This window comes from Mya arenaria, chromosome 3 (assembly GCF_026914265.1).
Source record: "Mya arenaria isolate MELC-2E11 chromosome 3, ASM2691426v1".
Classification (NCBI taxonomy): Eukaryota; Metazoa; Mollusca; class Bivalvia; order Myida; family Myidae; genus Mya; species Mya arenaria.
Genome location: NC_069124.1, coordinates 81,544,339 through 81,688,517, shown reverse-complemented (window position 1 = coordinate 81,688,517; position 144,179 = coordinate 81,544,339). Strand labels below are relative to the sequence as shown.

General features: G+C 36.4%; 4 protein-coding genes, 1 long non-coding RNA gene and 1 pseudogene across 5 annotated transcripts; 4 read left to right on the top strand and 2 right to left on the bottom strand.

The window, feature by feature from the left end:
* Positions 1-18,875: 18,875 nt before the first annotated feature.
* LOC128228334 (uncharacterized) lies at positions 18,876-20,589 on the bottom strand. The gene is made up of 4 exons (XR_008259907.1): positions 20,245-20,589; positions 19,814-19,960; positions 19,410-19,474; positions 18,876-19,188 (listed from the first exon to the last, which is right to left on the bottom strand). It is a non-coding gene; the product is annotated as an uncharacterized LOC128228334 (long non-coding RNA).
* Positions 20,590-82,174: 61,585 nt separating this feature from the next.
* Positions 82,175-98,861, top strand: LOC128226325 (neuronal acetylcholine receptor subunit alpha-7-like). The gene is made up of 8 exons (XM_052936207.1): positions 82,175-82,306; positions 82,592-82,636; positions 85,417-85,523; positions 85,709-85,848; positions 94,595-94,708; positions 94,842-95,123; positions 95,352-95,554; positions 98,445-98,861. The coding sequence occupies exons 1-8, from the start codon at positions 82,199-82,201 to the stop codon at positions 98,859-98,861; spliced, it is 1,416 nt and encodes a 471-aa protein (XP_052792167.1). The 5' UTR covers positions 82,175-82,198.
* A 9,050-nt stretch (positions 98,862-107,911) lies between these two features.
* On the bottom strand, positions 107,912-108,985 carry LOC128226324 (uncharacterized). Its single transcript, XM_052936206.1, has one exon. The coding sequence runs from the start codon at positions 108,983-108,985 to the stop codon at positions 107,912-107,914; it is 1,074 nt and encodes a 357-aa protein (XP_052792166.1).
* A 1,604-nt stretch (positions 108,986-110,589) lies between these two features.
* Positions 110,590-119,901, top strand: LOC128226322 (neuronal acetylcholine receptor subunit alpha-7-like). Its single transcript, XM_052936205.1, has 8 exons — positions 110,590-110,751; positions 110,981-111,025; positions 112,860-112,966; positions 113,157-113,296; positions 116,693-116,806; positions 116,956-117,237; positions 117,466-117,668; positions 119,485-119,901. The coding sequence occupies exons 1-8, from the start codon at positions 110,590-110,592 to the stop codon at positions 119,899-119,901; spliced, it is 1,470 nt and encodes a 489-aa protein (XP_052792165.1).
* A 565-nt stretch (positions 119,902-120,466) lies between these two features.
* Positions 120,467-123,135, top strand: LOC128226321 (putative nuclease HARBI1; annotated as a pseudogene).
* A 6,570-nt stretch (positions 123,136-129,705) lies between these two features.
* LOC128226320 (neuronal acetylcholine receptor subunit alpha-10-like) lies at positions 129,706-140,926 on the top strand. Its single transcript, XM_052936204.1, has 8 exons — positions 129,706-129,855; positions 130,158-130,202; positions 134,992-135,098; positions 135,335-135,474; positions 138,228-138,341; positions 139,442-139,723; positions 139,913-140,106; positions 140,537-140,926. The coding sequence occupies exons 1-8, from the start codon at positions 129,706-129,708 to the stop codon at positions 140,924-140,926; spliced, it is 1,422 nt and encodes a 473-aa protein (XP_052792164.1).
* The last annotated feature ends 3,253 nt before the right edge of the window (positions 140,927-144,179 follow it).

Here is a 144,179-nt window from a genome sequence, read left to right as displayed (position 1 = left end):
GAAAAAACGTTCTTCGAGGATCGCAAATCTGAAAATTGTTTGAACAAAATTATCCAGTTTTGTGAAGATGACCTAAAAATCGAGGACTCTAAAAGCAAAATAAAAATTGATCGCGCTCATCGCATTGGTCATTTCGAGCATGGGAAAAAGCGACCTATAGTTGTCAAGTTTAACTTTTACGGCGATAAAATTGGCATTAAAAACAGGGCACGGGAATATCTTCGGGACAGTGTGTACCGTGTCAGTGACCAATATTCCAAGGTCATTCAGGACCGCCGCAGAAAGCTTGTGCCATATCTAGTACAGGCCCGCCAAGCAGGTAAACAGGCATCGCTTTCGAATGACGTCCTGTACATCGACAGGGTACGGTATACCCACGACCACCCACCACCAGGGCCTACACCGGCGCTCCCCCCGCGCGGTCCCCGGAACCAGCGCCGCGGAGACACCGGCAGCCAGGATGGTCAAGGACAGCCACGCCCCAGCTAGGAAAATGAACAGAAGCAGCTTCACTTTTTATCTTGGAATGTTCAGGGTTTAATTTCAAAATTAAATGATGCAGATTTTCTAAACTTTATATAGTCTTATGATGTGTTAATATTTTCAGAAACTTGGTCTTCTAAAACTACCAATCTCAACTTAGAGAATTTTGAAAGTTTTTCATGTCCTCGTCCAAAATGCAATCGAAAGGCTAAACATAATAGTGGTGGGGTTATTATTTATTACAAGAAATCATATTCGAAGGGCATAGAACTTGTTAAACTAAATAACAAAGGTATTATATGGTTTAAACTCAAAAAGACTTTTTTTGGGACGGATAATGATATATTTGTCTGTGCATGCTATATACCACCAACTGATTCAAATGTTTATACGAACGAAAACTCTCTTTTATTTGAATTTGAATTCTATGAACAACTTGCTGTCGATATAATATGTTATAGTCAGTTGGGTGATATAATGTTAACAGGTGATCTTAATTCAAGGGTGGGTCAACGATCAGATATAATTGAGAATATTAATCTTAATCGATATGTTGATATTCCGGAGTACGATGTTCCGCTTGACGTACTACCGCCACGCTCGTCTTTCGATGACCAGGCTAATCCTTTTGGTAACAATTTATTATCACTTTGTAAAGAAAGTATCTTTATCGTCAATGGTAGATTAGAGCCAGGTCATTTTACATGTCATAACTTTATTAGAAACACATTCGCTTCTTGTGTTGTTGACTATGTGATAGTAAATTACAATTTATTTACTTGCTTAGATAGTTTTAAAGTTCTAGACGCTACAGAGTTTTCCGACCATTGCCCGATTGATTTTTCTTTTAATTGTAATACTCTTTATAATGATACAAACTTGAAATCTACTTATGATAAGATTATTTGGGATACTTGCGATGCCAATGTGTTACAACATGCGTGAGATGGTAAAAAACGATTATTTGATGAAATTACCAATAATTTATTACATGAGAATGTGGACTTTGATGTATGTATAAATAAACTGTGTGATCTTATTTATGATATATCTTTTCTGCTGAATGAAGTCTTTTAATGTAAACCCTCTACGTAAATGCAACACTAGAAAATCATTGTGGTTTGATGTAACTTGCAAAGAACATAAAAATATATTTTATCGTTGCAAAAGGGTATTTAAAGATTCACCTACGAATGAAAATCGTTTAGCTTTTTTTAATGCTAGAGCTAGCTTTTGTGATGTTAAACGCAAAGCAAAGCGTGTTTTTTATACTAAGGAACGTAATACATTATGTACTCTTAGTAAGTCTAGCCCAAGAAAGTTCTGGAAATATATAAACAAATATAAGGTTAAACCTATTTCTAGTAGTCACGATGTCAATATTGATGATTTTATCAAACATTTTAAGGATATATCAAATACTCAACACTTTAGCTCATTCGACAACGACGATTTTTTAACCAGAGAGAAACCAATAAATGTTGATGATTTAGACTGCCCTTTTACGATCACAGACATTTTAAAAACTATTTCAAATTTAAAAAGACATAAAAGTCCTGACATGCAAAATAATGTTGCTGATTTTTTCATTGATTCTAAGCATTTTATTTCTCCCTATCTTGTTAAGATTTTTAATTTTATCTTTGACAAAGGAATTTATCCTGAGGCTTGGTGTAAAGGCGTCATAGTTCCTATCTTTAAGAAAGGTGATCGTTCTTGTGCTGCTAACAATAGAGGGATAACTTTAATAAATATTATTGCTAAAATATTTTCAATTACCTTACGGAATAGAATAAACAAGTGGCGTAAACGTGAACATTTATTAAACTCATCTCAATTTGGGTTTAGAGATAGCCGTAGCACAACTGATTGTATTTTTATATTACATACTATTATTCAGAATGTTATTAATAATAAATCCAAGTTGTATTGTGCCTTTATAGACTACGAAAAAGCGTTTGATACTGTACTGTCATACATGAAGTGCTTTGGATTAAACTTTTGAAATCTGGTATGAGTTGCAAAATGCTTAAAATGATTCAAGCTATTTATCTCAATGTTAAGTCTTGTATTAAAGATTCTGCTTGTATGTCATATTCTGAAATGTTTAATGTCACTCTTGGTGTTAAGCAAGGCGAACCCTTGTCTCCATTATTGTTTATATTATTTATAAATGACATTAAAGATTGTATAGATTTTACCAACCTTACGGAAAAAGACTTACGCTTGCTATCCATATTTATGCTTCTATTTGCTGATGATATTCGTTATTCACTACCAGTGCAGATAGTTTACAATTACAACTGGACACTATATATCAATATTCATGCAAATGGGGCTTAAAGATAAATGTAAATAAAACTAAAGTATGTGTTTTTAAGAAAAGAAAAAGCAATTGTACATTCAATTGGTCTATCAATGGTGATATTTTTGAAATTGTCAGTGAATTCTGTTACCTAGGTATTAAGTTTCATTACACTGGTAATTTATCACGGGTAATAAATACTTTAAATGAGCAAGCTTTGAAAGCATATAACCATTTATTATCGATATTTAGTCGTGTCAATAAAGATGTTAAAACAAAACTCTCATTGTTTGATGCGCTTGTTGTACCAATTATTCTATATGGCTCTGAGGTATGGGGGATTTACAACACAAATGACGTCGACAAGTTGCACTCAAATTTTGTAAATTGCTGTTAGGAGTACGCCCCCAGACTTCAAATGCAGCTGTTTTTGGTGAGTTGGGTAGACTCCCATTGTCTGTCATATGCAAACAAAGAGCTCTATGCTACTGGGCTAAGGTTATGAATAACCCAGATTCACTTATGTTTAACGTTTTTACTGAACAATGTAATTTATATAATGGTTTAAATAGAAATATCGCTAATAACTAAAAATATAAACCTATGGTGTGTATCAGTCAAACGGGTGTTAGATAATCTCGGTCATGGTAATATTTTCTTTGAATTTAATGCTGATATCAATTATATACCAAATTTGGTGCAAAGACTGAGATATCAATACGTACAACAATGGAGAGTGATATATTGTCTAATCAACTCAAAATGGAATACTATAAAACATTTAAATGCGAATTTAAATACGAAAAATACTTAGATTGTGTTTATAATACTAAATTTAGACAAAAGTTGTCACAATTTCGATTATCTTCACATAATTTGAAAATTGAAAGAGGTAGATTTAATAATGTTATTAGGGCAGAACGTAAATGTAAATTATGTGCACAGAATACTGTTGAGTCAGAATTTCACTTTCTACTATGTTGTTCCGCTTAAAGTGATATACGAAGAAAACATGGAATAAAATCGCACTGGCCTAGCTTACTTAAATTTAAGAATTTATTATCCTGTCAAAATGTTAAGTTTATTAACAATGTTGCTAGATTTATTTCCGATGCAATGAAATTTCGAGAGGAAAAACTCCAATTTTTGGCTGCTTCTTAATTTTACTTAAATAATAATAATAGTAATGTCCAAAATATTGATTATAATTATAGTTATTATGAAAATGACAGAAATAACAATAATTAATCATGATATAGTTTGTATAACTCGTTAATTACTTAGTATTTTGATTATTTCAATTGTCAATATATATACATTTTCATATGCATTTTATATCATATTTGTAATATTTGTTCATGTACGTTTGTGTCTTGGACATATCGATATTTATGCAATGTGTAAATGGCCAAAGGCAAGATGCCAATTTGCCAATAAAAACTTGCATTGTATTGTAATCGGAATGGTTTATATTGCCTTGAAGTATAGAGTTAAACTTAAAATAGTCACTCCTTTACAAACATCAGAAGTGTCTAGTATTCAGTGCCATGTAAGATGTTACATGTATAGGGATAGGGGGCGATTTAAATCTGTACAAGTGATTAATCTGACTTACATTGAGAAAGAAAGTTTGTATTAATTGTTTATGGATGTTTGTATTTATTGTACTTTTGTATATTTCACAACTTGAGCCATTACGAAGTTATTATAAAGCCAGAAAACCTTGACAGAATTTGTTGCTTCTATAGTAGAACCAATATAAAAGGATCTTAGTGTCAATATCATAAACGATTTAACCAGAAATAAAAGAAAAGCGTTTCGCTCAATATGTTAAATGATGGTAGCAGGAGAGCTAGGTTTGCACGTAGCTGATGATGAAAATAGAGTGGGATTTGTATTTCAAAAAAATATAATGAATAAAATGTGTTTTGCTCGTATATGCAAACAATGGCGTATTCATAGACAGGCCATGTGAATATCAGGTTACCTGACCAAAGTTCGAGTTTGCTTTTATTCAGATCATTTCAATTAAGTTCACCCCATTATCCATTGGTCATATGCAGTAGAAGGTTACCCGAACCCATCGAACATATCATTTTAGTCAATGTAGTGACATTATAAGTGTCTTTTGCAAAAATAACTAGTTATACTGGCAAACACGACAAATCGGAAAATATAACCAAGTGACAAGGTGTAACATTGATTAGAAGAAACTTTCAAAGCCATTTAACGATAGCTAATGTTGCCTGTTCAGCCTATGAAGCGCGCTACAGCGCAATGAAAAAAAAAAGACAAGACTCGTTTTCGATGTTTAAGCGTGTGTGTGTGTGTGTGACATATTGCTTATGTTTCAAGATGATACTATTTAAATAATGACAGAATTAGTAACTTTATGATAATGGCATCGAAAACAAAAAAGTCGCATAAAGCATTAGTAATGGATATAATTCCAGCTTATTGAACTATTTAGCGTTACACATTACGTGACACCATACTCGGGCTCCTTCAGGTGGACGCTGCCCAGTGCCACAAAAAGCTGGTTGTCAACGACTTAGACAAGAACAAGATACACTATCGGAAGCGATGATCAGAGGTATGTGTGTACGTCAACAACGTCGCGTGATGAAACCTTTTTAAATGTATTAGTTTGCAAAGCATTCGACGCGATTTTTCTCATTGCCACGACATTGCGGACAACATGCGTGTAAGCTGAACAATAATTTGCATTAGTGTATATGACTGCAAGATCATCGTTCAACATGAAAGCTAAATGCGACCGTTAATCACATCTGAGAAAACTATTCGCCATGTCTATTGATATAGTGTGAACAATTGCAACTTGTCACAAGTGATTTACGTCGACTACTTTTCTCATATAACACCATAAGCAAACCGTGATTGTCAGCGTTGAAAAACAATTATTTCTAAAGTAAATCATTGAACAATCTACATTATCTGTCTCTCATGCCCAACATGATTCCCAAGATGCAGCGCGATACGAGATTTCTATATTTTAGTCACGGAACCTCCCTGTACCGACGGACTGTCGGATACTTGATTACATGGGACAGGATCGTTCAGATATAACAGATTAATGCTATCTTTTCAAGTTATGTTTTATTTGATTAGTACTTGTTAAAAAAACAGTACGTGCAGTTCATAATTCCGATATTTAGCTCTGTGACAATGGGGATATATCAATTATTTTGTATTGAATATATTTGAACGATTTAAAAATCCGTTCCCAACGTAATCGCATAATGAAAATTAACTGTAGTTGGTGAATTGATTCAAACGTCATTAAATTTTTTGGAATTTCGGTACGGTTTACGCGACGCACTCCCGACGCCTACTCTTCTTGCAAATATGACTGGTCTCTCTAAACAGGGTTTATTTCTATATCAAACTTTTTCACCGATTTTCATAATTATATATGACCAACGAAAGTGATCGGGATAGTTTACGAGACATGGATGAATGTCATTTAGCCGCTTGCAAAGAGGAAATGCTATTCTAAACACGTCATTACAAGTTCTTATATTGATAAAACAAATGGTTGTGATTGAGAAGTTTGAGATTGAGATATTTACAAATTCATTGGCAAAACGCCGTCTTGTCTTTGGCCATTTACAAATTGTATAATTAAGTATTTAGCCCCAAACTAATATTCTAGTACATTATTAAAATTGTAACACAACAACAAATAGGGATGCCCATATCAATATTAAGAATAATACATGATTACATAATATACTAGCTTAAAAATAATAACCAATCTAAATAAAAAAGACGTGAGGTTTTCGTCTCAAAAATAGCATCGGGAATATATCTGACAATACTGGGAATAACCTTGAAACGTCAGTTGGTTTAATATGTATCCGGTTGTAGACCACTGTTGCAGATGCTGATCGAAGTACCCCGCAGCTTAACACAGGCTTCATCCATAGTATCAGAATTGCTTCGATATAAATCACATTAAAGCTCAGAATGGGTAAAATATATCCTTCCATTGATGGTTTTAGTTCAAAGTTTTCACGTATTTTATGTGTATTCGGGTTTTCATTAAAGAGTCTAAAGACAATAATGGAGCATTTGTTAGCGTTATACATAATCCTCTAACGGTTTTAGTATGTTTCACAAATGTCAAATATTGCGTTGCGATCTCTCACAGAAGAAAACGACATCAATACCATATCGTATGCCATGGTTGGTGTTCTAAGTTCCATATTATACATATACATGCCTTGTCTACTATACAATAAATAAGTTCATTGATATCGAGGGGCAGTTAATCCGCGAAGACTTGCCCAAACCCTGTTTGTTGTCAAATATATAATCAAAAGTCTGAACTAAGAGAAGAAAACCCCGAAGGGTCAAAGAACAAAGCTGCATCATAATGTTGAACATTAGGGGTTTGTGTCTTTTTAAATTTGATATAGTCTTTTCAATTTTCGTTATTGAAAAAGGGCAATACAGTATCAACCATGAACCGTTCATCATTAATCTAGTATAGCTTATTGAAAACTGCTGACCCTGTTAAATCGTGTTTATCAAGGTATGCCCGCGACTAATCGCTTCATTTAAGCGATGAATTGCGAGGTTGTTGTCATTATCTTATCGGGATATGAACTCAGTATAGAGTTGGGTCGGTGTGGTATTTCAAGCTTCTTTTTGAAATGCATGTGCAAAAGTTTCCCATTAGTCAGTATTTTTCCGTGTTTTATTTGTTGTTGTTGTTTTTTTTTTTTTTTTTTTTTTTTTTTTTGTGTGTGTGTGTGGGGGGGGGTATTCCGTAGTCTTCGAACCTTTCTTTTGTTTCGTAGTTTGCATTTTCAGTGTTAAGTCTGGGCCTATCCTCTGATTATTTAAAAACTTTAGCAGGAGCTATCACAAATGTTATGTTCTTATAGTACCTGCGTCTTCCACTTTTCTAACAGTGTAAAATGTATAAGATTGTGTCGATTATTTTAGAAAATATTTGACATTGTTACGAGCAATGTGCTTCGGGGATTTCTGGACATGTTTACCTTATCAAATTTAAAAAAAAATATCAATATAACTGTTTAAGTAAAACTCTTTGATTTTATTGAAATGTCACATTATTACTTTTTAAACAGTATCAAAGGACTTAAGGGACATTTTTAGTGTCCAAGCATTGTGTAGATCACCTATGCATCAATCTATATTTTGTGCCTTTAATGTTGGCTTTAAGCGACTTTTGACCCACATGGTACGTCATAATATCAAAGTTCCGACTTCCAATTACCGCTAGCTATTGTTTTGATTATCGAGCAACAAGACGTGGTTTGCCTAATAAACAAGAAATTGCAAGAAAAAACAACGCATGTTGGCTGATTATCAAAACGATACCGTTTTTTTTCCGTCGGTTATTGGGTCGTTCAAACTAATAACATTCTATTTGGAAACCAAACCGGGAGTCATTGTTCAATAATTACTTTACATAAAGCATTTAAGGCCACACTAAAGCTGACCTGAAGAGCGATATGTTTTGCCTTATTGGACGTGCTCGCTCGCTATAGTCATTCCAGTTTGAGATCTTGTCATTACTCAAAATACGACATGTTATTATCCTCCCAATCCCGGAAGCATCATTACGAACTGCACGCTAGTGGTAACACATTTTAGGAATTATTTTATTTAACTATTTCAAAACGTGCCAATACTTTCTATAGCGTATTTACTTATAATTGCAAGCAGCAAAAGCAGCAAAATCAACCCTTCAGACCTTAACAAAATTTGGTTCTCATCAATAGTAATAATTCCAACTTTCATAATCATTTAAACGATAAAAAAGGGCCAATTCTTCATGGCATGACGTTTGTTTCCATACAAATCTGGTTTTACTGGCTTGTAAAAGACAAACAATGAATACACAGTTTTTACAGCGAAGAACCAGGAACACAAGGTTTTTGACAGCGAAAAAATGCTATGCACTGCTCGAGACAGAACACAATTCACCTTCAGAACGAAGCAAGTGCCCTTCTCAGCAGAAAACAAGCGATAAATTGCTATAGCTTGTCGTCTTAAAAGTCATTTATTAAAGGCAGACTTAAGTTCTGCAAATCGAAAATCAGGTATCGTATGATCTATTTTCTGATATGACATTTTAAAATAATTATTGCACCAGGGTCGCAAAATTGGACGTTGGTGTAATGTGGTTAAATTAGTGTGAATTAAAAAGAAATCCACACTTTATTTAAATACGTTGATAAGATTGTAAGGCAAATCAAATTTAAAAACAAGCCCAGTAATTGTAAATAAATATTGTTGAGGAGCCGAGGGGAATCGATAATTATATGTAATTATGCAGTTAATGGAAATGTGTTGACTTAAATACCAGGCCTTAATTTACTCACTGCAAAAAAGAATAATCATTCTTGCCACGCCTTCAGCCTTTCAACGCTTTCATATCTTTCATACTCTTATATGTATGTTGCAACGTCTTCTCAGTCTGCTCTCCTGTCAAGGATGTCCCTTTGTCACCAGATTGTCTGTATGGAAAGCCCTGCATCGTTCACTACTTTGGAAGACGCAAACCAGGATTGATAGACTCTCGGATCTTTATTCTATCTTAAATTTTTTCTTCCTCCGTCTTCTTCAGTTTCCTTGGTTTTGAGTTAATACAATCAGAACACCGTCATAATAATGAACCCTGATATACATTTATGAAATAGAACCGACTGAAAATCAAAACTAAGTTTGAACAGATCATTTACATGTTTACCAAATTTAATTATTTTTTTGTTATTCACTTATCAACAAAACAATATCAATACAGAACTAAAGTAACATATACTAGATAGTTCAAAAACATGTTGTAGAGTTTATAATGTAAACAACAACAACAACAAAGTTGTGTTCGATATTGTATTGTAATGCTTTTTTAAATCAAAGCACTGAAAGTGCTGAGGGACGGTACTGCTTTACGTTGGCAGCAGTAATGTTACAACTGGTAGTGTAAATGTAAGTGCTATAAACTTTGAAGAATACAACATTACTAGTATCTTTGTTTTGTAGAAACAATCAGACTTGTATGGCAACGTTAAAAATAATGGAACGACAACTTATGCACAAAGACTATAGCAACAACTTAAATGTTTGTCTTTGATAAGAATAAAACAATAAAAACACGAAAGGCATTAGTGCATACCCAATACATTTATTTGAAAAAAAATGTAAACTTCAACTGACAAAGTAATATCTACCTTCATAACAGGCAAACACATAGACCACTTTGATAGACCCATACCTGCGCAACCACAGACCAGTTCAATTTGTTAAACAACATTCTCAAATTAACACACATAGACCACTGTGATAGACCCATGCATCAACAACCACAGACAATTTGTTAAATAACATTGACAAATTAACACAACGCATATATATATGCATGGACTGAAATGACAGCTTATTTGTCATTGACATAAGATGCCTCTAAGGCAGTTTTAAGATTATGACCATTCAAAGTGTGAGGATGGTTGGTACAGTTTTTTATAATGTTCAGATGATGACTGATATTTGCAGATAAACATATTATCCTCTTTGCAGCAAGGAGTAAGTAAATTTTACTTTATTTTAATGACCAATACAAGTTGTGGTCTTGACCTTTGACCTGAAAATCCATAGGGGTCATCTACTGGTCAACCAAACCTCAATGTCAAGTTTGAATACCAAAGGTGCAGGCATTGTCGAATTCTCACACAGTCAAGCTTTTTGTGTCAATGTCACCGTGACCTTGACCTTTAATTCGATGCCCCAAAAATCAAAAGGGATCATTTACTGGTCATGTCTAAACTCCAAGTCAAGTTTGAGGGCCAAGGGTGCAGGCACTGTAGTGTTATCAATCGGACAACCTTTTCACATTTCAGGTCACTGTGACCTTGACCTTTGCCCGATGACCCCTAAAATCAATAGAGGTTATGTACCGGACAGGCCCAGCCTCCATGTAAGGTTTTATGACCATATATCCAGGCATTGTTGAGTTATCACTAGTTGTTTGCACTTGAATATTTAGAGGTGGTTTTAAGACAAGGTAGAAATTACTGACCAAGCAAGTCTAAGATAGGATGAGGGAGGGAGGCGGTGTCCCGTATGCTCAAGGAGAACTGCTACATTACTGACCTAGTAAGTCTAACCTAGGGTCATGATGGATGCAATTGGAAAGCTATAACACAGGATTTATTTTTTTGAAATATTTTACCATTGCAGTTGAGCAGTCTCTTATGCAAAATTTATTTTAAAAAAAACAAACTATTTTCACAAAAGCCCAATGTACTGATCATTGGATTCATAAATATTAATGCATGTTCTGACAACAAATTATTAAAACCATGATACATATTATTACAAATGAGGCAAAGTATGAGTCGGTGGCTTGTAAAGAAATTTAGATTTATAGATAGACCTGAATGAAAAGATGCAGCTGACAATTATCATATAACACGAAAAGAGTATGCCCATCATCACAGTATTTTGAAGCACATTTGTATTGGACAAGAACAATTTAACATGAAATGAAATCAGCACTAAATCATGAATGTATTAGTTATGTGCAAATAATTAAATATACATAATATACATGAACGAACAACATTATTGTAGCAGGATGCACATGCATTTATTGAAAATATTACACAATGTTAATAATCTATATATTTCGCAACAACGCATACAAGCAGTGAAACTGTAGCTGAACAAGTTAGTATATTCACAGCGTTTGTTTAACAAACAAATTCATAACCCACATAATAATAGTGAATATTTCCAGCTCATAGAAATAATGTTATTGAAGTTAAGCTTCATTTATTTCTTAAGGTAAAGAAGTGCTCTTTGTTGGGGAAAATCCCATTGATTTCTTTTAGTTTGGGACTGTAAACTGTTGTGAAAAGCTGTGATTCAAATTGATTATTTTATATTGAAAAAATATTTCTAGGCATACATGGAGGAGACACGTTTTTCAGACTTCATTCTTTTAAAAAAAGTTCATGAAGTATATGCACACAATTGAAAGTTCAAAATGTCAACAGACTTACTTTAATAATGTTTAGAACTAAATTAATCACTACTAAATGTCCAAGCACACATTACATATGTGTTAATAAAGAAAGTTGATCTCATTCCAAGCTGTTCAGTTATATTTTGACAAAGCTGCTGATATCAGAACTGCTTTGTTTAAGATGAAAATGTACACTTCCTTCTGTCGTCTGTTGATCAACATTTGTCAAGGTAGGATAAGGAAGCACAATCATTTCCATGGAAACAGTCAGTCTTGTGTATTTAGCCAACTGAAACTCCAGCATGCCATTCTCCAATATGGTGACATCTATAACCTCCATGCTCTCTCAGTCTATTTTGTTAGCAGATTTTCTGCAAATGTTCACTCACATTATTATTTTTATTACATGTTTACTCAGAACCTTCTGCACATAGTTGTTAGGGCTTTCCAGTAAAACACATAACCCACGGGGAAGGTAATTATTTTAATAGTATGGGTGGGTGTCTTTTTGGACCCCAAAAGGGTAAAACTGCTTCTGTAGGGGGGTGGATTAATTAAAAAGTGCCTCAATTTTTTTCCAGTCTCAAACCTTATTTACAGAGCTTTCCCACTTCTGTTTGTACTTAAGATACAACAAGTTATTTTTGGTATGGGTATTATAGAAGAATTTAAATATTTTCTTTTGTATTTTATTGTTTCAATGATTGATGTATATTCAGCCGGAATCGTGATATCTAAAGACTGAAGATTTAATTTCATATAGTGTGGTATACTGTGGATAAGTTGCTGATTTATTCAATAATCACCGTTGGGAATATTGTATAAAATTGCATATTATCAAATGTGTAGTATTTCTTTTCCCTGAAGTCAAATATGTGTTCTATGTACAATATTTCCTTCTCATGTCATTCTTTATAATATATAGTCTTATTATTGCATTTAATTTCTGAGTTGTTCCATACGATGAATTTTCTGATATCAACTTGTTCTTGTTTGGGTTTAAGTATGTTCCAAGAATTAAGGATGTCATGAATAAATACGTTATGACCACACATACCCTTTATATCGTTTTCATCCAGATTTCATTCAAAAATAATGTTCCCTCCTTTTTTATCTAATATATTAAAAAAAGAATGTTTTCCATTTACCATGATTATTTTCATCGATAAATCGTTTTATCCAGCTTGCTTTTATGGCATGTAGAACATTTTTAAATTTGGAAGGTTCAATCCACCAATTTCTCGGGTATGATATAATTGTTTTCGCTTTATTTTATCCGGTTTGTTATCCCATAAGAAGGCAACAATACATTTTATTATTTCTTCTTTTAATGTACCTGGAGGATTTGGTCGCACACTAATTTTGGAAGTGCGAACGTTTAAATTACAGAAACCTTGCCTAGCAAGGTTAATTTTTTGTGTTGCCACTGTTTAAGACATTTTTGAACTCCTGTATTTTAGGTATAATATTATTGGTTGAAAAGGATGAATTATTATTTGAAAATGTAATTCGTAGTGTTTCCGCTGATCTGGATGTCCATGTGAATCGACTTCTTTCACTGAAATTTATTTTATTTTATTTTAAGCTGCCTACTTGGAGTACAAACGATGTTGAGTAATTGACTTTTAAGCATGATGTTGCACCATACTCCTGGAATGAATATATTAGTTTTTATATAATGATTCACTTCCATTGTAAAAAATGAAGCATCGTCGGCAAATAGTGTTTGTTTAATATAAGTGTTTTTTACATTAATTCCTTCAATTTCAGGACAAAAGTCAATATCATTTGACGGTATTTCGATACATTAAAGAAAAAGAAAGGAAGAGAATGGCCATCCTTGTCGTACACCTCGTTTTATTGCGAAACTGTTAGAAAGGTGACCATAATTTAGAGTGATTCCTTTACCATCAGTATAAAACAGCTTTATCCATGTTCATCTCCAAAATTAAAATGGTTTAAACATTTAATCATGAAATTGTGATCAATGCTATCAAAAGCTTTTTCAAAATCGACGATTATAACTCTACTAATAAATAATACTTCGTCATCTCAAATATGCACTATGTAATTTTAACCAATATACATAAATGTTATAAGAAAGTTTTTGGTCAATATGAAATTCAATATGGCGTCAAAGATGGCCGCAAAAATAAGACAAAATGGAATTTGTTTTCAAGTAGGCGTTTAGATTATAAGTACTATTTTTAGTCTAGTATTAAATATATTTGAAGCTTTGAGTAATTTCGAAAAGATATCACTTACAAAATGTATTTGAATGAGTTATTTTTCTTTTTTACAAAATATACAATATTTAATCTTTAAGGCCGTCAAAGCGTCAAAGATGGCCGTTATATATATGTTTATAAGTATGACAATGGCATCATTCCCGTAAATTGTTCTACGATGTCTGAATTTTGTAAAGATATTTTCACAGAATTGAATAAGAAATAAAATAGCATCAATAATTAAGAATATTCCAGCTGTTATTGGCATTGTTGCCATTAATGTCGCCTCATATTTTACTAATCACTTATAACGCTTTTCAAATATTTCGTAGGAAATAATACATAAAAAGACTTACGTATTAGAAATTCAGTTTTTGAAATGCGATAACAAATGATGAGATGACAAAACTATGTGAACATAATAATTGTTATGGAAATAAAGTCAGACAACTGATTCGTCGTCCTCAATTGATTATCATTCATTTATCAGTCTTTGTAAGGTTATTATTTTAGTAAAAAGCGTTATTGGCATATCCTGACCTAAAACGACTACACATGATTTATGCTGATGTCGTCACGTATTGGTCCACTCTTTGCTTCTATTGGATTTTGTGAGCAGGATGCGGTAAGATAGGACTGGTCATTGCCCAACTGGTGATATAAGTTCTAAAAGCGTTTATCGGGAAGATAAGAAAGAACTGGCGAAATAAAAGGTTGATGAAATAACCTTGCTGGTCTTTGACACGAGCGTAGTAGATCGTTACGTGAATCTGCGTTGCATTCTTTAGTATTTGCTGGCATTGGTATTCTCGTTGTAGAAAAATAGGGGTTTTTGGTTTACAAACTTTTTTGACAGGAATGTCCGCTTGGTGGTCGAAAAAAATGGAGTTCAGCCAGTTTAAAACGGAAGAAGTTCATAGCCAATACGTTTATGTTTGACATATATCATTAACAGTTAGACGCATCATGTACCTATATTAATTAACCTAAACATTTTGATTCTAATAATTTTAACACCCATAATTCTTTTACGGAAATAACTTATTTTTCGTGAATTCCTGTATTTTGTACATGATACGGTATCCATACCATCACTCTTTGATTTGCAGCCGACAAATATCGGTTCAAATCAGTGTCATTTGTTTTGGATTATATTTATTTACATGTACTTGAATATCAAGATCGTTTCTGAATAATGGCAAAGGTTCATGTTTAGCACAAAAGCACCTACACCTACGACACTCATATGTTTTTTACTATTAAAAATCAAAAGTAACGCAGGAGGAAAAAGTGCGCGGTGTGGGGCTCAAATCCAGGACAGTCGGTACCCTAGCGGGGTTAACGGAGTTAACAGGGCGCCTAGTTAAATGAATGCAGAATTAAACGGGAAGTGACATCGCCGCAAAGCATTATCTATACTAGATGCTTTATCATTGGTGTCAAGTATCTTTCACCGACCAATGAAAAGCCTCGTATCAAAAACTGATCTCATACGTACTCAATTTCTTCGTTGTGTTAATTTTTCGTCTCTCTTATCAGTACGGTCGGAAACAAAATAAAAAGTAAAACGGCGAAAATGAGATTTTCTTTTTCCGTTTTGCTAAAAATAACAGTCGCCGGTTTTGTAACCCCCCAAAAAATATAAAGGGAGAGGCTTGGTCACTTTTTCACATGGGTCAGTATAGATCGGGAAGGGCCACCTATCTGATGAGTTTTTCAAATTACTTACGGCTGTAACTTGATTCTTTTTTGTTCAAACTGAAGAGATAGTCATGTACTATATGATTTAAAAGAATTATCGATCAAACTGTTAAGCAACTGCAACAAAGCCAAATTTATTTTTCAGTTCTGTTAGTTTGGGTGGCCATTTTTTGACGGCACAATCGCTGAAATATGATATGAAATGTACCAAAACGAATTTTATAAACCCCAAGTAAAGTGTGGCTTAAATACCCTATTTGGCGGACCGGACTATACAGTGTTACTGTGATTAGAAAAGGACAATTAACATACCCGCAAGACAAACCTATGTGCAATTTGGATGTGGTAAGAAAGTTAGGACAGATATTCCCTTTGCCGAACGTCAAACGTGGACATAAAGTTACTCCCAGAAACGTACGCTTATACATATTGAAGAAAACTTATTGGTTTGATCTCCCTTGGTAAGTTAATCAATAAAACATTTATGCAGATTTAATTATAGCATTGATATGTATTGGCTTTCAAAATATTCCATCTACAGTCTGTCATGTGGTAGTTCACACACTAAATAATGATGGAAGTGCCGGTCATATAATATTCAAATAAGGGTAATTAATCATAGCATGTCCCACATAAAATGTTGATGCCATGGAAACATTGAACAGACATTCCTGTTTACAATTATAGTCTTGTCAGAAAACAGCTTCCATGTGTGATATTCTCCTGATATTTACAGCTGAAATTCACGAGAGACTCAAAATGAATTTAAAATAAACAAACATGCTGACATATTCTGTTTGTATTTTTTGTACCTTTATGAGCGTGAAGACGATCTTTCACTGGCATACAATGTTATGACGAAACTTGATCATACTATTTCCCGAAGTAACGATAGTTGATCATGTTGTCTCCCTGAGTAACGAAAAATGATCATATTGCCTCCCGGAGCGACGAAATTTGATCATATTGTATCCCGGGGTGATGAAAAATGATCACATTGCCTCCTGGAACATTGTTTTACCTAGTAACTTAAATGGTGTGTTCAAGATTAGTGTATGCAATCGTTAAATGTTCATTTTATTTTATGGTTAGTAATAGACCTCTAACCCGAAATACCATCATTGTTAATATTAGGCGATACATGCATATGTATCTTATTTCATATCTTTTATCAATAACAAATAATAAGCTAAGATTCGAAATCAAAAATACGCACTAAACAATATGACTTTCCACAAGTTTTGCGAAGTCATCCTACTTTTTTTGCCAGAGTGATCATACTGGTAGTACCTCAGCCGATGTTATGTTTGTTAATCGAAATTTGTATGATATTAATTTTCTTAGAACGTGAACATTACACAAATTATACCAAAAGAAAAATACTAAACGGAGCTTAATACTGTTATAAGGGACTTAAAATATTTCGAGAAATTGTTGCCAGGTATAAATAAAGAGATGCACATTTGTTTCCACAACACAGAATAGAAGTCCATTTCTTAATTAAGAGGTGAACATCTTTTTAATAAACACAACTGCACCTCTATCTCATAATTAAAGGTGTAAGTCTAAATCAGAGGATCACATCTATTTCTGCTCTGCAGTCGACTTGAAGCGACACAAATCATACGTAATAGATATCCAATCATCGTCCAGCGCCAAAAAGCGTTCTCTTTAGTGCAATTGACGTCATTTATAGAGGTTTCATTTTTCTTAAACAGTACATTTAATCTAACAGTAATTTGTACAAAATACGTTGTTTTTCAACAGTTGTGTGTTAAGTAATTTTGCTGAAATCAAGAACCAGTCTGAAGAAATTCGATAACGTGCTAAACGTCACAAGCATAGTTTTCATTTTCTAAAAGATGGGAGCCGACGAAAACGAAACAATTTGTTCATCCATATTTTATATTTCGAAAAAAAGATTCTGGACAGTTATAACTACTAGTAAATCCTCCCTTTTACGTGCAATTTTAAAGTAATACACAAATATTCATTGAATTGAATTGTTTAAGACTAACAAAACTTTTCAAAGACTAAAGCATATTTTGCGTTTTTTAAGTGTGTCAAACTATAAAGACTGACTTTATTTTGAACGTTTTGTTGATGAATAGGAAGAATACATCGATCCGAGATGCCAAGATAAGCTCCGCCCCCTTAGATATTGTTACTATGCGCCCCAAGCGTAAATTCAAAATGGCGGCTCACGCGCTGCTACGATAGCATCAGAATCCGATTCTCTCGCGAAGATTTCGGACAATATATCAGTTAAATATTTACCAGATCAAGCCAAATTATCGGGAAAGGTGTAAGAAAAGGGATTAAATTACTTTCTACAAGGTTATATTCATGACATTAAAGTTTTGGAAGAGGAAATATCTGCCATGTTACCGCGAGATGCTGGCCTTCAATGAGAAAAAACGACAAGCATCATATGTTAAGTGTCGATGTGGAGAGGGATTCCATACGATATAGGTATTGCTCATGAAAACCAGGGTATGTGAATTTCCAATTGTATTTAACAAATGTTATTATACTAGTAATTTTATTCTTAAATATACATTGTGAATTATAAGCAATTTTGGATCGCCATGTCTTTTACATTTCATGCCGTAATACGGAATGCGAAAACAAATTTTAAAATATTTTCAAGTCGTCGAGTAGAGAAAGAAGTAAGATACTGTATGTTGTATTTCAATTTATTGGTTTTCATATTTCTAGTTACTGCCTCGTTTTAGACATTTAACATCTGGAAAGTCAAATGATACTTCATGGGTCAGTGTAGGATAAACACATGCCAATTTCACAGCATGATATCATGCTTTTGTTTTGATAACTTGTCAACCATCTCTGCTTTCATTTTTTTTATAGATTGAGCTGTCATTGTTCACACGTGGTTGGCTTAATCAAGTCACTTCAGGAACTCAAGTTGCACAACTTCACCCATGTTCCTGATCAACAAAGTTACACAAGTATTCCCCAACAATGGAATGTGCCAAAGGGATCAAAGATCAAGCCAGTTCCAGTGAACCAAGTCATAGTAGCACAGTCGGAAAAGGAAACCTGTCCTTTGCCAGATAGATACACAGACCAAGTTTACAAATTTTAAATCTAATTAAATAAATGAACTACAAACACACAATTCACTTTACAATGCTTTATTCCAAACATGAATAAACTAACAGTTATTCAATTATATCAAAGAAGCAGAAATAAAATCATATGATTCCTGTATAATATTTAAACAAATTTTAACTATTGCTTCTTTGAGCAGAACTATATCGACATTTACAGTTTGTTTAAATTCCCACCAGTTGCTTTAAAATCTGAATTTCACAACACTTTGATGAAAGTGCAGACTGTTATTCTTCAACTTGGACTTCTTTTTGTGACAACTGTTCTTTTAGGGAAGCATTTTGAGCGGTATAAAGTGCAAACATCCAAAGGTGACGTCCCTGAAAATAAATGCATAATACATTTTACATTTAAGACAAGATGTTTAAAACTGACTCCTACCATTTCTCAAGAGTGTGGGAATACCTCTGTTTGAAATGCAGCACCTATTGATTTACCGAAAGAGTTCACACCGTTAAATACCACACAACCTGTGAAGACCCAAGTAAAACAGAACTGACAACAAGATCATAGGCATTGTTAGAGTGTTGGTTTCACTTACATGGACATTCGGTCTGTGTTTCTACTCCTGGTACAGTGTCTGCAGGATCCTGGACCAGCTTTTCTCTGAAAGAAATTGTTGTTATGTTGATATATTTATATGCAAATTTACACACAAAAAAACTGTGTAATTTCCGTGTAATAATGTTTTCTTCAGTTCTTTTGAGTGTTATTTTCTGTAACATACAAAATACTTGTATTAAAATATATGTAACTATAATGCTGTTGTTTTGTATTGAAAAAGGAACAGTGGCATTTTAAAAATGAGTAGAAGTCTACAAAATAATACAGTCTCAGTTTTGCAATTTATCCTACATGGTACATGTTATTCAAGTCTTCTGTGCACTCCATAAAGATAAATAAAACTCTAACGCCCAGGCATGTGATATCTTGTATAAAATGCACACTTGCATTTTGTGTATAAATGCTGCCATAAGTTTCCTTTCCAAGTGACCGCTTTGTGGGGAGTTTTCTTGAAGATGTTATTCTCCAGCCATCAGCTGATGGTGGGTCAGGATACTCTTAAGATGGTCCATTTCCTCCATGAAAGTGCTTAAATATGCATAATAGTAAAATATAATTAGTGTGACAAGACTCCACAATGCCAGTCAGTAACATATTATACATATTATACAATAAAACAGTAGTTTAAACTTGACACATTCATAACCTGATGGAAACTGTCAACTAGCATGATCTCCATATGGAGGTCAAAATTTAGTACACAAGAAAGTAAACAAAATAAACATTTGGCATGATTTGCAGAATTCAGAATTATAATTGAAATGATTGTATTTTGATCGTTTTACGATAAAACCAAATTTTAATTTACTAACCTTCGAGCAGACATCTTCGTGCTTGTTTATCCTGTTGACATTCAGTTTCTCTTGTGGCCGTCCACAGGCTTTAATCCAGCATTTGCACTTCTCAATATCGGATTATATTAAATTATAGGTCGGAAATCGTTTAAATCGGCCTCCATTTAGTCCCTCCGGATACCTTAACCTGCATAACATATTCCCCATCCGCATCGTTTAACCATTTTCACAAATCAGTCTTAAAACTTCAATAAAATGTCCGGTTGTAAACAGTTATCGCTGCTGTGTTTGTGGGTAAAGATGGCGGACGGGACTCGGTGAATAATTTGCAGCTTTCTCATTGGTCAATAATGATTAGTTTGATTGACAGGTCGGATCGATGTATAGGCACGGTTGCTTGAATCTTTTTTTTCTGACAAATAGGGGCAGTAAGTTCGAGGATTGAAAACCGAATCAAATTTGTTGAAAAGACAGTTGATGGGAAAAGAGATATTGTCCTTGATCGTCAGGTTGCGAGCATTGGACACGCAGCTCTCCAGCTCCGAATCGTCCATGAACGCCTATTCGTTTGTATATGTATTAGCACGGTCAATGGTAGATTAGAGGCTGGTAAAGTGAACATGTCACAACTTTGTAAGGAACAAGCAGCTAGCGTAGTTGACTATGTCAATGTTAATTACAATTTATTTACTTGTTAAGATAGCTTCAAAGGACCTGATGTAATTAGTTTTTTTATCATTGCCGTTTTTGTATTTACCACGAATTATATAACAAATTTGAGCTACTGATAAGAGATGATTGAAATTCTGGTGTTTCGTAGCATTTTCCAGACAGTAAATTGTTTTTATGTTTGATGCCATTACCAGTAATTTATTACATGCCAATGAAACGTTTGATCTATGTATAAATAAACTTTCTGATCTTATCAATGCTATCTCTTTCCAGCTCCACGGAATGTTATTTAGAGTTAACTCGCGTAAAAATAACAACAGAAACTCATTGTGGTTCGATGCAACATACGAAGAACACAAACGTACATATTACCATTGTAAACGATTTTTCAGAGGTAAAACCATCGAAAATCATGCTGCAATATAAATGCTAGACCTAGGTTTTTTATGCTATACGTAGTGTTGTGAATCGGTCAAAAATATTTTAGTCGATAAATCGGTCCACTTAACCGACTGATTAATGATTAATCGGTTGCTAATAAATGACCGTACAAATAGTTAATATATATAACAGAGAAACAGATAAGCATCTATGGGGTAAACATACTTGATTAATTTTGGCAAAAACACTTAATTTCTAAATGAAACTGAACAACTTAGATATTTGTATTTAAAGTAAACAAAAATCAAAGTAATTTCTAAACAAACCTTCAAAATATCCTAAAAAACCTAATAATCACATCACCCCTCAGGTGAGTAGCTTATTTCTTAAGAAAAAACTTTATTGTTTCTCTGTTAAACATCAATTATTTTGTAGCTGTGAATTATTTCTAAAGATAAAAGAAAGATGATGACAATTTTCATATTTGTCAACGTTTCAGTTTATGATACAGAAAAAAGTGACAAAAAGTTTTGCATCTAACAAGTAAACAACAACGTAAACAATTTTAATAATGTCACGAAAACATTCTGCTACAGTTCTCTTTATAAACTATCCCAGTTCTCTTTATATACTATCTAACAAAATAACTTTCAACAAATGTAATGTTTCATCTATGTTTCACATAGATTGCAAGTTATAGAAATCAAGTCATGTAACAACAGTATGGACTTGAAAAACAACCACAAAGTTCTTAACAAGGTCAATGTATTAAAATTTCAATATATATTAGAATCACTATGTTTATTTTTTGTTTTTGTTCAAGAATACCATCATATCAACAAGATATGACCTTAATCTTGACCTCTTCTTTGAAATCAAATTTCCTGTTAAGCTAAAAATTCTTTCTGAGCTAACACTTGATGCAGGTATTGCCAAATACTTTTTGGCAAGTATCGATAACTTAGGATATTTAGACTCATTTTGTTTCCACCAGCTTAATGCCGGATATCTTGGATCAACACTTGGCTCAGACAAATAACAATCCATTTCCTTTTTGGCAAGTTTAGTGAGGTCAAGAGCTTTTGTTTCTTTAACAAATATAATATCATCAAGCCAAGATATGGGTTCAGTTTTAGAAACATCTTGCTTAGGAGCCTCAAGCTTGATCTTCTTTGGTTGTGTGGGTTCATCTGCACAGATGACATCATTCGTTTCAGGGTCTTCATCAAAATTCATATTAGGGAGTGGAGGGTCGGCTGATTGTTGTTTACCTCTGAAGGTCTTGTTTGTTCTTGCTTTACATTACTTGCTACAGAAAAGCATTTCATTAGCTCTTTATGCAAGAATTCTATTGCCTCTGCCTTATCCTCTTCAGTAGCAAAGCGCATATGATGCATACTTGGTGGAAGTTTACATGCTATCAATGTCAGTATCAGTTGTCCTATTATCAAGTTGCCCTTTCATCACTATCTTCACTTCCCTAATCATCTGGCTATCATTCTCAGATACAGTCAACACTAAGTTCAACTTTTTAAGAGCTGGCAAGATCAAACCATGGGTAGGTATTTTGTCACTGGATAGCATCTCAGTTGTATTTTTGAAAGGTTCGATCACATTAATGAGAGACTGAACACCATTCCGCTCATTGTAGCTGTACATATTTGTTTCAAGTTTTTTTGTGCGCTCCATCTACAACAATCCTTATCAAAACTGGGAACAACTTGTCCAGTCTCACAAGCATGTCCAATGAAGAGTTTCATCTTGTGCAAACATCTTGGATAAGATGAAGAGGATTTCCAGTTGATTGAGAAGACAGTAACACTTCTGTAGCATTTGTACTGGTATGAAAAAAGGCAACAATGGATCTACCTTTTCCAATTAGTGTCTTAGTTTCTGGGTTTTCAAGCCCTTTCTTGACAACCAAATTTAATCTGTGACCTGTGCTGCTATGCGTACATCATCTCTCTGGTGAACGAGAATGCCCGTATAAGATGCACTTTATTTATAAATAATCGGACCTTTAAGTATAACCATTTAAACGTGTTGATTTTAAGTAACATCAACTTTTAAGCTTACACCTAGTAAATATCAGACAACTATACCAATAGCTGTGGGGCTACTCTAGATGCCATCTTTCGCAGGTCTCTTTTAGAGATTACCATACCGACCAGTAAAATTTGAATGCCTCCTTTGACTAAGTCACACTGAAGGAGTGACGGAGTCAAGCCATAATGCAGATATTATAGGGTGCGAACAGACCTTTATCAACTCAAACCTTTATTTAACTCCGTGTTCGTTGTTTTGCCACATTCCTTGCTAGTTTTAGATTTCGTAAAAATATGGTGATAGATAACGTGAATATAAGGTTGCCTGGTGCTTTAACTAAGAAGGTTATTCACTCTAAATCCACTTTCCGCGTGTTGAATTATATTTTTATGTTGAAAGACGCCTGAACACGACGAGACATTTAAGTTCATATACATATTGTGGCTGTTATCATTATGAAGATGGCCATTTATCGTGTTCAGCAGCAGTCATAGAAAATATAACATTACTTCAACGGTCATATAATTTGTCTGTTTGTCTCAAAGCCTGTACGTAAGCATCAAATGGGGATACCTTAGGTAATACGAAACCATGTCAACATTGTATAGACACTTAATGTGTTCCAGATGAGTGTTTTGTCGTAAACAGAATCATAGTTTAGCAAACAAAGACAGAAATATTTGCAAATACTGTCGGAATGAGTGAGTATAACAATTGTTTAAACAATCGGTATAATTCCCAATTTGATATTCAAATAAACCAATTGGAACACAGATTTAAAAAAAAAAAAATGATAAAATCTCCACAAAAGCAGTGAAGAACAAGGTTCAACCGATATTGTGACAATTGGTAAATGCAGATTAAGAACGTCGAACAAGTTTTGTACAAAACAGTCATTGTACTTCTGACCAATTTCCATTATAACAGGACGATGATTAAGAAAATTGTTTCTCCCACTTCAGATAAGTAGATCCAATAATTTAACCATGCTAGAAATTTTTATCTTGCCCACGGGCGAAGATAAAATGCCCGTATGGAACTCCTTTTTAATGGTCACCACATTGTAATTACCCCCCTTGTTGAAGACTGCCGTCTGTAGCATCATGGAAACCTTGTATTGTGGCAATATTTAAAACGCTAATTAATTATTTCTCGCTTCAAATGTCACCATAAAACAGTTTTCAAGCACCTTTCAAGAAATAATGCTTCAATCTCCATAGAACTATTTAAAGACCGATTTGACTATTAACATAATCTGAATCACTGCGTGCATATCCATGACAAGCACGAATTATCGCATATCCATACGCAATTATTTTCACTAAGCGCACAAGAGTTCCAGCAATAAAAACAATTTTACTTTATTTTGTTTAACTGAGGTGGGAGAAAAAGCATCTACCATAGCCGCTCGTGTAAGATGGGTTCATCCCAACACTCGCGCAGGGTGTTTTGCGGAAGCTTGGTAAACCTCGTTTCCGCAAAACACCCTACGCTCGGGTCGGAATGAATCTATCTTACACTCTCGGCCATGGAAGATACTTATAGCCCAAAACCATTTACTAGAATACAATGTACACTTACAGCCAATGCAGTTGCAGATAGGCAATCATTTAGTTCTAGACTTAATCATTAAGAACTTCAACATTCGCGGGTATATAAAACTCCGCCCACTGCCACTCATCCGATACGGAATCCTTTTGCGTCAGATATTGCGTTGACAATGTTTCAGCCAAACTGAATTAAAATCTGAATGATAAAGAAGGGCACGTTCGCTACGGCCATTCTTACTATTACGTAAATAGCTCATGCAATGCACATGAGGGGAGCCTGGCGATGCGTACCGCGGGGGTTAAGGAGAATTTGGTTTTATATAATAATATGATATTATATTTTTTAAAGAAACTGTTTAATACACGTTTACGACAATATAAACTTCTGTCTGTCTGTCTGTCTGCCCATCTGTCTGTCTGTCATTAAATATAATGTTTCTAGGTTATATGCTCGCATGCATTGAAGTCAGTTGTTTACAAGTTCAGTTTCTCTTAGTGTATATACTTGACAGCGATTTTCTTCACGCAAGTTTCACTTATTAATTCAGTGCACATAATAATGATTTACAATTTGATTTCTATGCCATGAGCGAAAACCAGGTCGCTCAGCCTTCATTATTATGATGCGGGCCCTGATAGCGCATATGTAAAACAAAAAACCGGGCATTAACGGCACGTGAATTTACTGAATAATGCACGTTTTCTACCGATAACGCCCGGGTTTTTACGTTTTAATACCACGATAACGGACCGAAAACACACATTTTATGCAATAATACGTATTTATAATATTCTTGACCTTGAAAAGATAGAAAATAAACATATAAATAAGGAACTATTTTATCTATGCATTCATTGTCGTATAAAATTAGGTTACGATAGCTGTTCTAATTTACCCACCGTTGAGAACAACGAGAGAAAGAAAAAAGAGAAAATGCTCTTGAATAGTCAATTTATTTTAGCAGAAATGTAGATTTAAATGAATGTAGATATAAGTATTAAAATTCGACATGTTGCATTTTATTGGGGTATGGTATGCAATGGCGCAGTTCAAAATGTTGGTGGAGTCCTTCGGACTCCACCCATTTTGAACAGCCCCATTTTGGGTAAGAAGTAATAGTGTAATGTAACCACAACATGTATGTCATATTTTTTTTATTTACATATTATTAAGTAAAGGCTTTTGTGTTCGTGTATTATTGAAAGGAAATTAATGAAATAGGAATAAGGTTGATTGTATTTTTAAATACACTATTATAAAAAAAAATACTGGTTCTTTTGGTTGTGTATCGGAACGCTGTGTTGTGATTTTTTTGTGATACTTTCAGAAACTTCAGATCAAATTTCTTCAACGAGACGCATGTTCAGGTGAGAATTCTGCTTGCAATTGAAAGCGCGAAATCACTGCGGGTACGTTATAAAAGGATGTGGTTCAGGATGCCCTATTTATTTTTAAATATTATGAATGCTACTAAAGATTGATATATTGTGTCTGAGTGGGGCACATACATTGTAGTTGTTATATTTTAAACTGAGTCCAATACCTTCACGCAGAGAAAAAATCGCAACTATTTCAGAGATTAAATACTGCTGGACCATAACTTGGCTGTCTTCCAGCCTGATGCAACATGAATTCCTTGAAAATGTAGCGGTGCTAAACTACAAAGTGAGTGAAACACGACCTACCCTTTTACTTGTTTTACCAAACGGGTTTGAACAGAACTTTAATTCAAAGTATGGTTGTCATATAAATGAAACGCTAGAAATGACTATTAAAGTGTTACCTGTTTATATTGAAATGTTAAATGCTTTGTTTAAAAAGTCTGCGAGGACTTAAAATATGTGCAAAGATATGTAGAACTGCACCATTTGATGCTTTAAATGACATCTGAGTCCAGGTTCAGCTTTAGAGTTCAAAGAATGGCATGGATGCTTGGATGCCATACAGTGAAACTGGAAAACCTGATACAGTAACTATGACGTGGCATGTGACCATGACTTGACCTATCGTAACATAGCTAATAATAGGCTATATATTGATGATGCATGTCGACGGTTTTCGTCATGTATAGTCTTGAAAAGAAAACCACTGTTCAATAATATTTTTGTCTTTTTAAAGATAATCATTTCATTGCAGTGCCGTCTATGAGATTAATTGTGGTCATTCAAGGCAAAACATTTCCGGCATTTCCGCAATTACACAATTTCGCCGGAATTGCGAACATCATTAGTTAATTCCGTTCTCCGTTATGCGATTATCAGATGCTCTATTGTAGAGACGAGAATAACAATACACGATATAGTCAGGATAACTGAAAATTGCCATCAGAATCTTGCACCACATGTTATGAGGAAAACAATTATTATTTATCTCCCAATTGACTTCTGGACGTGATCAGATACCCATACCATATGCAAACAGTGGTTATAATCGCCGAACAACAATATTTCCACTTTAAGTCATTTGGAAATCTGCATAATCAGTCTCACCAGATACACGCCCATGTGATTTCCAGAATGGAACACGATTAGAGCGTTGTCATGCAGCCTCTCATCGCCGACTGGCTCCAGGGGATGGTTTTTGCACGGTCATGCATTCTTTTATGAGAATTGTTTTGTGTTTCAGATTAGTGTAATGCCAATTTTTTCATATTTAACTTACACTTTCTGCGACTCCTATGATTGAAATTAAGAGTAGAACCTTTCCAACAAACCCCATTCTCGTGCTTCTCTAAAGCAGTAAAATAGTTCGTGATCAATAGTATTACAGTGTATGAAATGCACGTGTCACCACGCAATTGGACAAACAATGACAATTACGTGAAGTGATTAACTGATTATTTAGTAATTTCGCATTCTCATTCACCTTTAGATGCCCTGCAGATAGGACTGTGATGGGAATATCATATTTATCTAATAACCACAACTTCTATGCATTCACTTTTTTACTTTCGTCAAATATGAACAACACCAGAAATCTAAGATACGAAAATTATAAAACAGACAAGCATGTTGTCGCATGTGAGTAGTGAAGTATTACAAATGAAAAAAATGAAGAAAAACCTTTAGAAAATACGCATATGTATCATTTCTAATTATAATCTTCAAATGTTGTGAAGAGAAGAGCGCAATAATAACAAATTCGTTTTTCTGTATTGTAGTTTCTGTGTATGACTATATACAATGTATTAGAGTATTGGTACCACTTGAAAAGTGTTCAAGTTGTAGAGGATAGTACTTGTAAAATAAAGTGTTATGTTGTTTGCTTGTTTTTGTTTCATCACTCAACACCCCCCGCCAGTCTGGCTGTTCTTGATAACAGTTACACAACGCTATTGCAATCAACGTCATGCGAGAAGGCGGAGTTCATATAACAGTTTATATAAAGTCCATCACACTTTCAGTTTGCCAAGAGTCACATTTATAGGTATAACATGATCTCTCACCACTACACATTGTTTTGTAACTACAACACCAATGAACACCTACACGTGTCCACTCTTACATGTGCCTGCGTGATTCAGGTAGAAGCAATGTTTAAGGCTGATATCATATTACAGGTTGATATCATGTTTCAGGTTGATATCATGTTACAGGTTAATATCATGATTCAGGCTGATATCATTTTACAGACTGATATCATGTTACAGGTTGATATCATGTAACAGGTTGATATCATGTAACAGGTTGATATCAAAGAACAGGTTAATATCATGGAACAGGTTGGTATCATGTTACAGGTCGATATCATGTTACAGGTTAATATCATGTTACAGGTTAATATCATGTCACAGGATAATATCATGATTTTGCTGTCGCTTTATGGTGAAAAGCCTGATGAAGAAGCACCGTTGGTGGTCGCATCCAACCTTCGGCCTAGATATGGTCACTCTCGCTTTGTCAAGAGGAGTGATGACGCGTGTTCGAAATGTTTTAAGAAACACTCCAACCGCGCTGCTAGGTTAGTGCCTGTCTGATTTTTTGCTTTTGAACTAACTTTTTGTATTTGGACCCCAATGAACTACAAATGTCACCTTATACTTTCGACTTTAACGAGCGTTGGCGTCCATGTATGGTTTTATTGTGAATATTTGGTATTTATTAATACGCCATTGAGTGCAACAACCATGCTACACATAAAGTGGCTATTCGTAAAAAGTCATTACCTTTAATTTTTAAAATTCAGCCAGGGCAGTCCGAATAATACCCAATAGCATATTTAGTTACTTATGTGTTGGCTTATAATATTTTTTTACCTACGTTTGTGTTCAACGATACAATAATTTTGAGACTATATAAAAAAGTTGTTTAAAATATTGAATTTACTAATGCGAGTAATTTGGGAAAGCTTTCATTGAATATTGTAGCGTACCTTTTATGAATTTATATTAACGATCCGACTGGATCTATTCGTTTGCAGTCGTTGAGAACTTTAAGCTACTTCTTAAGTTCAATTACTAGTATTTGTTGTTCTGAATTATTCAGTCCTGGCTCCAATACGGTTTAAATTTCCAGTTCAGAAAATGTGTTATTAAATGTTGGGCCAAGTGTGAGGTTGTACGTACCTTTATTTGTTTACAACCCTGTGAGCCCCTTATTCGTTGACAGTTCTAATGCGGTAACCCCAACATTTGTGAATACATACATGTTGTTGCGTGTTTGGTATATCTGTGTGTTTTTTTAAGAATGTCTCAGTTAAGTGCACATTTACCCTTATGCGAGTCTCGTTTCCCTGTAGTTAAATAAAGGATAGTTGTGTAAGATCGCAATATATTTCACAGAGTGAGCCTCAACAGTTAAAATTTGTATAATATTTACTTGTGATGTTCACGAGTTGAAATATTTTGCGATCTTACACTGAAACAAAGAATTTCGATTTTTGCCTAGAAAGGATATAACATGACATTTAGTTGTGTTTCGGACTAGGGACTAATTCATAGCGATGCATGAATCTCGATCACCAAAGCCACAGCCACACTTTACTTACGGTATGTATCACTACGTTCTGCAGTTGTTCTTCCATGAAGCATGCGAAAGTTTACATATCAAGTAAGTTAATGACCAATAGTGAAGTCCATAGCAAACAATGACTTCTTTAGAAACGAGACACTTCCTTAGCAACCAATGACTTTCTTATCAACCAATTACTTACAAGGCACCTAATGATTTCCTTAGCAACTCTTTAATGACCTCTTTAGCATCAAATTTCTTCTTTAGCAATCAGCAACATTTGTAGCAACCAATGACTTCCTTAGCACCCAATAACACCCTTTTCAATCACCTACACACTATGCAACCAAATGATTTCTTCAGCAACCAATGAATTTCTCAGCAACCATATTCTTCTTTAGCAACCAATGAATGTCTTCATCAATAACGATTTACCTCTAAGTAACCAATGCGTTACACGGCAACCATTGACTTACTAAGCGACCTATTATTACTTTACAACCAATAACTACCTTAGCAGCCGCTTATTTTCTCAGCGGTTAATTACATCCATATCAATCAATTACTTATTTCCTAGCAACCTATGACCTCAATGGCAACACTTTTTCACTTAGCGACCACAAACTTATTTAGCAACCAGTAACTTCCTAAGCATCTAATGACCTTAGACGTTCTTTCCAACCAATGACTTCCTTAGCAACCTCTTTTTACCATAACAACGAAATAATTCCCTTTCATCTATATTCATCCTTAGTAAACAATGACTTCCTTCGGAACCAATGACTTCCTAACAAACCAATTACTTATTAGCAAAAACCTAAATTCCTAACAACCATTGACTTCCTTAGCAATTTATGACTTCCTAAGCAACCAATAACTACTTTAGCAACCACTCTCCTTCTGAGCAACTGTAGACTTACTAAGCAACCAATAACTTCATGACCAACTACCTTAATCCATAGCAACCAATGACTTTTTACCGGATTATTGACTTTCTTAACAAGCTATGACTTCCAAAGCAACCTATGACTTTTTTTTTTCTTAAGCAACAATTTTCTTCCTTAGTTATTTGTTACCTACATCCATATCAACCAATGACTTCCTAACCAACTAGTATCACTTCCATATTCATCACTTCCGCTTCATTTGCTATCACACCCATTGTTCCTGTAAACAACCACCTGACCATGCCTTGAATTACCTAGAAATAATACATGATTTACCTTTACAAGGACCAAACTCCTTATCTACCATCGTATTACTCGGCAACCACTTATTTCCTAGACAAGCACTATAACCACTGATTTGATGGTCATTTCAATTAGGTGAGAAATTGCAATTCTTTTAATATAAATGTTGAGCTAGAGTAACAAACGACATTTCACAATCAGAATCGAACGGTGTCGCGATATCGATCGTTAAAAATACAGCCTATAAAACAACGAAAACATCGTTTCAACCTTGACCTCGCGACGTCATTTATTTTGTATTTTGTCCCTGTAAATACTATAGCAATATGTGACAAAATTTTCCAAACAAATATGTATCATTATAAAAGTATAACACTGTACATAATGGGGACTTGTAGATTGGAAATTGATTTAAATTGAAATGTTCAGAACATTGAGCCTAACTCAATTCATGACAGTCTATAATTCTTATTTGCAAACATTCCTTCTTTTTCTGAATGCCTAAGTTACATATTCACTGATGCAAGCCTAAGACTTATGTTTTAACTTATAATAGCACTTCACAGTTGTTTGAACGATGAAATCTCACATCTTCAGCACGGTTGGGATCAAATTTGATTCACCTAGACGTTTCAATGTTGAAGAATGGATTTTAAATGTTGCTATTCTTGCTGCGATTATTCATTTATGTATGTATTGCGACCTGATTAGCTAGATTACTTGTTTCAATGTCTTACTTTATGTAAACATATTATTGTAATTTCAAATTCTGGTTGAACCAATGGTTTTCGAGGATTGTATTTCCAACACAATATTGTTTTCGCTTTTATTCAACAAACAAACGACCGTCAGTATAATGAAGGCATTGTCGCATTCAGCACTCTCAACGCTTTGATATATGACTGTGTTTTGAAATCTGTACAACTATTCAATGCATATCAATCAGATTTCAACTTGCCCCTCTATGTAGCCCTAGTCCATCAGTGCCTTCAGCGCTTTCATTCAGAATAGCGCTCAAAATTGTACGCAAACGTAACGTGAGTCATAAATAAACCAGTCATAAATATCAAAATGATATTTTCACTGTTTGATTAATTTGATTTCACTTCCAATCTCTATAAACCATCGGCAAGCATATAATTAATTGTGTTATTGGATTTATATGCATGCTTAACTTAACAATGAGTTTTGTGATTGGAAGTTGTCTGCCGATCTTTCTATTTGATAGGAAGAACAAATCTAGGGAAAATAAAATTATCATCTCCGACATTAACGTGCATGCCAGTGAAATGATCGCCTTGAGACTTAAAAACTTCAATAATTTAAACAGAATATGCGCTAATTTATAACAGCTGCGGTTTCCTGGCATGACATATTGGAAAGAGATTTAACATTATTCGTTAATCAACATCTGTCGGCACTTTTGTATTAAATTAGAAATGATTTATTACTATTAATTGCATACGATTATACATGAGCATTTTTATGTCCTTGAAATGTCACTTGGAAATTAGATGGCATAATTTGAAAGGCTAATACATATCAATGTCATAACATCTTATTTTGTTTGTATTATTAAAAAGAAAAAAAAGGTTATAGAAAATATAATTAAAATCGCCGCTGGGGAATAGTTATTTGTTTGTATTCAAGCTATCATGTTTGTATTATTCGTACGGTAATGTCTGTGTATGTGTCAGATACCTTAAACTTTTAAAATCAGATTTCGCAAATGTATTTGTCATCTCTATTTTGGCTCTCGTATCACAGCTTCATTATAAAAAGGTTTAAAAGCTTTAAGATAAGCACCAATGTTTCAAGTACTTGGTGCGGCACTGGCTGGAGACGGTTGTCGAACATGTGATTGACTGAGTGATTCCCGGCTCCTTCTCGCTCCAAAACAACCAAAGCCAGACACTGCATACAGTTCCAACATGGTACCACGGTACTGAAGTTCTTTAGCTAGTTTGCTAAAGGAATGTTGACTTATATTGCGGGACATTTAATTTTTAAAATCACCTCATTCTCCGCAGCCAAATTAATTAAGTATCGCTTTGTCAGGGTCAGCCGATACTGGACAAATGAATCTCTCTTCCTTTTCGCCGACCATTAGCTTTGTATTCTCTTGCGTTTGCCCAGGAAAAGATGTGTGTGAAGTTGGCTCAGCCATCGGCAATCGACATTCGATATTATATAGCAAATATTCAATGTCGAGCTGCAATGTCGAGCTAGACAGAATTCTAGCTCGACATTCGATATTATATAGCAAATCATCAATGTCGTGATGAATTGTCGAGCTGGACAGAATTCTAGCTCGACATTCGATATTATATAGGAAATATTCAATGTCGTGATGAATTGCCGAGCTGAACAGAATTCTAGCTCGACATTCGATATTATATAGCAAATCATCAATGTCGTGATGAATTGTCGAGCTGGACAGAATTCTAGCTCGACATTCGATATTATATAGCAAATATTCAATGTCTTGATGAATTGCCGAGCTGAACGGAATTCTAGCTCGACATTCGGTTTAATATAGCAAATCATCAATGTCGAGCTGCAATGTCGAGCTGGACGGAATACTAGCTCGACATTCGATATTATATAGGAAATATTTAATGTCGTGATGAATTGTCGAGCTGGACGGAATTCTAGCTCGACATTCGATATTATATAGGAAATATTTAATGTCGTGATGAATTGTCGAGCTGGACGGAATTCTAGCTCGACATTCGATATTATATAGCAAATATTCAATGTCAAGCTGCAATGTCAAGCTGGACGGAATTCTAGCTCGACATTCGATATTATATAGAAAATTTTCAATGTCGAGCTGCAATGTCGAGCTGGACGGAATTCTAGCTCGACATTCGATATTATAAAGCAAATCTTCAATGTCGTGATGAATTGTCGAGCTGGACGCAATTCTAGCTCGACATTCGGTATTATATAGCAAATCTTCAATGTCGAGCTGTAATGTCGAGCTGGACGGAATTCTAGCTCGACATTCGATATTATATAGGAAATATTTAATGTCGTAATGAATTGTCGAGCCGGAGACGGAATTCTAGCTCGACATTCGATATTAAATAGCAAATCTTCAATGTCGAGCTGCAATGCCGAGCTGGACGGAATTCTATCTCGACATTCGATATTTTACAGCAAATATTCAATCTCGAGCTGCAATGTCGAGCTGGACGGAATTCTAGCTCGACATTCGATATTATATAGGAAATATTTAATGTCGTGATGAATTGTCGAGCTGGACGGAATTCTAGCTCGACATTCGATATTATATAGCAAATCTTCATTGTCGAGCTGCAATGTCGAGCTGGACAGAATTCTAGCTCGACATTCGATATTATATAGCAAATTTTTAATGTCGATCTGCAATGTCGAGCTGGACGGAATTCTAGCTCGACATTCGATACTATATAGGAAATATACAATGTCGTGATGAATTGTCGAGCTGGACGCAATTCTAGCTCGACATTCGGTATTATATAGCAAATCTTCAATGTCGAGCTGTAATGTCGAGCTGGACGGAATTCTAGCTCGACATTCGATATTATATAGGAAATATTCAATGTCGAGCTGCAATGTCGAGCTAGAATTCCGCCCAACTCGACGTTCCAGGTCGACATTAAATATCTGCTACACAATATTGAATGTCGAGCTAGAATTTTGTACGTTTTAAATCACAGTTGACGTATAAAGACTTCCTACGAACAACGTATTTTTACATAGTTTGTCTAATTGTGTTAATAGAATTTTGCAAATAATCGTTAACTTAATTTTGCTTTTTGAAATTTTATAATTGAAATATCACGAAATTATACATTGAAATATTTGAATTGGCGCGGTGTTGCGCGTGAAAATTAAATGAATAAATATCTATCTATCTAGCCCCTTTATTCATAGGAAGTGAGAGCTTCCATCGGAAGTTATAATTCCTTTTAATAATGAACGTGATAAAAGTCAAAGATTTACTTATTAAATTTAATGACACGCGTTAACGTATGTTTAAATGGAGCTTTGAAATGACAAGCAGTAACAATGCCGGCCAATTTTATGCAATTGTGGTTGAATTTATGAGCCAGAACACAAAAAAAAAACGCGTTGTATTTCAATTGACGGGGCGACGTACATGCTGGTGTTTATGGGTTAATGCGAATATATATTTTAGTATGTACTAATCTGTTTAAGTTATATTCTATGTTTTGTATTCGATATTTTTATATAATGTTTAAGGAATATTCTTGTATTACGATAACCGAATGCTTCATGTGTAATAAAGGGCCTGATTAGAATGTCAAGCCCGGGCGCGTTTGCACTGACGACAAGAGAGATTTGGACTTGTAAATATAACAAAAGAAGTCTATTTTTTCACGCTTCGCCACTCGTGAAAATATGTATTTTCTATGACACTCGTAAAATAAAATATACACAGAAATTAACAAATATCCTACGTGACTTATGTTCGCCGGATATGTGTTCGGCTCAGCTTAAACAGCGAATAAAATATAACAACAATTAAACTTGTGTTATTAGAAGTTAGCTTATGAATTACATGGAAGAACACATCATATTTGAAATTCCTTTCAAAACCTTAAATCAGACATTTTCAGCATTTTAGGCCAATATTTGACACAATGTTCATATGATTGTTTATACACTGGGTACCAACAAGTCACCTTCAACAGTATTATTTGTTGAATGTAATTATGCAAGTATAAATACGTTAAATTATAAAGACGAACCCTTTCATTGTAATCACAATCTTCCTACATCCAATATTTCTACGCCATAAAGAAAATCTTTGGATATGATTGTATGAAAAAGTTGTTTAAAAAATACCCTTTTTGACAAATGGGCTCATGCTCTGTGATATAAAACACATTAACCATGTAAACATAGTTCATGTACTATACAATTAAAATATGACTGTAATGTCAAAGTAAGTCCTACTAACAACTTTAAAAGGGACAGTTTTATTGAACCATATCTCGGTTCCTGAAAGTATTCCATCCTTCGTTTCGTTATTTTCTAACTTGTGCTTATCACAAGTCTAAATGTGAATTTAGTCAGTTTTGTAGACACGACACAGTATAGGACAATAACGCTGTCATCTGAGAAAAGCAAACAAACAGTAAATTGATGTAACTGTATGCGATGGACATTATATTTTTCTAGAAAGGTAACTTACTCGTCTATGAAAAAGGAAAGCAATATTGGATATGCTTACTAACAGAGATTTGTATAAAAAAAGACCGCCGTAACGCCGTAATGATTACACGCAATTATACACACTGAATAAAGATCTGAAAAAGTGTCATTTGAAACATTTGCAGTTTGATACATGCTTTAGATGTCTTCAATTAATACTCCCTTACACTCATTTAAGAGACAAACAGCGTCACAATATAACACACACTGAGTTTATATGCACAACAGTTTCGTTCACGAATCTTAGGACCTCTCTTCCGATTAAATGGCAGTCGAAGCAGGAGTTCACTCAGTGTCAAATCGGTTTACGGGCGCACAACCTAATGATGATGTATCACAAGTGGCCTAGCCACATTTCGAGTAATACATAAACTGTATTATTATCAAAAATTTATTTAACTTACCAAAAGCAACATTCACTTCAAAAATCGTTTAACATTGATAATATTTGTCATGTGTTCCCGTTCCGGATCGAAAAATCCGACCCGAGGGAACCTGCGTTGCCAGGTAACGAGGCTTGCCGAGTTACCGGCTACGCAGCGTGCCCGAGGGTCGGATTTTTCTATGCGGAACGGACACACATGATAGATATTTTTTCTAGCATACCTTAAATTACATTTTTTGTGGAGAAAATACATAAGAAAGCGCGTTTTTGTACATTTCACCAAAAAGCGCGTGCGATGATGTTTACTGACGTCATGACGCGCAGTAATTTGTATTCACTGCATACGTCAATAAGTTCCTTCGCTATCACGTCTTTTAAGGCTTGTTTTGTTTTGTTTTTAAGGAATATTTTGTAAAGTTAATGTTTATGGAACTCATCTATTGAAATCTCATTACTATGGTTACATTAAGTGTTTAATAAAAGAAATTGAAAGTATAACGTCACAGCGCGTGACTCATCTGGCATGGGGGATGCCAGATGGAGTTTTCCAGCACGGCTGAAATCACCGGAAATGCCTATCCGGTGTGCTAGAAATGCATGTATTGGCAAATCATTATCATGCCTGGATACATCTGTCACGTTCATTTGGCATGTATTGGCAAATCATTAGCATACATGGGTACATCTGTCAGGTTTGCATATACATGTATTGGCAAATCATTATTATTCCTGGATACATCTGTCAGATTTACATATGCATGTATTGTCAAATCATTATTATTCCTGGATGGAAACATCTGTCAGATACATATGCATGTATTGGCAAATCATTATCATACCTGGGTACATCTGTCAGATTTACAAATGCATGTTTGGCAAATTATTATCATACCTGGATACATCTGTCAGATTTACATATGCATGTATTGTCAAATTATTATTATTCCTGGATACATCTGTCAGATGTACATATGCATGTATAAGCAAATCATTATTATTCCTGGATACATCTGTCAGATTTACATATGCATGTATTGGCAAATCATTATCATGCCTGGATACATCTATCAGATTTACAAATGCATGTATTGGCAAATCATTATTATTCCTGGATACATCTGTCAGATTTACGTATGCATGTATTGGCAAGTCATTATCATGCCTGGGTACATCTGTCAGATTTACGTATGCATGTATTGTCATATCATTATCATGCCTGGGTACATCTGTCAGATTTACGTATGCATGTATTGTCATATCATTATCATACCTGGGTACATCTGTCTGATTTACATATGCATGTATTGGCAAATTATTATTATACCTGGGTACATCTGTCTGATTTACATATGCATGTATTGGCAAATCATTATCATACCTGGCTACACCTGTCAGGTTTACATATGAATGTATTTGAAGGTTTACATATGCATGTTTTGGCAAATAATTATTTTCCTATAAGAACACTTGTTAGTTTTTCAAATGCATGTTTTGGCTAATTAAAATGGACATTATGATGATTCACTGTTATTTGTACAAACGTATTTTAAGACATTTACCATTATATGTTCTTCGCATTGTTCTTCGCTATTCTATACTTTATGCCTAGCAAAACAATACTTGTACAATTGTAGTGAAACTACCTTTTTAAGCCGTTAATTTCAAGAATTTTCCAAACATTTTCACATAACAATGGTTGAAAACAAATTTATTGTAAAACCATTTGTTCGATAGTTATGTCTTTGTACCAGCGTAATTGTTATATAAAAATGAATTGATGCTTATATATTGATGCTGTGGAACTACCGTAATGGGTTCTGAAAATGATGATACGTTATTATTAAAGATAGCATCTGTTGAAAATGATAAACATTAAGTATTTTTAGATAAACATTGTATGTAAAGTACATGCGTTGCAACAACAATTGATATGTGTAGATAGTATGTACGAGGGGTGTTCGGAAAGTTTCGGGACAAGTGCCGTAATATTCTTATATTTTAATATTTGTACAGAATTCTTCAAACATACATAGCTCTATATACCCTTTATTCGTTTTCAGAAGCAAAATTACAAAACTAAAAATAAATCACTAGTTATAATCACCATAACAACGTTAGGTACACGTGAGCGAGGCAACTAAATGTATAAATAATTGCAGAAGATGCATGTCATAATATTGGACAAAATACACATGTATGTGTTTTTTTCTCAAAAAATTGGGGCGATGGCCTTTATTGACTTTAAAAAAAATAGTTACGTTGAGTTCAGTTGAGCAAGGACAACCATTTAAAAGTAGAAGCAGGCGGCATTATCTCGTCAAGCTTTGGCAAATTGGCCACTTTATGGTCGATTATGAAGTCGCAATTATTTCTATTGATGAGAATCTTATTTTGTTACGTTTTGGTTTTGTTGGAGGACATGGTAGTGTTATAATTGATCTTGTTAACACCTGTCATGTCACGTACACAAATTAGTGTATTTTATTTCATTTTCTAGTCATCTGAATACGACAAATTAATTATATCAATATAGGCGTTCAATAGCTTCATTTAACCCTAAAACGGATGTCGCAACGCAAAAGTGACTTTTGTCCGGAACATCTAACTGTACTTATATAAATTATAATGAACCACCAACGTTAGGGAAATCCCACACAATGTTTTGTTTGATTCTAGTAAAGCGGTCCCGGATTTAGGATAAATACTACATGTATAATATTTGGTGTAAGGATGGCACGATCTGGCAAGTTTCAACGTTGAGTGCGCACTTCATTTGCTGGTCGATCTACAGAACATTGTGGGTATTTCGTTAAAGACATTCTATAAGGTCATTGCGGGTCAGTTTGGCCCACACAGCGTGTACGAGTAATTGGTCGATCCAATAAGTGGTCGAAACAACAGACGATGTCTATTTTGTAATCAGCTACGCTAGCCCTGTTTTTACCTCCGTCCTTGTTAACAAGTCAAGGCACGTATTATTGCTCAATATTCCCAACAATAGCTGGTGGTAATTTGTACTCGGAATTGTTTATATTGTCTGGAAATACATAGTAGTTAAGAGGTCTTAATAATTATAATTATTATTATTTTAATGTTTCCGAAGACATATGCGTCAGCCATCTTTTTATACAGAGTTCCTTTCAAGCCTATCCCGACTGTTTATTTAGCTACACAAGTCTTTAATGTTGTTTGTTTCAATGCCTTATACTGTGAAATGATGAAAAGTGCCCTCGGAGTTAGATATTCCCATGGGCAAATTTATCGTATCGGTAACTAGATATATACAGTGTATGTGTATATACACGCAAATATACACGGGGTCAATCTAGCTTCGGGAACATGTAATCTCCATGATTGGAGATTGTGTAAATTTGCCCCCGTTATTATTTCATGTCATATTACCGCAACTGATTTTTCCCTTTCGGTATTTCGAAATTTGCTGGCGTTTTCAGTAATTGTCGACAAAAATTAAAAAAGAATATTGTTATAAATACAAACTGTTTTCTCTATAAACTATGTTTCGAAATTACCGCGTAAATCGTTTTCATAAGGACTGACATGTTCAAATACATGGTTAAATACCCTGTTTATGTCTGACAGACTTGTATTTTCTACGAGAGTGGCATTAAAAGTAAGTGGGCTTCTTTGAGAATCGTATTCAAAATGCAAAAACTTAAGAATACAACAATTAAGTCTGATTTTACATAATATTTAAAAAAAACTTGAATATGTACAGTTTGTAAATAATCGTACAGTCTTACAATATATTTTCCTGGATAACACACATGTTTTATCACTGTTCCGATCTAACTACAGCACAATATCTCTCAGCAAATAATTGAGTTATTGATAAAGATATTTCTTTTATAGGTCAGTATTTTTTTTTAGATTATGTTTGCTGCTATTTTTAATAGAAGCTTGAGGGGTTTTATCTAAATAATCATATATTCTGAATTGCCATTTATACGCATTCCAAAAACACGTTTGCCTACGTCGGTATAACAGATACAAATATTGGGCGTGTAAATGTTGTAATAAATAGAAGATGGATTTTCGCTCAATAGAGGAATCCATGCCATTAGGCTAGTATGTGTGCATGGGGTCAAGGTCAACGCTACTGAGGCCAAATTAGAAACATAATGTTATTTTTGCATACAGTAACGGAAGTTTATTTATAAGCACGCCATCTAAATAATGTAGTGTTGCTATGCCAAAGCTTAAGATTTATTTAATTAAGAACATTATAATTCGCCCCGCAATCTAAAAGACGTTATACTATCATATTGAATGTTTGCTAAACATAACGTATAATTCATTCTCAAGTTTCTCCCCATAAGACCATCTCTTGTAATAATAAAAAATAGCTCATACAAATATATTAATTTCGTTTCAATAAAGAACATTTAAACTGCCCACATAAAGCGCATGGTGTGAAGCTGGAACCAGTAGTTACCAACTAAATGCGCAACCAACATATCTGTCTTATCAAGCTTGTGATCTTTTCGCAAACTACACTCCTTAAACAATACACTACAATTTCAAATTCATAGGCCCTCATGACAATAATTAAAGTGGCATCATCAAGAACGTGTTGTTTATCTATTGTTTTCTTATCTTGTGCGGGTAAATCCGTTAAATTATACGAATAAACGAACAGTGTGTGCTGCCATTTTGTATCCTTGGACAGCTGTATACATACGAACGACCTATGGCTACATACCACTCGAATGAAAAGCGATAAAAGATTGTTTGCGACTGTAAATAAAAGTTGTAAATATTTTTTTTATAACATATCAACTGATTATGTGTTAGATTTTTTGTTAAGCCAGTGAAGCCTATAATATTTTATGATTGTCAGGTTTTAGGGATTCTTCCGGACCATCAATGTAAAAAAGAATGCAAGAAACGTTTTAGAAAATACGATTGGGTGATTTTTTTTAACAATCGCAACCCTTTAAAAATTCTTAAATCGATTTAACTTCAAAACATTGGAGTACAGATGTAAGTTTTGGTAAGACTATAAACATGAATATCTCTTAGTAAACATTGATAAAAAAATGTCCTGCTAACCCTGAAATTAAAACATTGGTCTGATCCTGCAAACCTTAACGTGTTAAAAGAAAACAACACCACTCCAGTCAATTCCTCTGTTAATTTTTGTTTAATTGAATAAAGCATAAACATTTTAGTCCCTTCCTGGAAAGGCAGAAGTAAAAATTTATGTATTTGTGAAAAAAATTATACAGATATTTTTCCATTTTCAGGAAGCTAATAAACAAACGTTCGGATTCATTTTAGCGATAAATTGAGATTGAAAATGGTTAATATCTTTAGAAATACTGAAAATGAAAAGAACACGTCGCATAAAAGTAGTTCGCATGAGTATCCATAAGGTAAAAATGTTTTCTAATTCACAACTGGAAATGAATCAACATATGTCAGCAAAACGCTTTTACTTACGAGACGAAAACAATTTGCATCGACGTTGTCATATTTTAGCGCTAAAAAGTTGTGAAAGCTCTTTACCATCCGATTTTGAGTTGGGAACATAACTTTTACATTAAACACAACACATATACGGGTAACGCCTCTTTGCCACCACGATCTTGAAACATTGTGCATCGCTGACGCCGTTCTGCAGTTCTGTTTATACCCGGCATTCACTGGCTGGCCAAACCAAATCATTACTTATTTGAGAGCCAAGATAGATACATTTGTATGTAAACATTCTTACCAAGCATAGCAGAAAAAGGGAGGGCTTTACCCCAGGCTCTCTAGGAAGGGGGTGGCGCAGCTGACCCTACAATGATACAGGATGTGAGAGGAGACGTGGGAGGGGTAGCCAGGACCCCTGGTAAACAAGACCAGCTTAAGAAGGGCCGACGAGCTACCTAAGCACCAATCAGGGACAGATTTGCACAGAAGGTGCTGTCTGGGGGCCACCAGGAGGACATTCAGTCAAACGAACACCTTTTCAACAATAAGGAGTAGATATTGTTGTTGTTTTTAAATTTAGAACATCATGAAGTAGCATTATAACCTTTCCATACAATAGGACCTGTTCTTTCTGTGGTTTGACAAAGGTTGCAATATTCTACATGAAATATATTTATTCAATAAAAATTCATCAACTGAAAACAATAGTATTTATTCCATACAACCAATATATGTATAAAGAGCAGTTAGTTATAGGCAGAACAAATACTGTGTAATATAAATAAAATACCTATTCATAAGCAATATTCGTCTTTGATACTTTAAAATATATGTGAAAAATATTTTTAAAAAGGAAAAAAAGTTCAATAGAAGATTAAGAAATAGAATGTTTTTCATGGGTAACAAATAAACATCATTGTTACTATTTATTTACATTTTGTGACAGGTTTTTTTATTGGTTAAAGGCAAAACAATATGGCATCGCCAAATGCTCAGAAAAAGGTCAGTATTCAAAAGGAATAATATAATATATTGATCTGATCATAAACGTGCGTCTTCTGCACCCTCATTGAAATCAAGCCATGTTTCCCGGATTTAGTATTAAGTATTTCGCCAGTCATTGGGGCTGCTATTTTGATTGTCTTAAAGTTAAATATACACAGGATTTATTTCGAGTCGCCATTTAATACATTTTGTTTTCAACGAATTAAGGAAATAAAAAAAATATGTAAGTAGGCGTGCCATTGGCGAGCTGAACATATTTCAACCATTTTCCTATATATATATATATATATATATATATATATATATGTGTGTGTGTGTGTGTTGCATTGGTATGTCTTAATCGACTGATTGTGAAAATCTCGAAAGTTATTGAAATATTACAACATTATAGCCAATTTATTCAAAACATGTACATTATAACTGAATTTATTTATTTTGTCATTTGATTGCTACTGACTGTTTTGATACTTTCAACAGTACCATACTGATGATATAAAATGATTAATCCGATTTTATAGGACCGCAAGGTCTTGTGCGCAATCCAAGTTATACACATGGGTGAATACTTTATTGTCTGCATGGTAGCGGTACAAGTTTAAAGCAATACATAACAGAGTCCCTTTTCATGTCCGTATTATTTTTCCGCAAGATCAATCAAAGTAAATCATCGACACTCAGGGACGCAAGCAATTTTTTGTGGCGGTGAATTAATCAAATCATTAATACATTTGTGTTCAATTTGATTACCAAAACGAAGTTGAGATTTGTTGATATTAATTAATTGGAAACTGAGTAAATAAATACAGCTTGGGCGATGCTAATCCCATTCATTAAAGGCAAGAAAAGGCAGGGGAGATATGTGATTTTTAATTTAGGTATTAATATGTTCTTGAATAACTATGATCAATAACCTTAATTCATTTTATCAGTGTTGCTGTTCTAAACTTGTTGTGTACATACGACAGAGCGATCTGACGTGATGTACTGACAATATATGGTCAATGAAGAATGGGACAGCGATCATACGTCCACGGCCATAGTGACCTAAGGGTACGATTATTAAATCTCAAAATTAGCACGAAAACTGGTTTTAATCTTAAACAGTCAAACAAGACAGTGAACACAGTGCCAAACATCTGCAGATGCCAAACACCCACTTTAGCAAGTTGATAGGTCGTGGTGTGCTGACTAGACCCGTAAACAACTGACCCCTGGGTATGTGTAAAAGGTAAAAACAGCGGAAGAAAAAACTTGGCCTTGAAAGCGTTTTGCTCGAGCGTTTACAAACAGCTGATGAAATACCATTACTGTAACATCTTAATCTTATACGTGTCTTTATCTGTTGTATGTTGGGGGAAATGTTCAGGTGAAGAAATAAGGTCGACCAAGACAAGTCAGTGGTGAGACATGCATTACTCTTTTGGAAACGTAGGACACTGCTCACCTCCTACCACACCAGTGTTATCGTTTAGCTGTTCCAAGACTGAGATCCATGGCCATACCTGCTATTTAACGCAGCATGTTTCGAAAGAAATATTATATGATTTCTCAATGTTCCTTAAAAGATACTTGATATTAAACTCAGGTTTCATGTAAATATCGATTAATTAGGGTAGTGTGGGTTAGCATTTGAAAAGAAAATTATATGGATTTATAGTTTCTTATTTGGAAACACAACACTGTGGGACCAAATTATTAAATAGTGTTCGTTTTATTTCTCCCACTTCAGATAAGTAGATCAAATAATTTAACAACTAGAAAATCATATCTTGCCCAGGGGCGAAGATAAAATGCCCGTATGGTACTCCTTTTTAATAGTCACCACATTGTAATTACCTCCCCTGTTGAAGACTGTCGTCTGTAGCATCATGGGAACCTTGTCTTGTTGTAATATTTAGAACGCTTATTCATTATTTCTCCCTTCAAATATCACCATAAAACAGTTTATACGCACCTTTTAAGAAATAATACCTCACTCTCCTTAGAACTATTTAAAGACCGATTTGACTATTAACATAATCTGAATCACTGCGCGCATGTCCATGACATCCACGAATTATCGCATATCCATACGCAATTATTTTCACTATGCGCAAAAGAGTTCCAGCAAAAGATACATTTTAACTTAATTTTGTTTAACTGAGGTGGGAGAAAAAGCATCTACCATAGCCGCTCGTGTAAAATAGGTTCATCCAGAACCTCGTTTCCACAAAACACCCTGCGCGAGGGTCGGAATGAGCCTATCTTACACTCTCGGCCATGGAAGATACTTATAATCTCAACCACTGTAGTATAAGAAAACCATAGATGGATAGAACGTTGGGTGGGACACAAAACAAATATTGAAAACTGACATTAGAGCGCACAAGAGCCTTCCATTTAACTCCGCTCAGACCTGTGCCCGACCGATTTTAGGTGACGCTTCCATTTGAAGCGTATTATTGAACTGTACACCGCATGTACATAAAATAAAACATATACCGCACACAAACGAATAATCGTATTTTTGCTAGAGCTCTGCACAGATTTGATTTGATTTTTCCAAACAAGAAGCGTAGAAACTTATTGCGTATTTTTTGTTTTCGTTGCTGCCAGTAGCAACGTTATCTTAAGAGCGCTTTCTAAAAAACAGTACATTGACAAGCATGTTTACAATGCAAAGCACTACCGAAATAATATCGCCAAAAGGAAAATATATAACGGTAGGGAAAAAATACGGTGTCAATAAAAATAATATCGGTTGCAAAAACAGGGTCGGTCAGGAGAGGAAGCAAACTATGTGTTTTTTCCTTTGCGATATGGAAAACGAAATAATAAGATTAATTGTATTTATCGAAATCAAAATCAAAGCTTCTCTGAAAAACAAATCAACTGAGCTAAGCACGAAATCGTTTCGCCCAATGCACGCTGTTGGGGTCGTTGTAAAGTAGTTTACCTCACCGTCTTTGATTTCTATTAAATAACTTATACCTACCTACTTAAGGTGAGTCTTCAAGCATGCATCGGTCTTGTTTGGACTGAACAAGAGCCTAAGCCACAGATGAACTCAGTAGTGCAACTGACACACTTTCTTATCGGAATCGAAACTTCGCATTGACTGCGACCTTACTAATCGCATTTAAAAGTTACAGACGATTACAAATCGTACTGTCAACATAACGTTTTAACCCAGTCTCAATATAAATATACGCTCTTCATGGCTGAATTGAGGGCATGACTTAAATCGGATTTACCCAGTCTCATCACCTGAAAGAAGCTTTAAAACAGAAAAAAGGAATGCTCGAATTGGACGTATTTTAAAGTCTCGTTCACTGACCAAGAAATTCATCATGCTGCAATTATTATTCGACTAGATTGTTCAAGGGTTAACTCATTTTACTAGATGCGGTATAATAGATTTATATAAACTAAGTTGAAATAATGAAATAAAAAACACAAACCCTTCAACTTCACCGGCGTCTGAATTCGTAGGTATCTGTTTTATGTATCCCACGTAAAACATATATTTGGTTTTTGTGCCTGATATATGTGTTATTTAAATACGGTCTATAGACAGCCATTAATGTCTTTGCATGGTATTTATTGTCTTGAGCTTTGGAATAATTTTATCAATTGACAACGGTTATGGTAACTTTCGAAGAACACCGTTTTCACAAGAGAGTTTAACCAATTTTGAGAACACCATTACTGTCAACAAGCAGTTCAGATGTGTTCTATACGTTCATTAGATCTCTTTGTAAAATCTTTTCAGCTTGGTTATGGTTGCGTGGAAGCCATATAAAGTAATTCACATCATCGGGCTGCAAAAAATCATTGTCCGGACATGAACTGTTACATTTATAATCGGATGGTATCAAACATATCAATTTTACTTTTAACTTTGGTATAAATTAATTTTCTGGCAACTATTCTCTGATAATTGGTTGACTCACATACATATATATTGCAATTTTGTCTGTATTTCTAACTATGAAATATCACGACCGAAGCTCCGGTTGTTTGAAATGCGGAAAGTGACTTGAAGCGGGCACACCATTCGATATAAGCAAATACGAAAATCGTAGATATTCAATAAATATATTTTATATTTATATCTATATTTCCTCGGATGGAATAACACAAATTAACTCCCACTCCATCAGCCATTGGATATAATGACTCAATTACACAAATACATGCATGCATGACAAATGTGATGCGTGATATGATGAAACAATATATACTGTATAAATAAATAATGGTCACTGAACGATAAACAATTGTTTTACCCGTCATAAATTAGTACTTCATATGACAGTTTTGTCGTCATTACAAAACCAGGTAACATTAATTCAGTGTTTTCAGTTGTTTTATTAGCTTCAGTGTTCAAGTTATTCACCCAAAGTTGATAGTTCGTATTGTATCACATTGATGTATAAAGATTAGATTATCTTTACACAGGAGCTGTGTGTCTCTCCTTATGGTTGGTTTACTGTATTGAGGTATGGGTTGGTGTAGCCGCCACGCAGGAAGGGATGGTATACGGGGTAGGGCGACTTCTTGTGATATGACCCCCTTGATAGCGGATTGTAGTACTGGGCGTATGTGCTCTTCTTTGGAAAGGTACCCCGGAACAGCGGATGAAAGATGCTCCCACTTCGCTTGGTCATTGAAGCCATGTCCAGTTTGCACACAGTACATGATTCTTCGTCCCCAAATATGTAGCATACAGAACAAGGGTCAGGTTTCTGGAAGTCAGAATCGAGCAGCAGTCCCTCCAGCTCTGCTGGTAACGCGGAGGCCGTTACCACGATACATAACACCAAGGCCGCCGTGGCTGCTTTTATGTTAGAACTGTTCATCTCTATCTGGAATCAGAGTGAAGAATGGAGTAGTAATTCATGACACTAAATCAGATTACACATATAGTGTGTGTTAAGATATATAAGAACTTGTCAGTTCAACGTCACACCAATATAAAAAAGAATACATTTGCATTTTCGAAAATTCTTCCCTAAGGCAAGCGGATAGGGCGTTGTTATCCCATATATCGTCTTGGCTTGATGTTAATCTAGTATGTTTAAATAACAACGCAAAGTAAAATTGATGCGATACGAGGGGCATTCAATAAACTATGCCACAAATGGCCTCCCGATGAAACCACGTAACACTTGTGAATAAGTTGATTACGAATGTTTATTTAAAATTCATGTGAATGTTTTTATCAATCCGCTTAACATAGGACCATCCACCATATCATGCCTTAATGTTCGAAAAAGCGATGTTTATCGCTAGATGGATTCCACACTTTTTGACACCAGAGCAATAGGCCAAGCGTTTCGAATGTGCCAAAATTATTTTTTAAAAATGTGATCATAGCTAAATGTCTAAGTTTGTCACTGATATGAACATTGGGTTTAGTATGTGCAAGGTCGGTCAGTTTGTCACTGATATGAACATTGGGTTTAGTATGTGCAAGGTCGGTCAGTTTGTCACTGATATGGACATTGAGTTTAGTATGTGCAAGGTCGGTCAGTTTGTCACTGATATGAACATTGGGTTTAGTATGTGCAAGGTCGGTCATTGCAAAGAGGAAAACAGGCGCCAAGAAGGTTGTATATGCTATTGTTTTTCAGTACATTGACCCTGTTGTATAAATCACTTCGAAGAGGGCAGAACAATCACAGGTAAGTGTTAAAAAAACAAAATACTTACATATGTTTAAATACAATCAGCCAAAAAGCGTCAATTTGTACAATCTTTCTTAGGACAAGAAAATGGTAACTCTGTTTTAACACCTACCTTATTTCCCTGACCTAAGGCCCGGTACCATTTCTTATTTTAACAAAGGCTCTCAGGTTAGCGCTGTGCTACTAAAAGTTCCCCGTGGTTCTGCATTATTTCAATGCCTAAACAGTGTGTCGAAGGGAGATGGGCGTGTAAAGCAGTACTTAAAAAATGGTAAATGTGCAGTTTAAATACTTTGAAAGACTGACGTGAACAAATTTCCGATGCAGTTAACAATTTTAATCATACAAACACTCGTCACATCATTTATCGAATGCCCCTTGTTATAACAATTGATATATTAACTGGCACATAAGCGAAAACACCATAACCATATTGCTGAATAGATACCGCCAGTGTCTAGACGTATTTGTGAGGATTTCATTCCAGTAATACTATCGTGTTTCATAGGATAGCAAATGATATTTAATAAAAACGTTTAGAATGGAACCATTTAGTTCAAGCGTTCGCCAACAATTCAATAAAATTCGCAGATCAAAAAAGTATCAATATTCTAGTGTTTCAACATGTCATTGGCTTCATTTGGCAAGAGAGAACGATTCCCGACCAATTTAGAAAACTCTCTCTTAAGTCATTGGAAATGTCTCTAATAATTGTCTTATAGAATGTCATGCTTCTTTAAACTTTCAAAATCATCAAAACCTTGCATGTCAGACAACATTGGGTTAACGAAAAAAATGCTTATTGAAAATGCAATTCATCTTGTCCAATGTAAGATGAGAAATGTGTGAGATATCACCAAGGCAAAATCATAAATTACATTACCATTTCTACTGGGAGGCTAACTTTTAGAGAACATTTTCAGTTATCGTAAATAAGCTTTGCCACTACAAAAAGCAAACCACAGCACAATGGAAACGTATATACATATCTAAATGAGAAACCCGATGTACCTCTTTACACATGTGTACGGCCAAGTTAATGACAACGGCGCATTATCTATGTCGATTCATTAAAATTCACCGAAACTCGCTTGAATAAAAAACTAGCAAATGGTATCATTTATGTGTAATAATTGGCCGATGACTAAGTGAAATTAAAGATATAATGATTTGCCACGATCAAGCGATCACTTATATTTGGTATTTTGTTTGCAATAGAAATATGATAGTCGATGGATATTTGACCCTTTGATCATTCAGGCATTGACGGATAAACGTTAATGTTCGGAAATGTTTCAATAATGACTTTGTTTTGATGAGTTACCTGATCATGCTATAACAGTATTCACACATTTTCCTGAGAGTGTTATGAACGGCTGAACGATAGTGTTTCACTTTACATTAAAAGTGCATCACGCTCAAGTCTTCAAAAGTAAAAACCGGTATTTCATTCGAGAGACAATTTATACGGCTGATATGAGGTGAAGTGTTTTATGACGTGTCATTCCTGTAAATATAACTGTTCTTTTGAATGTTCAGGGTGGTGAGATTATTAATTTAAAACTAAAATCAAAACTTATTCTATACAAATATAAAATAACGACCAATCAGTCTGAATCATATTGATACACTCATCAATTTTGCATGTGACGGTAATGGCTTAAGAATCTTAAGTCTGACCAACAATAAATATCTCTTGTCAAATATCAAGGTTTGCTACAATACACATTTTGTGAGTTATGGCAACCTCAAATCAGTTGTATCATAAGATAGTGAATCATAAATGGCTTCAATGAAAATCGAAAACATACAATAGAGCTCAACGATATATATCAGCTTGGAAGAGGCTAAAATACGACATTTTAGAATAGCGTCACTTTTTGAAAACATAATTTTCCGATCAGAGTTATCTTTCATCATATTCCTTAGTGTGCCCTTTGTGTAACACCACTTGTATTGTAATGATGGTGTTGATTTCTTTTAACTGCTTTGCCCTTTTTAAGGCCAGGAATGAAAATTATATTTACAAAAAGACCATGCAAGTTTGGTGTATGGTATGACAATTGACTATGACACAAGCGTGTAACAAGCGTAGCCTGGCCCTTGACCTTGTCTTGTCCAGTATACTCGTACGACATATCTGTTTCTTGATCTACATCATTTCAGATAAATGTGTATAATTATGCTTGGAAATGGTTTCAATTACAGCTCTAGCTGATACCGATTCGTTTATTGTTCAAGTGATGTAGGGTACAATAACAGGCTAATATCTGCACTGTCAGCTTCAGATGTATTACAATATCAAATTTGCGAGTGATGTCCGTAACTGAGCAACACTGGCATGTAATGTAAGAATCCAATAAGATGGATAGTCACGACTTGAGTCCAGTATGCTTGTCATTCTGTTGTTTTATGATATCGAGGCAAACTTTACTGGAATAATGAGATAGGGGACACTTAGTGCAAATTCGAGTATGCGACCCTCTATAACATTCGAAACTAGAACAGGTATGCAATCAAAAGTCAAATTTAGTCTTTAAAAACCGCTTGATCGACCCACATCGATTTGGAAGAAGTAATCGGAGACAAATGGGTTTTAACAGTGAATTCAAATCATACCTGAAGTACTGTACGTTGTATTCATTTATGATTCAATCGTTTTATAAACAAAATGATATTTCTAAAGGTGTAATGTCTTTACGTAGATAAAATAAGAGGTGATAAAGACAGTCGGTAGTCGCCCGAAATGATAGAGCAACAGCAAAAATAAACAACAACAAAGGACCAAGATGCGGAAGGCTGTCCAACTTTTATCTACACATGTTAAGTGTTCATTTCTAATTCGAACAATTAATTAAAATGACTTCAAATATGCTTAAAGTATATAATTGGTGTAAGAAACACAACTCATACGAGAATTCTGGTTGTGTGTGTAGTAGAAATATCCTCCCAAGGTTTTTCTCTTCCGCTTTCCTCAGATAGCACACCAGTACTGACATATGGAAAGATGAGATGCACAATACATCCTTAGATTTAACCAGACTCAGGGGAAACACGTTTATTAAGAAGATTTAACTATTTTAATAACTCAAAGGGACGCCAGAATTACATGGTTTCTTGTCATACCAGGTAGTGTTAATTTATATTCCTCTAAGCCAAATGCCTTCTTTCGCTAATTGTGTTTGGAGTAATAGGATTTCACATTGAATACGTCAAAATCCCTATTACAACACAAACTAAACTAAAACTTATAATAAAATAAACATGCATACACGTTTGAAGTTGACATCGTCAAAATAGTTGACATATTAATTTAATTGATAAATTTCGAGCAACCGCAATGGTGTCGTCATGTAATTCAATAAAATTATATTATAAATGCTGTATATTTTTCAAGTTCAAATATATAAGAATACAATTGTAGGTAAATGTAATTATTTTAACTAACGCATATACTATAATTATTGTTCTGAATTTACATTTCTAATAAGTGAGTCTCCTATAATATAAAACAATAATCTAACGGTGATGATATATAATGTTAACATATAACCATATTTAGAATGTATAATTAATTTTAAATATATAATATTTAAGAGATATTAAACTGTGGTGTATTCTCTTTAATACATATATTATGTTTGATATTAATTATATATTCTAAATAGGGTACCGTGTTATCATTATATATTCTCTATAATGCCATCGAGCTTCTCTAATGTATTGCCTGTATTATTTACCTCAATAAGTCCATGTTGTTCATGAATTTTGGAGAATAAACGCTATTGACTACGACTAAATAAAATGGCATAATAGCGTTCCTAAAATATTTACATGTTGATAAATCATAAAGAATTGGGAGTTTCAGGCGAAAAACCTCGGTGGGCATAATTTAACAATTTAACGAACAATTTAAGTCCAAGCCTAGAGTCAGTCTCAGAAAAGCATTTTTTTTAAATTACAAAGAATCATCTTTATTTCATTCGTTTTACTTCATAAATGTGAAACATTGTATGTATGTAGTAGTAATAGTAATTTAATTTAACTAGAAAGAAAGTTACAATGAAAAGAAGATTTGCGGGTTTACCACTGGAATCTGTACTCAGACTTAAGATTTTAATTAAGCATGGTTCCAGGCGTTTAAATGAATATTTTTTTCATCCCCCACCCCTTACAACAAGAGGAAGATTTGTCTTCTAAGAGTGTAAACTAAATGTGACATTGTAATAAAAGTAGGAAATATACCAGCCTTTAACAGCACATTAACGTGGTACATATGTATCTAGTTTTATGTTTATACAAAATCTTCCTATACAAAGTCTACCGGGAACAGAATCGATGTGCATCTCATAAGGATTACTATCCTTTATCATTACTCAAACTAAGCCATAGTAAGATATTTGTCAACTATAAGCATAATCAAGAAACTGAAACAGTCCAAGAATATATTTTCGTATTATCGCAATTTGCGAGTTGGATCTAAGAAATAACTATTACTTCATTTATATTATCATTTATATTCTTCTCAGTATTATTTGGTCTTTGTTGAATTCGTTGTTAGTGATTGTATGTTGAATCAAATATACAGTGTTTACATCTTAGTTTTAAAATTTGAATTTGCTTATTTGTTTAAATGAATACTGATATCGTATTCTACGTACCTGAAACCAAATGTCTATCTAAAATGATTGTATTTAAAATCCAGTTTGTTAAAATCACTTTTAGTCATTGCATGAGCGCTAGCCATTGGTCACGCACCAAGTGTAAAACAGAGAACTAACAATTATATCATCCAATTTACCAAGCACTTACCACAAGTAAGAATTATGTGTCACCTTTTCCGTTCAGCTGTCAATTGGTTAATGGTACTGCAGACCAGTGAATGAAATCCTTGTATAGTTGTGTCTTTATATACTTTTCGGAACGCGTCCAATAGTAGTTCATCGCATCAGAGCCGCGCTGTCATCGACTTATACTACTAACGGCCGATATTCACGCGGGTGCTTGCCGGGACACACCCTGCTGCCTCATCATAATACCCCCGGGTATTTCGAAATGGTCAAGACTATTTGCAGTTGATTGACCTATCAACTTTTGTTGACAATTAAGGGGCACAAGGGAATTATACAATTACAGACTGTGAGGAATGGCAATAGCAATTATATTGGTAAAACCATTAGGATTTTGACCAACCCAGCTTTCCTCACCGGATTATTATTGTGTTATTGTTTGGCACACTGCAAATACAGCCATTCTTCTTTTCTAGAATCACAAACTGCCACAGGGAATTTGAGTTTAGATTAGTCTCATGTGCGATATTCATGCTAAAGAAATCTCTTGTAAATGCATTGTTTAAAATTGGAACTCCTATTCTGTATCGATTGTATGGAGAATCAAGGAAGCACTGTATATTTATGGAAAATGTTAACTAAATTATTAAATATACATGAAATGAATTTTGTTTGCTGGTTGTATTGGCGTATTCCCTTTGTTGACAAGTGTATGCAAGTTTATTTCTATTTGTATTGGAAAATAATGGTCGTTGATTCTATTATCGTATAATGCTTCTAGTTTTATTCAACAACACTCTCTTAGGGACAACATGATGTAAAATAATATTATGACTGCAAACGGGAAATATTTAAATAACGTACCAGTTTTTACTTTCAAATAAGGTACTTTGTTAAAGGGACTGTACCCCAGATTTGCACCAAAAAAAGTTTTTTTTTCTGTAACAAATCTCAGGACAATTATCTAATAGAATGTGTTACGCTTTGATATCATAATTGTAAAAAAAGTACCAAAATGTAAAAAGATAATTGTGTCGGAGACCGGGTTCGATCCCGTGTCGCCAAAATTGCAGTCCAGCGTCGTATCCACTGAGCTACGACAACTTACTCAAATTGGGTGATATAATTAAGCTATACACCTAAAATATCACGTGATAACACCGACAAGCCAATCACGCTTAAGGAATAAATTCTACCTGGTAGACATACCCAGTAATATTTTTTAATGGAATAATGCGAAATAATTGCTAAACTTAATTACAATTGTGCTTACTATGTGGTACTTCAGTAAGTAAGTTTCAATGCATTGTACAAATTGATGCCAAGTTTATGTCAGTTTCCGACAATTGTCTTTTTTTGTTCGCTATTTTATCATACGAACTACAGCCCCTTTAATGGTATAACTTGTATAATTGTGATAGCATATGAAAGGAAAACGGATATCTGGTCTTTAACCTATCTGTGCACATATTGCCGTAATAATATGACGTAATAATATGATAATAAGATGTCCAATGTCTAACTTCACACAGCTTTATATATCATTTCATTTTTGATTCGTTGTAGAGCCTTAATACATCTTCTTGAGAGCGTAACCATGTGCCGAGGCCCGCAAAATAGTTGGCAGCTTTAAAGAAATTTAAGAGCCTATGCAGATGGTTACAGTGAAAAGAGTGTTGTAACGCTAATATTACATAACATAAAATATACAGAGCCATAACTTTGTTAGGAACCGTTTGGAAATGAGAAGAAATGCATAAATAATAAGATACCAAACAACAAGTTACACTGCGTCATCTGATGTCAAAATGTTTTACTAAACAATCAAAACAATGTGGATGTCATCTTTCGGTTGTTAAAATCGTGTGTTCTTCAGAAAAAGTTGGATTTATACATATGCATCAACTAACGTTGGTTATCTGATTTGGATAATTTTACTTTGGCAGGATGTTTTTGTTAAAATCTAAACCAGACGTTGACAACTTATATATGCAGATCTTGCTCAACCGTGAAAAGTGTATGAATGGGGCGTGGCGAGTTTAATGAAATATAATGTTGGGGTTACTTGTTCCAATTAGTTAGTCACAAATAAGATATGTTATTGAAAGTGTGTTTTTTTTAACAGATGATTTTCTTCTTGGACGAGCTAATCAAAACGATTCAACAAGATATTGAAATACTTTGCCTGGGCTCGCAAATGTGAAACAAAAAGGCGGGCGTTAATGGAGCCAATATATGTTTTCTAGCGTTAAAACCGCTGATTGCTTCATAACATACTTATTGTGTTCAAGTTTATAAAGCCTAACTAGTTAAATATGACAACGTGTCAATATGGTATCATTCAAAAACACAGTTGGTGTGCCCATTGACGGAAATTACTGTTTAAATCAAATAATAAGTGTACGAATTTCACAATGTCAACACAAAATAATGGAGCGCGATCAATGCTTAAAACTAGAGATTTCGTTCAATGTTACCAGTCTGTTCAAACATGTTATTAAATATTTAATGAGTTATTGTGGTCGACACCATATTTAAACAAGATCAGCTTAACGAATAAAGAATATGATTTATCGAATCAACCAGTGTATTGCTGTATATAGTATATATTTAAACAAATCGATTTTGCAATCGTTTTATTCGACATGCTTAATAATATATACTTCTTATAGGTTGCATCCGTGATTTCTAATGTGTGTTTTTTAAACAAAACAATCAAAACAATAACTATAAACCCTCTTTAGAGGCTCAAGACTAGGGCCCCAAGGACAACGACCTCAGACGCCAGGGCTAACAAGCAGTATTTTGATAAATATAAGAATTTGGGGACTTAACCATTTCATGTCAACACAACGTCACACTTTTCCACTTGTACCTTAACATTGTGCCTCATGCCACAATCTGTTTAAGTAATTTGAAATACTCAATGACCGGATACATACATCACTTATAAACGAATAAATCCGACCGGAGCAGCATGAGTGAGTTCCAATTTTAGATGAAGCTATATTGCAGTCAATAAAAGACAGACATTTGAATAGCTCGCCTTATCAAATTCAAGGCTTAACATTATGTATTCATATAATCTCATAATAGATGCATCATTGCACAAACCAGGAGTAAAAATAGAATATAAAAGAAATGTCGATTAATAATTGTAGTAAATACAACGTAATATCAATTTACATAATTAATAAACCAACTTTGTTTCCTTGTTTCCTGGTATCTGCAGCTTTTAAGCTTACTCTTCGAATAATTTTACGGCCTGCGCGGTAAAACGGTTCCAATATTATGTAGATAGATTATAAGTATCTTCTATGGCTGAGAGTGTAAAATAGGTTCATCCCGACCCGAGCGTAGGCTGTTTTGCGGAAGATGCTTTTTCTCCCAACTTAGTTATTTTTACAAAATTAACTAAAATGTATTTTTTACTGGGACTCTTTTGTGCTTAGTGAAAAGAAATGCGTATGGATATGTGATAATTCGTGGATGTCATGGATATGCGCACAGTGATTCAGATTATGTTAATAGATAAATCGGTCTTTAAATAGTTCTATGGAGATTGAAGTATTATTTCTTATTAGGTACGTGAACACTTTTTTATGGTGACATTTTAATCGAGAAATAATTTATAAGCATTCTGAATATTGCCACAGGATAAACTTTCTAAGATGCTTCAGACGCCATTCTTCAACAAGGGAGGTAATTGCAATGTGATGACCATTAGAAAGGAGTTCCATACGGGTATTTGTTTTATCTTTGCCCGTGGGCGAGATAAGAATTTCTAGCATGATTACATTTTTGGATCTACTTATCTGAGGTGGTAGAATGATGGTTCAAATAGGATTAAGATTTAAATAGAAAGAACGATTTGAAAAAAGTATTGTTATTCTGCGTGGCTTTCAATGGGCGTGTGCTATCCATGATGCTGCGTGGCTTTCAATGGGTGCCTGTTATCCATGATGCTGTGTTGTTTTCAATGGGCGTCTGCTATCCATGATGCTGTGTGGCTTTCAATGGGCGTCTACTATCCATGATGCTGCGTGGCTTTCAATGGGCGTCTACTATCCATGATGCTGCGTGGCATTCAATGGGCGTCTACTATCCATGATGCTGAGTGGCTTTCAATGGGCGTCTGTTATTCATGATGCTGCGTTGCTTTCAATGGGCGTCTGCTATCCATGATGTTGTGTGGCTTTCAATGGGCGTCTGTTATTCATGATGCTGCGTTGCTTTCAATAGGCGTCTGTTATTCATGATGCTGCGTTGCTTTCAATGGGCGTCTGTTATTCATGATGCTGCGTTGCTTTCAATGGGCGTCTGCTATCCATGATGTTGTGTGGCTTTCAATGGGCGTCTGCTATCCATGATGCTGTGTGGCTTTCAATGGGCGTCTGTTATTCATGATGCTGCGTTGCTTTCAATGGGCGTCTGCTATCCATGATGTTGTGTGGCTTTCAATGGGCGTCTGCTATCCATGATGCTGCGTGGCTTTCAATGGGCGTCTGCTATCCATGATGCTGCGTGGCATTCAATGGGCGTCTGCTATCCATGATGCTGTGTGGCTTTCAATGGGCGTCTGTTATTCATGATGCTACGTGGCTTTCAAGGAGCGTTTATCTTCCAGGACGCTACATAGCATTCAATGGGCGTCTGTTATTCATGATGCTACGTTGATTTCAATGAGCGTCTGTTCTCCATGATGCTACTTGGCTTCTAATAAGCTTCTCTTATCCACGATGCTACGTGACTTTCAGTGGGCGTCTGTTCTCCATGATGTTATGTGGCTCTCAATGGGCGTCTGATATCCATGATGCTGCGTGGCTTTCAATGGGCGTCTGATTTCCATGATGCTACGTGGCTTTCAATGGGCGTCTGATATCCATGATGCTGCGTGGCTTTCAATGGGCGTCTGATATCCATGATGCTGCGTGGCTTTCAATGAGCGTCTGTTCTCCATGATGTTATGTGGCTCTCAATGGGCGTCTGTTATCCATGATGCTGCGTGGCTTTCAATGGGCGTCTGTTATCCATGATGCAGCGTGGCTTTCAATGGGCGTCTGTTATCCATGATGCTGCGTGGCTTTCAATGGGTGCCTGTTATCCATGATGCTGTGTGGTTTTCAATGGGCGTCTGCTATCCATGATGCTGTGTGGCTTTCAATGGGCGTCTACTATCCATGATGCTGCGTGGCTTTCAATGGGCGTCTACTATCCATGATGCTGCGTGGCATTCAATGGGCGTCTACTATCCATGATGCTGAGTGGCTTTCAATGGGCGTCTGTTATTCATGATGCTGCGTTGCTTTCAATGGGCGTCTGCTATCCATGATGTTGTGTGGCTTTCAATGGGCGTCTGTTATTCATGATGCTGCGTTGCTTTCAATAGGCGTCTGTTATTCATGATGCTGCGTTGCTTTCAATGGGCGTCTGTTATTCATGATGCTGCGTTGCTTTCAATGGGCGTCTGCTATCCATGATGTTGTGTGGCTTTCAATGGGCGTCTGCTATCCATGATGCTGTGTGGCTTTCAATGGGCGTCTGTTATTCATGATGCTGCGTTGCTTTCAATGGGCGTCTGCTATCCATGATGTTGTGTGGCTTTCAATGGGCGTCTGCTATCCATGATGCTGCGTGGCTTTCAATGGGCGTCTGCTATCCATGATGCTGCGTGGCATTCAATGGGCGTCTGCTATCCATGATGCTGTGTGGCTTTCAATGGGCGTCTGTTATTCATGATGCTACGTGGCTTTCAAGGAGCGTTTATCTTCCAGGACGCTACATAGCATTCAATGGGCGTCTGTTATTCATGATGCTACGTTGATTTCAATGAGCGTCTGTTCTCCATGATGCTACTTGGCTTCTAATAAGCTTCTCTTATCCACGATGCTACGTGACTTTCAGTGGGCGTCTGTTCTCCATGATGTTATGTGGCTCTCAATGGGCGTCTGATATCCATGATGCTGCGTGGCTTTCAATGGGCGTCTGATTTCCATGATGCTACGTGGCTTTCAATGGGCGTCTGATATCCATGATGCTGCGTGGCTTTCAATGGGCGTCTGATATCCATGATGCTGCGTGGCTTTCAATGAGCGTCTGTTCTCCATGATGTTATGTGGCTCTCAATGGGCGTCTGTTATCCATGATGCTGCGTGGCTTTCAATGGGCGTCTGTTATCCATGATGCAGCGTGGCTTTCAATGGGCGTCTGTTATCCATGATGCTGCGTGGCTTTCAATGGGCGTCTGATTTCCATGATGCTACGTGGCTTTCATGGGCGTCTGTTATCCATGATGCTACGTGGCTTTCAATGAGCGTCTGTTCACCATGATGCTGCGTGGCTTTCAATGGGCGTGTGTTATCCATGATGCTACGTGGCTTTCAATGGGCGTCTATTTTCCTTGATGCTACGTGGCTTTCAATGGGCGTCTGTTATCCATGATGCTACGTGGCTTTCAATGGGCGTCTGTTATCCATGATGCTACGTGGCTTTCAATGAGCGTCTGATCACCATGATGCTGCGTGGCTTTCAATGGGCGTGTGTTATCCATGATGCTACGTGGCTTTCAATGGGCGTCTATTTTCCTTGATGCTACGCGGCTTTCAATGAGCGTCTGATTTCCATGATGCTACGCGGCTTTCAATGGGCGTCTGTTATCCATGATGCTACGTGGCTTTCAATGAGCGTCTGTTCTTCATGATGCTGCTTGGCTTTCAATGGGCGTCTGTTTTCTATGATGCTATCTATATGTAAAAGCTTCCGAAGACATTCTCACAGTTTCTCAGCGATTTATCAACTACATGGCATTTGTATGATATCTGTCTTTATTACCTCAATACAAGGAAAACCAGTTTCGCCAAACAATGTCAATTTTTGTATTTTAAATAGAATTGGAATAAACACATTTGGTAGAGCGTCCCCCAAGGAACATCTCGTTGTCTCAATGAATATTTTCCCTTTGAAAGTTGGATGGAATGGATCACACCTTCATGAACAATTAATGTTTCGATTTCTGTCAAGAAACAAATGTTTACATTCGCCTACGGTACTTAGGTTGATACTAATTGGGAAACAAAAAACCGTACGTGTCTATTTGGAATCAGCCATACATTTGGGTTAACCAACAAGTTGATTTTGCGATGTTTTACATGGTATTCAACATACGGATTGTGTATTATCAGGACTGCCATAGTCAAATTTGTTAGAGATACCTTGATGTTTAAGATACATATATCAACAGATCTTTATATTTGTCTTTCAGAAATAGTTTTCATGATCAAGAATAATAATATTAGAATTCCAAAAGAATGAAGACTATGTGAAGTACGTCAAAATGCATGTTTTGAAAATGAATCCAACTTTTAACGTATTTATAATTTTAAGATCAAATTACGATATCGATATCTACAACACATATGTTATATTGATATGAATTATTTAAATCAGTTTGAGTTTTAAAGACTTCATATTACCTTGCTATTGTTAAAAATGTCTTCGGATATGTATGTTGTTATGCATTCAATAAAAGAAGAGCAAGAACGGGTTAATGAAATTATGAAATCGTCATAATCATTACTGAATAATTATTAAAAACCTAAATTTACTGCACTGTTGCAAAGGCAATGCTGTATTTTTATACGGAGTAGTTTTGCAATAGGTTGGTGGCATTACAGCTAAAAAAGGTTTGGCATTGTCCTTGTCATGATTTCAGTTCATTTGTAAAAACAGCGATCAGCTGTTATGAGAAACGTTTTTAAAAGAGATCTTTCGAATGCTCAAAATGTATACAATTTAAAAAAACACACAGCCATATCCGTCTTGGAATCTCAATCAAATCAGCGTTCACGGAAGACACCAGTAACCATTACTGGTGCTCTTCGTGTGTCGACAAACACACAGGAGAAGATGTGGTATTCAGAAACCTACAAAGATTTCAGCGAGCATTTTGATATGAATATTAATCATCAATAAAATAACAATGGCAAAGGTTTCCTTTTGATTGTTTTAAATTTATATATCATGAACATGTACATTTTTTGTTGACAAGTTTTTATTAAGGTGTTACGATCTGGTTTATCCAATTAACATTCTTAACACAGTTGTACAGAACAGTGGCCGGGCAGAGACTTGGATGGTTGTCTGTAGGTAAGGATTGACCCAATCATAGGAACAACCATGTCTTTGTGCATTACTGTTTCTGATAGTGTAATCTAGTAGTTTTTTAAATAACATGATAAATTAAGTACCCCTTACCAATACTTTTCAAAGATTTTTTCCTAGCAAGCTTAAGTAAAACAAGATATTATTAATAACAATTTAACCAACTACAAATTATAATGCCATGTTGTAATTCTATTACACATAATGCTTCTTACATCTTTGCTGATTAAAATGATTTTTTTTTTTTCATTTATGCTCTTGAGAGAACTTACCATTTTATATTAGAATTTCAACATGCGGAACCATGCGGCACGGTGTGGACTGGCCGTACAGTCGGGTAAACTAGTTGATGTTACCAGTGTAAATACTGCTGTATTCCATCTTATTTTTGTAATTGTCTGCATTAACATGATGAGAAAAGGCTTTTTTAAATGTTGTTTTTTTCCAATACGTAACCCATTTCAATTTTTTTCCAAGGTCACCAGTTCAGTGTCGTGTTGTGTAATGTTATGTAGGTTTATTATTCATGTCGAAAAGAGACCAAAAACGGCTAACGTGTGCATATGTTTGAAGATTCGTAGGCACATAATATTGAGAAGTTTTGTGGCCTTTTTGTTAACAAACCTCAATGGTTGAAGTGACCTTCGTGCTTTCTTATCAGCGAGCTTATTTTTCGAATCGTTTTTTGACATATATTTCAGAACAAATAGGCTAACCTGAGATATAACCCTAGTTCAATTTAGATTAATAATTTTAATTTTGATATTTATTTTCTGCCTCTCGCTATGTGTTCTAATGAACTTTTGGGATCTTATGATGTTTTACTGTACGATCAAAAATGCCCCCATGACTATTATTAAAGTAGCAATCACGTCGCGATCACGCTCACTGAAGTTGTAAAGGTGTGACTTGAAACCCAATTGACCGTTAAGGATTTTGTGATGCGTCAATATAACTATATTTACGTCATCAAGTGTTGTATTTTTCAATACAGTTATATAAGGTATATATTTCCAAGCCCTTGTGTGTCGGAGTCACACATCATTCGGGGAAATTGCTTCAAACTCGCACTGATGGTCAGTCACAATATGCAGAAAATTGTAACGGAAGGATTTTGGGCCGAATGTATGACCTTTTTGGAAGTTAATGGAGAATTTGCTTTCAACTTTCGACTGATGGTCTGTCATTCTTTATAGATGGAGAGTTTATGTGTCCTGTTTTCTCTTTATGGAGTATTATATTGCGAACAAATCTTATGTGTAAAATGCTCATACACAAGATTAATTGCGCTGACTTTCTTTCAAAGCGGCATGCATTTGGCAAATGCACTCTTGTGAAATATTTGTTATCACTAATTTGCTAGTTGAATCTTGAAAAGTTATTTACAATGACCGGACCATTGCCGTTTCAATGCGGCATCCCAAGACATCTTGTACTTGAAACAAGAATTCTGGGAGATGGTATTGACAGTCTGAACATTCGATTATCTAGTTTATGGTGTACATTGTGCCTCAAGCTCAGTAACATGTTAGCACTTATCTCGAATAAAGCTGGTCAAATAACCTTCAATCATCTATCGTTTTTCTGAACAAATATGATATATAACACGAGACGTTTGTTTTATATGTGTTTCGGATTGGATAGAATCTGTTCAACTGGTAACAGGATAGCGTTGATTGTGATCGACATGAGCTGCCTTGTAATATGGTTCGCGTTATGGATGAATCTAGGGACACGAATAGAGTACACATACATTAGTTTACACCCTCACTGGATTGTCTGTTTGTCTGTTTGTCTGTGTTGTTTGTACGTTGTTTAGCTCTCGTTTAATGTGAAATAGGCGGTACTCTTGTGCCTATACACAAGGTTAGTGTTATTGTTTGTCTACTGGGCTTGCTTACGTAGTTTCCAATGTAGTGTGGAAATACCAACATCAGAAAAAAATTCAAATCTTCTTCTTAACCGTATTTCAATTGCAAAAGGTGTATCTTAAGTATATCTACAGATAAACATATATACAAAGGATTTTCTTGGCAAGAAATAATATAAGTTTCATAGTTATCATAGTTGAATTTCGCTTTATAAACAGAGCAAATGCCCGGCTATGTTGTCTGCAGTTATGAATACTTTTCATGACAGCACTTTCATTCTTTGTTTGTTCTTTGCCATTTGCAACAAAACGTTTATACAGCTTTCGCTCCCCGAGGGTATTCACTGAGATAGTTTATTGACCTTCTGTAGGGCTGAGAGACTTATCATTGCCATGTTTTATTCGTGGCAATATTTCCAGACAGCAGTTGTTAATAAGGCTTTAAATGCGTTACGGACGTGGATGGATTATGGAACCATAGTAATTGAATGAAATACGAGGACGCCTCCTGTCTGCATACAAGGGTTTGATGTTAGGGAAACAATGCCGAACCAAATAATCTCCACTAATCCTTTTGTTCTGGTGAGGTTCCATTTCAGACATCGAAAGGCCCATTTAAGGTTGCTTTGATGGCTACTTTGTTTTAAATGTTAAAATGTTTGTTAAGACATCTTTAATTCATTGATGTGAACATTGACATTAATAAGATATTAAAATGAGAGGTTAACATTCCGAAGCCAGTGATACCATAGCAAGTACCAAAGTTTATTTAATTTATTTATGAATAAACAATATTCTTGCGCGAATCATCGTTTGTTAGTTCATCGTTTCAAGTCGTGTGGTCTTGGACACTTGCAAAATGAGAAGTGTGATAGATTTAGAGAATGAGAGATTAGTGCCGTGGATCGAGGAAGTTTGGCTCGCAAGGCGTAGAAGGCACTTACCTGTTATTGTATTTACCCAATCATATACATTTTTTATAATACCTGATCATTACTTTTAGTTTCACTGATTGGTTTTAACAATGTTTACAGACTATTCATATATTTTTTTTTGGTTTTTAGTCCGTAAGTGTTTGTGTTAAAATATACAAGACGGGTATATAGGGTAAATTGACTATTGGGATTGTGTGAAGGTCTAATTGCCAATTGTTGTCGTGGAAATTTACATGGATACGTGGATACAAAAAATGTAATTGCATTTCAAGCATAATAAAAACACCATCACTTAAGCACATAAGCAATTTGTTCATATATCATGGCAATGGGAGGATGCTCTTTTACATGACACAGATGCTACAGTGGATTCTCTCCCTTAGTCAGCAAACGTGGTTCTTCAGTAACATGGCAGAAGAGCGCACACTCATGAGCTGATCAACGCCAAACATTTTTCGAACCAGTCTAAACAAGACTTGTCTGAATTGAAATTTGTTTGTTTTACAAAATAAGATGTCTCTCCATTTAAAAGCACTTCCTATTTAGATTCGAAGCTATACAAATACAATCTTATATAAGAAATAGTATATACTACTTGTGACCTCCTGACTTAAAAGTCACCATGGAGTGGACCTGAGGCTTCGGCTTCGGTCCGTTCAGTATTTTGGGGCTGTCTGGTTGGTAAGGATTATATCTTAAAGTAACAAAAATATATTCATTCAAATAGATACAGTCATCAAAAGTGTTTAACATTTAGAACACATTTAACCATTCATATACCAGCAGCACTTCTGTATTCAATTGCAAATGCTTTTGGAGATTGATTTTATCAAACTCTTTCTCAGCTCTCACCTGAACATGTACCAAAGGATATATGTATAATGCTTACTTAGTCGTAATTTGCGTGTTTTGGCCCTTCGAACTGACTTCAGGCGAGTTCTTCGTTAGCCATCCGATTTAACACCAGCTTAAATCATAACTCTTCTAGTTGCCGGGGACCGTTTCTAGGCGGTGACCCAAACATGTATTGATAAAGATTTTTCTTCATCTATTTGTATGATGTCAGTGTGTGTCTCTCGTTCAGTATATGTTACGTTTTAGCCTCGTGCATTTAGAGGGTATTTGTTGGATAGTTGACTTCCGGTCTTGCCCCAGTAGTTTCCATTGTAGTTTAGCAACCGTAAATATTTTAATAATGAAGAAAACTCAGTTCAACTCCGGACAGTGGTCAATACAGCAGACCATAATCATGAGGGTATAGAAAACCTTGGTCTATCATTTTAAAAGCAAGTATACACGCACATTGGATTGTCTCAAGGTTTGTAAGAACCACCATCCCCGTCCAGAGATGAGTACTCATCACCATCCCCGTCCAGAGATGAGTACTCACCACCATCCCCGTCCAGAGATGAGTACTCACCACCATCCCCGTCCAGAGATGAGTACTCAAAGCGGTTCAATAATCGAGTTGGTAACCTCAAACAGAATTACTACAGAACAATTTGAATGTTACTCAAAACTACGTGCTTTTATTCAATATCCCATAGTCATGACTTTGTATAATGGCACGAACATTTCATATCAACCATAAACGGGACACACATAAACACATCTGCCATTTATGTTCTCACATGAACATATCTCCGCGTTTGTTCACTTTCAACATGTTTGCTATACGTTTGTTCGAATTTGTCAGCAAGTTTGATATGAAAGAGAGAAAGCAGTTTTCAATGTTTTCAGAGGTGTTGGATGTTCATGAATGTTTCCCCTAGTATAATCTACTGTACCTTATCAGGAATGTGCGTCAGTGCTAGTGTTCTACGTACAGTGAGTTCAAAGAAGAGGAAAAAGGCACTAGATATAATTATGAGTCCCCGAATAGTATTATTTAAATGAAAAAAATGACTGTAAGCAATATTATATTGAGATCAAGTTTTAACCAAGTTACCAGAACCAAGAAAATGGTGCACGCAAGTAACGACACGAAAGAAGTATGCACTTATAGTATATGTAGCGATGATGTAAGCAGTGACAGTATTGCTTAGAGTAGAGCATTTTTTCCTATTAAAACATTCCAGACGTTTTATGTATGAATGTGAAACTTTGAGATTGTTAGCCTATTAATATCAGATTACTACCAGCAGTATTTCCTGTTAAGTGGAAGCATTGCTACTCACGTATGGTTTAGCGTTCGGTATCGTTTTATGAAGATAATATTGATATTTAATATTCTTAATAGGAAGTACTATTAAAAATGATTATCCAATTACAGAAAGGAAAAATACACCGAGGTGCGTTTATTGACGTACACTATTAAAAGTACTGGCTCTCACCGGGCTCAACCCTATCAGGTTATATTTATGCTTGACGGTTGGAATCATATTGATGATGGCCGGTGTATAATTAATCTGTTTTCCATATCAATTTGCTTGATTATTTAAATCATTGAGGATTTGCTGCTGCTTTCATTTTGAGGCACTTATGTATATCTCTTGACGCAGTTTCACTTTTCAGAATGGCTCTATTGGTTGTGATACTAGCGGTTGTTATATTAGGTAAGTACCTGTTTTTTTGTTCTATTTGTACAATGGACACTTTGTTTTAAGGTGCACTTCAGTGTACATGAATTTTGTTCGTTAAAGATGCACTCTTCCTCCCAAGTAAGATTTACCTTAATTAATATTATTGTTTTAATTTTCAAAAAACAATGAATAAATGTCGAAAACAATAGTTCTTATGAAGGATAATTTGAAAGAAATGAGCATAAAACACGTCATTTCTACCTTATAAGACTATAGTAGACCACAGTTAATATTTTAGCATTCACCAATCATTTTATATTTTTGCGCTATCTGCTATTAAATACACGGTTACTATCTTGCTATCAGTAATTAATTCTTTCCATAAATGCATTATTTAGTAAGTAGTTAAAGGTTTATCTGTCAAAATTGGTGTTTGCTATAAATGTGAATGTAATGATTTTGAATAAGAGTGTCACTTTAAGTATTTGAATAACTACTAATATTCAAAAACAGTATGGGAATAAATGACAAAAAAGACGCTTCGCAATTTAAAATCTATATTATTTTTTAAATAGAACTTTAAACAATACATAGCGCATATGATTTTTCGAAACAAATTCAAGATATTGCCATACCCATCTTTTTGTCGTTGGCGTCGTTGCGCAAATTATTTGGTCATAGCGAGATATCCAAATGCAACTTGCTGTTCTTTAGTCATAGCGAGATATCCAAATGCTGTTCTTTAGTCATAGCGAGATATCCAAATGACACTTATCATACTATGGTCATAGCGATATATCCAATTGCAACTTGGTGTTTTTCGGCCATAGCGAAATTTCTAAATGCAACTTGCTGTTCTTTGGTCATAACGAGATATTCAGATGCAACTTGGTATACTTTGGTCATAGCGAGATATCCAATTGCAACTTGCTGTTCTTTGGTCATAACGAGATATTCAGATGCAACTTGGTATACTTTGGTCATAGCGAGATATCCAATTGCAACTTGCTGTTCTTTGGTCATAACGAGATATTCAGATGCAGCTTGGTATACTTTGGTCATAGCGAGATATCCAATTGCAACTTGCTGTTCTTTGGTCATAGCGAGATATCTAAATGCAGCTTGGTTTACTTTGGTCATAACGAGATATTCAAATGCAACTTGGTATACTTTGATCATAGCGAGATATTCAATTGCAACTTGCTGTTCTTTGGTCATAGCGAGATATCTAAATGCAGCTTGGTTTACTTTGGTCATAACGAGATATTCAAATGCAACTTGGTTTACTTTGGTCATAACGAGATATTCAAATGCGACTTGGTTTACTTTGGTCATTGCGAGATATTCAAATGCAACTTAAGATACTTTGGTCATAGCGAGATATTTTAAATGCAACTTAATATACTTTGGTCATAGCGAGATATTCTAAATGCAATCTGGTACACTTTGGTCATAGCGAAATATTGAAATGCAACTTGGCATACTTTGGTCATAACGAGATATTCAAATGCAACTTGGCATACTTTGGTCATAACGAGATATTCAAATGCAACTTGGCATACTTTGGTCATAACGAGATATTTTGAATGCAATCTGGTACACTTTGGTCATAGCGAAATATTCAAATGCAACTTGGCATACTTTGGTCATAACGAGATATTCAAATGCAACTTGGTAAACTTTGGTCATAGCGAGATATTCAATTGCAACTTGCTGTTCTTTGGTCATAGCGAGATATCTAAATGCAACTTGGTTTACTTTGGTCATTGCGAGATATTCAAATGCAACTTAAGATACTTTGGTCATAGCGAGATATTTTAAATGCAATCTGGTACACTTTGGTCATAGCGAAATATTGAAATGCAACTTGGCATACTTTGGTCATAACGAGATACTCAAATGCAACTTGGCATACTTTGGTCATAACGAGATATTCAAATGCAATTTGGCATACTTTGGTCATAACGAGATATTTAAATGCAACTTGGCATACTTTGGTCATAGCGAGATATTCAAATGCAATTTGGCATACTTTGGTTATAGCGAGATATTCAAATGCAACTTGGCATACTTTGGTCATAGCGAGATATTCAAATGCAATTTGGCATACTTTGGTCATAGCGAGATATTCAAATGCAGCTGGGCATACTTTGGTCATAGCGAGATATTCAAATGCAACTTGGCATACTTTGGTCATAACGAGAGATTCAAATGCAGTTTGGAATACTTTGGTCATAGCGAGATATTCAAATGCAACTTGGCATACTTTGGTCATAGCGAGATATTCAAATGCAATTTGGCATACTTTGGTTATAGCGAAATATTCAAATGCAACTTGGCATACTTTGGTCATAGCGAGATATTCAAATGCAATTTGGCATACTTTGGTCATAGCGAGATATTCAAATGCAACTTGGCATACTTTGGTCATAGCGAGATATTCAAATGCAACTTGGCATACTTTGGTCATAGCGAGATATTCAAATGCAATTTGGCATACTTTGGTTATAGCGAGATATTGTAATGCAATTTGGCATACTTTGGTCATAGCGAGATATTCAAATGCAGCTGGGCATACTTTGGTCATAGCGAGATTTAAAATGCAACTGGGTGTTCTTTGGTCATAGCTAGATAATTAAATGCAACTTGGAATACTTTGGTCATAGCTAGATAATCTAATGCAGCTGGGTGTACTTTGGTCATAGCGAGATATTCAAATGCAATTTGGCATACTTTGGTCATAGCGAGATATTCAATTTTAACTTGGTGTACTTTGGTCATAGCGAGATATTCAAATGCAATTTGTTAAACATGTTCCAGATATATTACGCACATACAAAGCAATGTGCATACATCAGCTTTAATGATTGTCGAATGATACTTCTTGTTCTCCTGAAACTCGGCCATGGTGTTCGCTCCACGGAATGTATGTGTTTTAGTGATATTATATTGTTGCAAACTAGTGTCACTTCTGGCCATTTTATTTGTAATGCTTAGAACTCATCCATGAGGGCTGTATAAACCACTTTCTATATATACTATATGTAATATCCTACGTTCGTAGATCTACATTTGTTTAAAAGGTCGGGTGGAAAACCCTTTTAAATCAAAGATACGCAATCTTACAAGTTTACAAGTTTTTTGGTACACTTAGCACATACATACATGTGATATAAGTATATATGCAATAGCATACTTATTACTAAATAACCAAGCTTTGGGTTGTTGCCATCAGGGGGAAGAAATAGTGTGGAAAAGTGGTGACACATTTATCAAAAGGGAATACATGCTTCTATGATTATTTTATAGTATTATTATTTGAAATGCCGGGTGGGTTTTTATAATGATTCATTATAATAGCTAAAAATTTGCCTAATTGAGTTGTTTCATTGTTTCCATTCATAAGAGATTCGAGACTAAGACAATTTGTGTTTATGTGGAATCGATCTGGAATTTGTTTTTTTCGTAACTGATTAAAACAACTACATTTGAATAAGTAATGAAATTCGTATCCGACCTCTCCAGAATTACAAACATTGCAAATTCAATCGTTACGTTGAACATTAGCCCATCTAAGTTTTTCAATAGGAAGATGATTGTTACACATTCTAAAATTAACTAATTGTTGTACAAGGTAGGGTGACAATATGTCAAAATAATGTTCATATTTATGTTCATGTTTGTTTACGGTACTTTAGACATTTATCCATACAAAGCTTAAACCACTTTCATCTAGAATAGACTTTACGAATGTTAACCAGCTTTAGAATTTTGAACATAGTCAGAGTACATGAATTTATAAACAACGAAGAATGTTTATCAGTATTTGATATCATGTTATATCAAAAGCCAATAATTCGTTTCATGATAACAGTAGAAATGGGATATCTCCCGAGGTTCCATATGGCATATTATATGAGGAGAACTACGCTTAACAAGCAATATATTTTTATGAAGTCGGTATGCATGTATATAAAGAAATCGAAAAATAGATCAAGGTTAACATCATCAGTCTTATTTCTAGTGTTTAAACTGTTTATGTAATTCCAATCATCTTTAGGGGACTTATTACGCATATTTCTCTGCATGTCTCTTTAATGTGCTACTACAGATTTTCTAATGATTGCATTGTATGCGCATCTATTAAATTGGTTTATACACTTGTAGGCCAAACTGTTACATTGTGATTAAAGACATACTTAATCGTATTTGTTTAATTGAAAATAAATGATTGATTCCTTTCACTCTGAAGTTCACAATAACATTCCCTGTCTATTACCGTCTTGTGTCGCTTAATAAATGAATAATTAATTGAAATGATATTTATCAATAAGATCTGACGCAATTTGTATTTGCCTTATGCATTTCAAAACATTCCAATATATTTTTTATTAAAATTAAACATTGTATTAGGTGCGAAAATAACTAACGTTAGCTCACTTCTTCCATATTGATGTAAGATCAAATTATATACATTATTGAACGATATTGGTAAAAAAATCTATAACATTGTTAATAGCTGAGGCTAAATTCAGACGAGTGGAAATACGTAAAATTGCTAGTCTTGGTGGTGCACTCATACGCCCTAATCTCACAAAAATCACAATAGTTAATCTCACACAGGTCACAATACCTGGTTTCACACAGGTCACAATACCTAGTCTCACACAGGTTACATTACATAATCTCACAAAGGTCAAAATACCTAATCCCACACAGGTCACAATACCTAGTCTCACACAGGTCAGAATACTTAATCTCACACAAGTCACAATACTTGATCTCACACAGGTCACACTACCTAATCTCCCACAGGTCACAATACTTAATTACACACAGGTCACAATACCTAGTCTCACACAGGTCACAATACCTAATTTCACATAAGTCACAATACCTAATCCCACACAGGTTACAATACCTAGTCTCACACAGGTCGCAATACATAATCTCACACAGATCACAATACCTAGTCTCACACAGGTCACAATACCTTATATCACACAAGTCACAATACCTAATCTCACACAGGTCACAATACCTAGTCTCACACAGGTCACAATACTCAAAATACCTAGTCTCACACAAGTCACAATACCTAATCTCACACAGGTCACAATACCTAGACTTACACAGGTCACAATACCTTATCTTACACCGATCACAATACTTAGTCTCACACAGGTCACAAAACCTAATCTCACACAAGTCACAATACCTTATCTCACACAAGTCACAATACCTAATCTCACACAGGTCACAATACCTAGTCTCACACCGATCACAATACCTAGTCTCACACCGATCACAATACCTAATCTCACACCGATCACAATACCTAGTCTCACACAGGTCACAAAACCTAATCTCACACAAGTCAATATACCTAATCTCACACAAGTCACAATACCTAATCTCACACAGGTCACAATACCGAACCTCACACAGGTCACGATACCTAATCTCACACAGGTCACAATACCTAGTCACACAGGTCACAATACCTAATCTCACACAAGTCACAATACCTAATCTCACACCAGTCACAATACCTAATCTCACACAAGTTACAATACCTAGTCTGTCAGAGTCTGTTGATGCATGAGTAGTCTGTCAGAGTATGTTGATGCATGTGTTGTCTGTCAGAGTTTGTTGATGCATCAGTAGTCTGTCAGAGTATGTTCATGCATGAGTAGTCTGTCAGAGTATGTTGCTGCATGAGTAGTCTGTCAGAGTATGTTGATGCATGAGTAGTGTGTCAGAGTATGTTGCTGCATGAGTAGTCTGTCAGAGTATGTTGATGCATGAGAAGTCTGTCAGAGTATGTTGATGCATGAGTAGTCTTTCAGAGTATGTTGCTGCATGTGTTGTCTGTCAGAGTATGTTGATGCATGAGTAGTTTGTCAGAGTATGTTCATGCATGAGTAGTCTGTCAGAGTATGTTCATGCATGAGTAGTCTGTCAGAGTATGTTGATGCATGAGTAGTCTTTCAGAGTATGTTGATACACGAGTAGTATGTCAGAGTATGCTGATGGATTATTGTCTGTCAGAGTATGTTGATGCATGTTTTGTCTGTCAGAGTATGTGGCTGCATGAGCAGTCTGTCAGAGTATGTTGATGCCTGAGTAGTCCCTCAGAGTATGTTGATGCCTGAGTAGTCTGTCAGAGTATGTTGCTCCATGAGTAGTCTGTCAGAATATGTGGCTGCATGAGTAGACTGTCAGAATATGTTTCTGTATGAGTAGTCTGTCAGAGTATGCGGCTGCATGAGTAGGCTGTCAGAGTATGTGGCTGCATGAGTAGACTGTCAGAGTATGTGGCTGCATGAGTAGTCTTACAGAGTATGTGGCTGCATGAGTAGACTGTCAGAATATGTTTCTGTATGAGTAGTCTGTCAGAGTATATTGCTGCATGAGTAGTCTGTAAGAGTATGCTGATGCATGAGTAGTCTGTCAGAGTATGTTGCTCCATGAGTAGTCTGTCAGAATATGTTGATGCATGAATAGTCTGTCAGAGTATGTTGCTGCATGAGTAGTCTGTCAGAGTATGTGGATGCATGAGTAGGCTGTCGGAGTATGTTGCTGCATGAGTAGTCTGTCAGAGTATGTTGATGCATGTGTTGTTTGTCAGAGTATGTGGATGCATGTGTTGTCTGTCAGAGTATGTGGATGCATGTGTTGTCTGTCAGAGTATATTGATGCATGAGTAGTCTGTCAGAGTATGTTGATGCATGAGTAGTCTGTCAGAGTATGTTGATGCATGAGTAGTCTGTCAGAGTATGTGGATGCATGTGTTGTCTGTCAGAGTATGTGGATGCATGTGTTGTCTGTCAGAGTATATTGATGCATGAGTAGTCTGTCAGGGTATGTTGATGCATGAGTAGTCTGTCAGAGTATGTTGATGCATGAGTAGTCTGTCAGGTATGTTGATGCATGAGTAGTCTGTCAGAGTATGTTGATGCATGTGTAGTCTGTCAGAGTATGTTGATGCATGAGTAGTCTGTCAGAGTATGTTGATGCATGAGTAGTCAGTCAGAGTATATTGCTGCATGAGTAGTCTGTCAGAGTATGTTGATGCATGTGTGGTCTGTCAGAGTATATTGCTGCATGAGTAGTCTGTCAGAGTATGTTGATGCATGAGTAGTCTGTCAGAGTATATTGATGCATGTGTAGTCTGTCAGAGTATGTTGATGCATGAGTAGTCTGTCAGGTATGTTGATGCATGAGTAGTCTGTCAGAGTATGTTGATGCATGTGTAGTCTGTCAGAGTATATTGATGCATGTGTAGTCCGTCAGAGTATGTTGATGCATGTGTAGTCTGTCAGAGTATGTTGATGCATGTGTTGTCTGTCAGAGTATGTGGATGAATGTGTTGTCTGTCAGAGTATGTGGATGCATGTGTAGTCTGTCAGATTATGTTGATGCATGTGTAGTCTGTCAGAGTATGTTGATGCATGTGTAGTCTGTCAGAGTATGTGGATGAATGTGTTGTCTGTCAGAGTATGTGGATGCATGTGTGGTCTATTAGAGTATGTGGATGCATGTGGGGTCAGTCAGAGTATGTTGATGCATGAGTAGTCTGTCAGAGTATGTTGATGCATGTGTGGTCTGTCAAAGTATGTTGATGCATGGGTAGTCTGTCAGAGTATGTTGATGCATGAGTAGTCTGTCAGAGTATGTTGCTGCATGAGTAGTCTGTCAGAGTATGTTGCTGCATGAGTAGTCTGTCAGAGTATGTTAATGCATGAGTAGTCTGTCAGAGTATGTTGCTGCATAAGGTGTCTGTCAGAGTATGTTGCTGCATGAGAAGTCTGTCAGAGTATGTTGATGCATGAGTAGTCTGTCAGAGTATGTTGATCCATGAGTAGTCTGTCAGAGTATGTTGATGCATAAGTAGTCTATTAGAGTATGTTCATGCATGAGTAGTCTGTCAGAGTATGTTGATGCATGAGTAGTCTGTCAGAATATGTGGATGCATGTGTTGTCTGTCAGAGTATATTGATGCATGAGTAGTCTGTCAGAGTATGTTGATGCATGAGTAGTCTGTCAGAGTATGTTGATGCATGAGTAGTCTGTCAGGTATGTTGATGCATGAGTAGTCTGTCAGAGTATGTTGATGCATGTGTAGTCTGTCAGAGTATGTTGATGCATGAGTAGTCTGTCAGAGTATGTTGATGCATGAGTAGTCTGTCAGAGTATATTGCTGCATGAGTAGTCTGTCAGAGTATGTTGATGCATGTGTGGTCTGTCAGAGTATGTTGATGCATGAGTAGTCTGTCAGAGTATGTTGATGCATGAGTAGTCTGTCAGAGTATATTGCTGCATGAGTAGTCTGTCAGAGTATGTTGATGCATGTGTGGTCTGTCAGAGTATATTGCTGCATGAGAAGTCTGTCAGAGTATGTTGATGCATGAGTAGTCTGTCAGAGTATATTGATGCATGAGTAGTCTGTCAGAGTATGTTGATGCATGAGTAGTCTGTCAGGTATGTTGATGCATGAGTAGTCTGTCAGAGTATGTTGATGCATGTGTAGTCTGTCAGAGTATGTTGATGCATGTGTAGTCCGTCAGAGTATGTTGATGCATGTGTAGTCTGTCAGAGTATGTTGATGCATGTGTTGTCTGTCAGAGTATGTGGATGAATGTGTTGTCTGTCAGAGTATGTGGATGCATGTGTTTTCTGTCAGAGTATGTTGATGCATGTGTAGTCTGTCAGAGTATGTTGATGCATGTGTAGTCTGTCAGAGTATGTGGATGAATGTGTTGTCTGTCAGAGTATGTGGATGCATGTGTGGTCTATCAAAGTATGTGGATGCATGTGGGGTCAGTCAGAGTATGTTGATGCATGAAAAGTCTGTCCGAGTATGTTGATGCATGTGTGGTCTGTCAAAGTATGTTGATGCATGGGTAGTCTGTCAGAGTATGTTGATGCATGAGTAGTCTGTCAGAGTATTTTGCTGCATGAGTAGTCTGTCAGAGTGTGTTGCTGCATGAGTAGTCTGTCAGAGTATGTTAATGCATGAGTAGTCTGTCAGAGTATGTTGCTGTATAAGGTGTCTGTCAGAGTATGTTGCTGCATGAGAAGTCTGTCAGAGTATGTTGATGCATGAGTAGTCTGTCAGAGTATGTTGATCCATGAGTAGTCTGTCAGAGTACGTTGATGCATGAGTAGTCTATCAGAGTATGTTCATGCATGAGTAGTCTTTCAGAGTATGTTCATGCATGAGTAGTCTTTCGGAGAATGTTGATGCAAGAGTAGTCTTTCAGCGTATGTTGATCCATGAGTAGTCTGTCAGAGTATGTTAATGCATGAGTGGTCTGTCAGAGTAAGTTGATGCATGAGTAGTCTTTCAGAGTATGTTGATGCATGAGTAGTCTTTCAGAGTATGTTGATGCATGAGTAGTCTGTCAGAGTATGTTAATGCATGAGTGGTCTGTCAGAGTAAGTTGATGCATGAGTAGTCTTTCAGAGTATGTTGATGCATGAGTAGTCTTTCAGAGTATGTTGATCCATGAGTAGTCTGTCAGAGTATGTTAATGCATGAGTGGTCTGTCAGAGTATGTTGATGCATGTGTTGTCTGTCAGAGTATGTTGATGCATGAGTAGTCTGTCAGAGTATGTTGATGCATGAGTAGTCTGTCAGAGTATGTTGCTGCATGAGTAGTCTGTCAGAGTATGTTGATGCATGAGTAGTGTGTCAGAGTATGTTGCTGCATGAGTAGTCTGTCAGAGTATGTTGATGCATGAGAAGTCTGTCAGAGTATGTTGATGCATGAGTAGTCATTCAGAGTATGTTGCTGCATGTGTTGTCTGTCAGAGTATGTTGATGCATGAGTAGTCTTTCAGAGTATGTTCATGCATGAGTAGTCTGTCAGAGTATGTTCATGCATGAGTAGTCTGTCAGAGTATGTTGATGCATGAGTAGTCTTTCAGAGTATGTTGATGCATGAGTAGTATGTCAGAGTATGCTGATGGATTATTGTCTGTCAGAGTATGTTGATGCATGTTTTGTCTGTCAGAGTATGTGGCTGCATGAGCAGTCTGTCAGAGTATGTTGATGCCTGAGTAGTCTCTCAGAGTATGTTGATGCCTGAGTAGTCTGTCAGAGTATGTGGCTGCATGAGTAGACTGTCAGAATATGTTTCTGTATGAGTAGTCTGTCAGAGTATATTGCTTCATGAGTAGTCTGTCAGAGTATGCTGATGCATGAGTAGTCTGTCAGAGTATGTTGCTCCATGAGTAGTCTGTCAGAATATGTTGATGCATGAATAGTCTGTCAGAGTATGTTGCTGCATGAGTAGTCTGTCAGAGTATGTGGATGCATGAGTAGGCTGTCGGAGTACGTTGCTGCATGAGTAGTCTGTCAGAGTATGTTGATGCATGTGTTGTTTGTCAGAGTATGTGGATGCATATGTTGTCTGTCAGAGTATGTGGCTGCATGTGTTGTCTGTCAGAGTATATTGATGCATGAGTAGTCTGTCAGAGTATGTTGATGCATGAGTAGTCTGTCAGAGTATGTTGATGCATGAGTAGTCTGTCAGAATATGTGGATGCATGTGTTGTTTGTCAGAGTATGTGGATGCATGTGTTGTCTGTCAGAGTATATTGATGCATGAGTAGTCTGTCAGAGTATGTGGATGCATGAGTAGGCTGTCGGAGTATGTTGCTGCATGAGTAGTCTGTCTGAGTATGTTGATGCATGTGTTGTTTGTCAGAGTATGTGGATGCATGTGTTGTCTGTCAGAGTATATTGATGCATGAGTAGTCTGTCAGAGTATGTGGCTGCATGAGTAGGCTGTCGGAGTATGTTGCTGCATGAGTAGTCTGTCAGAGTATGATGATGCATGTGTTGTTTGTCAGAGTATGTGGATGCATGTGTTGTCTGTCAGAGTATGTTGCTTCATGAGTAGTCTGTCAGAGTATTTTGATGCATGAGTAGTCTGTCAGAGTATGTTGATACATAAGTAGTCTTTCAGAGTTTGTTGCTGCATTAGTAGTCTGTCAGAGTATGTTGATGTATGAGTAGTCTGTCAGAGTATGTTGATGCATGAGTAGTCTGTCAGAGTATGTTGATGCATGAGTAGTCTGTCAGAGTATGTTGATGCATGAGTAGTTTGTCAGAGTATGTTGATGCATGAGTAGTCTTTCAGAGTATGTTGATGCATGAGAAGTCTGTCAGAGTATATTGATGCATGAGTAGTCTGTCAGAGTATGTTGATGCATGAGTAGTCTTTCAGGTATGTTGATGCATGAGTAGTCTATCAGAGTATGTTGATGCATGTGTAGTCTGTCAGAGTATGTTGATGCATGTGTTGTCTATCAGAGTATGTTGATGCATGTGTTTTCTGGCAGAGTATGTGGATGCATGAATAGTCTGTCAGAATATGTTGATGCATGTGTTGTCTGTCAGAGTATGTTGATGCATGAGTAGTCTGTCAGAGTATGTTGATGCATGAGTATTATGTCAGAGTATGTTGATGCATGAGTAGTCTGTCAGAATGTATTGCTGCATGAGTAGTCTGTCAGAGTATGTTGATGCATGTGTGGTCTGTCAGAGTATATTGCTGCATGAGTAGTCTGTCAGAGTATGTTGATGCATGAGTAGTCTGTCAGAGTATATTGATGCTTTAGTAGTCTGTCAGAGTATGTTGATGCATGAGTAGTCTGTCAGGTATGTTGATGCATGAGTAGTCTGTCAGAGTATGTTGATGCATGTGTAGTCTGTCAGAGTATGTTGATGCATGAGTAGTCTGTCAGAGTATGTTGATGCATGTGTAGTCTGTCAGAGTATGTTGATGCATGTGTTGTCTGTCAGAGTATGTGGATGAATGTGTTGTCTGTCAGAGTATGTGGATGCATGTGTAGTCTGTCAGAGTATGTTGATGCATGTGTAGTCTGTCAGAGTATGTTGATGCATGTGTAGTCTGTCAGAGTATGTGGATGAATGTGTTGTCTGTCAGAGTATGTGGATGCATGTGTGGTCTATCAGAGTATGTGGATGCATCTGGGGTCTGTCAGAGTATGTTGATGCATGAGAAGTCTGTCAGAGTATGTTGATGCATGTGTGGTCTGTCAAAGTATGTTCATGCATGGGTAGTCTGTCAGAGTATGTTGATGCATGAGTAGTCTGTCAGAGTATGTTGCTGCATGAGTAGTCTGTCAGAGTATGTTTCTGCATGAGTAGTCTGTCAGAGTATGTTGCTGCATGAGTAGTCTGTCAGAGTATGTTTATGCATGAGTAGTCTGTCAGAGTATGTTGCTGCATAAGGTGTCTGTCAGAGTATGTTGCTGCATGAGAAGTCTGTCAGAGTATGTTGATCCATGAGTAGTCTGTCAGAGTATGTTTATGCATGAGTGGTCTGTCAGAGTATGTTGATGCATGAGTAGTCTATCAGAGTATGTTCATGCATGAGTAGTCTTTCAGAGTATGTTCATGCATGAGTAGTCTTTCAGAGTATGTTGATGCAAGAGTAGTCTTTCAGAGTATGTTGATCCATGAGTAGATTGTCAGAGTATGTTAATGCATGAGTGGTCTGTCAGAGTAAGTTGATGCATGAGTAGTCTTTCAGAGTATGTTGATGCATGAGTAGTCTTTCAGAGTATGTTGATCCATGAGTAGTCTGTCAGAGTATGTTAATGCATGAGTGGTCTGTCAGAGTAAGTTGATGCATGAGTAGTCTTTGATAGTATGTTGATGCATGAGTAGTCTTTCAGAGTATGTTGATCCATGAGTAGTCTGTCAGAGTATGTTAGTGCATGAGTGGTCTGTTAGAGTATGTTAATGCATAAGTAGTCTTTCAGAGTATGTGGATGCATGAGTAGTCTGTCAGAGTATGTTGCTGCATGAGAAGTCTGTCAGAGTATGTTGAGGCATGAGTAGTCTATCAGAGTATGTGGCTGCATGTGTAGTCTGTCAGAATATATGGATGTATGAGTAGTCTGTCAGAGTATGTTGATGCATGTGTGGTCTGTCAGATTTTGTTGATGCATGTGTAGTCTGTCAGCGTATGTTGATGCATGTGTGGTCTGTCAGAATATGTGGATGCATGAGGAGTCTGTCAGAGTATTTCGATGCATGTGTGGTATGTCATGTGTTATGATGCATGTGTGGTCGGTCAGATATTTTGATGCATGTGTGGTCTGTCAGGTATGTTGATGCATGTGTTGTCTTTCAGGTATGTTGAAGCATATGTAGTCTGTCAGGTATGTTGATGCATGTGTCGTCTGTCAGATTTTTTGATGCATGTGTTGTCTTTCAGTTATGTTGAAGCATGTGTAGTCTGTCAGGTATGTTGATGCATGTGTCGTCTGTCAGATTTTTTGATGCATGTGTGGTCTGTCTGAATGTTTTGATGCATGAGTGGTCTTTCTGAATGTTTTGATGCATGAGTGGTCTGTCTGAATGTTTTGATGCATGAGTGGTCTGTAAGAATGTTTTGATGCATGAGTGGTCTGTAAGAATGTTTTGATGCATGAGTGGTCTGTAAGAATGTTTTGATGCATGAGTGGTCTGTAAGAATGTTTTGATGCATGAGTGGTCTGTCTGAATGTTTTGATGCATGAGTGGTCTGTAAGAATGTTTTGATGCATGAGTGGTCTGTAAGAATGTTTTGATGCATGAGTGGTCTGTAAGAATGTTTTGATGCATGAGTGGTCTGTAAGAATGTTTTGATGCATGTGTGGTCTGTCTGAATGTTTTGATGCATGAGTGGTCTGTCTGAATGTTTTGATGCATGAGTGGTCTGTAAGAATGTTTTGATACATGCGTGGTCTGTAAGAATGTTTTGATGCACGAGTGGTCTGTCTGAATGTTTTGATGCATGAGTGGTCTGTCTGAATGTTTTGATGCATGAGTGGTCTGTCTGAATGTTTTGATGCACGAGTGGTCTGTCTGAATGTTTTGATGCATGAGTGGTCTGTCTGAATGTTTTGATGCATGAGTGGTCTGTAAGAATGTTTTGATACATGCGTGGTCTGTAAGAATGTTTTGATGCATGTGTGGTCTGTCTGAATGTTTTGATTCATGAGTGGTCTGTCTGAATGTTTTGATGCATGAGTGGTCTGTCTGAATGTTTTGATGCATGAGTGGTCTGTCTGAATGTTTTGATGCATGAGTGGTCTGTCTGAATGTTTTGATGCATGAGTGGTCTGTAAGAATGTTTTGATACATGCGTGGTCTGTCTGAATGTTTTGATGCATGAGTGGTCTGTCTGAATGTTTTGATGCATGAGTGGTCTGTCTGAATGTTTTGATGCATGAGTGGTCTGTAAGAATGTTTTGATGCATGAGTGGTCTGTAAGAATGTTTTGATGCATGAGTGGTCTGTAAGAATGTTTTGATACATGCGTGGTCTGTCTGAATGTTTTGATGCATGTGTGGTCTGTCTGAATGTTTTGATGCATGAGTGGTCTGTCTGAATGTTTTGATGCATGAGTGGTCTGTAAGAATGTTTTGATGCATGAGTGGTCTGTAAGAATGTTTTGATGCATGAGTGGTCTGTAAGAATGTTTTGATACATGCGTGGTCTGTCTGAATGTTTTGATGCATGAGTGGTCTGTCTGAATGTTTTGATGCATGAGTGGTCTGTAAGAATGTTTTGATGCATGAGTGGTCTGTCTGAATGTTTTGATGCACGAGTGGTCTGTAAGAATGTTTTGATACATGTGTGGTCTGTTATTGGTTTTTGATGCAAATACGGTTTGTCAGGTATTTCGATTCATGTGTTGTCCGTCAGGTATTTCGATGCATGTGTTGTCCGTCAGGTATTTCGATGCATGTGTTGTCTGTCAGGTATTTCGATGCATGTGTTGTCCGTCAGGTATTTTGATGCATGTGTTGTCCGTCAGGTATTTCGATGCATGTGTTGTCTGTCAGGTATTTCGATGCATGTGTTGTCCGTCAGGTATTTCGATGCATGTGTTGTCTGTCAGAGTTTTTCGATGCATGTGTGCTCTGTTAGGTATTTGGAAGCATTTTGTGCTTTAAAGAGAGTATTCTATCAAGTTTATGCAATTGAGTTTATCCCTGTAATTTTCAATTTATTATTTATTGCTGCTATTGAAACTACATAAGTGTTGTTAATCACTATATGACTGGATTGCTATGCGGCGTGTGAGTGTATGCCTATTTGTTTTGTTTTTACATGGCCAGTCCCGCCGACATGGTGTATTCCTCTAAAGGATCTGATGGATGAGTTGTTCGAGGGCTACTCACCCGAAGTGCTGCCTCGCTGTAACGCACTAGACACCGTCCAGGTTCAACTCGGACTAGCTGTCCGGCAGATTGTAGAACTGGTCAGTAGATCGTGTCATAGATATATTTTTTTTAGATTGGTGTTACCTTGTCTATGTCTGCTGAAGTGTATAATAAACGTTTACGCTACAGAAAAAAAATTCCTATTAAAATGACGACATATTAGGTCTACGAATCGTTATTTATAAAGTCATCGAAGTGCTGCGAACTGTTTATTATTTGTACAATATAATTATGTTTCTGATTTTTCATGTCATTTAAGACTTGAGTTTTGACGGCTATTTTTGCATGTTCGATAACTGTTTTCTGTTACGTTTGTTTTCCAGAATGAGCCTAGGCAGATCCTGGAGACGAACACGTGGGTCAGAATGGTGAGTTATCTCCAGGAGTATTGCAAAATAACAATTAACAATCTTTCCAATCATATCAATATGTTTATTTTTTCTGACAAGTTCCCGGTAATATATCATTTAATTGCGGTGCTGATTATTTACCATAGTGTTGCGTTTCAACTATACCATCAATTTTGCGTATGCTTTTACATGTACGTCGGTGTTGGAGTTGGTAAATCAAGTCTTTTCACCATTATTTTGATTTTGGTTTTTGAGTATTAATAATTATGTTATCATGCTACCATGTGTAAGGTTTTTGGTTTTTCGTCATTTATGAAATACAACTAACACCACAATTATACATTATTTAGCCTCTGAAGGCAAGGTTTAACGGTTAAACAGCATGGTCTGCCAAATATTTAATCAGTTCGTAACGCTTTCATGACAACACTATAATGAAAACTTCAGGGACGAGCCTAGTTGTCAGAAAAACAGCAAGTATAAGCCCGTTTAAAGACACACAGATCTATGCCCAAAAGACACACAACAAGACACAACAAGATACGATACGCACAACACCTCAACACTTATCATTATCAATCAATGTTGCGGTTATTACCTTGGAAATGTCAGTGCAAAAGGTGTATTGGCGGATAGGTAGTTTACGATATTCCAATTTCACTTTTTCCATGAAGGCCATTCACTTGTATGTTCAATCAGTCTTGAAACAAGCCAGGATTGTGGATCTGAAAACTTTATTTTGCAACTGACTTTTTGATGCACAAAAGGCCATTGGAGTAGTGAAGTGAAAACATTGCCATTGAGAACTACCGAAATGAGCCTAACAGTTTAAACTTTATTATGAGTTTACAGTTAGTCAAAAGATGTAAACACAACATACAAATATCAAACTTGACACACGACCACAGACAACACTCATTTCGCACTTAATAGCAAGTCACCTTGATCAGTATCTTCCATGGCTGAGAGTGTAAGATCATCCCAACCCGAGCGTACGGTGTTTACCGTGTTTCCGCAGAACACACTGCGCGAGGGTTGGGATGAACCTATCTTACACAAACGGCTATGGTATATCCTTTTCTCCAACCCAGTCAAACAAAATAAAGTAAAAAAAAAAATTTCCTTGAACTCTATTGTGCGTAGAGAAAATAAATGCGTATCGATATGTGAGAATTCATGGTTGTCATGGATATGCGCACAATGATTCAGATTATGTTAATAGTCAAATCGTTCTTTAAATAGTTCTGAGGAGAGTGCAGCATTATATATTGAACGAAGTGTGAAAATAAAATTATGGTGCCATTAGAAGCGATAAATAATTAATTAGGATTCTTAATATTGCATTAAGACAAGGTTTCAATAATGCTACAGACGACGGTCTTCAACAAGGGATGGAATTGTGTGATTACAATAAGTTCCATACGGGTACTTGTTTTATCTTTGCTCGTGGGCAAGATAAGAATATCTAGCATGATTAATATTTTGGATCTACTTATCTGAAGTGGGAAAAAAGGCAAGCATCCATGTCTTTTTCATTTTTACCCGGTAGCTCTTTAAATATATCCAGAGTCTGTGAAATGACATTGTCTACTGAATACACCTCTTTTCATCATAATCGCATGGAACCATGACAGTGTATGACCCATTCCGCTGAAGAAGGAACCATGACGGTGCATGACCCATTCCGCTGAAGAAGGAATCATGACGGTGCATGACCCATTCCGCTGTAAAAAAAATTATGACGGTACATGACCCATTCCGCTGTAGAAGGAATCAAGACGGTGCATGACCCATTCCGCTGTTGAAGGAATTATGACGGTGCATGACCCATTCCGCTGTAGAAGGAACCATGACGGTGCATGACCCATTTCGCTGTAGAAGGAATTATGACGGTGCATGACCCATTCCGCTGTAGAAGGAACCATGACGGTGCATGACCCATTCCGCTGTAGAAGGACTCATGACGGTGCATGACCCATTCCGCTGTAGAAGTAACCATGACGGTGCATGATACATTTCGCTGAAAAGGAACCATGACAATGCATGACCCATTCCGCTGTAGAAGGAACCATGACGGTGCATAAACCATTCCGCTGAAAAGGAACCATGACGGTGCATGACCCATTCCGCTGTAGAAGTAACCATGACGGTGCATGACCCATTTCGCTGAAAAGGAACCATGACGGTGCATGACCCATTCCGCTGTAGAAGGACTCATGACGGTGCAAGAACCATTCCGCTGTAGAAGGAATTATGACGGTGCATGACCCATTCCGCTTTAGAAGGAACCATGACGGTGCATGACCCATTCCGCTGTAGAAGGAACCATGACGGTGCATGACCAATTCCGCTGTAGAAGGAATCATGACGGTGCATGAACCATTCAACCGTAGAAGAAAATAATAACAAAGAAGATAATAGAAGGTGCCATGACAATGCATGTACATTTTCACTGTAGAAGGTGGCATGACGATGCATGTACATTTCCACTGTAGAAGATAGCATGACAATGCATGCACATTTCCCTGTAGATGGTGGCATGACAATGCATGTACATTTCCACTGTTGATGGTAGCATGACCATGCATGTACATTCCACTGTAGATGGTGGCATGACAATACATGTACATTTCCACTGTGGATGGTGGCATGACAATGCGTGTCTGCTTTAGACACATGCTGACCGTAAACTACGCCATCAATTATATCACTACCATAATGACGCTAAGCCAACAGTCCCAAAATGTTACACCGCTATGATCAATATTCTTAATTTCACTTTTTGTTCCTACTTCAAGGTATGGAACGACTGCCAGTTGACTTGGAACGCGACGGAGACGGGGATCAAGAACATCGCCGTGCCCTACAAGAGAGTATGGATACCGGACATCACACTCTATGATAAGTTGGTACTTCTTAGGGGAAATTAGGAATTCTAATTATGAATAAATAATGTCAGATGTACTGTAGATTACTGTTCGTAGAACATTACTTGTTGTTTTTTTTGTAAATAATTTTCATATCGAACAGACGATATTCATCACCTGTAAATAATGTCAATTTTTCGTCCACTTCCTGACATTCCCAAAGTGCCGAGAACGCGCTTGGCGGCCTGCAACAATACCGACCTAACGTTTACCCAAACGGCGACGTCTACTACAACTTCCCGTCCGTCATCCGCAGTCTCTGTAAGGTGGACGTCACTTACTTCCCATTTGACATTCAAGTCTGTGAGTAGTTTACACAGTAGCGTCGGTTTGATATAACTTAACATAATAATAATTAATAATTATAAAAGTCCAACTTCAGCATTAAAACATTGATTTTAACAACGTTTCCTTTCATTTTAACATCAAATTTCTGATATAAAATGGTCATTCTTTTATATCTAAGTCTAGTCAAATCGTCACAAGAATACTTCAGAAAATGAGAGAACCATAAACATTGGTGTTGTTACAGCTATTCTAAACATATATTTGTCTAGATCCATGTACGGGATTTGCCGCTTTCAATGACTACATTTTGAGCAGGCTGAAAATGCCGCATTACTCATCTTAGTCCAAGGCCAAGTAGTTCTCGGAGCCGATGGAGGTTGTGTTTATAACTTATGGTTGTTCTTGTTTAAATTTTAACGCTAGTGTTTGCCATCAGTAAATGTTGAATGTTCTTAAAAATCAATTTCAATGAACAAGGTATGCACAAATTAAAATGAAGACATCATTCCACGCCTTTATGAAAAGCCAAATAATCGCTTTTCCTTGAATTGTGAATCGTCCCAAAAGAGTTTCCAAATAAAACATTGTCGAAATTTGCATTGTTCAAACGTAATTTGGCTTACGATGTTCGAAATTTAAAGAATTAGACAAATTGAACGCATTTTTCTGCTAACATGACAAGGACATGACTGTTTTAAAGTTTCAAAACTGTTCAGATCGTGGTGCGGACGAATACGTCTTCGAAAAGGATCGAATAGAGAATCAGGCTAACAGTCCACTGTGACGTCAGAGGTCACATGTACAATTGTCTAACATCGGAACTTTTTAGGCACCAGCCATGTTGGATTTAAGGAAAAAACAGATAGGAAAGCATTTGGCATAAACATGACATTACGGACAACAAGCCTAGCAGAATAAAAACATTTATAAAAAATAGTTATCGATTTAATGATGTCGTATATCGCTGGCCAATCAAGTTTGCAAAAAAAAGGTTGAAACACAACAGGAATTTTATAAGTTCAAGAATCAAGTGAAGCTATTTAGCAATAGCAGTTACTGAGCTAGGCCGTCAATGGAATGATTTACATAGAAATGATGATTAATTTACCACTAACCGTGAGTAACATGGAATAAATGACAGGAAGTTTTACATGCAATACAATTTCGTGGCATCTCATTGCATCATTGCAACATAATTCAAATAAGAATATTTTATAGAACGTAGAACAAATAATATGCACATACTTATTCATAAGGTTTCTTACTTAATGAAGCCAAATATATGAATATGTGCAAAAGCAGCTTAAATATAAACATATATAAAGTGATCCGGGATAAAGGGGCGCCTTGTTGAAAGAATTACTCAATGGCAACATGATTTTCGTTATTATTTACTGGGTAAGTACATTTGAACTACATACAGTGTAGTGTTTCTTAGTTTTGTGCCGCGCTGCATCAATAGAACAAATGATAAAAACAGAATATTTTGTAGGTAGTAACCATTGATTATGCAAGTATATATCAGCAATACATACTAAGATGTAACGTAACTCCCTCAAATGTCCTTGTAAATGCGCAGAACGCGTGTCTTAGAGAACCCTGCGCGCTAAAAAAACATTTCCTCATTCAGCATTTTTCATAATATTCTAATAGACCAGTCAATTGTGAATGGCGGCCGTAGGAATGCTATTCGTCGGACAAAAATGCTTTTCGTGGAGATTTAGGTAAAGATAATCATTGTTTGTGTCACAGAATCGGAAAATAGACCCAGAAAAAAAACCTGGCACGTTTAATAGGACATTTTAAGTATGTAGATATTGTGATTTACGCCATAATCCTATACATATTCAAACCACCTTTACACAACTTTGTTCACAGTTGTTGGTCCATAGCGAGCTTTATATACATGATGGTTTTCTACCAGCATTGATTGGCCATAGACCTTGTGGTCGGATACCAGCGTCCGTTGATTTCCGTGACCGGTCGGTAAAATTCACTTAGTCACTCTTGTTGGCATCATGTTACGGGAGAGTGTGATCTAGTATTGTGGGGAAAACCGTAGAAAACACACTTGTCCGGCTTGGTGACCACCAACCAATGCAGCCTCTTTGTAGAGGCCCTTCACCAAGATTGTTTAAATAAAGGCCATGTGATCTAAAGTGGCCCGTCCCGTGCAGTCCCTGGTTTCCTGTATAAATATGTAGTGAAAACTTTGAAAAATCTTCTTCTCTGAAACCAGACCCTTGATATTTGGAATGCTGTCTCATGCAGTGGCCCACTAGCAATTTTGTTCAAAATATGTCCCTAGGGTTGAAGATGGCCACTTCTTGGGGTCCCTGGTTTTATTTATACTTAAAGAGTAAACACTTTGAAAATCTCCTCTGAAACCGTAAGGTTCAGACCATTAATATGTGGTATGCAGTCTTATGTAGTTGTCATTTATCCATATTTTTTTAAATATTCCCCTGGGCTCAAAAATGGCCCCGTCCCTTGGGTCACAAGTTTTCTATTTACTGATATAGTAAAACAAGTTTGAAAATCTGAAGGACCAAGACCCTTGACATTTGGTATGCAGCCTCATGCAGTGCAATCTCATTAAAATAAGATACCAATACACGCTCAACGACATAAAGCTATGTTACATAACGTAATGAAATGAAATGAACGTCATTATATGTTTTTAATGATTGCATGTAGTGGCCCTTTACCAAGATTGTTCAAATTATGTCCCTGGGATCAAAGCCGGCTAAGCCCCGGGTTTACCAGGATTTCTATATACTCATATAGAAAGTACCTCGTCTTCTTTGATTTAAACATATGTTATTCAACATATCTATATATCTATATATACATATAATTCACGTTAAATATAATTTAAGTATTTGCATTAATATATTGAATCGGATTGAAACGAAAGCATAGCTTATAAAGTTTCTCTCCGTGAGAATTAAGTTACACGTTATGCAGAGTAATGAGAAGGTTAGACAATTTTAATTACATGTATATATGTTGTTAATGAAAACCTGCAGAATATTATCTTAAGAGAACGAAAGAATGCGTTTGAAATAGTGTATGAAAATGATGATTTCGGTAACAAAAAGAAGAAAAGAGAGCATGGATGAAAACAAAAGTAGACAGAGCGAGAATATATGTAAGTTTGATGATAGTTAGATTGATGATAGTTTGGTACCTGTACCGTTTGATAGAAAGGGTCAAGTCTGGGAATATAGCATAATCAGAAGCGTTTCGAGTTTTGTAAGACCCTCGATATTTTGTATGTATACTCATGTAGCCTCGTGTCCTTTACCAAGTGTGTTTAAATTATGCCCGTGTGGTACCAGGTTTTCTGTATACTTATGTAGTAAAGTTTTGAAAATCTTCTCTGAAACAACATGTCCCAGACCGTTTTTTGGGTATGAAACCTCATGTTGTGGCTTTTACCAAAAATGTTCAAATAATGTCCCTGGAGTCAATGCTGACCACGCCCCTTCGCTGGAATTCATAATTCCCTTCTTATGTTTTGTCAAGTATCTTAGTTAAATTTAAAGAAAAATACTAGGGCTTTTAACATGATGGTATGCAAATGATAATAAAGGTTCTAAGATATCATTAAATTAATTTATCATATGACCAGTGAGGTACTTAACTTTAACAATGACTTAAGTTAGCCAATGACTAACGATGTTTCATGAATATCGGGAGTCCCAGCTTTTCTATATACTCGCTTAGATTAATCTTTGAAAATCTCCTCTAAACCGCAAGACCAAGACCCTTGATATTGGTATGTAGCCTCATGTAGTGCTTAGAATTATTTCCTTAGCAACCAATGACGTTCTCAGCAACCACTCTCTCCCTTATCAACCAATAACCTCCTAATAAACCAGTTGAATTACTTAGCGACTGCTTACTCCCTAAGCAACCAAAGACTACCTTAACAACCAATGACTTTCTAAGCAACCACCTTCTTCCTTACAGCTACCTACATACATAGCAGGCAATCACTACCTTAGTAACAAATGATAATCTTCGCATATACCTACATTTGTAGCAACCAATTACTTTCTCAGAAACCAATGCCTTCCTTAGCCACCATATAATTACCGAGCATTCACTTACTTCCTTAGAAGCCAATATAGTCCTTACCAAGTAATGACTTCCTTGACAACCCTTACTTTTAATCAAGGACTTCCTTTGTATCCATGCCTTTCGTACCAAGTACGTTCATTCATAGCAATCAATGACTTTCTTAAAAGATTTTATTAGCATCCAATGTCTCCCTTAGCAAGCAGTGACAGCTAAGGGAACAGATAAATTATCTGTGACCAATGACTTATTTTGCAACCAAAGACTTCCTTAGTAGCATAAGACTTTCTTAGCGACAAATAGCTTCCTTAACAGCCAATGTCTTCCTAAGCAAGCAGTGACTAACTTAGGAACCGGATTATTCTCTAGCATCCACTTACTTCCTTCGTAACCAATGACTTCCTTGGACACCAAAGACTTCCTCGGCAATATAAGACTTTCTTAGCAATAATGCCTTCCTTATCAACCAATGACTTCCTTAGCAAGCCGTGACTACCTTAGGAACCAGATAATTTCCTATTATTCACTTACTTCCTTTATAACCAAGACTTCCTAAGCAAGCAATGACTTTTTAGAAGTCAATGACTTCATAAGCAGCCAGTAACTTCTTTGCAACGACTTACATCCAAAGCAACCAATTACTTCCTTAGCAACATTCGTCTTCCTAAGCAACCAATTACTTCTTTAGCAACCATTTACGTTTTTAGCAACCATCTACTTTCGTAGCAACAAAGGAACTTCCTTACCAACTACCTTTGTCCATAGCAAACGATGCCCTTAGTATCCTTCTTGAGCAACCACTTCCTTTCTTAGCAACAACGTTAAAGACATGCATTTGCCAAAAAAAATATTAACAATCATCACGTATCTTGTAGTCATGGCAACCTTTAAATTCATTTCATTTTCATACAGGTTGTTATTTTCTTACATTCATGTTTTTACGCGAGATTTATGACATACTGGGTTATAAATAACCTTTTGTTTTCCTTCTGTCAAGCTGAATAATGTGACACACATTTGATACATTTATATCGTTGCCATAGCAACCAGCCAATACAAGGAAATTACTAAATGTTATACTGATATTTACATTTCTGATTTTATTAATCTTGTGTTTGAAAAGTGGCGTTATTGTTATACTCATCTATAATATGTTTTTTATCGTTTTACTTATTAAGACTGAATAAGCTAAATATAGTTTTGCAAAGGCAATCGCTTATTACATGCAAATTTTGCAAGTTTTTGGATAAAATCTTAAACGATTTGATTAAACATACACGTTTTGTTTAGGGAAAATCATTTTTTTTACAAACAACTTCAGCAATAATTCCATTCAAAATGCACAGCTTATCATTTAAGTCGACATATCCCCATGTATTTGAAGTTACAGTAAATGCTCTTTTCAATCGCGTCTAAAGGTTTTTCGGTGCTTTGATTCTATTTTTACGAGCAACTTTAGCAATAATACCTTTTAAAATGCAGAACTTATCAGATGGTCGTTTTCCCCCGGTGAGGACAAACATGTGGTCAGTTAATGTATGTAGAAACTATGTTTAGAATACCGGTCAGTTAATGTAGTTGAATCTATTTTTAGATTATCGGAACTTGTCTGTTTTATGAATGAGGATATGATTGTGCTTTTTAAAGTTTATTGATAAATTTAATGTTATTAATGTTTTATGTAAGTACCTGTGTAGAAATAGTATTAGTGCTGTTATGAATGCTTCGTACTATTTGGATGTTAAACAGGTTTAAACCGAACTACTTTGCTTCACCAAACGTATGCATGACTCACTGTCGTATTAGGGCATGTGTGCTTATATAAATTGAAAGCCTAATGTCTAAAACTATGCCAAGAATACACCGGAACGAAGCTTTTATGCAAAAAAATGAAAACATCTCATTAGAAATATAAACGCCTAAAATCATAGAATGAATAGTATCTTGTTATTGTGTTGCAGGCAAATTACAATGTATAGTATTTGAAGCATTAGCAATGCGAAACCTGAGATACAACTATTTTAAACTTTGACAATTATTTTTGTTTCTTATCTCATAAAAGTCAAGCATCATTACAAATAAGCGTGCTTCAGGGTCACGTCAGGTTATAATAATGACAAATCCTGCAGGCGATGGGACACTTGCGGTCGGTAATCATTTCTGAAACATCATGGGCTAACCTCAGAGTGAATATCAATATGTTATCTTCCTACCAGAGCCTCATATCTTGACCCTCATTAATCTGATAAATATAACGATCTAAAAATAGTTATATTCTGCTAAGAATAAAACGCCGGGATACATAATTACAGCGCGGAAATAGCCGAACAAGCAAAAACTCATACTCGGACTGCAACACAACCAATCTATTTTTATGGTTTCGACGTCATTCTGCTAAACATAGAGCGCATTGAGACAAAAAAATTGGTTAAAACGACATGAATAGAAGTAGTTCTTTGGAGTTTGTGGTCTTACGACTACCTGCGCGCATGCGCAGATAGTCTAAAAACTATAGATCTGGCTGCAGTATTTGTGTTGTTGCCCTTTGTTAGATTTCATTCTTTTGTACTGTGCCAGTATTCAATATTGATATTATCCTTATCTTTAACTTAAAAAGTCTTTGAGATTTTTACTTCAAACTTCATACACAGTAAGGTCTCATTGAATTGAGGAGGAGTGCAGTGCATATGAACCATAAATCTTGCAGCGGATTTCTTTTAGTTTAATAGCGTCTTTTGTTAATTTTGTAACTTTTGTCCTGCGCATAACTTAAAAAGTCTTTGAGGTATTGACTTCAAACTTCATATACAGAAAGATCTCATTGAGAAGAAGTCCAGTGAGCATGAACCATAACTCTGGCTGCATACTTTTGTTAATTTGCATACTTCTTTGTGTCCGGAGCATAATTTTAAAAGTTGTTGAGATGTTGACTACAAACTTTATGGAGGAGACGTGTTGTGCTTATAAACCATAATTAATACGGTTTGGGATATAGCAGTCTGTGGCTGCCTTTGTTATATATAGTTTTACTTCACTCCACAACTTTATATGTGTATTGACTTCAACTGTACAAAAGAATCATTAATTTGTGTTTGGTCTACTCAATTAAAAACTGTGCTATGCTTTTTAAAACTAAAAAGAAAAGGTTTATGCCTTATTGTTCCAATGTTATAGGCCTTATCCGGCAATGAACATTCAATGAGCATACGTCACTCCGAATGATACTTATTATTACAAGAATTTGGTGTAGTGGGGATATTGATCACATCCACTGATAGCTCTAGTTTTTTAATATTGAACCTTGAAAACATTCAATGTTACTTCTTGAAGAGTTTGTGTTTGGTCCATTTTTCGCACTGTGGAGATTCTCTACCGTAATATCTGTTTTTAGCTCGCCTATTTGAAGAATAAGGAGGGCTGTACTACTCGCCCCTTGTCGGCGTCGGTTACTTAATATTTCACACAGTTATCCAGGGCCATCACATAATGAGGTTAGATAACTCCATGTTATCCTATATACAAATGATGGCCCCTGATTGACTAAGGAACTTTGGTTAAAGTTTTAGAGCAGGTTGGGATAATTATTAAAAAACTTCTATACCCTTCATTCAATTGACTTAATACTTCACACAGTTGTCCAGGACCATCACATAATGAGGTTACATAACTCCATATTTTCATTAATACAAGTTATGGCCCCTGATTGACTTAGGAACTTAGGTTAAAGTTTTAGGTCAGGTTAAAGTTTGAGGGCAAGTTGTGATTTTCACTTATAACTCCAATACCCTTCATTCAATTCACATAATACTTCACACAGTTGTTCAGGACCATCACATAATGAGGTTGAATTACTCCATATTATCCTTTATACAAATTATGGCCTCTGATTGACTATGGAACTTAGGTTAAAGTTTTAAGGCAGGTTGGGATATTTATTAATAACTTCTTTACCCTTCATTCAATTAACTTATTTAATCAATTTAATTTTATTGTTTTATTACTTTTGACAGGCACATACATCATTACTGTATTCACTTGTAAGTAAAAGCGGCGAAGTCGAGCGCGCTGTCTTACGACAGCTCTTGTTATTGCTATTTCCACGTTCTTACAAGTAAAGTATGTAGTAATAGTGGTGGAGTAATACAGTTCGTGCTGTATTAGTCTTTATAAGATTTTGGAACAAAATATCGTGCAACTAAATGAATGGTTTCACCAATAGTCATCTTGTGCAAACATTAACTGTTTGATAATCTGCCTGTCCAGCCGTGCTTTCGAGTTTTTGAAAACGGAGTTAAACTGACAATCATTGATAGAAATGTTTTGATGAAGAAAATCTCTGAATGTACGAATGATTCTCGCACTAATAATCAGATTTCCGACATCTCTAGTCACAGAGTCAATGATGCTGATGATGTCTACAATCATGGCAGATTTAATGTGAACTTGCTCTGAGCGAACGCTTCAAAGTAATTTGTTACAGCAGCTCTTTGAGCTCTTATGACGTCAGTTGAAATAGCATGTCATTTTATTGGATGCTCCAAATGAGAGGCTACAAGGAGTAGCCCACTACGGGTCAAATGTTAACCCGGGGCTCTTTTTCCGAGAGACGTACATCGTTGATCGGAACCAAAGTTGTATCTTGGTGAAGCATTTATACCCTAAATTCATCTTATTTCAGGTAAACTGCAGTTTGGTTCATGGTCATACCATGGCTGGGATCTCAACCTGACAGAGAAGAGCTCGTCGGCCGACACCTCTATGTTTATTGCTAACGGCGAGTGGGAAATTTTAGGTATAAGTGATATTCTATTAATAACGAGGATAAGTATTTTGTATGGCGTTTTATTTATAGAAAAATAAGTTTAACGTAACACATTGGTCTTCCTTAAGAACATAAATAAATCATATTCCGTATATGTATCTAGGTGTACCTACTGAGAGGAAGGAGATACTTTACGTGTGCTGTCCTGAGCCGTACCCCGACATTCGGTTCTATATACAGATGCGCCGGAAACCGCTGTTTTATTTGCTGAACCTGATTTTCCCGTGCTCGCTCATCTCCACGATAGCGATTCTGGGCTTTCTGTTGCCGCCGGACTCCGGCGAAAAGGTATCCCTCGAGATCACCGTGCTCCTCTCCCTGGCCGTCTTCCTCCTCGTGGTTTCTGAGACCATGCCGGCCGACTCCGAGACCTTCCCTTATATAGGTCAGTCTTCCTTTGTTGTATGTGTTATTTTTCACTACTGATGGTATAGATCTTAGTACATGTTCTGTATCTTTTAAACTCTATGAAATAAATTATTTCCGATAGCATTTGAAACATTTTTCGAATTACGAATAGCGTTCTGCTTACCTTTGTCCTTTAACCCCTCAATTAGAACTTTATTTAGAAGCTAATTTACAATGGCTATCCAATGAGACTGTTTATGTACAGGCGTGTATTTTGCGTGCGCGATGGGTCTGGTGTCGCTGTCGTGCCTGATGACGGTCACTGTGCTGAACCTGCACTTCAAAGGCGAGTTCGGGAAGCGGATGCCGCCCTGGGTCCGCCTCGTCTTCCTCAATGGGTTCGGCAGGATTCTCCTTGTCAAGTCAACCGACAAGCTCACACAATACGACAAGATAAAGGCACAGAAGGTAACATTGCTGGTAGTTATGCTCCTTTCGAAGATGAGCTTATGTCGGTAGGCCAAGTCTTTTCCGGACAACGATTTGAACTGGTTTAGACCTAGGACCTTGAAGTATTATTGGTATTTTGCCTTTAGCTATTTAAGGATTGCATTTTATTAGTTGGTCCGAGTTGAAGGTCATGACCAATGTTTTCATAGTAACTCGACAACGAAATTACCTAGGACTGTGAAAATTCACTGGTAGCTTGTACTCGATCAGTCGATAACCTCTTTTGTTTTTGGACTGGGTAGATCATAGATCAAGGCCACAGCCAATATTGATGACCTAATTATTGATTATAATTGCTTAACAAGCTGCTATGCGTAAAATACATATTGTATGTCTTACCTTAAAGTGCTTCCTCCAGATATACTTTGACTCGATGACTTTTTAAAGATGCATTTAAACAAAGGTCACAGCGGTATTATTTCACATGATACATGTATGCTAGTATTTGAAGAAAATAATCTCTGCCAGATTAACTGTATATTGACCTTAACTCTCTGCGACATTAGTTCCAAACATTTATGACACTCATGCCATTTGTTCGACAGAGGTGAGCATTAGATTTCACCAAGTCCTACTCTGAGTGCAAAGGTTAATGTTTACATTTTGCTTAAATTATTTTTCCGTGGATGGTCTCTTTTGTAAGGATATAGAGTTATCCTTAAGACCGCTTCCAGTACAATAACGAATTCCGCCGATGTTGCATCATATATAATACATGTATAATATTTTGTTCGTAAAATTTTCGATTCATTATGTTTTCATATCTAAAAGACTATTCGACCGCATATAGTTTGTAGTGAAGATGTATTCTATTTTTATTTTGTGTCACCTTCTGATTTGTACAATGATTCATTGATTATGAGACTAAATGAAGACAAAGTTTTAAACGACGAATTTCTTATGAGGTCCTCTATGCCAGATTGCTGTCTTTGAATGACTATATCGTACCTCTTACGAGTTTTCACTGATTGATTGAAAGTTGATTCAGTCGTGTGCAGATGGTGTCTGCATCCGATCGTTGAGAACTTGAAATTCCTATATCCCTTCCTTTCCCTTTTAAATTCCTTAAACGTTAGTTTCACCAGTAATACCCAGAATTGTATTCAAGAAACTCGTGTTTCACTGACCGTTCCAAGAAACTTGGTTATCCCATCATTTATCGGTAAATGTATTTAATGCGTACGTGGTTGTTTGTACGTTTCAATGTCATGTTCAGTGTCGTGTGTACGTTTCAATGTCATGTACATTGTCGTTTGTACGTTTCAATGTCATGTTCAGTGTCGTTTGTACGTTTCAATGTCATGTACATTGTCGTTTGTACGTTTTAATGTCATGTTCAGTGTCGTTTGTACGTTTTAATGTCATGTACATTGTCGTTCGTACGTTTCAATGTCATGTACGTTGTCGTTTGTACGTTTCAATGTCATGTTCAGTGTCGTTTGTCCGTTTCATGTTCAGTGTCGTTTGTACGTTTCAACGTCATGTTCAGTGTCGCTTGTACGTTTCAATGTCATGTTCAGTGTCGTTTGTACGTTTCAATGTCATGTTCAGTGTCCTTTGTACGTTTCATGTTCAGTGTCGTTTGTACGTTTCAACGTCATGTTCAGTGTCGCTTGTACGTTTCATGTTCAGTGTCGTTTGTACGTTTCAATGTCATGTTCAGTGTCGTTTGTACGTTCAACGTCATGTTCAGTGTCGTTTGTACGTTTCAACGTCATGTTCAGTGTCGTTTGTACGTTTCAACGTCATGTTCAGTGTCGTTTGTACGTTTCATGTTCAGTGTCGTTTGTACGTTTCAACGTCATGTTCAGTGTCGCTTGTACGTTTCATGTTCAGTGTCGTTTGTACGTTTCAACGTCATGTTCAGTGTCGTTTGTACGTTTCAACGTCATGTTCAGTGTCGTTTGTACGTTTCATGTTCAGTGTCGTCTGTACGTTTCAATGTCATGTTCAGTGTCGTCTGTACGTTTCAATGTCGTGTTCAGTGTCGTCTATACGTTTCAATGTCATGTTCAGTGTCGTCTGTACGTTTCAATGTCATGTTCAGTGTCGTTTGTACGTTTCATGTTCAGTGTCGTCTGTACGTTTCAACGTCATGTTCAGTGTCGTCTGTACGTTTCAACGTTATGTTCAGTGTCGTCTGTACGTTTCAACGTCATGTTCAGTATCGTCTGTACGTTTCAACGTCATGTTCAGTGTCGTCTGTACGTTTCAATGTCATGTTCAGTCATGTTCAGTGTCGTCTGTACGTTTCAACGTCATGTTTAGTGTCGTCTGTACTTTTCAACGTCATGTTCAGTGTCGTCTGTACGTTTCAACGTCATGCTCCGTGTCTTTTGTGCGTTTCAACGTCATGTTCAGTGTCGTTTATACGTTTCAACGTCATGTTCAGTGTCGTCTGTACGTTTCAACGTCATGTTCAGTGTCGTCTGTACGTTTCAATGTCATGTTCAGTGTCGTTTGAACGTTTCAACGTCATGTTCAGTGTCGTTTGTACGTTTCATGTTCAGTGTCGTCTGTACGTTTCAACGTCATGTTCAGTGTCGTTTGGACCCTTACCCTGTGCCTCTAAACAGGGTTTATATTTGTTATGTTGACTACTGGGCTTGTTCCTATAGTTTTGATTATTTTATCTAATTATTTTAAACATATTTTTATTCAGATCATAGATACACTGTACAGCATTTATTTAATTATTCAATGACATTTCTTTTCCCAGTGAGTAGATTTTATAATGCAAGTAGACTCTTTATATAAAATTATATATATATGTTTAATATCGTTAAACCTCGTAACAAAATATACCAAATGATTCATACACTGAAAGTTGCCGTTGTTATGCTTGCAGAAGCTAGCAGAGGCGTACGAAAACCAAGGTTTTCCCGGGTTGTCGACAGTGGACGAGGAATCCAACCACAACGATCATATGGACGCGGAGCAACGCACTGTCCTGACGTCCGTCCTATCAGACCTCAGTGGCTTTAATATGGCCGACCTCAAGAAAGTCAAGTTCGACTATGACACATCTGCAGAGGTTGTATCTCTACTTAAGAAGCAGCTAGACTGTTTGGATAAGATCCAAGATCACATGGAGGAAAATCGGCGAGAGTCGCTGGGCATGGACGAGTGGCGGAAGTTGGCGCAAGTCGTGGACCGCTTGTTCTTGGTCCTTTTCTTCCTCATTCAGTTCGGGACTTCCGCTTTGATTCTGTTTAGGATAACTTCTGCAGACCCTGATGTTGTGCTTATGAATACACCTAAATAGTAACTGGATGACCAAGAACTTTCTATCACAAGGCTTGCTGTGATATGGCAGTACTGTTTAGTAACCATATTAGTATAAATCTACTCCGGTTTAAAATCGTAACGTTTTGTTGTACGCGCGTGTGTACGTCATGTGCATGTTTAAATCAATACCTAGATTTCATTGAAGTCATTTGCCTTTAAAAAAAATAAATATCGATGTTTCAATTTCACAGTCTACAATTATTTTGAGGATATTCATCATAACCATGTTATGTCAATTGTTAAGATAAGTCTTCATTGAAAGAAAGTGCTGTGCTTGAAAATGATCTTCACTCATATTCAACTACATCAATTGTATGATACATTTGTAGACTGGAATGCAATGCCAGATGACCTCAAACATTTTAGTTTGAAGAAATATGACATATTTCAACTGCTGAATCAAACAAGAGAATGATTGTATGCATACTATGCCATTAAAATACTCGCTGTCATAGAAATGCCAAATGTGTCGTTAGTAATATAGAAACACTATGTTGTAACTTTCAATTTTTCAACTACATGCTTTGAATACGTTGATTAGTCTATTTTATTATTTTGTTAATTATTTGTAATTGAATACTCTTTCAAAGTAAATATAGATACCAAGATCCTCATTTCAAATAGACTCAAGGGCATTCATGAGCAATCTTAGTTTATATACAAATATATTCTTCCGTCGAGTTACCATTTATAGTTTCTAACCCTTTATCCAAAACTGCATTAAATATTTTGTTGCATATCTTAATATCCTGGCTGTATTTTAAAATTGAGCATGGTGTGATAAATGTATGTGATGCAATTTCAATTACTGCTGTATGTTAGCATTTAATGTCCTACATATTGCAAATTGTATATTGAGTCTGTGTTCGTCTGAATAAACATCAATCAATCAATCAAAGGGTTCCCATACCTATCTAGCCTACAGCCTGTGCCCACGCCGAAAAACGTTTTTATCAACGAGCAATTTTATTCTCAGTTGTGTTCTTCTTCTTTGTCAACGAGCAGATTTCCAAAATGTTGTTCTACTTATTTTGTCTACGAGCAATTTCCTTACATTTGTATCGCTTTTACGAGTTTTTTTCACCAGAGTCTTCTTTTTTACAACGAATTTGTGTTTCATAACTGTTTTCTTATTTTGTCATGGGGCATTTTGTTCACAATTGTATTATTTTTATTTTGTCATTGAACACATTTTTCACAATTTAGGTGTAAACATTCCCATCGACCTTTTGAGTTTAGAGTATCACCTTCTTTTTCCGTCGTCATCGCCACGCCATTCTTTCAGGAAACAGCGTTTTTTCACAAGATCAAAATATTCCATTTCAGACTCTTAAAGTTTTTTTTCTTTATTAGTACCATTTATGATTCGTGCAAATCGAGATGATTAAATGTGTATTCCAAAAGTTAATGGTGAATTTTGTATGATGAAAGTCAAGAAGGCTACACCAATTGTCAAATAACGTTAGTGAGGTTGACGGAACAAAAGAGGGTATATGTCAACATACGGTGTTCCCCATACCTCCTCCCTCGACCGAGTCAAAGAGACGAACGTAAGTACAAATTAAATAAGATGAATTAACAGCCAATTGCAGCTACTTACCACTTAACAATCTGAACAGTTATTTTGATTCTATACAAGGCTTTAATACTCCAGTTTGGGCTTAACTTGCTAAATGATCGGTACTTATCGTAGGGGCGAATCGGATTTCGTCACTCAACACTCTAGGGCAAATCAGCAATACACACTTAAATCGGTCAGCGCAGTTGCCCAATTCTGACAGCACGAATAGCATGCCGGGTGTTATATGTGGTAACAGTGGTGTTAACTCCACCGATGCAAACACTTTACCAAATGCCGTCCCTAGCGTGTCCCCGGTGACATTCGACCCACCGCCAGTATCCGCTATCCATGTTAGCTCTAACGCTGGTAACCCCCAGCAGATTGATCACGTCGCCATGGAAACCCATAGCGCGGCTTCTGCGAACCAGGCCGAAGTCCTTACAGAGTCGATCATCACACCGGCTAAGTTCGTGATGCCAAAGCCGGTTTTACATAGAACAGGGGCCACCGTCGCCTGTCCGGATTTACAGACGTCAGACACTGACGAGACATTGTTAAAAACTGTTTCCAATGTCGCTACCCGTGGCAGACCTCGCTCCGTGGCCAGATCTGAGAAAAGGTCACAATCCGCAAAACCGTACAGGAAACAAAGTCTTAGCAAAACGCGGACTGAAAATGGCCCGGATTTCCCCATCGCCCAAAATAGTAACAGTGATGCAGGTCATATTGACAGCGGTGGTCACCAGGCGGAACGGAGTCAGACCGTTACAGCATAGAACACTAATGAGAAGATCACGCTGAAATGTACGGTGTTAAATGTTCAAGGACTTATAAGTAGACGAACTAATAAATTACAATCTCCAGAATTAATTAGTATTTTTCAGACAAATGATGTTATTTTATTAACAGAAACTTGGACTAACGAATTTTCCGATTTATATGTTAATAATTTTGAATGCTTTGTTTTAAATAGGGAAGAAAATAAGCCAAATAGTAAACGATCATCTGGTGGTATACTTGTCTATTTGAGGGATACTTATGTGACGAACGACACTTTGATTTTCACAAGTAATGACGATATTTTATGTATTAAAATTAATGGTTCGACCTTGGGGTTAGATAATGATTTGTATTTCTGTTTATCGTATGTTGTACCGGAAAATAGTAGTAGACAAAGTTTAATTGAAAGACATACTTTTGATAGGTTACTTTCACATATAACCGATATTGAATCAAATAATTCAAACTTTTATTTTGTGCTTTGTGGAGACTTGAATGCACACACGTCGGATTACCCAGATTATGTTACAGATGATAATTATACACATATAAATGATTTTTTACCCGATAACTATATAACTGATGTACCTATTGCGCGATATTCGAAGGATAAAGGCAGGATAAATAATTACGGATTAATGCTATTAGATTTGTGTAAACAAACCGGATTACGTATCTTAAACGGTCGTTTTGATAGAGATAAAGTAGGCAATTATACACATGTTGGTTGTCGAGGGTCAAGTGTTGTAGATTATGTTTTAACTACACAAAATTTATTTGAGCATGTTTCTAGTTTTGTTGTTGATTCACCAAACATATTATCAGACCATTGTGCTGTTAATTTTGCATTGTCTTTTAGTAAACATACAGCAGATGTAACATGTAATGAGAGTAGTCGTAGTAGCGTTAAAGGTAAATACGTGTGGGATAGTAGTAAAAAAGATGTTTTTATGCAAAATTTATCATGTCAAGATACATTTGATGATTTACAATCTTGTAATACTAGGATAAAAAATGCTACAACAGCCCAAGATTTGGACTCTTGTATTTCTGAGTTTTCTGCTATTATACATAATTCGGCACAACCATTTATGCGTAAATGTTTTATTCAGTCGGACACAAATCGTTTTGAATATAGCTCTAGCAATGACCAGCCTTGGTTCAATGAAGATTGCTATGAGAATAGGAGACTATTTTATAGCACATTAAATACTTTTAGACATTACAACTCCGAAGAAAATAGATTAAATATGGTAAATGCGAGATCTCGCTATAAAATGTGCATTCGTAGAAATAAGCTTTCTTATGATAAAATGCAAACAAAAAAGTTAAATGAATCGCGGTTTAAAAATGCAAAGTTATATTGGAATATGTTAAAAGGCTGTGCTAATATAAAAGCCACCAATATATCTTTAGACACGTTTGAACGGTATTTTAAAACGGTAAATAACCCCGATGACCCTTTTTTCTCTATCGATGAGGATGTTGTTGATTTCATAGATAGATATGAGAAGAATGAATTCGATGTTATGTTCAATGAATTAAATACACCGATAACTTCTAATTGTTTGATAAAGGCTATTTCACAATTAAACACAAATAAAAGTGGTGGACCAGATATGCATATGAATGAATTTTCCATCCATGGAAAGTCTGTATTGTTACCGCATCTACTTACACTTTTTAATAAGTTGTTTGATATTGGATATTTCCCAAAGACATGGTCTGAGGGTTTTATTGTACCATTACATAAAAAGGGAAATGTTAATGATGAAAATAATTATCGAGGGATAACATTGTTGAGCACCATTGGTAAATTATTTACGCGGATATTAAACAATAAGTTGACTGATTGGGCAGAACTATACAATGTGTATATCGAAGCACAGGCAGGTTTCAGGTCAAATATGGGAACTGTTGACAACATTTTTGTATTACATGGTATTATTAATCATATGTTAAACCAAGGTAAACGTTTATATTGTGCTTTTATAGACTACACAAAAGCTTTTGATTATATTGTAAGAGATAATCTTTGGTACAAACTAATTCAACTTGGAATTAGAGGTAAAATATTAAATATAGTTAAATCAATGTATGATAATGTCAAATCGAAAGTTAAACATAATAATTTATTAGGAGAAGGCTTTGACTGTAGGTTAGGTGTACGGCAAGGCGAAAGTTTGTCGCCCTTCCTATTTTCTATGTTTTTAAATGATTTAGAAGATGTTTTTATACACAAAGGCCTAGATGGCATAGATGTTAATATGTTTAAAATATTTCTGATTTTATATGCTGATGATATAGTATTATTTGCAAATTCCGAAAATGAACTACAGTTAAGCTTAGATGCTTTGTTTGAATATTGTAATAGATGGAAACTCGTAGTTAATACTAATAAAACTAAAATTATGATATTTCATAAGGGTGGACGATTAAGGGGGGATATGAAGTTTTATTACAACAATGTTGAAATAGAAATTACAAACAAGTTTCCGTACCTTGGCATTGTGTTTAGCAATGGAGGATCGTTTTCTGATGCGCAAACAACATTAGCGGGTCAAGCACTTAAAGCGATATTTCAAATGAACAAATATCTTTATAAATTTACTAGCATATCAGTTAAACATAGACTTGATTTATTTGACAAACTTGTTGCGCCTATTTTAAATTATGCTGGGGAAGTTTGGGGATTTGCTCAAGGCAATCAAGTTGAACGAGTTCATTTACAATTCTGTAAACGTCTTCTCGGTGTAAAAAAGACGACACAAAATGACTTCATTTATGGAGAGTTAGGGAGGCTTAGCTTTAAGACAATAAGATACATGAGTATAATTAAATACTGGGTGAAACTATTACATAGTAATGAAAGTAAATATTATAAAAAGGTTTATAACATGCTGAAAACAGATATGGAACAGCATCCAAACAAACCAAATTGGTGTTCACTCACAAAAGACCTACTTTGTAGTTTAGGCTTATATGATGCCTGGTTTTATCAAGAAATTGGAAATGTTAAGATATTTTTGTGTCTTGTTAAACAAAGGTTAAAAGATACTTTTATTCAAGATTGGCAAAGTAGATTAGACATGTCCAGTAGGGCTAGGTTTTACAAAAATGTGTCAGAATTTAGATTTCAACCATATCTCAACATTTTAAATATTACTAAATTTAGAATGTCGGTGTCCAAATTGCGGCTATCCTCACATAGATTAAGCATTGAAACGGGACGATGGAATAGACCGCAATCAACGCCCCTAAATGAACGTAAATGCACTGTTTGTTCCTTATTAGAAGATGAATACCATTTTCTACTAGAGTGCACATTATTTAATGAACTACGAATGCTATTTATACCTGGGTATTATAGACAACATCCTAGTATGTATAAATTAATTGCGTTGATCAATACAGAAAATGAAACTATTTTAAAAAATCTGAGTATGTTTATATACAAGGCTTTCGAACTTAGAAATGTTGCATTATATCCAACATAAGTATGTGTGTGTGTGTTATATGTGTATATGTATATGTATGTGTGGGTGTTTATGTATATGTATATGCATATGAAATATGATCACATATATACCAGTAATTGTATTGTTAAAATTGTGGTTATTGTATGTTTTGGTATGTTAAATGTTGTCTGTAGTGCACGAAAGGTCATACATATGTATGACTATTTACACATGTTTTGTACTTGTCGTCATTTTTTGTATGATATTCGGCCACATGGGTCTATGATCTTCTGGTAAATAAATGATCTGATCTTATCTGAAAGGGTCATTCATTTTGGTTTTTGTTTAAACATATTTCAGAGAAAAACACTGAAAAGATAACAGGTACATAGGGCAACGGCCCTACGGACGAAAACATGAATGAGAATATGGAGGGCAAGCAGTCAACCCGTGATTATTAATAAGGTTATAACTCAAGAACATGCAATAGCTTATTACTGGCGGCAAGTAAACGGACGGACGGACAACAGAAATGATAAGAGGCAAACTTATATGTGTTTGTAAAAATAGAACTTTAGACTGTCAGATTGATCTATGGATATTTAAACCATTCTTAAACTTTAAGTACCCCACCGATTCCCAACATCATGAGTAGTGCACAATTATGTTCATTGGTACTGATCTTAAAAAATTGCCCTCTGTTATTACTTCCATCGATCAAATCTGGCACCCTGCTTTGACACGATGGAAATAAACCAAGGATGTACATAGTTGTGGATTAACAATCCAGACTTTCTTACCTAGCTATTATTCACGAATACCACCTTATCGTATCCGCTATGTTCCGTAGAGAGATCGGGACTATTCGGGGAGACTTTCAGAAATTCTCGTCAGAGGGCATGATCATTATTTGGTTGAAATGTCAAGTGGAAATCATGGAATCGCAATGGAATCCTGTTCCTCCTAGTCGTCTAAACTATCCATAATAAAGATGTGCGTCAATACTAGTTTCCTGTGTAAGGTTCAGTGATAGGATAATGTAAAGCTGAAAATATTCGTGTTTAAGTCCATGAACAAAACAGGACTGCAAACAATCACACACCGAGCTTGAGTTAGACACCAATAATCTACAACCAAGAAAAAATACACGCAAGTAAGGACATCAAACAAGCTTGCAACAACTTGTACATGTATTGTAAACATTTACTAGATTGCTTGAAGTATAGCAATGTTCCTCTTGAGCACATTTTAAACCTTTTTCGTATGAATGCGAAACTTTTGAGTATTGTCAGCTTACTACGATTAGCAGAATTTCCTGTTTAATGGGATCATTTTGTTATGCTATTTACTGTTCCATAAAGGAAGTACAACAAATAAAACAATCGGCCTTCCAATTAGACGAAGAAGCAATATCCTGAGGTGCGTTTATTGAAGTTCAATACTTAAGAGTTCAGGCTCTCAGCGGGATCAGCTCTATCAGCACAATCAGTTTGCTCATATTGTTGATGGGGATGTATGATATATCAACTTTTCGGTATCAATTTCCCTGACAATTTAAGTCATTACGGATTTGCTCGTTGTTTTCATTCTAAAGGCACTAATGCTATGTAGACTGTCTCTTGACTCAGTTATATTTTAACAACTTTAGCATCAATAATGGCGCTGTTCGTTGCGGTTTTCGTGATTGTTTTACTAGGTAGGTTACTGTTCGTTAATTAATATTTGTTTTAGATATAATAGATTATGCCTTGTTAAGTATCCGTATATTCAGTAATATTCAACGACTATATAGGGATATAAGACAAACAAATAAACTATTGTACAGTTGCCATAGCCTTGTTGTCGTCGACGGTGTCGTTTGCTCACAGACTTTAACCAGGGTCATATCAAGGTACTCAAATGCAACTTGGGAAACATGTTACCAGACATACTACGCCCATGTTTATGAAGGCGCATACATCTGGCTTTATTTATTGTCCCAGTATGGCCTCTTGTTCGACCGAAATACTCCGACAAGCGTTGGCGTTCGCACCACGGTTCCCATGTTTTATTAGTGTTATTATATTGATTAAAACTAGTGATATTTGTCGTTGTATCTATAATGCTCAGAACCCATCTCGGAGAGTTGCGTATAAGCCACTATTGCTTATATGCATTATGCTTAATGCTACTTTCTTAGATGAACGTATGTTTAAATAGTCGGATGGGGAGCTCTTTTAAATCCGCATCATTTTAATTACGTGTGTTTTGTATACATAATAGGCATAACTGTGATTTAACTTTTAATTAACGCGTATCTGTTGGGTAAACTGAAAATAAATGATTGATTCCTTTTATCCAGAAGAAGTTCCCAATTACATTACCTGTCTATAACAGTCTCATGTCGCGTATTCAATGAATAATTAATTGAAATATATTTATCAATAAGAACTCAAACAATTTGTACTTCTCTTACGCAAATTTAAACAATCAAATATTTGATTAACATTAACAATTAGTATTACGTGTGAAAATGCTTAAAATGTCAGCTCAGTACTATATTTTCATACCAAATCAAATTGTTTTCAAACGTTATTCATTTCGGAGATAATTCAATCTTTATCTTGTTTCAAAATTGACGCTAACTTTAGATCAGTAAATATGCCCGTACGTTTCGAGTCTTGGTGGAGCATTCATACCTCTCAAAGACAACATGTCGCCAAATATGTTGTTTGGTCGCATAAAACACAAGGGTTTAATTGCTCTTATATCATTATCGGTTAAATTGAGATGCCAGAATGGAATATATGCCTTGATACGACATGCACTAGTTTCCCTTGCGCTATGAATTGAATGCCTCGGTACAGCATGCCCTGGTTTCCCTTGCACTATGAGATATGTGTCATAATATGGCATGCCCTTGCTTCCCTTGCACCATGACCATTTGAAAGCAATCATTGGGTACAGGATAGGTAAACGATCTAGGGCAATCATTGGGTACAGGATAGGTAAACGATCTAGGGCAATCATTGGGTACCGGATAGGTGAACGATCTAGGGCAATCATTGGGTACAGGATAGGTGAACGATCTAGGGCAATCATTGGGTACAGGATAGGTGAACGATCTAGGGCAATCATTGGGTACAGGATAGGTGAACGATCTAGGGCAATCATTGGGTACCGGATAGGTGAACGATCTAGGGCCATCATTGGGTACCGGATAGGTGAACGATCTAGGGCCATCATTGGTTACCGGATAGGTGATCGATCTAGGGCAATCATTGGGTACAGGATAGGTGAGCGATCTAGGGCAATCATTGGGTACAGGATAGGTAAACGATCTAGGGCAATCATTGGGTACCGGATAGGTGAACGATCTAGGGCAATCATTGGGTACAGGATAGGTGAACGATCTAGGGCAATCATTGGGTACCGGATAGGTGAACGATCTAGGGCAATCATTGGGTACCGGATAGGTGAACGATCTAGGGCAATCATTGGGTACAGGATAGGTGAACGATCTAAGGCCATCATTGGGTACCGGATAGGTGAACGATCTAGGGCCATCATTGTGTACAGGATAGGTGAACGATCTAGGGCAATCATTGGGTACAGGATAGGTGAACGATCTAGGGCAATCATTGGGTACCGGATAGGTGAACGATCTAGGGCAATCATTGGGTACCGGATAGGTGAACGTTCTAGGGCAGTCATTGGGTACAGGATAGGTAAACGATCTAGGGCAATCATTGGGTACAGGATAGGTAAACGATCTAGGGCAATCATTGGGTACAGGATAGGTAAACGATCTAGGGCAATCATTGGGTACAGGATAGGTGAACGATCTAGGGCAATCATTGGGTACCGGATAGGTGAACGATCTAGGGCAATCATTGGGTACAGGATAGGTGAACGATCTAGGGCATTCATTGGGTACCGGATAGGTGAACGATCTAGGGCAATCATTGGGTACAGGATAGGTGAACGATCTAGGGCAATCATTGGGTACAGGATAGGTGAACGATCTAGGGCAATCATTGGGTACCGGATAGGTGAACGATCTAGGGCAATCATTGGGTACAGGATAGGTGAACGATCTAGGTCAATCATTGGGTACAGGATAGGTGAATGATCTAGGGCAATCATTGGGTACCGGATAGGTGAACGATCTAGGGCAATCATTGGGTACAGGATAGGTAAACGATCTAGGGCAATCATTGGGTACAGGAAAGGTGAACGATCTAGGGCAATCATTGAGTACAGGATAGGTGAACGATCTAGGGCAATCATTGGGTACAGGATAGGTGAACGATCTAGGGTCATCATAAAGCACTCATATAGTGAGCATCAAAATAATATTTATTATATGTGACTAGAATGCATTGCCTTGATGACTAATGCCATCGCATGGCTTCTGTGCACAGCGTCGATTTTTGCGTTTTGCGCCGCAACCGACAGTTCGTGTGATGCGTAGAAAGAGGCGACACTGGTTGCAATGAGCACAACTTACTCGAGAAAGTTCTTACACTCAACCTGAATTATATAAATTTCAATTTGTTCTCAAACTTAAAGATGGCCGTCATATCGATTGCAAGGAAGTCTTACAAGTTGGTCGCTGGCGGGCGCGAAATGTCAATTCCCAGTCTAAAGCGTAGTAGTATGTCAGAGAGAGGAACATGGAAAGTCAAGAAGCCTACCGTTGCCCTGAATACAGTTTACAATTATAACATATCATTTGTCCCCAAAAATAACATGTATCATCAATTTATTATGATTCTAATAGCATTCAGTGTTAATAAAAAAGTAAAAAGTTTGTTTTGTTTTTCAAGGAGCACCCATTTGGGGCTCCTCTTTTAAAATAAACCATTTCACTTTGTATTTTAACACCGTTCTTTGTACACAGCATTTGTTTAGCCAAAACTCAAAATTGATAATAAACAGCTGTCGCCAGAAAACATTCACGTTGATGTCATTTTTGCTTTCTAATCTAAGACAATGACAAGCAAACTAACATCTTTAAGGTTTATATGGCAGTCACCTTGAAATCCACTTTCTGCCAAGAACTGTCGGGCTTCTTACAATTGAAACCCTTGAACGAAATTCACTTTTTATTACCTCCTTTTAACTTAGTGGAACGGATTTTACGCAGTAACAAAAGGAGACCACAAACTTTTTTCACGAAAAGTTGGTTTGATTTGTGTCAGGGCTTTGATGATTTACATGAACAAATCGAAATAACACCAATCTGTCGGCTACTTTCTATGAAACATTTCGCTATCGATGATGAAGCTCTCGTTTATTGCCTCAGCCTTGTGCCTTCAATGAGGGAATTCATAAAAGTGTTGGCTACTGAGGTTGTTATTTCCGCTCTACACAGAGTGTGTACACCACGTGATAAATTGCGTTATAAATGCTACGTTGGAAGGCAATATTTTGATTTGAAAAAAGACTTTAAACAAAGATAACTTCACTATTTCTTCACCATTTTAAATGCAAGATTACGCAGTCTCAGCCGCTTACAGAGCCCTGCCTGCGGTCTTTTACCAGAGTTTGATTGAGAGTTTAGTTTCGTTAAACACTTCGACAAACCTTTTCACAATACGGCCGTCTGACGGAGCACTGTCAAAACATGATTTTGTAAACATGTTTGTCGAAGTGTTTGATGAAACTAATGTCTTTATCAAATTTCGGTAATAAAACAAATGCGGGGCTCTTTAAGAGGCATAGACTGCCCTTTGTTTCATTTAAAAATGTGTTGTACAAGAAAAGTTATCTTTGATTTAAGTCTTCCTTTTAAGCAAAATGTTGACATCCGACGTAGCATATATGACGTAATTTAACACGTGGTATACACACACTGTATACATATGTGTCATCACACTATATTGCTTGCATGTAATTCAGGCTTGTTATAACATGCCTATTCGATGTATGTTTCACGGAAAGCCCCGCGGACAGACTGTATTCATCTGAAGAATTTGATGGATGAGTTGTTCGAGGGCTACTCACCCGAAGTGCTTCCCCGCTGTAACCCCCTGGACTCCGTCCAGGTTCAACTCGGACTGGCCGTGCGGCAGATTGTAGAACTGGTCAGTATATCGTGTCATAGATAGTATGGTTCATATGAAAAAACAAAACAGATTTTATATTGTGGTTCGTGTGCCTTCAAAGGTATTTCGGGTTAGTACGGTGTATTATAAACACTTGCGCAACAGAAACTCTTTAATCATGGCTTTTTCTGACTTGATATGTCTCTAAAATAGTTCAAGGCTGTTTTTGCATGTTCAATAACTGTTTTCTGTTGTGTTTCTTTTCCAGAATGAGCCTATGCAGATCCTGGAGACGAACACGTGGGTCAGAATGGTGAGTTATCTCCAGCAGTATAACAATAAAACAATAAACAATCACTCCAGCAATATTGATGTTTGTTTTTTTTTCTGACAAGTGCCCGCTCCTCCATTATAAAAACGTGGTGATGATTATTTACCATGGTGTTGAGTTACAGTTATACTACTGTGCGCCCAATCTTATCAGTTGTGTGTGTACTTAACACGTACTGAGTTTATGTCATTTTACTATTATTTGTTTTTATAGCATTTACCATTATTTGTTTTTATATGTTATAATGGCATTATTTTCAAGGTTTTAAAATGAAATAACCTTCACCTGTACACCTATTATTTAGCCTCCTAAAAAGTGTCCCAAATGTTAGATAACAATGTATATTAAATATGTATAATCAGTTCTTAAAGATACAATAGAAACTACAGGGACGACCCAGTTGTCGGCACAATAAGCCTGCTTAAAGGCACGTGCATCTTATCCCATTAATAACGCAACAAGGGTACAGGAAAGAGCCCAGCAATTAAATTTTAAACATTGGGTTTAGTTAGTCACAAGGATTAAAGCCAAACCAGAAAAGTTCAATCCTGACAAACAACTGCCAGCCAACAGTTATGACATATACTAGCGACCCTTTCACAGACTAGGAAGCCACCTTGAACGAGTTCAACTCATCATCCATATCTCATTTCTACCGGTGTTTGTTTAGAGCCATCCAGAGCGTGTGAGATGGCTGCGTATACACAATACGTCTCTCGTCATCATAAACGCGTCTGAAATGATTCAATTAAGGAATGAATTGCGGGGTTGATGTCATTATCGGGGTATGAACGCAATTGGGTTGGTCAATGTGTGTGGAGTCCGAAGGACTCCACGCGTACTTTGACCAACCCAATTGCGTTCATATCCCCGATAATGAAATCAACCCCGTAATTCATTCCTTATATTTACACCAATAGTTCATTATTTCATCCAAGAATTGTTAAAAAGAATACTTCATTTCATTGAAGAAAACCTTTCAGTAATCCGTTCTTACCCATTCTGTACATAGAACGACCCGACTATAACCGGAAACATATTTTTTTCAAATGACGTCACAATAACGAACGCGGGAAAAGATCAACCACTTGAAATCCCTTTAAAACGCAAAATTGAAACACTTCTGGTACCAATATATTTGAAATATAATAAACTTACACTTTTAAAAATGTTGATCTATATTTTACGGGACCTGCAGACACAATACAACCAATAACAAGATCAATAGCTTTCATGTATATTGTTATGCAATGAATTACGATCCGAATATATCCGAAGATGTTGCGTTCATCGATTGATGAACGCAATTGCCGAAATGACGTTCATTTAAGGAATGGAAGTTGAGGTGTAAATATCTGAAAATGAATAAATAACATAAACTTATTGTATACATGAACCATTCCACTGCAGAAGGTAGCGCGACAATGCATGTACCATTCCGCTGAAAGAGGAAGCATTACAATGCATTTACAATTCGGCTGTAGAACGAATCTACGGTACTACTGTAGAACGAAACAGGATAATGCATGTACGGTTCCATTGCAGAAGAACGCAGGATAATTCTTGTACTACTCTACTGTATAAGAAAGATGGACCATGCATGAACCATTCAACTGTAACACGAAGCGGGACAATGGATGTTCGATTCCACAGTAGAAGGACGCATGGCAATGGATGTACGATTTCATTTGGTTGCTAACCGCTAACTACACCATCATATTGCTACTTTCACAACGATAGGCACCAGTCCCATAATGTTTCAGCTAAGGATGCTAAGGATGCTAAACTCACTTAAAAGATCTTGTTCATCATTAAGGTATGGAACGACTGCCAGTTGACGTGGAACGCGACGGAGACGGGGATCAAGAACATCGCCGTGCCCTACCGGAGAGTCTGGGTACCGGACATCACGCTCTATGATAAGTAGGTACTTGTACGTGGTAATTAGGAATTCTTATGATTAATGAATAATGCTGGATATATAGAGAGATGACTGAACGTAGTACATTACTTGTATTCTGTATTTTGTAACTAATTTTCATATTGTAACAGACGATAAGAATCACCGCAAAAATAATATCAATTTTTCTTCCACTTCCTGACATTCCACAAGTGCACAGAACGCGCTAGGAGGCCTGCAACAATACCGACCAAACGTTTACCCAAACGGCGACGTCTACTACAACTTCCCGTCCGTCATCCGCAGTCTCTGCAAGGTGGATGTCACTTACTTCCCATTTGACACTCAAGTCTGTGAGTAGTTTACACAGTAGCGTCGGTTTGATATAACTTAAACATATTAATAATTATAAAAGAAGTCCAACTCCAGCATCAAAACATTGATTCGAATTTCAATTAATTTCGAATTTAAATTATAGCATGGACATTCTTGTGTGTTTAAGCATGTCGGGTATAGCTCAGTAAAATAACAAAGAATACTTTAGGAAGTTTGAAAAGCAGATTTAGAGCTATGTAGGACCTTATTATTCCCAGATCATATTCTTCACAGGTCTGGGAAAACTAGGATCCTATTCTTCACAGTTTCAAACTGAGACATATAATTATGATTGACCAAAATGGTGGTAAGCAAGAGAATCATATACTTCACAGATTTTGTCGATGACATTGCTGTTTGATAAATTTGATATTAAAAATGAAATAACAAAAAAAAAAAGAATAATAATAATAAAAATAAAATAATAATAATAATAGCATGATAAAAGTAATAATAATAATAATCTTGAAACTACGCCTTATACAAAAACAATAAAACATATTCTTACAACAACAACAATAACAACAACACCACCACCAATTCTTAAAACTATAATTTTCTCTATATTTAACCCGGTCGGATTGTGTACCAGGGGGTGAATTGTTACACTATCGTAAATGTTCGACCATATATCAGGCAAGCTCGGAACAGAACTATCTTTAAACCAAAGCCCTTCTAGCACTGCGGTATTCACTACTACTGCTGGCCCGAAATTTAGCCGTTCAACGAAAGCGTTGGAAATACTTTTTCCAGTACATTTGTCTATGCCAACACAACTCTCGACAACAAACACAATGCCATCTACCTTTACTAGGCATACACCAACTATTACGGTGCCAACAAGAACCAATACTATTCCTACTTATACCACTAATACCCGTACAGCAACAACATAAAACAATATAAAAATATAAAACAACTATCTCTACAACAGCCGCCACTGCGCCTACAACTGCAGCCAACCAACAGCAGCAACAACAACAGAAACGACAACAACATAATCAACGATTATTTATGACAAGAATATAAACGCATACATGTATATGAAGAAAATATACCTGCAATACTGGAAATAGCAATCTGTGACAAATGTGACTCAGTTGTAAAATGTACTTTTTTTGTTAAACAAAATGATGCAAGTTTTGAAACCGAATATATATTCGAAATGTGTGACAAATGAGATCTTAGTTTTCCTAGCTGTGAAGAATAGGATCCTATTTTTCCCAGGTGGGAAGAATATGATCTGGGAAAAATAAGGTCATACAGAGCTATTCTGAACAAAATTTTCATCGACACCAATTTTGTAGCTTTACATGTGAAAGAATGGCGGCCATCTTGGAAAACATTGTAGCTCACGTTTCGATGTTTTTAATGTTCATTTATCATGATCCTATAACTTTTATGTTGTTTTGCCAGGAAAAAATAATATTAAACACAATATTTATATATTATTTTGTTATGTCAACCATGCAATACATGTTATTATCAACATATTTATTTTCTTACATTCATGACTGTACGCAAGCTTTGTATACCTTTTATTTCATTTTGCGAACATAAATATTAATCACATATTTGATAGATTGATATTGTTTTGCCGTGGCAACCACTCAGTAAATTCAAATAGCATAATGTACACGATTATTGCATTTCTGATTTTAGCTTTGTTGGCTGTAGCATGTCGTTTTTTCTTTTGCTAAGATAAGTCGTAATATGCTTTTTGAAGTATGCTTTTTAACTATTTTTACTGTAATTATTTCTGTATCATCATAAATATCTCACATAATTGCACATGTGTCTTTTTTGAGTGGCAAATAGAACGTGACCCTGGTTGGACACGAGCCCACCACTAAACCACTCTCTCAACTAATGCTTTGTTGATCTCAGTATTCCTTTAAATGATAGAGAGGTTGGAGTCACGAATTGTACGTGTAAGTGTGGACAAAACGTTTTCACTTCCTGACCCTGAAGGGCTCATATCACGCAGCAGGCCCCTGTGGATTATCATAAACATAACTCCTTTCATAATAGAGTTGTCATCACAAATTGTACGGGAACGTGTACTTGTGTACAACAGTTTATCTACGTCCTGATCCAGGCGTATGCATAAAGTACACAACTGACCATAATGTCAGGCATTAGGGAGCACTCTGAATAATTTGCAAAGTTTTGTTATTTCATCGCCGTTTTCCCGCAATATCTCTTTTAAAGATAAGCATTGTCTTTTAATTTCACATGACGTACATCTTGTTTCTCAACCTTTCATATCAGTAAAACGATGTCATTTTCGGCCCTAATAGGGTGAATCTTCATGAACAGCATGTGCAATTTGTAATGTTCTCCAACAATACAAATGGGATGTGGAACGTAAAAAGTAAAACGCTTCAAATTTATTTTATTTTTTAATCAGTTTTGAGTTAAGCATCCCCTGCGTCATATTGTGTAGTATTATACGGAGTTTGGCATTCTTTGAAAAGGGAACATTTTATCTAAGAATTGCAACTTTACGAAAAATATCTGCTAACATAAACTGTGCTTTGTCAAAATGTTCAAGACTAACATGTCCAATTTGCTTCTTGTTGATTAACTTTGAAATAACAAAATATTCCATAAAATAGTTGAACAAGTGACGTTATTTCAAATGCAAATTTTGTTATTTAACCAAAAGCTGTTGTTGTTTTTTTTATTTCGACGACGTTACTTACCTCTTTAAACCAATATATTAAAGAAAGTGCACATATTCAATATAAGTAAATATTGAACCTTAAATACATTCAATTGTACTTCTTTTTGTCCTGAGTCTTATTGCCACTCTTTAACCAGTTTAATATGAAGTAATAGTAAATGAGTAATACGGAACGAAACGGAACATTAATCATTAACTGCAACTTATAATAACCTCGCAGGACATACAGCGCTTCTTTGGGAGAGAGCAATTATAAACATAGCGAAAATATCTAATAACATAAAATAAATTCAAGCAATCCTTTTGTTAAGCATTATATTCACAGTATTATACGCAATTTAAAGACATGTTTCTAATATAAGACTTACTTCCTTAAACAATGATTAGATGTATGTATAACAGTTCTTCCTGTCAGCTTGATAAGATCTTGAAACACAATCTGTGTAACTAATGACCGGTTGTTCACATATAACCAAATTTCCTTTGTTATATAATACTCCTAGTCCCTGATGCTATGATGTTGATGATTTCTACAATGGCTGTTGTGTTACGACAGCACTTTGAAATGTAATGACGTCAGTTAAAAGAGTGGGTCAAAATGCTAAAGCTGGTGGCATTTGCCGAGAGACGTTCACCGTTGATCGGGACATATAAGTTGTCTTCTAATCCTAAATTCATCCTATTTCAGGTAAATTGCAGTTTGGTTCATGGTCATACCATGGCTGGGATCTCAACTTGACAGGAATGACCTCGGCGGCCGACATCTCTATGTTTGTATCGAACGGCGAGTGGGATATCATAGGTAAATGTGATTTGCTTTTGATAAACAAGGATATGAATCTGGTATTTTGAATGCAGTTTCCTTCCTAAGTTTTATTCATAAAAAAGTAGTTTTACGTGAAACGCTTGTCTGACCTCAAGTATCAAGTGTAAAGCAAATTCTGTATGCAGGTGTTCCCGCTGAGAGGAATGAAATTAAGTACACATGCTGCCCGGAGCCCTACCCTGACGTCCGGTTCTACGTGCATATGCGCCGGAAACCGCTGTTCTATTTGCTGAATCTGATTTTCCCGTGCTCGCTCATCTCCACGATAGCGATCCTAGGCTTTCTGTTACCGCCGGAATCTGGGGAGAAGGTGTCCCTCGAGATCACCGTGCTCCTCTCCCTGGCCGTCTTCCTTCTCGTGGTTTCTGAGACCATGCCGGCGGACTCGGAGACATTCCCTTATATAGGTTAGTCTTCCTTTGTTGCATGTGTTATTTTTCACTACTGATGGTATAGATCTTAGTACATTTTCTTCTGAGCTCTATGAAACAAATTGTGCTTTCGCATTTTCACTTGCATGACCGTAATAAAGTCCGTGTGGTATTTTAAAGAACGCTCTTATCTTTCCATTCTAACATCTCGATTATAACTTTGCTGAACAACAAATACTGCACACTGAGACTGTTCATGTACAGGCGTGTATTTCGCGTGCGCGATGGGTCTGGTATCGCTGTCGTGCCTGATGACGGTCACTGTGCTGAACCTGCACTTCAAAGGCGAGTTCGGGAAGCGGATGCCGCCCTGGGTCCGCCTTGTCTTCCTCGACTGGTTCGGCAAGATCCTTCTTGTCAAGACAACCGACAAACTCACACAATACGACAACATAAAGGCGCAGAAGGTAACATTGATGGTTGTTATACTCCTTTCGAAGATGGCCCGTTGTTCGGTACACCACGTTTTTTTCCGCACAACTATTTGATTTTTTAGACCTAGTTGGACCTTGAGACACTACTGTGCTGTAAGCTATTTAAGGACCCCCTTATGTTATGTGCTAGTATGTTCAATGTTAAGGTCATGGCCAGTCTTTATATAGTAATTAAACATAGGGATTGACCTAGACTTTGAAACCCTTTTTCCTTCAAATAGAATTACTTAGTGTAGTCAACGATCTTTTCAATACTTATAAAACGAAGGTTATAACGGTATATATCACAATGGTATGTTTGTGTCTGAAAAAGAATCACCATAGAAAAAAACTTCATGTTGATCTCAACGCTCTGCGACATAAATTCGTTGACATTAATTACACGCTTGTCTTTTTTTCATCAGAGGTGAGCGTTTGAATGCCCCAAGTGGTGCTTTGTTCTCTTGCTCTGAATTTAGAGATGAACAATTATCTTTTCTTCAATTACTTTTTTCCGATTTTATTTTCCACCACCCATTTTGACCAAGGTTGGCATTGTTTTTTTCTTAGGGATATAATGTTGGTTATTTTCAGACCGTTTTCAGAACAATAACAGCTGCCAGCCGTTGTTGCCTCAGATATAAGATTCTGTTTGTAAAGAATTTGATTCGTATCGCTATGGTATGTCAAATTAATTCGACATATACTATAAAAAATAGTGTAGATGTATTATATTTTATTTTTCCTCCAGGTTTTTACAATGACACATTGATTATTTTAAGACATTGTTTAAACGTAGCATTTGCTTTGGCGAGCTATTTCAGATGGATGTCTTTGAATGACTTGATCGTACCTTTTAAAAGATAGCTACGTTGCTCCAGTTTGATTCATTAGTATGTACATATTCAGACTAATTATCCGTATCAGTACTATATGGAAATATGAATTATTATTGCACCCAAATATATAGCAATACAGTGAAAAATGACCCAGCTTTACCAAGACATTGGAGTATGAACGCATTATGTTTGCAAAATATGAGGTATACTTTAATGGATACTGAAGGATATAAGTTCTTCCATCTAACATACAATGCTTCTTGGTATATTTCGACCATTTAGCTAATTTCACTGCTAGAGCAATGCAGAAGGGAGAAAACCGCACTGAATTAACTATGTCTTGTATATCTGAATTTCCTCCCCTGTAGTATCTTATTTATAGAATTATTGTGCAATGTAGCTCCAATGAGATCAAACCCTAAACTGCAAGGAATTGTCCTGTGTATGGGAGTTTCCCTTTCAAATCTGTCTTTTATGCATCTATTTTACTGTTATATATATGCATATACATGCAAAATATAACACATTCGTACATGAACTTATTTTATAAATCAATCATTATTCTGGCTATGTTTCACAGACTGATTTTCTTTGAAATCTGGTACTTTCAAGTTAGATGTCCAACTCTACATGGACTCAGGTGAAATTTTAGTGGTCTATTACAAATGTCTTGAGCTAAAGCTCAATCCTAAAAACCCAGTTAACTCGTGTTCTAGTGATCGTGTTTCACTGACTGTTCTAAGGCGCCACTTTGACTTGTGGTCTGCTGTGATGTTTGTACGTTTGTGTTTCTCGTTAATTGTCGTTTTGGCCCTTACTTTGTGCTACGTAACAGGGTAATTATTTTTATTTTCTAAATACCGAAATGTTCCCGTAATTATCATTGTTTTATCAAATTATTAAATGGCATTTTCTTTTCACACTTTTGTATGTCGTCGGAACAAAATCTCCGAATTGTTTTATGTTTGTAGACGCAAGCAGAGGCGTACGAGAACCAAGGGTTTCCCGGGTTGTCGACAGCTGACAAAGACTCCAACTACAACGATCCTTTAGACGCCGAACACCGCACCGTTACGACGTCCGTCCTCTCAGACCACAGAGACGTCAAAATGGCCGACCTCAAAGGCGTCAAGTTCGACTACAACACATCTACGGAGGTTGTGTCCCTACTTAAGAAGCAACTGGACTGTATTGATAAGATCCAAGATCACATGGAGGAGAAGCGGCGAGAGTCGCTGGGCATGGACGAGTGGCGGAAGTTGGCGCAGGTTGTGGATCGTATTTTCATGGTATTCTTCTTCCTCTTCCAGTTCGGGATCTCCTCTTTGATTCTTATTAGGATAACTTCCGCTGATCCGGATGTTATGCACTTTTACTCAGCGGAATAATTATACGATGACATAACATACTGCAATGTTATTTACTGTAAGGATTGTCGTGATATGACGGTATTGTGTTACCGTATATGTTGAATGACTCTGGCCACATGTGGGTGCGACGTATGAAACACAAGGCATCGAGTCGTAGCCCTTTCTTGTACGCGTGTATGTACGCCATGTGTATTTTTATGTACGTAAATATCAATGTTCATTTGAAGTGTATATATGTTTGAATTTCATAGTCTTCAACATGTTCAGCATGTGCATCATAAACATGTTTTTAAAATAGATGATGAGAACAGTAGATCGTATTTGATTTTTTTTTAAATACTGATAGGAAAACATGTCTTCATTTGGTACTTTTTGATTGTTTATCTGCAGCAGCCAATTGTATAAATGTGGATAAGTCCTAACCAGCGGTTATCTTTTGGTTATCTCCCTGGTTTGGTCAAGTTATTCAAAAACCGATTGTATACAAATTAAGTTATCCTAGCCAGCGCGTGATTCGGCTAACTTTTGGACAAAATTTAACCGAACTCGAAGAGTTTGGTTAGCTGATTTAACCAAAACAAAGATGGCCGACCTTGACATAGTGAACGCTAGGCGACCTCGACAATTTCGCAGGATATGTAGACAAATGGACGAATACAACGACGAGGAAGTACGTAAACGGTATAGATTCACTCCGCACAACATAGACAGATTGGAACGACTGATAGGCCACAGACTTGAGCAACCTACTCGCAGAAATCAACCTTTGACACCACGGCAACAGATTATGATTGCTTTACGTTTTTACGCTATATGGATTTTTTTACAAGTAAAAGGTGATACATTTGGGGTAGATGTTGCCACGATTTCAGGGGTTGTAACTGCAGTGACCGACTGTATTTTTGACCTGAAGGACAGCGCGATTCAATTTCTGACGACAGACAGACATCGACACAGGACTAAGACTGGAATTCATGCCCTAAGGGGATTCCCGTCTGTGATATCAGCGGTAGACGGAACGCACGTTAGAATACAAACGCCCAGTGAGGACGAGGAGCAGTATGTCAATAGAAAACATTATTAATGTGCAAGCCAGCTGCGACCATAGAGGTAACGAAATTTGCATTGTACTGTATAATGAATTTCGTTCTGAATAACAAAAGCAACTTTATTGCAGTAAGAATGATATAAAATATAGTACTCTTTTTTATTCTTATAAATCCATGTTTGAATAGTATTCGTAAGATGATGTAGTGGCGATGCCTACAAAATTTCCCAGGAATCGCCACTACAGTCTACAACAATCAATTTATTTTTTCAACTGATGTAAACGTGTAGAGGTTGTGACGTAATTTTTACTGAATTCCATGTAATATTTTTCAACAGCTATATATAGTATTTTTCTATAAATGATAGGGGCACCACATGGGGTATTTGCATTGTACTATTGTTTAAGTACTATGTACAATTTACAGTATGGTAATCTTGAAAGAAAGAAATTCTGTGACATATGATAATGTATTGTTTGTGTTTCGCAGGTGTATTTACAAGCATAAATGCCATCTAGCCGGGCAGTACGCACGATGCCCATGTATTCAGGACCTCGGAATTGTTCCACTTCATGGAGACACATCATCATGGTAATTGTTATTGAATATAAATAAGGCATATGTCACATTCATGAAGTCTGTTTCATGGAAATAAATTTAATTAAATGTACTTAAAACATAGAAATTGTATTTACATGAATATACTTCATTTCCAGGCCTTGAAGATGGCATACTGCTAGGGGACAGTGCCTACCCTTGCTAGCCTTACATGCTTACCCCATACCTGCACCCAGGTAATGTCGCATGCACTTGTGCAAAACATTCCTATTACTGCTGAATTGTATCCTTCTTATTTCTTTTATTTCAATTTGGATTAATATTTCATTATGATACCCAAGAATTAAGGCAGCTAAGTTACCATTGTTGCTGCAAGCTGCTTATGTATGTTTGTTATAATGATGATGGTGGTGATGGTGGTGGTGGTGATGATGATGTTGATGATGATGATGATGATTAAAACAGATCCGGATGAAGCCACTGAAAGTAAGTAAGTAAGATTGTGGTATGTTGTGTTGTGCTACACAACCTTGCAAAGTTGTGGGGAGAACCCGGGAATTTCCTCCCGAGAATGACCAGCAGCCCCCTACCGTTCTGAGCCATGATGATGACATGTCTGGAAAGGCAGTTCGGGAGTACATTACAATGCAATACTTCAGGTTTGACTATTTTTATACTGGCTTCCTTTTGCAATTTTAAAACATTAAGGCATTACATTTCCAATAACTTACCAACAACTTATTTCTAACATGTATAACAGTTGTTATTAGTTTAAAAAGACCTTTTGAACTTTGTTACAAATTAAAGATTTACAAGTTTCATATTGGCCCTGATAATTAAAAATTATTAAATTAAACAACACATGTATCATCAAAAAGTCATACATTTTACAAACTTCTTACAGGAAACTATATGCTTTATATCTGCAGCAGATATGAACTGCAACAACTACAACACAATTATAATATGGGTCTGTAATTAAGATACACTGACATTTTTCTGTGTTGCATGTATATTTTTCATTAAATTTTAAGGCCAGAAATGCAGACAATGCTGGAAGTATTTATTACTGCTACTGAACACTACCACTGTTTTACTCTATTTACAGTTGACCAGGAACATTTGACAAGGATGGAGGCCACTTTCATGATCATCATTTTCCACCAGATTGTTTAAATCGATATAAATAAGTGTCTTTTATCAATGACCCTGTGTATGCATTTATTTTAACAATAGTGGTGACCACGTTTGATAAAACTGAATGCTTGTGTCTGAATTGAGTTTCTCTAGTTCATGGCATTTTATAACACTTAATGAACGATACTGTGATACTTTGTTGAATGTGTGAAATTGTAGTTACAGTGTATGTGATCTATTTTTGAATTTAGAGTTATATGGCATGGTACAATTGGCTGCATCATATAATTTGAATTATTTCCATAAAAAAGGACAAAAATGTACAGATCTTTATATTTTTAGTGAATAATAACATGCATAAAAATAAAATAACTGCAGTTAAAATATTTGACACTAAGATTGAATTGTATATATTTACATAATGTTTTCACTCAGTAAAGTCAGCACATTTGTTGCTGCATCAAAGAACTTCTTCTCTGACTTCTTGGCAGCAGTGGCCTCAACATAATCTGCTGTCTGCACTTCCTTTAAGGTTCTTGGTGTCCTATATAAAACATTTAAAGAAATATCACACAGTGCATATTGGTGAATAATCCTGAAAAAACTGTTAGGCAACATACAATAATATTGTTTTTAAGTATTCCATTATTACTCATTAATACAACAGTTAAAAATGCAGTCTTACTCCCAAATGAAATTTACCACAATTGATACAAATGTTTTGATATATCAAAAAGGATTAATAAATGTCAAAATTAATGGTTCTTATGAAGGGTACCAAGTATACTTTGAAAGAAAGGTGCATAAACCGTGGTATATCCACCATATGAGACTATAGAAGATCACAGTAAACCTTTTATCATTCACCAATCGTTTATTATGTTTGTGTTTTCGACTTTTAACATGCACAGCTACAATATTATCAGTAATTGATATTTTCCATAAATGCATTATTTTGTAAGTATGGTATGGTATTCTTTCCATGTTACATGTTGTACTGTTTTGTGGTAGGTATGATAAGAACATTGAATAACAGACCATTGTGTATGTAAAGGGGTGGGTCATACCCGAAACAGGATTCATGCTATAGGTGTATTCTGTACAACCGTTTAACAAAAACTAATTATAATTCTTGAAATACATGCACATAATACGTGAATTGTATTCGCTGACTACTAGCTGGTAGGCTGAGCTTATTAGATCCTGCATAGCTGATCAGAGACCACTACACTTGTATGTCATTGCCGAAAGAGAAGGCAATTGTATAAACGTTTGTAAGATTTAACCGCTGGTTATAGTTGTCCAGCGGTTAACTTTTTAACCAAGTTGGCCATTTTATCCAAACTGTTTATTTACATTTAGTTCTTTAAACGTTTTTATATGACTACCCATGTACATTGAAAGAAGAAGAAGAGATAGACGGCATCTATTTGTCTTTCGATAGTTTACATATTTCTAATTATCTAATGAATTTAGTTCCTGGGAACTGAAAGTTCATAATACGTTTATTCACATGCACCGTTAAAAACAATTATATCAATCTAAGTCCTTTTTTAATTTTTATGTAAAAATATTTCCTCAGAATGTAAAATTACTTTGTATTTGACTGTGTATTATTAGTTTATGGAAATTATATGTTAAATACTGTCGAAGTACTCTTATTTTGGATTTTTACTTACTGAACTCATAGATTTTAATAATTCAGTAAAGGCGATCGCTTGGTTTCCTTATTGCTATATATAAAAGTATGGGAGGTATATGCTTTCCTGTATGTAGTAAAATTAAATCTACGGTGTGATTTGTAATCTTTTATGCATCAGTTATCTGGTGCGTTAAGTCTTACGTTTGTAAAAATGCAGTAGAGAATAGAGCTCTTCGCTTCTTTCTGGGTCTTGGAAAATATACTTCATCTGCCACAGTAGTTGGTGATACAGGTTGGCAACAACCTCTTGTCAAACAGTATAAAACTGTTTGTAGCATGCGGCACAGACATGGTAAAATGAATTTGAACTGTATTTATAGAGAAATTGACAACACTGGACTGTTGGTACTCCATGAGTGAAAAGTAAAAAACGGGGTGTACAATGATTCTGCCACAAAGAGTGTACAACGTCAGGGAAAAGTTAAAGGATTTAGATCTTGAAAGGTTTTATTACTTTCAAGTTTATACGTCTACGAATAAGCTATTCGGTAAGGTTAACAGTGCTGTTATGTAGATTTGTAAATCAGTGATGGGAAAGATATTCTTTCAAGACCAAATTCTGCAAGACATGCTGGTAGAAACCAATTGAGTACCTATTGACAGTTTAGATATGACTATTGTACAGAACAGCATTGTACAACGATTCTGCCACAAAGACATAGAGTTGCATTTACTGTTGTGTAGCCCCTATTTTACTTGCCATTGGACGAGGCTTAAATTTGCCAGTTGAGAATCTAGTTTGCCAATGTTGTGCTTAATGTGTTGAAACCGAGCCTTGTGTTATTGATACACTTAAAGTCATTGTGATTGAGCGTGCAATTCACTATTAAATATATAGATATTTTGTTTTCTATAACCTTTAATTGTGTTTAGGGTGTTTATAAAACTACCAAAAAATGGCATATTACCATTTTTGCATTCCAACAGTAGATGTCTTAATTATAACCGTTTACAGCGTTCAAGTATGGAATTTCGTGTTATATTTTTGGTATTTTCGGAAAAAAACAATATGGAAGCGCATTGATTTTTAATGCCATTTATTTAACATTTCATTCAGTTCATTCAGTTAATGATGTTAAGAAAGACCGTTTATGAAAATTTGTACAATTTCTGTTTTCCCTCTTTCCGTTGCAAAAAGTCCATTTCGAATGTGAGTATGGCTATTTCTGGAGACCCCTAAAAGATTTGGAATAAAACTTAAACACCAAATTAGTTTTAATTTGAAACGATTTACACACAGAAATAGTGAAGTTTCATAAAAAAGCGAAAAGTTGAATATTGATCTTTTAAGGCAAAAACTATGCACACTCTTTTCCTTACGCATAACCTTAATTTTTAATAAGCCAGTAAAGACAGAAAGTAAATTTGGTACTATGCTATGCAAGGAAAATCAACAGATGTATTAAGCAGAGGATTAACAAGCCATTATTTCTGACCTAATTAATAATTACATCGGGACAATTCGGAAAAGCATTCGGAAATTCTCTAGAGAAGATGTGAAACTATTAGGTTGCCGTCCTCTTAATAACAGATTACTACGAACAGCAAAACTTCATGCTAAATAGAATCGTTTTATCATTTGATTGTACTTCCTTATATTCTTAATAGGAATACAACAAGTAAAATGATCGGTCATCCAATTAGATAAAGAAACGATATACTGATGTTCGACATGTTCAGGCCCTCGCCGTATCAGCTTGATCAGAAAATCATTTTGCTCATATTGATGATGCTGCTGCATAATAAATTTGCTTCACCGCATCAATTTGTCTGCTTATATAAGGCATTGTGGATTTGCTGCTGCTTATATTTCAAAAGGCCTTCACGTTCGCACACTGTCTCCTGGCGCAGTATCTCGTTTACGCCAAGAATGGCATTGTTGGTTGCGATAATTATGCTTGTTTTACTAGGTAGGTTTCTAATTTATTTTTCCATTTGCACATAAATTTTCATTTGTAAATACCTTTTATTTCGTTATTTCCTCTTTGTTGAAAGAGTACCGACTTTATCTCCGTTTAGTGTTTGTATATCTTGTTATATTTAACAATTTCAAGGATATAAAAAACGCCGCGCATTGCCAAATAAGACATTTACATTTTAAAGAAAAACAGTCTATGAATTGTCATGTTTTTAGTGTTGTCGGTGTCTTTATAAACATATGCAAAACACTATTATGATGTGGTTTTAAAGAGAGTTTATCGTTAATTGAGAATAAATAAATGATATCTTCCATTTTGAAGATGTTCCCAATAGCATTACATGTAATAAGAACTGCATCAATTTGTATTTGCATTAATTATATTTTAATAATTGGATATCTTTATAATAATTAGACATTAGTATTTAATTTAGTATAACGTGTGTATTAACTTTATAAACGAAAGCTCATTACTGCAAAATAAAAAAATGTCCATATTACGTGATTCATTTTGATGAAACGATCGTAAACATATTATATAGCTGATGCTTTATTCAGATCAGGGTTATGCTCAAAATGGGTTGTCGCAGAATTTCTTTATTTGAACTTTTGAACACAAAACATTACTTGCTCTTAGGTCTTTGCCAGTTTATAGAAGAATTCCCTTTTATTACGCTCTCGCAGCAGAATTTAGGCATAAGAATATTTCGCTGTTTTATTTATAAATCTATATGGTTCTGGTGTTAGTTGGGGACGACCGTACATCATCATGGTATGCCCAGACTTTACTGAAATGCAGCCTCACATGTACCAATATCTATTAACAATACGCTTAAATGTACGATTAAACAGCATATTGGTAATACATCTCTAAATGCATTTACATAATTGAATGCAATCATCAGACACACCTGTTCAGTGGCGTGATGACAGATGGCCTATGTTTGGCTTATATTTGCGCACCCATGAAATGAGCCTGAGATCATATTTTCTGACTATAACGAAGGTCCATGTTCGTGAATCTCGGTCCAGCTTTGTTTCAAATACCTGGCATATCGTCCATGGCGAATCGAGACACCCGGTCATATTTTTACGCCGTAAAAACGGTCTGTACAGCTTACGTAAAACAGTTTAGTCTCGCACAACAAAGATTAAACACATAATGTTATATAGTATATATAAATAACAACTAATGGAAAACTTTTATGGATTTTTACACATGTCGGCAAGGCAATGTTCTAATAAGGTGAGTCTTAGATGAGCTGTATGATTCCCTTCTACCAAAATATTTTACTTTTTAAAATGCATCGACTTATCTACCCTAATAAATGGCCTTTAATAGTGAATCGACTCACGTACCCCCATAAAGGCCTTTTAAAAGTGATCGACTAACGTACCCCCAAAAATGCCTTTTAAAAGTGATCGACTGACGTACCCCCAAAATGCCTTTTAAAAGTGATCGACTAACGTACCCACAAAAATGCCTTTTAAAAAAGAATCGACTCACGTACCCACAAAAATGCCTTTTAAAGGTGATTGACTAACGTACCCCCAAAAATGCCTTTAAAAAGTGATCGACTAACGTACCCACAAAAATGCCTTTTAAAGGTGCAACTACTAATGTGCCCCATGGACATATGTACCAAAATGCATGGCTTTTATACGTGCATGAACAAATGTACCAAAATGAATGGTTTTAAACGTGCATGGACAAATGAACCAAAATGAATGGCTTTTAAACGAGCATGGACAAATGTACCAAAATGCATGGCTTTATAAACGTGCATGGACAAATGAACCAAAATGAATGGCTTTTAAACGTGCATGGACAAATGAAGCAAAATGAATGGCTTTTAAACGTGCATGGACAAATGTACTAAAATGAATGGTTTTAAACATGCATGGACAAATGAACCAAAATGAATGGCTTTTAAACGAGCATGGACAAATGTACCAAAATGCATGGCTTTATAAACGTGCATGGACATATGTACCAAAATGCAGGGCTTTTGAAACGTGCATAGGACAAATGCACCAAAATGCATGGCTTTTAAACGAGCATGGACAAATGTACCAAAATGCATGACTTTTAAACGTGCATGGACAAATGTACCAAAATGCATGGCTTTTAAACGAGCATGGACAAATGTACCAAAATGCATGGCTTTTAAACGAGCATGGACAAATGTACCAAAATGCATGACTTTTAAACGTGCATGGACAAATGTACCAAAATGCATGACTTTTAAACGTGCATGGACAAATGTACCAAAATGCATGGCTTTTGAAACATGCATAAGACAAATGAACCAAAATGCGTGGCTTTTAATCGTGCATGGACAAATGTACACAAATTAATGGCTTTTAAAAGTTCATCGACTGGTGTCGCACAGCTGTATTTAACTTTACAGGTGCTCAACATGCTTGAACTTCAGGCAAATACGCAGTAACCGAATTTACTAATACTAGAACCGATCTTTGGAAATCATCACTCGACAAAAGAGCCTTCTATACTATTAAAGCGCATACAACACAGAAGAGAAGAGATGGTGATAAGGTCGAATCAAGTATTTTTTACGCAAAGTGAATGTTTTCTGTCTAAAGATTTTTAACCAAAATCGCAAACTTTTTGAGAATAAGATGTTGGCAAGAATATGCCATGTGTTCCAGCACTGAACGGTCTTTCAAAAATATCCTGCTTGTAAACATTTGCTTGGCTATAGAGCAGTCTGATAAGACTAGAAAAGAAATATGACAAGAGAAATGTAGAAGCGCTTAATAACTCCATAACAAGATAAACAATGTAGGTTAATGCCAAAATGTAGTTGAACTTTTACCTGTTTATTCCTTACAGGTGTCACAGCAGGGGTCAATTTCCTGTGTATTTGTTTATTGGCTCAGGCCCATTTAGAGTTGACACTTTTAGAGAAAATAATCTCATTGTCTGACAAAAACATGACGAATTATTGAATAAATAATATGCATAGCCAATGTTTTTATTAATTTGACCGATGGGAAATAAACAATGAACAAATAACAGTAGAAAATGTTTCATTCCATTTATAGTGAGAATATAAATCATGTTAATGGTCTATTTAAATGTTTAAACCAATTAAAACTATTAGATAAAATGTTTTGTTTATTACTTAATAAAACCTTTTGTATCGCATAACAGGAAACTCAGGTCGAAGTTCTGATAGAAGTTGTGTACTATATACGTTTTTTTAGTAGTAGTAGTAGTAGTTGTTGTAGAGGTGGCGGTGGTGGTGGTGGTAGTGGTGGTGGTGGTAGTGGTGTTGGTGGTGGTGGTGGTGGTAGTAGTAGTAGTAGTAGTAGTCTTTCATATGTGTGGCTAATTTTCATAGAAGATGGCGGGTTATTATTATTTTGTAGGATGGCAGGTAGATTTGTTGCATTTCACCGGCGTGTATTTGTATGTCAGTTCATTTTATATCAACATGCCAGTCCCGCCGACACGGTGTTATCCCCTTACGGACCTGATGGATAAGTTGTTCGAGGGCTACTCATCCGAGGTGCTGCCTCGCTGTAACCCCCAAGACACCGTCCAGGTTCAGATCGGACTCGCTGTTCGGCAGATTATCGAACTGGTCAGTAGATCGAGTCATAAATATAATGGTTCATATACTAAACAATTTTTAGGTTGTGTTTGCGTGTGAGTACTGTCTACTCAATTAGTATGTTAACGCTTACGCTACAGAAACTATTTGTTTTAATTTAAATTTAAGACATACACGGTTACAACATTACTATATATGAACTCATTTTGTAATCAGTAAATTGTTTTTGCATTATATATATATGTTGCTCCTTAAGCATGTCGTTTCTGACTATATTAAATCTGGCTTGTTTGCAGGTTCTTTTATTGTTTTGTCCAATGTCTGTGTTCCAGAATGAGCCTATGCAGATCCTGGAGACGAACACGTGGGTCAGAATGGTGAGTTATCTCCTGCAGTATAACAATAAAACAATCAATCCAACAATGATGTTACCGGGTGCTTATCGTTGGGGTTAAATGATCACTTGATAAGCAGGTAATAGGTTCGTTTTATTGTTTATTATTTCCTCATAGAAATATATGAGCATGAGCCCTGACATAACATTATGACAATCTTACCAGTATGTGGTACTGAGCTCCACTATATGTCTCTAACACTCGATATCAAGCACTCGTTTGGGGGTTAGGTTTAAACGGTATCAAAATCCTATATTCCTTAGAACCCTGATCATTTATTTTTTATAGTAAAATATATATGTCTATATTGTTTGACAGGTGAAAAAGTTGTGTCAACCTTATGACGAACGAAAATTAAAGGAATGCGGTTAAAACAACTGACCAATCAAATCTTGCATACCAAGCCCTGGAGTTCAATAAAGGTCAAACTATAAATATATTAAAACGAAAGTAAAGAAAGTAGTCCCTCTAACGTAAACCAGTATGTCGTAAATAATGACCCTGTCACAATAATATTATCATATGTTTTTTTTTTTATTTAGTGCCCTGTGTTCTATCATATAAATGGCGGCGTTGTATCATTTGCCGTGGTGTTGATATTCAGCTGTGATATACTACTCAAACTTTGCTAAGGACCACCTGTAATTCTATTGTTTCCGACGTATATGCGAAACCGATGAAATTTAGAAGACCGCGGGTAATCATATATAAATAATGAATTATTCGTAATATGATCATCTTTTTCAAATTTACTCATTGTTGACTGGTAATGGCATTTTAAATTATTTTTTTACAATATTAATGTCAATACGAATCAATTTCATGGAACTGACGTTCTTAAATGACGTTTAGATACGAAATGAAACATATATCTGACATATCGAAAAGACGCAATTGGAATTGTATTATCATAGTTAGAAATAAACTGGACTGAAAATAAAGCTGATTATTGCAGTTTCATAACTCTAAACTAAGTCTTACCTGAAGTCCTTATGCATGATCACGTGATCAGCACATATGAGTTAATTCCTGGTAATATTCCTGTAGTGATCGGCACATATGAGTTAATTCCTGGTAATATTCCTGTAGTGATCGGCACATATGAGTTAATTCCTGGTAATATTCCTGTAGTGATCGGCACATATGAGTTAATTCCTGGTAATATTCCTGTAGTGATCGGCACATATGAGTTAATTCCTGGTAATATTCCTGTAGTGATCAGCACCTTTGAGTGAATTCCTGGTAAGATTCATGTAGTGATCAGCACCTTTGAGTGAATTCCTGGTAAGATTCATGTAGTGATCAGCACCTTTGAGTGAATTCCTGGTAATATTCCTGTAGTGATCAGCACATTTGAGTGAATTTCTGGTACGATTCCCGTAGTGATCGGCACTTTTGAGTGAATTCCTGGAAAGATTCCTGTAGTGATCGGCACATTTGAGTGAATTCCTGGTAGGATTCATGTAGTGATCGGAATTCACTGGTAAGATTCATGTAGTGATCGGCACATTTGAGTGAATTCCTGGTAACATTCATTTAGTGGTCGACACAAAACAATGTGAAATCAGATGGATTTTATGTCAAATAGCGTTATGCGCCAATGGAGGCTCTTTCCGTAGGACAAGCAGCCTCGTTCTGAGATTGACCTCTAAATTTACTAAATATAACTATGGAAAACCCAAAACCAACTCGGGAACTAGTAAAACATTAAAACAAAAACATATGTGGATTTGACTCATCTATTGTACAACAATAGAGGAAATATGTTCTAAAACGCTATACAATACATTTAAATTTCAAAGCACGAACATTCTATCGATACATGGAATACCGTTTAAAGCACATACATGTAACAACATTATTGCAGCACATGGCCTTCATATCATCACGGCGATTTGAGCTATGTTGCACAGCTTAATTTGCAGCCAAGACAACACACTGGTGTTAAATCTGATTCCTACCCGGTTATTGGTGGTAGTGTTAATAGTTTATACTCCGGGTCCCGGCGTGAGCACATTGAAGGGTCACAGAGTGACAGTTCAACCACCGCACACCTATCCTGGGCAGACTATCAGGCGGTTAACCAGTACTAGGTGCCTTCACCTCTGAAAGGAAGGGGCAGTGGTACAGGGAGAATAGTCGTAGAAAGGATTTCATAACTAATCACAACAGAAGTAACCTGGTCCGCCCGGGAATCGAACCCGTGTTGTCCGATTCACAGTCCAACGCTCTACCGATTGAGCTAACCGGGCGGACATCCGGTTATTGTAAAAGTAGGGGACTTTTTATAGTGCCAGACGATATGTCCCAAAATGACATATGGCACGTGTCACATTCACACTTCTGGCATTAGGGGCCAATCGTTGTAACAACAAGACAAACACAGTTTATAAACAACAAAAGTGTTGTAGGTAAAAGGTTTTTTATTCTTTTTATTGATTTTTTTTTCGAATTTTCAAATACCGATTTTGACATTCGAATACCAAACGTTTGATCGAATATTCGAATATTCGTTTGCATCCCTAATAAATATGGAACATATCATAAAACAAACATGTTATAGAACATATTATGTTTGAACCTATATATACATAACACCTTTTTTAATGAGGAAGGCATGAATAATATGTGAACTCATGAAGTGTGAAACTGTCAATGTAATACTGAACTAAAAATTGTTTAGACCACACAAGAATTATTTCTACACGTAAAAGAAGAAATACCACACGGTGTTAGCACACATGTCATTGTTCTCGTAAAGGTGTTTTAATAATAATACAATGCAACTATGTGGTTTGTCGATAAACTGTATATGACAGAAAGTTATCTGCTTTGTCGCTACCAGATGGCAGTGACGAATACGGAAAATATACTTTCAGCGTGAGCTATTGATGAAGGTTGATTGTCCGTCGTCCGTCGTCGTCAGTCCTTTCGACATCAACATTTTCCCTGAAATAACTTCTCAACTTAAACCTCAATATCAACAAAACATGCAGGAATGTCCTCTTCCAGATTCCTTTAAAATTTGGTTCCATGTAGAACTCTGGTTTCCATGCTTACCTAAAGGAAAAAAAAACTTTAAAATCTTCTTCTCAGAATCCGCTGGCCCGATTCGAACATAATTTCACAGAACTGTTTCTTAGGTTACCCTGTATCAAATTCCTTTACCGAATGTTGAATTGTAAAGAACAATCATGGCCGCATTGGAGCGGGGCTACGTTTCACTATCCACTGTCCAATATGCTCCTAGGCCCCAGTCGCCAAACTCTACAACACTAGACCCCAGTTTCCTTATTCTATACTGCTAGTACCCAAATCGCTAACTATATGCCGCTAGGCCCCAGTTCCGTAACTATTTACCGCTAGGACCCATTCTCCTAACTCTACATTGATAGGCCCCAGTATCCTAACTCTATACCGCTAGGACCTCAGTTGCCTAACTATTTGCTACAAGTCGCCTGTTTCCTAACTCTATACCGCTAGGACCCAAGTCGCCGAACTCTATACCGCTAGACACCAGTTTCCTAACTCTATACCGCTAGGACCCATTCTCCTAACTCTACACTTATAGGCCCAGTATCCTAACTCTATACCGCTAGGACCTCAGTTGCCTAACTATATGCTACAAGTCGCCTGTTTCCTAACTCTATACCGCTAGGACCCAAGTCGCCGAACTCTATACCGCTAGACACCAGTTTCCTAACTCTATACCGCTAGGACCCATTCTCCTAACTCTACACTTATAGGCCCAGTATCCTAACTCTATACCGCTAGGACCTCAGTTGCCTAACTATATGCTACAAGTCGCCTGTTTCCTAACTCTATACCGCTAGGACCCAAGTCGCCGAACTATATACCGCTAGACACCAGTTTCCTAACTCTATACCGCTAGGACCACTCTCGCGTAACTATATCACTGGCACCGGATTTTCAAACTCAATCATTTTTTTTTTTTTAAACTAAAAACATCTTATAATTCCTTACTAAAAATTATAATACCGAATATGTGAAAAAATATTGAACTTTATACTGCATAATATGCATATTTAAAAAAATATATTTTTCAATGTTTTTTTCACATATTCGGTATTATAATTTTTAGTAAGGAATTATAAGATTTTTTTTTTTTTTTAAAAATGACTGAGTTTGAAAATCCGGTGCCAGTGAACTATTATATATATGCCGCTAGGGCCTCAGTTTCCTAACTCTATCCTGCTAGGCCCCAGTTTCCTAACTCTATACCGCTAGGCCCTAGTCTCCTAACTACACTGGTAGTACTCCAGTCACCTAACTACATGCCGCTAGGCCCCAATCTCCTACCTCTATACCGTTAGGACCCTAGTCGCCTAACTATATGCCGCTAGGCCCCAGTCTCCTAACTCTATACCGCTAGGACCCCAGTCGCCTAACTATATGCCGCAGGGCCTCAGTCGCTTAACTCTACATCACTAGGCCCCAGTCGCCTAAGTCTACACCACTATGCCCCAGTCGCCTAACTCTACACCACTAGGCCACAGTCGACTTACTATAAACTGCTAGGACCCCGGTCGCCTAACTCTATACTTTTAGGACCCCAGTCGCCTAACCCTAAACCGATAGGACCCCAGTCGCCTAACTCTATACTGTTAGGTCCCCAGTCGTCTTATTATATACCGCTAGGACCACAGTCGCCTAACTCTATACCGCAATGCACCCAGTCGCCTTATTATATACTGCTAAGGTCCAGTCGGTTATGCAAGGCTCTTCATTCTCGTATATGCATTGCGCCAAGGTATGGAACGACTGCCAGTTGACGTGGAACGCGACGGAGACGGGGATCAAGAACATCGCTGTGCCCTACCGGAGAGTCTGGGTACCCGACATCACGCTCTATGATAAGTAGGTACCTCTAACGGGAAGTTTTGTATAATACTAGTAGTGCTTGTTGTGGCCTTTGATACCGAAGTGATAATTGTGATAATATTCTCAATACAGATCTTAAATAATTATCAATGTCCGGTGTATTTGATGACAGTTCATGATTGTCGCAGTACATAACTTACACGTTGTAGCTGACAAGTAGAATCACCTGACAATTATCTCACCTTTCCTTTCACTTCCTGACACCCCGGAAGTGCTCAGAACGCGCTAGGCGGCCTGCAACAATACCGACCTAACATATACCCAAACGGAGACGTCTACTACAACTTCCCGTCCGTCATCCGTAGTCTCTGTAAGGTGGACGTCACTTACTTCCCATTTGACACGCAAATCTGTGAGTATATTTTACACATGCATTGATGTAAGTATGCTATGACTTTACCTGAAGGTCATTACACTCGTGTCTATTTTGAGAAGCCAGTTAAACGTAACATTGGTTGAGCACGAACCTATAACATAGTTAGTAAGAGGCGGACACTAGACCACTCTCACTCCTAAATGTTTTCATTGGGTTACTTATATATCATTTTGATAAAAAGGACATTGCAAATTGAAAATTGTACGAACATGTATACGTGTTGATTTTTGTGCAATACACCCAGGTACGTGGACAAGGTACACGCTTAAAATGGCATGTACAAAAGAGTAAAGAGACCAACTCAACCTACAACTGCACATTTAAAGAAATATTTCTTAGTCAACGTTTAGACTCGATTGTAACTTTGAAATGTTCCTGTGGCAACACGTCCGAGCTTTTATTTGTATTCTGGTCGCTTGTAGATCCACCACGGGCAAAAATAAAGCAAGTACCCGTATGGAACTCGTTTTTATTGTCTTCACACAATTACCTTCCTTGTTGAAGACTGTCGTTTGTACCATCTAGGAAACCTTGTCTTGTGGCATTATTTAAAATCCAAATCAATTATTTCTCGCTTGAAATGGGAACATGAACAGTTTTCTCGCTGCGTTCAAGAAATAATGCTGCACTCTCCTCAGAACTATTTAAAGAACGATTAGGGTTAGGGTTATGGTTAGGGACTATTTATTTACGGTTAGGGTTATGGTTAGGGACTATTTATTTACATAATCAGAATCACTGCGCCCATATCCATGACAACCGCAAATATCACATATCTATACGCACATTAGTTTCACTACGCACAATAGAGTTCCAGCGATAAAATACATCTTAACATTACTTTTTTAACTGAGATGTGAGAAAAGGCATCTACCATAGCCGCCCGTGTAATATATGTTTATCCCAACCCTCGCGCTGGGTGTTTTGTGGATACTTGGTAAACCTAGTTTCCGCAGAACACCCTACGCTCGGGTTGGGAATAATCTTACACTCTCGGTCATGGAAAATACGTATATTCACATATGATGTGTGTTGTCTGTGGAGTTTTGTGTTGTTGTTCCGTGTTTTTTGTTTGTGAATGTTTGCATTTTCTGTTCTGTGTCGTTGGCGTTGACTCAGAACCATTGAACGGGGATAATGTTTAAACTTACTTTTGTAGGTTCTTCATATAGCTATCGTATCGGTTTCCTAAATTCACCGGTTTATGGGCGTACCTCGGCTGAATAGCATTTTGCCTTAAAGGGGCACAATAAAGGTTGTTGTAAAAAGACCTTCTCATTTTAATGCATTATCATGTTAAACTCATTTGATTCAGAAAAATGGGAAAAGCTTGAATTTAGACCCAACTAATGTTAAAACTCTGAACATATTTTCACCTAGACTCGTGTTGTATTCGATACTTTAGTCGAATATCAGCCATTTTCGAAAACACCCGCCATTTGGATTCCATACTGCCTTCTTCTTCTTCAACTTCAGTTTTGATGCATTTAATGTGTTATACAGTTTTCACTTACAGCGTTTTTTTTATTCTTACGCGAAGAAAAAGGACTGAATATCATATTTGCCGTATATTGTTGTCATCTCAACAATAGATGTATTCCCAATTTAACAGATTTTCTTACACTTCAATTTTAATTTGAACAGATTGTGTGATTTGGTGCTTTATATTGCTCAAGTATAACCTTTCATATCCTTTTGCCAATAGAAGGTGTTAAAACACATTTTCTATAGCAGTCGTGTTGCCATGACAAGCACTAAATACAGGCATTATAATTCACAACCCTGTATTACCTTTTCTAGCTTTGGGTGATCCGGAGTTGCAACGTGTGTCATGAAAAATATGTGTTAAATTTCGTGAGAAGACACATGGAGTATTTGTTTGTTAACTATTTTTTTGGTATTGTTAGTTAACACATTTAAGCAATAGAATTTTGATAAAATAGTAAATTTACAATTCGAATATGAATTTCTGGTATCCATGACACAAGGACTCTTTTCAGCTCTTTTAGGCTGCATTTTTCATGCTTTTTTCACGCAAATAACATATTGGTTAACATTACGAGATACAGTTACACGTGCATTCCGATTGTATAACCTCTAACATATTTTTCTTCATGCGCTATGTCTTGTTACCATGTAGCTCAGTTCAGTGATAATAAAAGACTTGTATAAGGTACTATGATTCCTGTTGCCTTTTGTCACTTTCACATTGTTTGAGAAATGTACCATTACAAACAAACTCGCTAGATGCTATGGTTATATTGACGGGTAAGTCAGATCTGTTGGACACCTAAACTTTCATTCAAGACTTGGCGCGAATAGTTATTACTTGGTTTTTGGTCTTCTAAACAAGTCCGCACCGGGCTGTGGAACGAGGGTTTGATTTCTCAGCAGCGCTTACTGTAGCATTTGAATATATCAGATAAACTTAATTGTAAATATAACTTGTTTAAATTTTGCTTAACTAATTCATTGACTCGGCGCGCTGACGAATGAATTGTTTCGTAATGGAAAGATGTGGTAATAACTGACTAAGTGTTGGTGCGAATGCCTCTATACTTGACAGAGTGCACTTAATGATACAATTTGATGACGTTATAGGAATAAGGTAGTTTTTTAATCAGAATCCGTCGGCCATCCAATTGGCAGAGACATAGACGTAAACACTAAAATGTTTTTTGTGAATCAAAACATTTTAATCTTGAATTCGCAATGTGTTTTTTTTTCAGGTAAATTGCAGTTTGGTTCATGGTCATACCATGGCTGGGATCTCAACTTGACAGGAAAAAACCCGGCGGCCGACACCTCTTATTTTATTTCTAACGGCGAATGGGATATCATAGGTATTTGTGCTTATGTTAATAGAAGAGATTGATTTTGGTCGAACGTTTCGTTTTTTTTATAGCTCACTTGATCAAGAAGAAGTAAAAGGTGAAATGTTGTGATCGCCGTTTGTCCGTCGTCCGTAGTCAACAATTTGGTTGTTCCCAATCTAGCATTCATATATCTGAACCAATTTTATCCAAGCGTGGGCACAATGGATTCGGGCCCAATATCTTGGTGAAGTTTGATAATGAGCTATGTCTGAACAGTCGGCCAAGAGTAATTGACCTTGATTTATGGAAAATATCATATCGAACATTATCAACACTCTTGCACCGTCATCCCTTCACGAATCCTTATCATATATAGAATGAAAATGTATGACCGTCAGATCTTGTCCAAGTTTGTCAATTAGCAAAGTCTGGCTCATCGAGTTATAGCCCTTTATTTATAAAAAAGGCGATATCATGTTTCCACTCTAGCACCTTCATTTATTTACAGATTCTATTTATATTTAAGATCTCGGATTTGTTTAAGTGATCCTTATCAAATTTATTGTCCTTATTAAATCTAGTTCAAGTTCGAATATAGGTCATTTTTCATTTTTTTATATTTTCATTAACTTATTTAATCTTTATGTAATTGATGTCAAGCTCGGAAATGGGCTGTGCGGGGTCAAAATAGGTCAACAGGTTGAATCAAGGAAACATTAAAAGGATGTCATTTTCATCTGACCGACATAAAAGCTAAACATGATTATTTGCAGTTCATCAAGGTCTACGAAAATGGGCCATGTGGCTAATGAACTAGATCAACGGGTCAGCTCAAAGGATAAATTTGGGAACTTAATAGAAGGTGTAATTTCTATCGTAGAAAAACAATGATTGCATTTATCAAACCTAAGTAAAATTTGATTAAAGGTTTTGTCACAGGAAAAAGAAACCATAGAAATAGTTCATGAACACCATACAAATGCCATTGACAGAGTTCCTTATTTCAGTTGAGCCATCTGAGACCCCTTTGTTTTATCTATGATACTGATGAAGTAAACTAAATTCAACGTGACAAGTTGTTTGTACGTTAACAATCAATAATAAAGCATGTTTCGTCCGTTTTTTAGGTGTACATACTGACCGGAAGGAGGTCATATACCAGTGTTGTCCGGAGCCGTACCCCGACTTTAGGTTTTATGTGCAGATTCGCCGAAAGCCGCTATTTTATGTGCTGAACCTGATTTTCCCCTGTACGCTTATCTCGACAATGGCGTTCCTTGGTTTCCTGTTGCCGCCGGACTCCGGGGAAAAGGTGTCCCTCGAGATTACCGTGCTCCTCTCCCTGGCCGTCTTCCTCCTCGTGACGTCCGAAATCATGCCGGCGGACTCGGAGACCTTTCCTTACATAGGTCAATGTTTATATATTTATTTAAACATGACGTGATAAAACGTGGCACAATATGACTGTGATGTAGGTATACATTAAACGCCATAATAAATTGTTATAATTCATTTGTTACATGTTCGCACTTACTCATTTTAGCAATTAAATTACGCTAACCGAACATATTATATCCAATGTGACTCTTCATATCCAGGCATTTATTTCGCGTGCGCGATGGGTCTGGTGTCACTATCGTGCCTGATGACGGTCACAGTGCTCAATATGCACTACAAGGGGCTGTTCGGTAAGCGGTTGCCGCCCTGGGTCCGCCTCGTCTTCCTAGATGGTTTCGGAAGGATCCTTCTTGTTAAGGAAACTGACAAGCTCCCACAGTACGATAAAATGAAGGTAACATGATGGTTTTATATTTTCGAAGAAAAGGGTTATGTGCATTTACAAATATAACTCGGTGCGATGGTACGTTGGATGGTAGACCGCAAAACGTATTTAGGAGCATGGAACTTCAGTCCTTTATGCCCCTATTGATACAGTGTCTGATATGTGGCAAATATCAGATCAAAAACGGAAGGCCACACAGTCAATGTGTATTTTGAATCTTTTTCTCACAATAACTCGACACCGGTTTGACCTACTATTTGATTAGCAAGCGTATGTACCTGAAGTAAATAGTAATATGCCTTAATGTATTCGACCACTTTTTCTTTGCCAATGTGTCCAATGTGTCGCTTTCATTAGGAGTGTAGATGTTATGTACTTTCAATGTTATTAAACTGCGGAACAAAATTCACGAAAAGTTCTTAAAATCAATTTCTTGCAGAGAAGTTCAAAGGCGTTTGAGAACCAAGGTTTCCATGGAATGTCGACAAGAGACGACAATTCCAGCCACATCGGACCCATTGACGCCGAGTGCTGCACCGGCATGGCGTCCGCACTCTCCGACCACAGCGACGTCAAATTTGACTTCGACACATCTTCGGAGGTGATGTCCCTTCTAAAGAAGCAGTTAGATTGTTTGGATAAGATACACAATCACATGGAGGAGAAACAGCGGGAGTCGCTGGGGATGGACGAGTGGCGGAAGTTGGCGAAGGTCGTGGACCGCATCTTCATGATTCTCTTCTTCCTCTTCCAGTTCGGGACTTCCGCTCTGATTCTAATCAGGATAACTTATGCCGACCCTGATGTGTTGCACCTGCTTAAGGAATAGTTTTCCATTTACAATCAATTATGGTCCTCCTACATGCCGTTAGCTTGCAATTGTAAGAATTAATTGTTCCACTTTTTCAAATGAGCAATTTTAGAATTATTTAATTATATACTAGAAGTGTAATTTAACTAGAACTGTTTTCAGAGAACTTTCAAAACAAAACAAAAGCTCAGAAAATGAGACAGAAGAACATTTCCTGTCAATATTGTACTAAATACCAGTATATAAAAAAGTTGTATACGAATAATTATTCATTGTTAATTTAGTATTATGAGCAGTGATTAGCATTCGTTGTACATTAAACAGCTTCTGTATTATGGCAAGAAATCTTTGTCAAACAAAGAACATACTGTTGCTTTTTTAACAAAAAAGTGCATATATGTGTTCCATATAATTAAACTTTGAGCAAAACACACATTTTCCATTTGTTATCACAAGAAATTGATAATGTCCCAAAACATGATACAGTATGAATGTGGAGAAACTGAAGTAAATTGGCAAAGTTAAAAAAAATACATCTAATCTTTGAATGTTTGAAACATGACGATAAATTCATTTGGAAAAATAGGTTTAACAAAGTATGCGTGCATTTAAGTTAAATGAAAATAAATAGGGGGTATTATGATATGACGTTTTTCTGGTGACCTGTATCTCGCCAAGTTCGGTTTGAAAACATGTATCCGTCGAGACCGCAGGAGGCTACTACAGCGAAACGATGTCAGAAGTTACATAATTCACTTTATTGAGCAAAATAAGAACGAAATAGTTTGTGTTTTAGCAAAATTAACAAATAGCTAATACGAGAACAAATATTAAATATCACAGCACAAAAAACGGTACTTATTTTACGAGTATACATTAAATGCCATTTCCTATATACGTAACGCGGCCATATTTAACAAAGTAAATATTCGTGGGATTTTTTGACGATCATTATATGCAGAATTGAGGGATGTTCGTGAGTCAATCGCTATTTCTACCGATGACGCGAATTCGCCTTCTTATTTGTATTTGTTGACAGGGTTTACCAGTTATTTTGGTCACGCTATTTTTAGCAACGCGAAAGTAGTTCCGAGATTACACACGGTACTCGCATGACACGGAATCAGAAAACGACAGTATCATAATGTGGATTTTTCAATACGGCGTGCTGAATTTTCACTATTGGATATGGAAATGGAATTTGATAGGCATATAATAAATTGTGATACGCGTCCACAATGTATGGCCCACTGCTTTACTGTGGACTGTAATGTACAGCTCGGATAACACGAGACATATTCATGAACATATAAGAGTCATCCCACGACCCCAACATCAGTGCATCTTCAGATGATCGAACTCACAGATGAGTACAGGCGCGTGTGCATGGTGGGGGATGTAGTCGCTAACGCTGCAATGGAAAGAACGCCGCAGCCTATTTAAACCACGACTTCCAAACACAATCATTTCCGCATTCTCGCGTTCAGCCGCGTGCTCGACGTCTTACATTTGCAGTTTTTCTATATTTCCAAAGTAAATTTTAGAACGAGCTGATGATTCAAACCTTAGCGTCGATTAGTATCTGCTGGAACTTTTCAATCGTCTGCTCAATATGGACGCTCTGCTCTGAAAGTATCTTGGAGATCACGTCAGGGTCGCCAGTCATCAGGTTCACAGCTACAAAACAATTTGGTGCTTATCATTACTTATTGCTTGAATATCACCATCATTACATCGTTATCACTCTTTACTGTATTTCTTAAGTATGAACAAAAGTTAAACTTGAGAGGGCAAAAATACAAAAGTGCGAAAAAGTACAAACTCTTACTCCTTCATGAATATCACATAAGCGTTTACGCCATATTCCGAAACTCCATCGGGACAATTAGGCATTCGGAAGCTTGTTTTCTTGACGCCTACGCCTAGTTAAACCAAGCAATCGCAATGGAATCCTGTTCCTCATAGACCAAACCAGGAATTCAGTACCAGTGATCTATGGAAAATCAACATAACAAGACTAATTTTGTTGCAACGCATCGAAAACGTCGCGAATGTTTTTGATACATGAATAAAATGAAGCAGATGCATTAAATCAGGGTACCAAGTTACGTTGCCAAGTACGTGTATACAAGCATTTTTCAATTAATGAATTAAATAAGATTTTCAGCCTAAAGTTCACCACGACCTTGACCTTTGACCAACTAACCTAACAATAGTTAGGGTTCTGGTCATATTTGAGGATCTCTTCCAAGTTTGAGGTCACTAGGCCGAGCCATTTTCATATGCATGTATTGATCGTTCACAGATTTTCAGCTGAAGGTAATCTTAAGGTTACCATGACATTGACCCTGAAGGTCCATATGTCGACCATATCTCATCATCCGGGAGTGGTCCCAGACCATATTGATATAAAAAGTTAATGTTAATGTGTAGTTAGTAACAATTTTATAAGTAATCTAGCTTTACGGGAAAAATCTTAAGAATGTGTTTCTAAGAGAAGGTATTGCATTTATTATTTAATTTAAATACTACTAGATTTTGCTGATATTTTCAGAAACAGTAGCGTGCAAAAGCAAGGTTTGTCCCATGATTAGTTCAATCCCTACCCACAGGTAACCATCCCAACCTCTGCCCGGCCACTGTTCTGACAGTATCAGCACCTACCACTGTGTAACCATCCCAACCTCTGCCCGGCCACTGTTCTGACAGTATCAGCAGATACCACTGTGTAACCATCCAAACCTCTGCCCGGCCACTGTTCTGACAGTATCAGCACCTACCACTGTGTAACCATCCCAACCTCTGCCCGGCCACTGTTCTGACAATATCAGCACCTACCACTGTGTAACCATCCCAACCTCTGCCCGGCCACTGTTCTGACAATATCAGCACCTACCACTGTGTAACCATCCAAACCTCTTCCCGGCCACTGTTCTGACAATATCAGCACCTACCACTGTGTAACCATCCAAACCTCTTCCCGGCCACTGTTCTGACAATATCAGCACCTACCACTGTGTAACCATCCCAACCTCTTCCCGGCCACTGTTCTGACAATATCAGCACCTACCACTGTGTAACCATCCAAACCTCTGCCCGGCCACTGTTCTGACAATATCAGCACCTACCACTGTGTAACCATCCAAACCTCTTCCAGGCCACTGTTCTGACAATATCAGCACCTACCACTGTGTAACCATCCAAACCTCTTCCCGGCCACTGTTCTGACAATATCAGCACCTACCACTGTGTAACCATCCAAACCTCTTCC

Coding starts and splice junctions, on each gene's coding strand:
- LOC128226320 (XM_052936204.1), top strand. CDS start 129,706: ATGCCAGTCCCGCCGACACGGTGTTATCCCCTTACGGACCTGATGGAT. Junction 138,342..139,441: donor CGGCGAATGGGATATCATAG/GTATTTGTGCTT, acceptor TCCGTTTTTTAG/GTGTACATACTGACCGGAAG. Junction 139,724..139,912: donor GGAGACCTTTCCTTACATAG/GTCAATGTTTAT, acceptor CTTCATATCCAG/GCATTTATTTCGCGTGCGCG.
- LOC128226324 (XM_052936206.1), bottom strand. CDS start 108,985: ATGACCCTAGATCGTTCACCTATCCTGTACCCAATGATTGCCCTAGAT.
- LOC128226322 (XM_052936205.1), top strand. CDS start 110,590: ATGTATGTTTCACGGAAAGCCCCGCGGACAGACTGTATTCATCTGAAG. Junction 116,807..116,955: donor CGGCGAGTGGGATATCATAG/GTAAATGTGATT, acceptor TTCTGTATGCAG/GTGTTCCCGCTGAGAGGAAT. Junction 117,238..117,465: donor GGAGACATTCCCTTATATAG/GTTAGTCTTCCT, acceptor GTTCATGTACAG/GCGTGTATTTCGCGTGCGCG.
- LOC128226325 (XM_052936207.1), top strand. CDS start 82,199: ATGGATGAGTTGTTCGAGGGCTACTCACCCGAAGTGCTGCCTCGCTGT. Junction 82,307..82,591: donor TCCGGCAGATTGTAGAACTG/GTCAGTAGATCG, acceptor TTTGTTTTCCAG/AATGAGCCTAGGCAGATCCT. Junction 95,555..98,444: donor ACAAGATAAAGGCACAGAAG/GTAACATTGCTG, acceptor TTATGCTTGCAG/AAGCTAGCAGAGGCGTACGA.